The sequence below is a fragment of the Anomaloglossus baeobatrachus genome, chromosome 1, assembly GCF_048569485.1.
Source record: "Anomaloglossus baeobatrachus isolate aAnoBae1 chromosome 1, aAnoBae1.hap1, whole genome shotgun sequence".
NCBI classification, from domain to species: domain Eukaryota; kingdom Metazoa; phylum Chordata; class Amphibia; order Anura; family Aromobatidae; genus Anomaloglossus; species Anomaloglossus baeobatrachus.
The window spans coordinates 7,283,428-7,427,606 of NC_134353.1; positions in this window are offsets into that span (position 1 = coordinate 7,283,428).

A 144,179-nucleotide genomic window follows, 5' to 3' on the forward strand; every position below is an offset into this window, starting at 1 on the left:
TCATGTGTGTATTGCGTGTATGTGATGAGGATGGTGCGACTGCTGCAGACTTCTCTTCATGTGTGTATTGTGTGTATGTGATGAGGATGGTGTGACTGCTGCAGACTGCACTTCATGTGTGTATTGTGTGTATGTGACGAGGATGGTGCGACTGCTGCAGACTTCTCTTCATGTGTGTATTGTGTGTATGTGATGAGGATGGTGCGACTGCTGCAGACTGCACTTCATGTGTATATTGCGTGCATGTGATGAGGATGGTGCGACTGCTGCAGACTTCTCTTCATGTGTGTATTGTGTGTATGTGATAAGGATAGTGCAACTGCTGCAGACTTCACTTCATGTGTGTATTGTGTGTATGTGATGAGGATGGTGTGACTGCTGCAGACTTCACTTCATGTGTGTATTGTGTGTATGTGATGAGGATGGTGTGACTGCTGCAGACTTCTCTTCATGTGTGTATTGTGTGTATGTGATGAGGATGGTGTGACTGCTGCAGACTGCACTTCATGTGTGTATTGTGTGTATGTGACGAGGATGGTGCGACTGCTGCAGACTTCTCTTCATGTGTGTATTGTGTGTATGTGATGAGGATGGTGCGACTGCTGCAGACTGCACTTCATGTGTGTATTGCGTGTATGTGATGAGGATGGTGCGACTGCTGCAGACTTCTCTTCATGTGTGTATTGTGTGTATGTGATAAGGATGGTGCAACTGCTGCAGACTTCACTTCATGTGTGTATTGTGTGTATGTGATGAGGATGGTGTGACTGCTGCAGACTTCACTTCATGTGTGTATTGTGTGTATGTGATGAGGATGGTGCAACTGCTGCAGACTTCACTTCATGTGTGTATTGTGTGTATGTGATGAGGATGGTGCGACTGCTGCAGACCTCTATTCATGTGTGTATTGTGTGCATGTGATGAGGATGGTGCGACTGCTGCAAACTTCACTTCATGTGTGTATTGTGTGCATAAGATGAGGATGTGGTGACTGCTGCAGACTTCACTTCATGTGTGTATTGTGTGTATGTGATGAGGATGGTGCAACTGCTGCAGACTTCACTTCATGTGTGTATTGTGTGTATGTGATGAGGATGGTGTGACTGCTGCAGACTTCATTTAATGTGTGTATTGTGTGTATGTGATGAGGATGGTGCGACTGCTGCAGACTAATCTTCATGTGTGTATGTGTGTATCTGATGAGGCTGATGCGACTGCTGCAGACTTCACTTAATGTGTGTATTGTGTGTATGTGATGAGGATGGGGCGACTGCTGCAGACTTCTCTTCATGTGTGTATTTTGTGTATATGATGAGGATGGTGTGACTGCTGCAGACTTCTCTTCATGTGTGTATTGTGTGTATGTGATGAGGGTGGTGTGATTGCTGCAGACTTCACTTCATGTGTGTATTGTGTGTATGTGATGAGGATGGGGCGACTGCTGCAGACTTCACTTCATTTGTGTATTGTGTGTATGTGATGAGGATGGGGCGACTGCTGCAGACTTCTCTTCATGTGTGTATTTTGTGTATATGATGAGGATGGTGTGACTGCTGCAGACTTCTCTTCATGTGTGTATTGTGTGTATGTGATGAGGCTGATGCGACTGCTGCAGAATTCACTTTATTCGTGTATTGTGTGTATGTGATGAGAATGGTGCGACTGCTACAGACTAATCTTCATGTGTGTATTGTGTGTATGTGATGAGAATGGTGCGACTGCTGCAGACTAATCTTCATGTGTGTATTGTGTGTATGTGATGAGGATGGGGCGACTGCTGCAGACTTCTCTTCATGTGTGTATTGTGTGTATGTGATGAGGATGATGCAACTGCTGCAGACTACACTTCATGTGTGTATTGTGTGTATGTGATGAGGATGGTGCGACTGCTGCAGACTTCACTTCATGTGTGTATTGTGTGTATGTGATGAGAATGGTGCGACTGCTGCAGACTAATCTTCATGTGTGTATGTGTGTATCTGATGAGGCTGATGCGACTGCTGCAGACTTCACTTCATGTGTGTATTGTGTGTATGTGATGAGGATGGGGCGACTGCTGCAGACTTCACTTCATCTGTGTATTGTGTGTATGTGATGAGGATGGGGCGACTGCTGCAGACTTCTCTTCATGTGTGTATTTTGTGTATATGATGAGGATGGTGTGACTGCTGCAGACTTCTCTTCATGTGTGTATTGTGTGTATGTGATGAGGGTGGTGTGATTGCAGCAGACTTCACTTCATGTGTGTATTGTGTGTATGTGATGAGGATGGGGCGACTGCTGCAGACTTCACTTCATGTGTGTATTGTGTGTATGTGATGAGGATGGTGTGGCTGCTGCAGACTTCTCTTCATGTGTGTATTGTGTGTATGAGATGAGGATGATGTGACTGCTGCAGAATTCACTTTATTCGTGTATTGTGTGTATGTGATGAGGCTGATGCGACTGCTGCAGAATTCACTTTATTCGTGTATTGTGTGTATGTGATGAGGATGGGGCGACTGCTGCAGACTTCACTTCATGTCTGTATTGTGTGTATGTGATGAGGATGGTGCGACTGCTACAGACTAATCTTCATGTGTGTATTGTGTGTATGTGATGAGGCTGATCTGACTGCTGCAGACTTCACTTCATGTCTGTATTGTGTGTATGTGATGAGGATGGGGCGACTGCTGCAGACTTCACTTCATGTGTGTATGAGATGAGGATGGTGTGACTGCTGCAGACTTCTCTTCATGTGTGTATTGTGTGTGTATATGATGAGGATGGTGCGACTGCTGCAGACTTCGCTTCATGTGTGTATTGTGTGTATGTGATGAGGATGGGGCGACTGCTGCAGACTTTCCTTCATGTGTGTATTGTGTGTATGTGATGAGGATGGTGCGACTGCTGCTGACTTCACTTCATGTGTGTATTGCGTGCATGTGATGAGGATGGTGTGACTGCTGCAGACTTCACTTCATGTGTGTATTGTGTGTTTGTGATGAGGATGGTGCGACTGCTGCAGACTTCATTTAATGTGTGTATTGTGTGTATGTGATGAGGATGGTGCGACTGCTGCAGACCTCTACTCATGTGTGTATTGTGTGCATGTGATGAGGATGGTGCGACTGCTGCAAACTTCACTTCATGTGTGTGTATTGTGTGTATGTGATGAGGATGCGGTTACTGCTGCAGACTTCACTTCTTGTGTGTATTGTGTGTATGTGATGAGGATGGTGTGACTGCTGCAGACTTCTCTTCATGTGTGTATTGTGTGTATGTGATGAGGATGGTGTGATTGCAGCAGACTTCACTTCATGTGTGTATTGTGTGTATGTGATGAGGATGGTGTGACTGCTGCAGACTTCCCTTCATGTGTGTATTGTGTGTATGTGATGAGGATGGTGTGACTGCTGCAGACTTCTCTTCATGTGTGTATTGTGTGTATGTGATGAGGCTGATGCGACTGCTGCAGAATTCACTTTATTCGTGTATTGTGTGTATGAGATGAGGATGATGCGACTGCTGCAGAATTCACTTTATTCGTGTATTGTGTGTATGTGATGAGGATGGGTCGACTGCTGCAGACTTCACTTCATGTCTGTATTGTGTGTATGTGATGAGGATGGTGCGACTGCTACAGACTAATCTTCATGTGTGTATTGTGTGTATGTGATGAGAATGGTGCAACTGCTGCAGACTAATCTTCATGTGTGTATTGTGTGTATGTGATGAGGATGGGGCGACTGCTGCAGACTTCTCTTCATGTGTGTATGTGATGAGGATGGTGTGACTGCTGCAGACTTCTCTTCATGTGTGTATTGTGTGTGTATATGATGAGGATGGTGCGACTGCTGCAGACTTCGCTTCATGTGTGTATTGTGTGTATGTGATGAGGATGGGGCGACTGCTGCAGACTTTCCTTCATGTGTGTATTGTGTGTATGTGATGAGGATGGTGCGACTGCTGCTGACTTCACTTCATGTGTGTATTGCGTGCATGTGATGAGGATGGTGTGACTGCTGCAGACTTCACTTCATGTGTGTATTGTGTGTTTGTGATGAGGATGGTGCGACTGCTGCAGACTTCATTTAATGTGTGTATTGTGTGTATGTGATGAGGATGGTGCGACTGCTGCAGACCTCTATTCATGTGTGTATTGTGTGCATGTGATGAGGATGGTGCGACTGCTGCAAACTTCACTTCATGTGTGTGTATTGTGTGCATGTGATGAGGATGGTGCGACTGCTGCAGACTTCACTTCATGTGTGTATTGTGTGTATGTGATGAGGATGCGGTTACTGCTGCAGACTTCACTTCTTGTGTGTATTGTGTGTATGTGATGAGGATCATGCAACTGCTGCAGACTTCACTTCATGTGTGTATTGTGTGTATGTGATGAGGATGGTGCGACTGCTGCAGACTTCACTTCATGTGTGTATTGTGTGTATGTGATGAGGAAGGTGTGACTGCTGCAGACTTCACTTCATGTGTGTATTGTGTGTTTGTGATGAGGATGGTGTGACTGCTGCAGACTTCATTTAATGTGTGTATTGTGTGTATGTGATGAGGATGGTGCGACTGCTGCAGACTTCACTTCATGTGTGTCTTGTGTGTATGTGATGAGGATGGTGCGACTGCTGCAGACTTCACTTCATGTGTGTATTGTGTGTTTGTGATGAGGATGGTGTGACTGCTGCAGACTTCACTTCATGTGTGTATTGTGTGTATGTGATGAGGATGGTGCGACTGCTGCAGACTTCACTTCATGTGTGTATTGTGTGTATGTGATGTGGATGGTGCGACTGCTGCAGACTTCACTTCATGTGTATATTATGTGTATGTGATGAGGATGGTGTGACTGCTGCAGACTTCTCTTCATGTGTGTATTGTGTGTATGTGATGAGGATGATGCGACTGCTGCAGACTACTCTTCATGTGTGTATTGTGTGTATGTGATGAGGCTGATGCGACTGCTGCAGACTAATCTTCATGTGTGTATTGTGTGTATGTGATGAGGCTGATGCGACTGCTGCAGACTTCACTTCATGTGTGTATTGTGTGTATGTGATGAGGATGGTGCGACTGCTGCAGACTTCACTTCATGTGTGTATTGTGTGTATGAGATGAGGATGATGCGACTGCTGCAAACTTCACTTCATGTGTGTATTGTGTGTATGTGATGTGAATGGTGTGACTGCTGCAGACTTCCCTTTATGTGTGTATTGTGTGTATATGATGAGGATGGTGTGACTGCTGCAGACTTCACTTCATGTGTGTATTGTGTGCATGTGATGAGGATGATGTGACTGCTGCAGACTAATCTTCATGTGTGTATGTGTGTATCTGATGAGGCTGATGCGACTGCTGCAGACTTCACTTCATGTGTGTATTGTGTGTATGTGATGAGGATGGGGCGACTGCTGCAGACTTCACTTCATGTTGTTAGGGCCAGATGGACGGGCAGACCCAGGAGGTGGATCCACTGGACCGAACTCCTTGATGAAGGTAAGGGTTCGGTAGCCGGAGCACTACGGGTAACAGGACAGTCCGTGCACAAGCGTAGAATGGAGAAGTCCCTGGGACCACGGAGTCACTGATGGTAGTCCAGGTGATGAGCTCAGGTTCGGAAGCCGAGATGGTGTCAGGCAGAGTCCGGAACCGATGGAGCGAGAGGACGGGTCACCGCAGGGATCAGAGATGGAACGGACTGTCAGGATGGCAGATGGTCAGCGTTCGGGGTTCGGGGTTCGGCAGGACCGGATGGCGAGGCAGGATCGGCTCTAGAAGAGAGAGAGGTGAGTATCTCACAAGAACACAAGGAGACCTGACTCCTAGCTTGGGAAAACACGAAGAACAGGCCCCGCCCACTTGGACACTAACCCCTTTATACCCTGAACCTGTGTGCTTAATTTCCTGTCTGTGGACGCTGGCCCTTTAAGAAAGGGTCAATGACCGCGCGCGCGCCCTAATGCGCATGCGCGCGGCCCGGGTGCCAGAAGCCAGGGCAGGAAGTGGTGAGGAGGAAGCAGGAGAGCCGGGCTGGGGCTGAGAAGCCGACGGGCGCCGGGAGCGGGGGCCTGGACGCCTGGGAAGCGCAGGCAATGGAGGCTGGAGACCGGAGGGCAGCGGAGGGAAGCCGGGGAGTGTGGCAGGTGAGCCGGGAAGCAGAGCAGGGGACCCGGGGAGCGTGACAGTACCCCCCCCCACGCCCCCTCCCCGCAACCGGGACAGGAAGGCACGGATCAGAGGCGTACCCACATTCTCCCGGGGCTCCCAGGATCTATCCTCAGGACCATACCCAGCCCAGTCCACTAGGAAGAACTGTCGGCCCCGCACGGTTTTCATGGCCACGATATCCCTTACCGCATAGATGTCATCATCGGCAATAGGAGGAGGAGCCGAACTGGCAGCAGCGGAGAAGGGACCAAGGACAACCGGCTTGAGCAGGGAGACGTGGAAGGAGTTGGGTATCCTCATCGTGGCCGGGAGCTGTAGCTTGTAGGAGACCTCATTGATCTTGTTGAGGATTTTAAACGGCCCGATGTAGCGAGGTCCCAGCTTGTAGGAGGGTAGCTTCAATCGGACGTACTTGGAGGCAAGCCAGACGAGATCTCCTGGAGAGAAACACGGAGGATCCAGACGCCTCTTGTCTGCGTGTCTCTTCATCCGCAGAGAAGCACGTCCAAGGGACGCCTTGACAGAGTCCCAGATCGTCACAAAGTCACGGACTACAGCATCAGCAGCAGGGACATCCGAGGAAGAGGATACCGGCAATGGGACGGAAGGCTGAAGTCCGTAAATGACATGGAAGGGAGAGCTGGAGGAGGACTCACTGACGTGGTGGTTATGGGAGAATTCAGCCCAAGGAAGAAGCGTGGACCAGTCGTCATGATGGGCGTTGACGTAGTGACGTAAGAAGGAGGTCAAGATCTGATTGACCCGTTCCACTTGGCCGTTTGACTGAGGATGGTAGGCTGAAGAAAAGTCCAGAGTCACTCCCAGATGTTTGCAGAGAGCCCTCCAAAAGCGGGAGGTGAACTGAGTTCCTCTGTCGGACACAATGTGGGATGGAAAGCCATGCAACCGGAAGATGTGTTGTATATAAGCATCAGCGAGTTCCTGGGCAGAGGGCAGTCCAGCCATAGGGACGAAATGGGCCATTTTAGAGAACCGATCCACCACGACCCATATTACTGTGTGTCCGGAGGACAGTGGCAAGTCCGTAATAAAGTCCATCGCAATGTGTTGCCACGGAACTGAGGGTATGGGCAGAGGCAGGAGACGGCCATAAGGCAGGTGTTTGGGTGTCTTGTTCCTGGCACAGGAGGGGCAGGCTGAGACAAAAGAAGCGACATCCGTCCGAAGGGATGGCCACCAGTAGTGACGTACAATTGTACTCCATGTTTTCTTCTGTCCAGCATGACCGGCTATTTTCGAGGCATGGCCCCAGTGTAATACTTTCTGCCTGTCAGTCTCGGAGACATAGGTCTTCCCGGGCGGTATCTGGGCCAGGGTGACTGGAGCCACCGGAATGATTTTATTAGGGCAGATGATGGGCTGGAATGTCTCCTCCTCCTGCTCCATGGGCATGAATGACCTGGACAAGGCATCTGCGCGTACATTCTTGTCCGCGGGTCGGAAATGGAGCTGGAAGTCGAATCTGGCAAAGAACAAGGACCACCTGGCTTGCCGTGGGTTCAGTCGCTGAGCAGACCGCAGGTATTCCAGGTTCTTGTGGTCCGTGTAAATAATAACGGGATACACTGCTCCTTCCAGAAGGTAACGCCATTCCTCCAGAGCCAGTTTGACTGCCAATAGCTCTCGGTCACCGATGGTGTAGTTGCGTTCAGGCGCTGAGAAGCTCTTGGAGAAGAAACCGCAAGTCACCATCTTCCCGGAGGAGGCCTTCTGCATGAGTACTGCTCCGGCTCCCGAGGAGGAGGCATCCACCTCCAAGGTGAACTGTCGGTTTAACTCCGGACAATGGAGCACAGGAGAGGAGGCAAATGCCCGCTTCAGAGAGCCAAACGCGGCATCGGCCGCAGGTGACCAGTCCTTTGGATTAGCCCCCTTCTTGGTCAAGGCGGAGAGAGGAGCAGTCAGAGCAGAGAAGTGAGGGATGAACTGGCGGTAATAGTTGGCGAATCCCAGAAAGCGTTGGATTGCCTTTAGTCCAGAAGGAGGAGGCCAGTTGAGAATGGAAGAGACCTTCTTCGGATCCATCTGCAGTCCGGTATCCGAGATGACGTAACCCAGGAAGGGAAGAGAAGACTGCTCGAAGACGCACTTCTCGTACTTGGCATACAGACGATTCTCCCTCAGTCGTCGTAGTACCAGCTGTACGTTCTCTCTGTGGGTCTGGAGGTCCGGAGAAAAGACCAGGATGTCATCAAGATACACCACCACACAGACGTAGAGAAGGTCCCGAAACACGTCGTTCACCAATTCCTGGAAGACTGCTGGTGCGTTACACAGGCCGAAGGGCATCACACAGTATTCATAGTGCCCATCGCGAGTATTGAACGCGGTCTTCCATTCGTCCCCAGAGTGGATGCGGACCAGGTTGTAGGCACCCCGAAGGTCCAACTTGGTAAACACACGAGCTCCTCTAAGCCGATCAAACAATTCGGGGATGAGCGGCAGGGGGTACTTGTTTTTCACGGTGATTTGGTTTAATCCCCAGTAGTCTATGCATGGGCGTAGGTCCCCTTCTTTCTTCTTAACGAAGAAGAAGCCTGCTCCAGCAGGAGAGGAGGATCTCCGAATGAATCCCTTTGCCAGGCTCTCAGTGATGTAAGTAGACATGGCCCTTGTTTCGGCAGGAGACAGCGGATATATCCGTCCTCGAGGTGGTGTAGTTCCCGGGAGCAGGTCGATGGCACAATCGTAAGGACGATGTGGCGGAAGTACCTCTGATTCCTTCTTGTCAAAGACGTCCGCGAAGGACCAATAGGCCGAGGGCAGTCCCGGTAGGGACTCTGGAACCGGAGGTCGTCGGATGGGTTGTATGGTCTTCAGACAGTTCTCATGGCAAGAAGAGCCCCATCGGGTGATTTCACCAGTGCCCCAGCTGACTGCTGGTTCGTGTGTCCGTAACCAGGGGAGTCCCAGCAGGATTTGATGGGACATGTGTGGGAGGAGGTAGAGAGCGATGTTCTCAGTGTGCAGGGCACCGATACGCAGTTCCACCGGCCTGGTGATCCACGAGATGGTGTCAGATAAGGGTCTCCCATCCACAGAGGCAATCACGAGGGGTTTGTCGAGTGGAGTAACAGGCACCTGGTACTTGTCCACCGTGGCCTGCTGGATGAAATTGCCTGCTGCCCCAGAATCGAGGTACGCCTCGGCCATGAACCGCGTCTCTCCCGTTGTCACTTGAACAGTCCACGTAACCGGGTCTGAGAGAGTCCCAGCACCTAGGGTGGCCTCTCCTACCAACCCTAGGCCTTGGAGTTTCCCGGCCTCTCTGGACAGGAGCGTAGAAGGTGTGTGCCCTCTCCGCAGTAGAAGCAGAGGCCCTTGGCGAGCCGCTCTGCTCGGCGTTGTTCAGACTGTCGCACACGGTCGATTTGCATGGGCTCGTGGACGGAGACACCAGATGCCGTTGACTGAAGTACGGCGGGCTTCTGCGGAGGAGAGGAATGCCGTACCGGACGTCTCTCACGGGACACCTCTTTGGATCGCTCCAGAAAGCGAATGTCCACTCGAGTCGCTAGGGTAATCAGGGCGTCCAGGGTGGACGGTACGTCACGTCCGGCCAGCTCATCTTTGATTCGACCCGAGAGTCCTTCCCAGAAGGCGGCGGTTAGAGCCTCGTTGTTCCACCCGAGTTCCGAAGCCAAGGTGCGAAAACGGATGGCATATTGACCCACCGTCAGAGTCCCCTGACGTAACCGGAGAAGAGATGAGGCAGACGCGGAGGCGCGTCCGGGCTCGTCAAAGGTGCCACGAAATGCCTGCAGAAACTCCTGGATGTTCGTGGTCATAGGGTCCTCCTTCTCCCACAAGGGGTTCATCCATGCCAGTGCCTCGCCCTCTAGATGAGACATTATGAAGGCGACCTTGGCTTGGTCGGAGGCAAACAAATGCGGCAGCTGCGTGAAATGGAGGGAGCATTGGTTGATGAATCCCCTGCAGGTCTTGGGATCTCCGGCGTACCGGGGTGGTGAGGCCAAACGAAGCCTGGAAGCATCCGAGGAGGCTGCCACGGGGGCTGGAGCCGTGGATTGTGTAGTGGAAGCCCGAGATGCTGAAGATGTAACCGACGCTTGTAGTGTGTTCAAGCGGGCGTCCACAGACGTCATAAAGTTCAGCATGCGGGTCTGGGTCTCACGCTGGCGTTGGAGTTCCTCATGCAAGGCCGCTAGTGCTTCGGCGGGATCCATGGCCTGTTCTTACTGTTAGGGCCAGATGGACGGGCAGACCCAGGAGGTGGATCCACTGGACCGAACTCCTTGATGAAGGTAAGGGTTCGGTAGCCGGAGCACTACGGGTAACAGGACAGTCCGTGCACAAGCGTAGAATGGAGAAGTCCCTGGGACCACGGAGTCACTGATGGTAGTCCAGGTGACGAGCTCAGGTTCGGAAGCCGAGATGGTGTCAGGCAGAGTCCGGAACCGATGGAGCGAGAGGACGGGTCACCGCAGGGATCAGAGATGGAACGGACTGTCAGGATGGCAGATGGTCAGCGTTCGGGGTTCGGCAGGACCGGATAGCGAGGCAGGATCGGCTCTAGAAGAGAGAGAGGTGAGTATCTCACAAGAACACAAGGAGACCTGACTCCTAGCTTGGGAAAACACGAAGAACAGGCCCCGCCCACTTGGACACTAACCCCTTTATACCCTGAACCTGTGTGCTTAATTTCCTGTCTGTGGACGCTGGCCCTTTAAGAAAGGGTCAATGACCGCGCGCGCGCCCTAATGCGCATGCGCGCGGCCCGGGTGCCAGAAGCCAGGGCAGGAAGCGGTGAGGAGGAAGCAGGAGAGCCGGGCTGGGGCTGAGAAGCCGACGGGCGCCGGGAGCGGGGGCCTGGACGCCTGGGAAGCGCAGGCAATGGAGGCTGGAGACCGGAGGGCAGCGGAGGGAAGCCGGGGAGTGTGGCAGGTGAGCCGGGAAGCAGAGCAGGGGACCCGGGGAGCGTGACACATGTGTGTATTGTGTGTATGTGATGAGGATGGGGCGACTGCTGCAGACTTCACTTCATGTGTGTATTTTGTGTATATGATGAGGATGGTGTGACTGCTGCAGACTTCACTTCATGTGTGTATTGTGTGTATATGATGAGGATGGGGCGACTGCTGCAGACTTCACTTCATGTGTGTATTGTGTGTATGTGATGAGGATGGTGCGACTGCTGCAGACTTCTCTTCATGTGTGTATTTTGTGTATATGATGGGGATGGTGTGACTGCTGCAGACTTCTCTTCATGTGTGTATTGTGTGTATGTGATGAGGCTGATGCGACTGCTGCAGAATTCACTTTATTCGTGTATTGTGTATATGAGATGAGGATGATGCAACTGCTGCAGACTTCGCTTCATGTCTGTATTGTGTGTATGTCATCAGAATGGTGCGACTGCTGCAGACTAATCTTCATGTGTGTATTGTGTGTATGTGATGAGAATGGTGCGACTGCTGCAGACTAATCTTCATGTGTGTATTGTGTGTATGTGATGAGGCTGATCCGACTGCTGCAAACTTCACTTCATGTGTGTATTGTGTGTATGTGATGAGGATGGGGCGACTGCTGCAGACTTCACTTCATGTGTGTATTGTGTGTATGTGATGAGGATGGTGTGACTGCTGCAGACTTCGCTTCATGTGTGTAATGTGTGTATGTGATGAGGATGGGGCGGCTGCTGCAGACTTCACTTCATGTGTGTATTGTGTGTATGTGATGAGGATGGGGCGACTGCTGCAGACTTCACTTCATGTGTGTATTGTATGTATGTGATGAGGATGGTGTGACTGCTGCAGACTTCACTTCATGTGTGTATTGTGTGTATGTGATGAGGATGGGGCGACTGCTGCAGACTTCACTTCATGTGTGTATTGTGTGTATGTGATGAGGATGGGGCGGACTCCTGACTGGATGACTCTGATGACCACTGTGACCTTCACTTTCTATTCCGCCATCGAGGGTTCCATGAATCTCCATTAAGGCCCCGTCACACTAAGCAACATCGCTAGCAACATCGCTGCTGATGGACAACTTTTGTGACGTAACAGCGATGTTGCTAGCGATGTCGCTGTGTGTGACATCCAGCAACAACCTGGCCCCTGCTGTGAGGTCGCCGGTTGTTGCTGAATGGCCTGGTTCATTTCTTAGTTGTTGCTGTCCCGCTGTGAAGCACAGATCGCTGTGTGTGACAGCGAGACAGCAACAACTGAATGTGCAGGGAGCAGGAGCCGGCTTCTGCGGACGCTGGTAACCACGGTAAACAGCGGGTAACCAAGAAGCCCTTTCCTTGGTTACCAGATATTTACCTTCGTTACCAGCGTCCACCGCTCTCACACTGTCAGTGCCAGGTCCTGCACCCTGCACGTGTAGCTGGAGCACACATCAGGTAATTAACCCGATGTGTACTGTAGCTAGGAGAGCAGGGAGCCAGCGCTAAGCGGTGTGCACTGGTAACCAAGGTAAATATCGGGTTGGTTACCCGATATTTACCTTAGTTACCAGGCGCAGCATGCTTCCACGTTGCTGCTGGCTGGGGGCTGGTCACTGGTTGCTGGTGAGATCTGCCTGTGTGACAGCTCACCAGCAACCCGTGTAGCGATGCTCCAGCGATCCCTGCCAGGTCAGGTTGCTAGTGAGATCGCTGGAGCCTCGCTTAGGTCTGACTGTGTGACATCTCACCAGCAACCTCCTAGCAACTTACCTGCGATCCCTATCAGGTTGTATCGTTGATGGGATCGCTGGTAAGTTGTTTAGTGTGACGGTACCTTTAGGGCGGCTTTGCACGTTGCAACATCGCACGTGCAATGTCAGTGGGGTCAAATCGAAAGTGACGCACATCCGGCGTCACTTTCGACATCGTTGTGTGTAAATTCTAGATGATACGATGAACGAGCGCAAAAGCGTCGTTATCGTATCATCGCTGCAGACTCCGACATTTCTATAATGCCGGTGCAGCGACAGGTACGATGTTGTTCCTCGTTCCTGCGGCAGCACACATCGCTATGTGTGAAGCCGCAGGAGCGAGGAACTTCACCTTACCTGCCGCCGGCGGCTCTACGGAAGGAAAGAGGTGGGCGGGATGTTTACATCCTGCTCATCTTCGCCCCTCCACCGCTATTGGCCACCTGCCGTGTGACGTCACTATGACGCCGCACGACCCGCCCCCTTAGGAAGGAGGCGGGTCGCCGGCCAGAGCGACGGTCGCAGGGCAGGTGAGTGCATGTGAAGCTGGCGAAGCGATAATTTTCGCTACGCCAGCTATCACACAATATCGTACCTGCGATGGGGGCGGGGACTATTGCGTGCGACATCGCAGCATCGGCTTGCGATGTCGCAACATGCAAAGCCTGCCTTAGACTCTGGGGAAAGGTGGAGATTACAAGATAACCCAAATCTCATCATCTGCCGGGAGAAGGACAAGAAAACCCAGCTTCAGTTCCAAGTAGAGTCCACTTCAGAAATATCCTGTGTGATTAACCCCTTCAACCCCCGGCGATTTTCTCTTTTTCTTTATTGTTTTTTCCTTGTCTTGTTTCTAGAGCCATAACTTTTTTATTTTTCTATCCCTATGACAATATGGCGGCTTGTTTTTTGTGGGACGAGTTGTACTTTTGATTCATTCTACCCCGTAGTGTGCTGAAAAGGGGGAAAAAAATCCAAATCGCGAAAAAAGTGCAATTTTATGGGGGGGTTCACATCTTTTAAAACTTTTTTTTTTACATTTTATATTGATTTTATAAGTCCTCCCAGGAGACTTGAAGCCAGCACAGTCTGATCACTTCTGCTGGTCAGAGTCGTGCTTCCATCTGAACAGCACAAATGCTGATCTGTGGATGCCGGCGCTCAGACAGCGTTCACAGGAGCTTCGTCATGACAGTGACGGGTCATCAGCTGACCCCCGGCTGTCTTCACACCTATCATCACCCCGGGATCATGGGGGCCGCCGATAACAGCGGGGAATGTCGCATTCCCAACCAGTGCATAGATCAAACTAGTTAACAGATGCAGGTGGATTTTCGATCAGCCGACATATGAACGAAATAGTGAAGGGAATAATACAGGCTCACCATACAAACCTGCATTAAAGCATTAAAGGGCTATTCACAATCTTTGATGTACATGTCGCGGGGGGGGGGTGTGCTGCTCGACCGCGCTTGCGGCTCGGGTCCGGCTGCTGCTGCTCGGTGGCTCGAGCGGTGGGCCGGATCCGGGGACACGAGCGGCACTCCTCGCCCGTGAGTTAAAGGGGTTGGTTTGGCTTGGGGATTGAGTTCGTGACGCCACCTACGGGTCGTGGTGAGGTTGGGGCACCACCGCTGCTGGTGACGGGGATCCCGGGAGCGTTGTTAGGTAGCAGCTGGGATGTTTTCCCCCTCCGTGGGTAGGGGTTGGTTGTCCCGGGGCCCGGTCAGGGGTGAAGAAAGGGATGCAGGGCAGGTGAGGTGCAGGGTCGCGGGGGCAGCACGGTGCCGGATAGCACGGTGATACTCACTCAGCCAAGGATGAACACAGAGTCTCTGGTAAAACAAACGGCCGGATGGACGGGTTCCGCAGCCGGCTGCTGTGGTTACTCCCGGACGGTTGGTGATGACTGCCTTTCCCTGCACCCGTTGTGTGTCTTCGGTCCCGATGGCTTCCCACCGGTAAGCCGCTCCCCAGCGTATAGATGCCGGAGGAGCCCTGTTGCCCACAGGCTCTGGCCCTGGGAGCTCTAGCTCTGGCGGTAGCTTTATCTCCCTGTATGGTTTGGACGGTTGCCTTCAATCGGGTCTTTGATGCTAGGAAACCCCGGAGGTTCCCGTCGCTAACGGATTTGACCAGTTTCTCGGTGACTCCCAGCCTGGTCGGGGTCCGCAGGCCCTGCCGGTTTGGTGCTGGCTTCTCTTCGCTCCCCAGTTCGGTAACGGTGGGCCACCGCACAACCCCGGCCCTACGGTTCCGCGTCGATAGGCCTCTCCTGCAGACGGCCACCACCGTCTGCCAACCTTGCTGTATGTGCCCGGGCCATGTCTGGCTCCACCCCACCTGGTGTGGACATCAGCCCCTGGAGGTAAGCAACAAGGATTTGTGTTCGGCTGATGTGCCTAACCGGAGTGTGGGGTGTGTTGTTACAGTACCTGTGACGACCTGGCTTGTCCAGGGCGCCACATACAGGTACACCCACAGTTGTGAAAAGGTTAATAGTTACACCCACCGGGTGATAGGGCAGACTGAACTGCAGCATTGGAAACACTTGTCAGCAGAAAAGCAGTGAACACAACCAGCTACTAAGTGTTCAGATACACGACAGTGACCTATCCTAACCGTGGCTCAGCGGAGAGGGAACCAGACCACAGCACCGGAGGCTGCCAGACCAAATCTGAGGCAGGACGTTCAGTTACCCATAGGACAGGTGACAGCTTATTACTCATTGCGACCTGAACTGATTAGAAGAATGGGAATTTTTATCCCTGTTTCAAAGTGGCCTGGCAGGATGGTTTATCTGACTGCTGCTCCGGTCTTCCTCTATAGGCCACCAGACAAAGCTGAGCACTGCCCTATAGGTAGCGAATGAAGCGAGGGCCGAGCATACAGCTTTATTCTAATTGGGATAAGACTTCCCCATTCTGTCAATCTGTTTGCGTCTCAGCAGATGGACCCCCTCCAGTGATTAGTGTCACTTTTCTTGTGAATGTAAGATCAATTGTTTTCACCAGAGAACCCCTTTAAGTGCATCTCTGCCACTTTGTTATAGTGTGTCAGAGGACAGGAAGGGGTTAAAATTCCAAGTATTTAAAGGTAATGTCCCACCCACAGGCCCCATGTCTTTATCCTGCAATTTCTACGACTTCCAATACGCCTCTTTCTTATTTCTGTTCAATTATTCAATATTCAATATGCCGCAAGGGTGGCAGCCCAAGATGTCCCCATCCTGAGCATCATTAAAAATGGCATTGTTTTAATTAAGGAGCGGATTTCCTTGATGTATTACTGAGGCTAACATGTTACGCAAACATTTGTTCTTTCTTTAAATGATTTAAGGTTTAACTGCTAAGATTTTAGAGAGTATGGGATCGCTCTTAAGAAAGAACCAAAACTTGTTTAATAAATCTCAAATAACTGTTATGAATCTGGAAAAATTGGCTACCAAACTCCATTTACTGAAATCAGGTGTTCCTTCTGCATCTTTTGTTGACGCGTTTATCTGCTCAATGCACAAGTCTTGGGACAAGCCCTTAGTTTTTCTAAAAGCATCCTGCAGAAGTTTCAAAGGATATCCTTTCTGTAAGATACTTTGTTTAGAATAATGGATTTTTTGGGGAAATCTGAATACCTGGTACAGTTTTTACGAATCCTCCAGTATTGGCCATAAGGGACGTTGATGATTCATTTGGGGAGGTGTCCACTATCAAGCCAAATAGCTGTTAACATCGACTGGTTTAAAGCATGTGAAAGTGAACACTCTACCCCCTTCATCAAAACACCAAAAGGTCCAAATACTGGAGGGCAATGGAGGATGTTGTGGCTGTAAACTTAAGGCCCCAAGAGTTAGCATTAAGGTCAATGACAAAATTAAGGGCTTCTTCCTCGATTCCCTTCAATAGAAAGAACAGATAAGGGCCGGAGTTAGCACCCGACACACATGAGCAAAGGCCGGGTCCCTGGATAGCTGGGGGGGTCCATTCGCCATCTTCAGCCCTGTAGGCCCTAGGCTGAGTTCCGACGACTGCCAGGAGGGGGGGTAGGGATGCTGACAGCCCAGGTCCCTCCCCTTTCATTCCTGTGCTCACCGGGCCCTAGCGGGTGGGGTTTCCATCAAGGCAATGAGGGTCGCTCATAGGGAGCTGCACTGCACTGATTTATGTGATTAGCAGGACAAGAAATGTACTGGACCAGAACGGAGGCTGAGATGAAGGACCCATCAGGTGATCTGACTAATGATGTTCCTGATCACATGACCAGTTAACTGGCAAGTCCTGTTGTTCAGCTGCTGCAGCCTCTGTGCAGGTTCCAGTGGCTCCTCTCCTGCTCTGCACTGATCAGGAACTGCAAGATGGGGTAATGTATAATGTAACTGTGCATGTAGTCTGTCTCTGTTTGGATGTCAGTGTGGCGCCCTGGACTAGCCAGGTCGTCACAGGTAAGACACACACACACACCCACCCCTAAACAGTAACACTAGTCAAACACAAAATCCTTGTTGCCTCCCTCCAGGGGCTGATGTCCACACCAGGTGGGGTGGAGCCAGGCGGTTGGCCCCACCCACTGAGGAGTTCACAGGCCTGGAGGCAGGAAAAGCTGTGAGTTAAGCTCGGGAAGAGCTTGAGTGCAGTTCAGGAAGTGAAAGGAGCTACTACTGGTGTCTGGGTTGGAGCCCAGGCACTGACAGCAAGGTTGGCAGACGGTGGTGGCCGTCTGCAGGAGAGGCGATTCGACGTGGAACCGTAGGACCGAGGTTGGGCGGTGGCCCGCCGGGACCGAACCAAGGAGCGAAGTGAAGCCAGCACACACAGGCAGGGCCTGCGGACCCTGACCAGGCTTGGAGCCGCAGACAAAGGCCAAATCCATTAGTGACCGGAACCCCAGGGGTTTCCTAACAACCAAAGACCCGATAGAAGGCAACCTTCCGCACCAGAGGATATACAGCCACTGCCACAGGCTAGAGATCCAAGGGCCAGCGCCTGCGGGCAAAACGGGCTCCTCTGGCACCTAGATGCTGGGGAGCGGGCTACCGTTGGGAAGCCATCAGAGCCAAAACACTACAGAGGTGCAGGGAAAGACAGCTGCCATCACCTGTCCAGGGAGAGACACTGCAGCTGGCTGCGGGACCCGTCCATCCAGCCGTTTGGTTTACCCGAGACTTTGTGCATCTGTTGCTGAGTGAGTACACCAGTGCCATCCGGAACTGCGCTGCGCTTTCCCTGCAACCCTGCACCTCACCAACCCTTCCTCCCCGTCACACCACCAGGCCCCGGGACCACCAACCCCTACCCACAGAGGGGAAAAACAACATCCCAGCTGCTCCTGGCCATCGCTCCCGGGATCCCCGTCACCAGCAGCGGTGGTGCCCATCTTCACCACAACCCGTGGGTGGCGTCACGGACTAAATCCCCAAACAATCTACCCCTTTTCACTCATGGGTGAGGAGCGCCGCTCAAGTCCCTGGATCCAGCCCACCGCTCGAGCCACCGAGCAGCAGCGCCGGACCCGAGCGTTGGCGAGCGCAGCGCCCAGTCGCCCACGACATCAGTCTCTCTCATTCCCTGTCTGTCTGTCTTTCATTCCTTGTCTGTCTCTTTCATACCCTGTCTATGTCTCTCCAATTCCCTGTCTGTCTGTCTCTCTCATTCTCTGTCTGTCTCTCTCTCTCTCATTTCCTGTCTGTTTCTTTCTCTCATTTCCTGTCTGTCTCTCTCTTTCATTCCTTGTCTGTCTCTTTCATTCCCTGTCTCTTTGTCTCTTTCATTCCCTTTCTGTCTCTGTTTCTCTCATTCCCTGTCTGTCTCTGTCTCTCTCCTTCCCTGTCTGTCTCTTTCATTCCCTGTCTGTCTCTCTTCCATTCCCTGTCTGTCTCTGTTTCTCTGATTCCCTGACTGTCTGTCTCTTTCACACCCTGTCTGTCTTTGTCTCTCTCATTCCCTATCTGTCTTTGTCTCTCTCATTTACCGTCTGTCTGTATCTCTCTCTCTCATTCCCTGTCTGTCTCTCTCCCATTCCCTATCTGTCTCATTCCTTTTCTGTCTCTGTCTGTCTCATTCCCTTTCTGTCTCTGTCTAACTCATTCCCAGTCTGTCTCATTCCCTGTCTGTCTCTCCCATTTCCTGTATGTCTCTCCCGTTCCTTGTCTGTCTCTGTCTCTCTCATTCCGTCTCTGTGTCTCTCTCATTCCGTCTCTCTGTCTCTCTCATTCAGTCTGTCTCTCTCATTCCGTCTCTCTGTCTCTCTCATTCCCTGTTTCTCTGTCTCTCATTCCATCTCTGTCTCTCTCATTCAGTCTGTCTCTCTCATTCCGTCTCTGTGTCTCTCTCATTCCGTCTCTCTGTCTCTCTCATTCAGTCTGTCTCTCTCATTCCCTGTCTCTCTGTCTCTCTCATTCCCTGTTTCTCTGTCTCTCATTCCGTCTCTGTCTCTCTCATTCCGTCTCTGTCTCTCTCATTCCGTCTCTGTCTCTGTCTCATTCCCCGTCTGTCTCTCTCATTCCTTGTCTGTCTCTGTCTCTTTCCTTGTCTGTCTCTATCTGACAAGAAATCATATTACCTCACACAGAAGCTTCCTACACTAAGAATGTTCATTGTTGCCTATAGCAACTGATCACAGCTACAGTTACTGACCTGTAGCTCCCAGCTCCATTGACTTTAATGTAAGGAGGTGTTTTGGTGAATAATCAGTTACATTAAGAGGAGGAGGAGAGAAGATCCAGCACCGATGTAAAAAAAAATCCTTTATTCAAAATTCACAAAAAAAGGTAATTCCAACCAAGTGCAGAATATATTTATACATGACGCGTTTTGGAGAAAGTAGACTCCTTATTCATAAGCAACATAATCAGAATAAGTAGCCAAGGTGATATATATACCTATATGCCCCTCATCTGAGCTGGATCTACATACAGAACCAACAAAGTAGTGCTCACTTTATATATAAAAGAGATAATACATTCAAAATATTAGAAATACAAACATACAGAAATATGAAATCAATGTTAGATAAACCACATATTCAGTGAATTCTGATGTTAATGCTGATTATTTTGTGTCTCCCCCTCCCTTAGATGTGGAGATGAAAGATCAGGTGGCACTTAAATCCTCGCTGGATCTGACATTGGGGCAGGAGGACACATTACATTTGCATATTACATACCTGTCAGAAACCCTGACTTTTATCCAGTAAATTCAGGTGTCCCTGCTATGGATGAATCCCAGCAAGTAATGGAGCGGGAGATTTTGGAGACACTTAATAGGGAGATCTATCTTGAGGATAATTTGTCGGTTGTGGAGAGAGAAGCACGTGGAGTTTTGAGTCTGAATACGGGGCTGACGATCAGACCCTCTGACAAAGGGGCTCGATCCTCATCCTCGATTCAGAGCTATACAAAAAAGAAATGTTATCTATACTGTTGGATCATAACACATATACAAAACGTGATGGGGATCCCACTGAGCTAAAAAGGATGAAATTATCTAATGTTAATTCTGAGGGACACGCATGTGGTCTTTTAGATGACAAAACTAAAGATTTTCTTTTGGTGGATAGCCCGGTTTGTCTGATTATATTTATGGCCTGCTGAAAACACGCAAGGCTGTCTTCCCCCCACCGTTGCGACCAATTGTGGCTAGTGTGGGGTCGGTGGGGGAAAGACTGTCTGTTTGGCTGGATTGTCATCTACAGCCTATTGTACGGAGTGTGGTGGGAATAATTAAAGACTCAATCACTTTTATCTAGTCTTAAAAACATCCCTTGGAATTCCACCTCCCGCTGGGTTTCTTGTGACGTTGCTTCATTCTATCCGTCTATCCCGCACTCTGTATCAATTGTAGCCTTGAATTATTTTCTGAGAAAATGTAAACTATATTCAGCTGACATGAATGAATTCATTGTACAAGGATTGGAGGTTTTGCTTCAAAATAATTATTTCAAATTTGGACAATTTTTCCTGCAGTTATGCGGGTGCCCGATGGGATCTAGCTTCTCTCCCACCATGCAAATATTTATTTGGCACGGTGGGAGGAGAACTTTATCCACGGCCCCAATAATCCTTTTTTGGATAACATTAGATGGTACGGTGGATACCTGGGCGACGTTCTCATTATTTGGGAACATCGTCCTTGGGATACTGAAGAATCCCTCTCTGATCGGGTTAATGAATTCTTGAGGTACCTTAATTCAAATAATTTAAACTTAAAGTTTACAGCTAATTGGGATAGCGAGAAAATGTCTGTTTTGGATTTACAATTGAAGGGAGATTTGATCTATAGGTCCATTCACACTGAACTCTTCCGTAAACCCTCTAGTGGAAACACTTTATTGAGGGCTGACAGCTGGCACCCTTTACATGTTGTGAAAAATCTGCCGCTCGGTGAGTTTATCAGGGCACGAAGATCAGCTTCAGACATAGAGGCCTTTCAGCGGGAGAGTACCTGGATGTATAATAGAGTGCGGGCACGAGGTGACAACCATAGGGATATTAAAAGAGCGATTAAAACACAGGAGTCCCTCTTAATAAATCCCCCTACAAAAAATTCTGGAAAAAAATCTAATAAAAATAAAACAGAAAAGGGAATAATAAATTGATAAATGGGACCATCACCTTCTCTACCCCTTTTTCAACAGATTTTTATAAAATCACAAATATATTGAAATGCAATTTACCTATACTTTACCAAGATGATAAATGATATAAAATCCTGGAGAATGGCATTAGGCTGTGTCCGCACTTTGCGTTTCCACCTGCGTTTCAGGTGCTTTTTAGGTCCGTTTTGAGCTGCAGCGTTTTCATGCAAAAGGCATGCGTTTTGATTTTCCTGCAAAGTCTATGGAAAATGTGGATTTTCTGTCCGCACTTTGCGTTTCCAAACGCAGCATTTAATTTGCGCAATTTTGAGCAAAAACTCTGCATTCAAAGAAGCAGCATGTCAATTGTTTTTGCCATTTGGGCTGTGTTTTGATATCATTGAAGTCAATAAGAAGTTGTTAAAAGCAAGAAACATTAAAATTCCAGCGTTTTACCTGCTTTATAGCTGCAGAAACAATGCGTTTTGGACTACCAAAACGCATGCTTTTCTGACATCAAATTAATGGAATAATATGTTCCTTTACACACATAGTCCGACAAGTAAATTAATGAAAAATATTAATTTATTGCTATTTTAGCAAAAAATACCATAAAACCGCTATAATTATATGAAAGATAACTATTTTCGTTATTATTTCAATAATTATATATGTCCCTTTTTTTCCCTTTTTTTCATTGTGTTTGACTGTTTAAACTTTATTTAGCAGTGTCTAAATGTTCAAAACGCGTCTGTATAAACGCAATTGAAAAGCATGTAAAAAGCGCAAAAAACGCGGCGAAAATGCGGTAAAACACATGCGTTTTTACTGCTAATTTGTGGTCAAAAGCAACTTTGGCAAAATAAGTTACTGCCAAAATATGCGTTTTGAACTGCAACTAGGACGATGCAAATTGCGCACATAGCCTTAGATGTGTGGCCTGAAAAGGCAAAAGTATTGGAGATCACGTCTCCCCATCAGCCTTTCTTGATTTAAAAAAGAAAAAAACATGGTTGTGCTATAAAAGCATGTTCAGATGTGGCCAAACAAAATGCGGTATTTGCCGATTTCTAATAAGGGGTAATCAATTCTATGATAATAGAGGTAAAAAGTATGACATAAAAACATACACTGTGTTCCAAATTATTATGCAAAAACTATTTTCTCATATTTTCCTAAAATAACTTTATGAATTGCAGTCATTGTTATTTTCCAGTCATCTACTATTCGAGTATAATTGAAATGTTTTTTATCAAACTGCCTATGAAAACAGTATATTTTTAAAAATAAAAAACACTCAAAATGCATGTTTTAAATGATTATGCACCGCAGAGTTTTCAACCTTTTTATTTTAATTTTGAAAAACAAAATGGTGAATTGTGAAATTCTAAGCATTATCAGCTTATTACAAAATGAAATCAAACAGTTTTCAAGTCAAAACTTAATTCTAGGTGATGTTACATTTGCACATAGGACCCCTTGTTTGAAAGAAGCTTCTGAACTCTCTCGCCCATTGAATTTGTCAGTTTTTGGATGGTTTGTGCTTCAATTGTTTTGCATGTGGACAGAATACCCTCCCAGAGCTGTTGCTGAGATGTGAACTGCCTCCTGCCATCATAGACACTCCTTTTGATGATGCTCCAGAGGTTCTCAATGGGGTTGAGGTCAGGGGAAGATGGTGGCCAAACCATAAGTTTATCCTCTTTTAAGCCCATAGCAGCCAGAGATGCAGATGTGTTATTTGCAGCATGAGACGGTGCATTATCATGCATGAAAATGATCTTGCTGCGGAATGCACGGTTCTTCCTCCTGAACCATGGCAGGAAGTGCTGTTTTAGAAACTCCACATAGATTATGGAGTTCATCTTTACCCCTTCAGGGATCCTAAAGGGGCCGAAAATCTCTCTCCCCATGATTCCAGCCCAAAACATTACTCCATATCCTCCTTGTTGGCGCCTTAGCCGTGTTTTCATGGGGTATCCATCAACCAGCCGTCCTCCACTCCATCCATCTGGACCATCGAGCGTTGCATGGCACTCATCGGTGAACAAAACAGTTTGGAAGTCAGTCTTCATGTATGGTTTGGCCACTGGAGCCGTTTCTGCTTGTGTGCAGTGGATAGAGGTGGTGACAGGATGGCTTACGCACAGCTGCAAACCTCTGAAGGACCCTGCATCTTGTTGTTCGGGGGACGTTAGAGGCACCAGCAGCTTCAAAAACTTGTCTGCTGCTATGACAAGGCATTTTAGCAGCTGCTCTTTTAACCTGACGCAATTGCCTGTTGGAAAGAGTCCTCAATTTTTTCTTATCAGCACCCACACGCGTGTGCTGGGAATCAGCTACATACTTCTTGATTGTGCGATGATCACGATGAAGTGTCTTGGCAATGTTGATTGTAGTCTTGCCTTGACCTAAATACTCCACAATTTGTTGCTTCTCAGCAGCCGACACATCCTTTTTCTTTCCCATTTTGGCAAAAAACGTAGCTGCTTAATAATGTGGAACAGCCTTCTTAAGAAGTCTAGCCTTTATTTGGACACACCTAACGCCAAACTAATGTGCACAGGTCTCTGCAATTGCTTTCAGTGATATAAGGAGCCCTGACACCATCACCAGCAATGACATAAAGAGCCCTGACACCATCACCAGCAATGAGTTTAAAGGACAAACAAAAGATTTCTGACCTTATCACTCCTAAACTCTTTTTGCATAATAATTTGGAACACAGTTTATAAATTGCAGAACTGACCATGCGGTTTATATGGCATCTTGTTTGAGCTGTCATGTATATTATATAGGTTGTACTACACGCAGTATAAAAAAAAGACTTGGTGAACATATATCGGCAGCCACATCTGATCCTCAAAAAGGCCGCACAACCTCAGGTCTGCCTAAACATTTCAGGGAGGTTCATGGAGGAGATGTGAGTTCTCTGCAAATTCAGGGTATTGAAAGGGTTAATAGACCTTAAAGAGGGGGGATTGGCAGAAACTTCTCTTGTCAAGTGAAGCATATTGGATTCTTCAGCTGAATGCCGCTATCCTGGGGGACTAAACTACCGCTTCGATTTATTGTATATCTATGAAGTGAAATGGTGGTTTCTCCAGTATGCTATAACCACAGAGAGATCATATCAGTGCAGACCATAGCAGTGAGAGGAAGATAGGAATCCCCCTTTTCATAAATTTCCCCACAAAACATAAAAAATTAAATACTTTTTTTAAAAAACCTAATAACAACAAAAATAGAAAAGGGAGTAAAAAATTGATAAATGGGATCACCGCCTTCTCTACCCCCCTCCCCCCCTTTACCTTCTCCTCTTCTATCAATTTTTATAAAATTACAAATATATTGAGATATAATTTATCCATATTTTTCCAAGATGATAAATGATATAAAATTCTTTGAGAATGTTATATGTGGTAAGAGAAAAATAAAAATAAAAGTATTGGAGACCTTGTCGCCCCATCAGCCCCCCTTCTCTGATCTATATAACAAAAACACCCAGGATTGCGCTATTAAGACATGTTCAGATGGGGTCATATAGAATATAGTTTTTTTTGCCGCTTTATTTTAAGGGGTAACTATTTCTATGATAATAGAGGTAAAACAATGTGATACAAGCACACAAAAGTATTCCAGCCCTGACCATGCGGCTTATATGACAATTTGAGCTGTCATGTATATTATATAGGCTGCACTGTATGAAGTATATTAATGAAAGGATCTGGTGAATATATGGGTGTATATATATATATGCAGTCACGAATGACCTATAAACAAGACCGTACAATCTTAAGGCTGCTTTACACGAGTCGATCTATTGTGCGATGCATCGTTGGGGTCACGGATTTTGTGATGCACTTCCGTCATTCGTAACGACATCTCCTCATGTGACAGCTCCTTGCGAGTCCAACCGATGCCTAATCGTTTGAAATTCGGCCATCGTGTACTCATCGTTTAATTCCATAAAATCGGTCAGTTTAGTCTTAATGAACGACACATCGCAAAGTGTGACACCGTGTAATCGGCCATCCTCGTAGTTGTTTGTGACGTCAGTAAACGTTCAGGGCGTATTTGTGGTTTTAATTAATCACGCCTAATCTAATCGGATTGGTTGTAGCAGATGCGTTTTGATTGGTTATTACTGTTATAAAAGACGGCGCTGTAGTCATGTGTGAACATTCATCCTTGGCGTCATGCACAGTGTTTTATACTTTTATAGTGCATTACTCCAAATTTTTCTTACGTTAGTTTGTTAGCTGGATTTTCCGACCTCACTCCTTGTATACCTTTTTTGTGGTACGTTGTTATATGCCAATCTTTCCTTTTTGGATCTACATCGACATTTGGCATCATTATAATGTGTGTGTTTTATATATTTTAAGGTATCAGGATGTTCAGCAATGTCGAAACTGACATTTTATCTGTGGGTCTCCTTATGACCGAGATATTGCAGGAGGAGGAGGAAATGGACCAAAATACACGTATGAATCCTCGGCCCAAAAGATTATGGTCATGTCAATGGCTGCTTCGAAGGGATGAGATATCCCACGTGCGTCTAGTGCATGATTTACAGGAACGCAATCCGCATGATTATCGCAACTATCTACGTATGTCGGAAGAATCTTTCTCATTAGTCCTGACGCGTATCAGCCCATACATAAAGCGCAGAGATACTTTAATGCGTAAGGCTGTTCCTGCGGAAGAAAGGTTGCTGGTGACTTTGCGCTATCTTGCCACAGGCCGTAGCCTCACTGATTTACAATATTCTGCCGGTATTTCGAGATCCCTATTAAGTTCATTAATTCCGGAGACTTATCAGGCAATAATACATGCGTTAGCAGATTTCATGCCTTTCCCCAAGACAACTTCAGAATGGTCTGATATAGCTCATAATTTTGCGACGAGGTGGCAATTTCCCTGCTGTGGTGGTGCGATTGATGGCAAGCACATAAGAATAATTAAACCCCCAAATAGTGGTTCTTTTTTTTATAACTATAAAGGTTTCTTTAGTATAATTTTATTTGCAGTTGTTAATGCAAATTATGAATATTTAACAGTGGATGTAGGAATAAATGGCCGTGTTTCCGATGGTGGCGTTTTAGAACAAACTGATTTTGGAAAGCGTTTATTTAGTTCACAATTACCTTTGCCTCCAAATTCAGGAAATGAAAATAATTTAAATTTTGTTTTTTTAGGGGATGAGGCGTTTCCTCTTCAAAGCCATCTCCTGCGTCCTTATCCCCAGACTACTTTGAGTCCCGAGCGTCAAAATTTCAATTTCCGTCTCTCAAGGGCACGTTTGGTTGTTGAGAATACGTTTGGAATTATGGCAAGTCGGTTTCGTGTATTCTCAACACCAATAAATCTCAAACTCGAATCCATTGATAGTGTAGTTCTTGCCAGCTGTGTTCTACATAATTTTTTACGCAAAAAGGATGCAGCAGCCTACATGCCCCCGGGGTAAGTAGACAACATTGGCAGTGATGATTCTGATGTTGTCCCAGGAGTTTGGCGTTGTAGTGATCCACAGTTGCCATCCCTGCCGACACCTCAATCTTTTGGTCGTGTCCGGCATGATGCCATAATCAATCGGGATCGTTTTTGTGATTATTTGAATGCGTCATAATTTTTTTTTTTTTAAAAAGAAACAAAAAGAAAAAAAAAAAAAACATTATTATGTTTCAAAAAACATAATACACGATAAAACATACACAAAGAACAAGAAAAAATAAACATTAAAAAAAAAAAATAATTGTGAACGGCTAAATGACACAATAAATAAACCATACAAAAACACATTTAACCAACCTTTGGAGGATAGATACTCTGAATTCGTCAAAAACCAGACCACAAACAAGATTGATGCTAAGGACACACGAGGCAACAAAGACAGGCGCAGAAGCGAAACTATATATATGGGATGTAAGCAATCAACCACATTAGCAGAACTGGATTGAGCAGGTCAGAAGAATTCAGGGCGTGCAACAATCAAGACAACGTCATGGAGGGCTGTATAGTTTGCCTAATTACGCCCATACAAAAGACAGATTGACCAAAGGAAAACATGTGTGAAGCCTTTTGGAAGTCCGCCATGGCCAATCAATATATCGATGAGCGCTTTGTGGTCGTTTGACAACACTCAACGTGTGACACATGGACAACTACCTATCAGCGATACAAACAAAAAAAAAAAAAAGACTTTGCCAAATAAATCGCACGATGGATTGACTCGTGTAAAGCAGCCTTTAGTCCTGTTTGAAGATTCCAGGGTGGTTTGTGGGGGAGATGTGATTTCTCTGCAATTTTCAGGGTATGGAGAGGGTTAATGGACCTTTTAGATAAGGAGATTGGTAGAAACCTCTTTATGGGAAGTATATTGGATCCCTAAAGCCCGCTTTACACGCTTCAATATATCTCACAATCCATCGTTGGGGTCAAGTTGTAAGTGACGCACACCCGGCATCGTTTGTGAGGTATCTGCATGTGACATCTACCGTGTTTTTCCAAAAATAAGACCTCCCCCAAAAAAAAGCCCTAGCAGGGATTTTCAGCATCTTCGGAGAAAGGCTTAAATATAAGCCCTCCCCCGAAAATAAGCCCTAGTTCCGGATCAATAATGAAGTGTCCGTGCAGCTAAAAAAGTTACAGATACTGCAGGACACTTCATTATAGACAGCGGCACCCGGCAATTACTCACCCGACAGAGTGGCAGGACCTGCAGTGATCACACACCCGCACACATCAGCTCTCACACACACACACACACACCAGATCTCACACACACACACACACACACACCAGATCTCACACACACACACACACACACACATCAGCTCTCACACACACACACACACACCAGATCTCACACACACACACACACACCAGATCTCACACACACACACACACACACCAGATCTCACACACACACACACACACACACACACACACCAGATCTCACACACACACACACACACCAGATCTCACACACAAACATCGGATCGCACACACAGTCAGATTGCACACATAATCAGATCGCACACACACACATCGGCTCACACGCAAACAACAAATCACACACACACACACACACACACAAACATCAGATCGCACACCAGATTCAAGTTAGTCTGCAGTTAGACGTTAGCTATTAGATATTCATTCATCTATGCTGCACCGTTTTAAAACAAACTGATCATACATAATTTTTATTTTGATCAAGGTGCCTGGTCCACAAGTGCTCAAAATGAATGTCTCAAGGTTTCTATATGAATTTGAAATTCTAAGATATATAATACTATATACAAGCGTAATCAAACATACTCAATCGTCCATACGTTTAATTTGAAAAGAGGTACCCTGGACCACAAGTGCTCAAAATGAACATCTCAATGTCCTGAAGAATATTTCATAGAAAAATTATCAAGTTTATGTGTAGTTTAGAAGTTATTCACGTAAATCTGTGTCACATAACGCTATACGCGCATAATCAAACGTACTCAATCGTCCATACGATTAATTTGAAAAGAGGTACCCTGGACCACAAGTACTCAAAATGAACATCTCAATGTCCTGAATAATATTTGCTAAAAAAATTATCAAGTCTATGTGTAGTTCAGAAGTTATTCACGGAAATCTGTGTCACATAACGCTATACGCGCATAATCAAACATACTCAATCGTTCATACGATTAATTTGAAAAGAGGTACCCTGGACCACAAGTACTCAAAATGAACATCTCCATGTCCTGAATAATAATTGCTAAAAAAATTATCAAGTTTATGTGTAGTTCAGAAGTTATTAAAGCAAATCTATGTTATATTATGCTATACACGCGTAATCAAACGTACTCAATCGTCCATACGATTAATTTGAAAAGAGGTACCCTGGACCACAAGTACTCAAAATGAACATCTGAATGTCCTGAATAATATTTGCTAAAAAAATTATCAAGTTTATGTGTAGTTCAGAAGTTATTAAAGCAAATCTATGTTATATTATGCTATACACGCGTAATCAAACGTACTCAATCGTCCATACGATTAATTTGAAAAGAGGTACCCTGGACCACAAGTACTCAAAATGAACATCTCAATGTCCTGAAGAATATTTCATAGAAATATTATCAAGTCTATGTGTAGTTTAGAAGTTATTCACGTAAATCTGTGTCACATAACGCTATACGCGCATAATCAAACGTACTCAATCGTCCATACGATTAATTTGAAAAGAGGTACCCTGGACCACAAGTGCTCAAAATGAACATCTCAATGTCCTAAATAATATTAGCTAAAAAAATTATCAAGTCTATGTGTAGTTCAGAAGTTATTCACGTAAATCTGTGTCACATAACGCTATACGCGCATAATCAAACATACTCAATCGTTCATACGATTAATTTGAAAAGAGGTACCCTGGACCACAAGTACTCAAAATGAACATCTCCATGTCCTGAATAATATTTGTAAAAAAATTACCAAGTCTATGTGTAGTTCAGAAGTTATTCACAGAAATCTGTGTCACATAACGCTATACGCGCATAATCAAACGTACTCAATCGTCTATACGATTAATTTGAAAAGAGGTACCCTGGACCACAAGTACTCAAAATGAACATCTCAATGTCCTGAATACTATTTGCTAAAAAAATTATCAAGTTTATGTGTAGTTCAGAAGTTATTAAAGCAAATCTATGTTATATTATGCTATACACGCGTAATCAAACGTACTCAATCGTCCATACGATTAATTTGAAAAGAGGTAGCCTGGACCACAAGTACTCAAAATGAACATCTGAATGTCCTGAATAATAATTGCTAAAAAAATTATCAAGTCTATGTGTAGTTTAGAAGTTATTCACGTAAATCTATGTCACATAACGCTATACGCGCACAATCAAACGTACTCAATCGTCCATACGTTTAATTTGAAAAGAGGTACCCTGGACCACAAGTACTCAAAATGAACATGTCAATGTCCTAAATAATATTAGCTAAAAAAATTACCAAGTCTATGTGTAGTTTAGAAGTTATTCACGTAAATCTGTGTCACATAACGCTATACGCGCATAATCAAACGTACTCAATCGTCCATACGATTAATTTGAAAAGAGGTACTCTTGACTACAAGTACTCAAAATGAACATCTCAATGTCCTAAATAATATTAGCTAAAAAAATTACCAAGTCTATGTGTAGTTCAGAAGTTATTAAAGCAAATCTGTGTCACATAACGCTATACGCGCATAATCAAACGTACTCAATCGTCTATACGATTAATTTGAAAAGAGGTACCCTGGACCACAAGTACTCAAAATGAACATCTCCATGTCCTGAATAATATTTGCTAAAAAAATTATCAAGTTTATGTGTAGTTCAGAAGTTATTAAAGCAAATCTATGTTATATTATGCTATACACGCGTAATCAAACGTACTCAATCGTCCATACGATTAATTTGAAAAGAGGTACCCTGGACCACAAGTACTCAAAATGAACATCTGAATGTCCTAAATAATAATTGCTAAAAAAATTATCAAGTCTATGTGTAGTTTAGAAGTTATTCACGTAAATCTATGTCACATAACGCTATACGCGCACAATCAAACGTACTCAATCGTCCATACGTTTAATTTGAAAAGAGGTACCCTGGACTACAAGTACTCAAAATGAACATGTCAATGTCCTAAATAATATTAGCTAAAAAAATTACCAAGTCTATGTGTAGTTCAGAAGTTATTCACGGAAATCTGTGTCACATAACGCTATACGCGCATAATCAAACGTACTCAATCGTCTATACGATTAATTTGAAAAGAGGTACCCTGGACTACAAGTACTCAAAATGAACATCTCAATGTCCTGAAGAATATTTCATAGAAATATTATCAAGTCTATGTGTAGTTTAGAAGTTATTCACGTAAATCTGTGTCACATAACGCTATACGCGCATAATCAAACGTACTCAATCGTCCATACGATTAATTTGAAAAGAGGTACTCTTGACTACAAGTACTCAAAATGAACATGTCAATGTCCTAAATAATATTAGCTAAAATAATTACCAAGTCTATGTGTAGTTCAGAAGTTATTAAAGCAAATCTGTGTCACATAACGCTATACGCGCATAATCAAACGTACTCAATCGTCTATACGATTAATTTGAAAAGAGGTACCCTGGACCACAAGTACTCAAAATGAACATCTCAATGTCCTAAATAATATTAGCTAAAAAAATTACCAAGTCTATGTGTAGTTCATAAGTTATTCACGGAAATCTGTATCACATAACGCTATACGCGCATAATCAAATGTACTCAATCGTCTATACGATTAATTTGAAAAGAGGTACCCAGGACCACAAGTACTCAAAATGAACATCTCAATGTCCTGAAGAATATTTCATAGAAATATTATCAAGTCTATGTGTAGTTCAGAAGTTATTCACGGAAATCTGTGTCACATAACGCTATACGCGCATAATCAAACGTACTCAATCGTCTATACGATTAATTTGAAAAGAGGTACCCAGGACCACAAGTACTCAAAATGAACATCTCAATGTCCTGAATAATATTTGCTAAAAAAATTATCAAGTTTATGTGTAGTTCAGAAGTTATTAAAGCAAATCTATGTTATATTATGCTATACACGCGTAATCAAACGTACTCAATCGTCCATACGATTAATTTGAAAAGAGGTACCCTGGACCACAAGTACTCAAAATGAACATCTCCATGTCCTGAATAATATTTGCTAAAAAAATTATCAAGTTTATGTGTAGTTCAGAAGTTATTAAAGCAAATCTATGTTATATTATGCTATACACGCGTAATCAAACGTACTCAATCGTCCATACGATTAATTTGAAAAGAGGTACCCTGGACCACAAGTACTCAAAATGAACATCTGAATGTCCTGAATAATATTTGTAAAAAAATTACCAAGTCTATGTGTAGTTCAGAAGTTATTCACGGAAATCTGTGTCACATAACGCTATACGCGCATAATCAAACGTACTCAATCGTCTATACGATTAATTTGAAAAGAGGTGCCCTGGACCACAAGTACTCAAAATGAACATCTCCATGTCCTGAATAATATTTGCTAAAAAAATTATCAAGTCTATGTGTAGTTCAGAAGTTATTAAAGCAAATCTATGTTATATTATGCTATACACGCGTAATCAAACGTACTCAATCGTCCATACGATTAATTTGAAAAGAGGTACCCTGGACCACAAGTACTCAAAATGAACATCTGAATGTCCTGAATAATATTTGTAAAAAAATTACCAAGTCTATGTGTAGTTCAGAAGTTATTCACGGAAATCTGTGTCACATAACGCTATACGCGCATAATCAAACGTACTCAATCGTCTATACGATTAATTTGAAAAGAGGTGCCCTGGACCACAAGTACTCAAAATGAACATCTCAATGTCCTGAATACTATTTGCTAAAAAAATTATCAAGTTTATGTGTAGTTCAGAAGTTATTAAAGCAAATCTATGTTATATTATGCTATACACGCGTAATCAAACGTACTCAATCGTCCATACGATTAATTTGAAAAGAGGTAGCCTGGACCACAAGTACTCAAAATGAACATCTGAATGTCCTGAATAATAATTGCTAAAAAAATTATCAAGTCTATGTGTAGTTTAGAAGTTATTCACGTAAATCTATGTCACATAACGCTATACGCGCACAATCAAACGTACTCAATCGTCCATACGTTTAATTTGAAAAGAGGTACCCTGGACTACAAGTACTCAAAATGAACATGTCAATGTCCTAAATAATATTAGCTAAAAAAATTACCAAGTCTATGTGTAGTTCAGAAGTTATTCACGGAAATCTGTGTCACATAACGCTATACGCGCATAATCAAACATACTCAATCGTCCATACGATTAATTTGAAAAGAGGTACTCTTGACTACAAGTACTCAAAATGAACATCTCAATGTCCTGAATAATATTTGCTAAAAAAATTATCAAGTCTATGTGTAGTTCAGAAGTTATTCACGGAAATCTGTGTCACATAACGCTATACGCGCATAATCAAACATACTCAATCGTTCATACGATTAATTTGAAAAGAGGTACCCTGGACCACAAGTACTCAAAATGAACATCTCCATGTCCTGAATAATATTTGCTAAAAAAATTATCAAGTTTATGTGTAGTTCAGAAGTTATTAAAGCAAATCTATGTTATATTATGCTATACACGCGTAATCAAACGTACTCAATCGTCCATACGATTAATTTGAAAAGAGGTACCCTGGACCACAAGTACTCAAAATGAACATCTGAATGTCCTGAATAATATTTGTAAAAAAATTACCAAGTCTATGTGTAGTTCAGAAGTTATTCACGGAAATCTGTGTCACATAACGCTATACGCGCATAATCAAACGTACTCAATCGTCCATACGTTTAATTTGAAAAGAGGTACCCTGGACTACAAGTACTCAAAATGAACATGTCAATGTCCTAAATAATATTAGCTAAAAAAATGATCAAGTCTATGTGTAGTTTAGAAGTTATTCACGTAAATCTGTGTCACATAACGCTATACGCGCATAATCTAACATACTCAATCGTTCATACGATTAATTTGAAAAGAGGTACCCTAGACCACAAGTACTCAAAATGAACATCTCCATGTCCTGAATAATATTTGTAAAAAAATTACCAAGTCTATGTGTAGTTCAGAAGTTATTCACGGAAATCTGTGTCACATAACGCTATACGCGCATAATCAAACGTACTCAATCGTCTATACGATTAATTTGAAAAGAGGTACCCTGGACCACAAGTACTCAAAATGAACATCTCAATGTCCTGAATAATATTTGCTACAAAAATAATCAACTCTATGTGTAGTTCAGACGTTATTCACATAAATCACATATTTATTTTAACGGAAACTTTGAAGAGTGTCACCAGTAACTTGCTAGCACTATATTGAAAATATACTTTATGGCCATAACGTTGTGATGTTCATACAGTAACACATAATTTATTTACAGATTCCATATGAGCTTCAAATTCTGTTACTCAATTGTATACATGTATAATCATATATAGTTGTTCAATCTTAATTTCATTACGAATCAGCGTACCTTGAACCACAAGAAGTCAAATGAAACATATTCAAGTCCTGAACATAATCTGAAATAAAAAATCAGAACTCTGTATAGTTCAGAAGCGAAAAGGAAAAATCAATGATTTTTAAGTGTGAAAATAAACACGGTAAAAATTTGTTAATAACGTATTACGTGTGTCTTCAAAATGTTTTATACCTTGTCATTAAACTATGCAGTTTGGTACTTAGGCTATGTGCGCACGTTCCGTATTTGCATGCACTACGCTGCGAACTGCACCGCAGCGTAACTGCATGCGTCCTGTGTCCCCATCATAATCTATGAAGATTATGCAGGAGCCGTGCGCACGTGGCCTATTACAGCGCAGTGCTTCGGCTTCTGCCCTTTTTTCTCTATCTCGTTCCGTTTGAGATAACAATGCTAACTCCATTATTTTCCACCAGGTGCGCTATAGGTGGTTTCATTGCGTAGCGCATGGCTACTTTACTATACCTAGACACCATTTCTATGCCTATAGCTGCCGCCGTTCTCAAGTTAATGGCGGTGGATAGGATATGGGTGGACACACTGTATATGTCTATATATTGTACCTGTTATATCTTTGTTGTTTAATAAACAAAAGAAAAATTTAGCCTTCCATGGCTTCACACTAAACTTGGTTTAACAAAAAATGTTGTAGTTGCAATTGATCATTATAAAAATGGTTTCCATTATGTTTGAAGAACTGAAAACTGAGGCTAAAATAAAGGTCGAGATTGGCAGCGAAATCAACAAACTAATACATGATGACCCATTCCGAACAAAACTCCACAGCTTGGAGCATTTGTGCTCGCTGTACAGAGCTGACTTTGGAACAGACGAGCTGAAGAAATAGACAACATGCTTAAAGCATATGAGCAACATGGCTGCCAAATGTCATTGGAAATGTATTTTTTACTGTTCCATCTTGACTTCTTCCATCCAATTTAGGAGACGTAACTAGAGATCAGATACCAAGGCTGCTGGAATCCCAATATGACGGGGAACTACAGCTGGTTTTTGCAACTGGCAGATATGATACTTCCAAGTGCAAAACCAGATACATGAAGCCCTTAGAACAGTACTGGGCCATGCTGAAGTAAAACTTTTGAAATGGAATACGAGACTTTTTGAAATTCTGTTATTACATTACATTTGCATATAAATTTTTTTTATCAGATAATTTTTGGTGAAAAACTCGTTCTGAACAGAATAGTCCACGGCTTTCCAAGTGCTTGATTCATTTGGTCAAACTTATGCAGAACAAAATTTACTGATGTGTTACAACAATTCTGACTTCAGAGTTGGAATCTGCTCTACATTTAGTTTAGGACATATGGATTTTTCACAGTAGCAGTTGAACATTTTTTGATGATTTGATCTATTATTATGGACATAATATAATTAGGGGTACCGTCACACTTTAGCGACGCAGCAGCGATCCCACCAGCGATCTGACCTGGTCAGGATCGCTGCTGCTTCGCTACATGGTCGCTGGTGAGCTGTCAATCAGGCAGATCTCACCAGCGACCAGTGACCAGCCCCCAACCAGCAGCGACGAGTGGAAGCGATGCTGCACTTGCAGGGAGCCGGCATCTGGAAGCTGCGGACAATGGTAACCACGGTAAACATCGGGTAACCAAGCGCTTGTTACCCGATATTTACCTTGGTTACCAATGCACACAGTTTAGCGTTGGCTCCCTGCACTCCAAGCTAGAGTACACATCGGGTTAATTACCCGATGTGTACTTCGGCTACATGTGCAGGGAGCAGGGAGCCGGCACTGGCAGCGTGGGAGCGGCGGACGCTAGTAACTAAGGTAAATATCGGGTAACCAAAGAAAGGGCTTCCTTGGTTACCCGATATTTACCTTAGTTACAGATTACCGCAGCTTACAGACGCCGGCTCCCTGCTCCATGCACATTCAGATCTTTGCTCTCTCGCTGTAACACACAGCAATGTGTGCTTCACAGCGGGAAAGCAAAGACCAAAAAACAAACCAGCACTGTGTGTAACGAGCAGCGATCTCACAGAAGGGCCAGATCGCTGCTCAGTGTCACACACAGCGAGATCGCTAATGACTGAGGTCATTGCTGCGTCACAAAAACCGTGACTCAGCAGCGATCTCAATAGCGATCTCGCTATGTGTGATGCACCCCTAGGTCTCTAGCCATTAATACAATTAGCATTCTCTGTCCTATCTAGTGGGGGAGTGTGGCCTTTGTTCCTCTCTCTGAAGGAGGCTTCATGTTACACAATGTTACAGACATTATGGAATTGTCCACACTTTGAATTGAATGATATAATTGTGTAAAGAGGTGGAGTGTAATGTTATCTACCCAACAAGGTGTCTGACCCCTAGAAGCAGGAAGAAACAAAAATTCAAATTTATAGGGGATGTTATTGCTGTGTCTTGGAAGCGTTCAGATCAGCCACTACTTGGGTTGCTGGAGAATGTGGACCCTTTTCCACATGGTATTGTGTTGTCTTGCCTCTGCTGGACTTGGAGAGCGGTTCTAAGGACGACCAGTGTCGTAATTTCATTGATGTCGGATTACTGAGTAGAATGCCCTGATTTATTCCTTTCGCTGTTCCCTGTGTTACAGACTAATCGTTAGTTTTTGCCGTCTATCTCTACTGACAGACTTTCACAAAGAGATTGGTAAGTACACAATATAACGTAAATGTAAAAATGATTACAAATACTTTGTAGATACTATTATGTACACCCCTTTAACATGTAAAGCACCTAATAATAATAATAATATTAATAATAATTCAAGTTTATTCCCCGCATAACAAATACAAGAAATAAAATACATAACTTTATATAGCATAAATGTTCATTCCACAGTAATCGACATACATTCCTTGTTCATTGCCAACCGAAGAAGATTATGCGTGTATAGCGTTATGTAACATAGATTTACGTGACTAACATCTGAACTACACATAGAATTGATTATTTTTTGGCAAATAGTATTCAGGACATTGAGATGTTCACTTTGAGTACTTGTGGTCCAGGGTACCTCTTTTCAAATTAAAGTTATTTACGATTGAGTATGTTTGATTATGCGCGTATAGCATTATGTAACAGAGATTTACGTGAATAAATTTTGAACTACACAAAGACTTGATAATTTTTCTATCAAATATTATTCAGGACATTGAGATGTTCATTTTGAGTACTTGTGGTCCAGGGTACCTCTTTTCAAATTAATCGTATGGACGATTGAGTACGTTTGAATACGCATGTATAGCGTTATGTGACACAGATTTACGTGAATAACTTCTGAACCACGCATAGACTTAATAATTTTTCTGTCTAATATTATTCAGGACATTGAGATGTTCATTTTGAGTACTTGTTGTGCAGGGTACCTCTTTTAAAATTAAACTTATGTACGATTGATTACGTTTCATTATGCGCGTATAGCGTTATGTGACACAGATTTACGTGAATAACTTCTGAACTACACATAGACTTGATAATTTTTCTGTCAAATATTATTCAGGACATTGACATGTTCATTTTGAGCACTTGTGGTCCAGGGTACCTCTTTTCAAATTAATCGTATGGACGATTGAGTACGTTTGATTACGCGTTTATAACGTTATGTGACACAGATTTATGTGAATAACTTCTGAACTACACATAGACTTGATATTTTTTTAGCAAATATTATTCAGGACATTGAGATGTTCATTTTGAGTACTTGTGGTCCAGGGTACCTCTTTTCAAATTAATCGTATGGACGATTGAGTACGTTTGATTATGCGTGTATAGCGTTATGTGACACAGATTTACGTGAATAACTTCTAAACTCCACATAGACTTGATTTTTTTTTCTAAGAAATATTATTCAGGACATTGAGATGTTCTTTTTGAGTATTTGTGGTTCAGGTACCTCTTTTGAAATTAAACTTATGTACGATTAGGTGTGTTTGATTATGCGTGTATTGAATTATGTAACAGAGATTTACGTGAATAACTTGTAAACTACACATAGACCTGATAATTTTTCTATCAAATATTATTGAGGACATTGAGATGTTCATTTTGAGCACTTGTAGTCCAGGGTACCTCTTTTAAAATTAAACTTATCTACGATTGATTACGTTTCATTATGCACGATGCTGAAGTTGGTTTCTTAATCGTCAGTTTCTTATTCGTGGCTGAAGTTGGTTTCTTATTCGTCCGTTTCTTATTCGGCAATTTTTTTTTTTCAGTTTTTTATGCATTTAACAACAAAAATAACACATGACAATAATAAAATACAATGCACTGATGTGCCCTAATATAAATACACTCAAAATAGGCTGCAAAAGTTATAAAACTGGCAAAAAAATGGACACCAAAGTATGTTAGTGAAAGGGTTAAATGGCTTTGAGCCACTGATCTAACACCAGAATTGCCTATCTAGTGATGCCTCTAATCAAACTCAAGTGACTCCAGCCTGGCCCAAACAGGTTCTGGGCATCAGAACTGGCATCAAAGTGGGCAAAAACCCAGTTTTCACAGATTTGAATAAGTAACTGATGTTTTTGAGGGGTTAAATGGCTTTGGGCCACTGATATTACACCACAGTTACATACCTAGTGATGCCACACATCACATTCAGATCACTCTAGCCTGGCCCAAACAGGTTCTGGGCATCAGAACTGGCATCAAAGTGGGCACACAGCCAATTTTCACAGATTTGAATAAGTAACTGGTGTTTTTGAGGGGTTAAATGGCTTTGGGCCACTGATCTCACACCACATTTACATACCTAGTGATGCCACACATCAAATTCAGATCACTCCAGCCTGGCCCAAACAGGTTCTGGGCATCAGAACTAGCATCAAAGTGGGCAAAACCCCAGTTTTCACAAATTTGAATAAGTAACTGGTGTTTTTGAGGGGTTAAATGGCTTTGGGCCACTGATCTCACAACACATTCACATACCTAGTGATGCCACACATCAATATCAGATCACTCCAGCCTGGCCCAAACAGGTTCTGGGCATCAGAACTGGCATCAAATTGGGCACACATCCAATTTTCACAGATTTGAATAAGTAACTGGTGTTTTTGAGGGGTTAAATGGCTTTGGGCCACTGATCTCACAACACATTCACATACCTAGTGATGCCACACATCAAATTCAGATCACTCCAGCCTGGCCCAAACAGGTTCTGGGCATCAGAACTGGCATCAAAGTGGGCACACAGCCAATTTTCACAGATTTGAATAAGTAACTGGTGTTTTTGAGGGGTTAAATGGCTTTGGGCCACTGATCTCACAACACATTCACATACCTAGTGATGCCACACATCAATATCAGATCACTCCAGCCTGGCCCAAACAGGTTCTGGGCATCAGAACTGGCATCAAATTGGGCACACATCCAATTTTCACAGATTTGAATAAGTAACTGGTGTTTTTGAGGGGTTAAATGGCTTTGGGCCACTGATCTCACAACACATTCACATACCTAGTGATGCCACACATCAAATTCAGATCACTCCAGCCTGGCCCAAACAGGTTCTGGGCATCAGAACTGGCATCAAAGTGGGCACACAGCCAATTTTCACAGATTTGAATAAGTAACTGGTGTTTTTGAGGGGTTAAATGGCTTTGGGCCACTGATATCACAACACATTTACATACCTAGTGATGCCACACATAAAATTCAGATCACTCCAGCCTGGCCCAAACAGGTTCTGGGCATCAGAACTGGCATCAAAGTGGCCAAATGGCCAATTTTCACAGATTTTAATAAGTAACTGTTGTTTTTGAGGGGTTAAATGGCTTTGGGCCACTGATCTCACAACACATTCACATACCTAGTGATGCCACACATCAATATCAGATCACTCCAGCCTGGCCCAAACAGGTTCTGGGCATCAGAACTGGCATCAAATTGGGCACACATCCAATTTTCACAGATTTGAATAAGTAACTGGTGTTTTTGAGGGGTTAAATGGCTTTGGGCCACTGATCTCACAACACATTCACATACCTAGTGATGCCACACATCAAATTCAGATCACTCCAGACTGTTTGGGCCAGGCTGGAGTTATCTGAATTTGATGTGTGGCATCACTAGGTATGTAAATGTGGTGTGAGATCAGTGGCCCAAAGCCATTTAACCCCTCAAAAACACTGGTTACTTATTCAAATCTGTGAAAATTGGCCATTTGGCCACTTTGATGCCAGTTCTGATGCCCAGAACCTGTTTGGGCCAGGCTGGAGAGATCTGAATTTGATGTGTGGCATCACTAGGTATGTAAATGTGGTGTGAGGTCAGTGGCCCAAAGCCATTTAACCCCTCAAAAACACCAGTTACTTATTCAAATCTGTGAAAATTGGCCATTTGGCCACTTTGATGCCAGTTCTGATGCCCAGAACCTGTTTGGGCCAGGCTGGAGAGATCTGAATTTGATGTGTGGCATCACTAGGTATGTAAATGTGGTGTGAGGTCAGTGGCCCAAAGCCATTTAACCCCTCAAAAACACCAGTTACTTATTCAAATCTGTGAAAATTGGCTGTGTGCCCACTTTGATGCCAGTTCTGATGCCCAGAACCTGTTTGGGCCAGGCTGGAGTGATCTTAATTTGATGTGTGGCATCACTAAGTATGTAAATGTGGTGTGAGATCAGTGGCCCAAAGCCATTTAACCCCTCAAAAACACCAGTTACTTATTCAAATCTGTGAAAATTGGCCATTTGCCCACTTTGATGCCAGTTCTGATGCCCAGAACCTGTTTGGGCCAGGCTGGAGTGATCTTAATTTGATGTGTGGCATCACTAGGTATGTAAATGTGGTGTGAGATCAGTGGCCCAAAGCCATTTAACCCCTCAAAAACACCAGTTACTTATTCAAATCTGTGAAAATTGGCTGTGTGCCCACTTTGATGCCAGTTCTGATGCCCAGAACCTGTTTGGGCCAGGCTAGAGTGATCTGAATGTGATGTGTGGCATCACTAGGTATGTAACTGTGGTGTAATATCAGTGGCCCAAAGCCATTTAACCCCTCAAAAACACCAGTTACTTATTCAAATCTGTGAAAATTGGTTGTGTGCCCAGTTTGATGCCAGTTTTGATGCCCAGAACCCCTTTGGGCCAGGCTGGTGTCACTTGAGTTTGATTAGGGGCATCACTAGATATGCACTTGTGGTGTTAGATTAGTGGCCCAAAGCAATTTAACCCTTTCACTAACATACTTTGGTGCCCACTTTGATGGCCATTTTTTTGCCAGTTTTATATTTTTCACAGCTGATTTTGAGTGTATGTATATTAGGACACATCAGTGCATTGTATTTTATTATTGTGATGTGTTATTTTTGTTGATAAATGCATAAAAAACTGAAAAAACTAAATTGACGAATAAGAAACCAACTTTAGCATCGTTTCATTATGCACGTATAGCGTTATGTAACACAGATTTACGTGAATAACTTCTGAACTACACATAGACTTGATAAATTTTCAGTCAAATATTATTCAGGACATTGACATGTTCATTTTGAGTACTTGTGGTCCAGGGTACCTCTTTTCAAATTAATCGTATGGACGATTGAGTACGTTTGATTACGAGTGTATAGCATAATATAACATAGATTTGCTTTAATAACTTCTGAACTACACATAGACTTGATAATTTTTTTAGCTAATATTATTCAGGACATGGAGATGTTCATTTTGAGTACTTGTGGTCCAGGGTACCTCTTTTCAAATTAATCGTATGGACGATTGAGTATGTTTGATTATGCGCGTATAGCATAATATAACATAGATTTGCTTTAATAACTTCTGAACTACACATAGACTTGATAATTTTTCTATGAAATATTATTCAGGACATTGAGATGTTCATTTTGAGGACTTGTGGTCCAGGGTACCTCTTTTCAAATTAAACGTATGGACGATTGAGTATGTTTGATTACGCTTTTATATAGTATTATATATCTTAGAATTTCAAATTCATATAGAAACCTTGAGACATTCATTTTGAGCACTTGTGGATTAGGCACCTTGATCAAAATAAAAATTATGTATGATCAGTTTGTTTTAAAACAGTTGGTGCAGCATAGATGAATGAATATCTAATAGCTAACGTCTAACTGCAGACTAACTTGAATCTGGTAGATCGCACACACATCGGATCGCACACACACTCACCTCATCCAGTGACACCGATCTCTTCTCGCCTGGAGAATCCTGAGAGGCAGTGAGGTGCAGCGCGAAGAACATGACCTGCGGCCGGACACGTGACTTGCTTCATTCTCTGCTGCCATAAGTGCTGGATGTGATTTTATGTGTGTGTCTGCAATCGGCTGTGTGTGTGTGTCTGCGATCGGCTGTGTATGTCTGTGATCTGCTGTGTATGTCTGTGATCGGCTGTGTATGTCTGTGATCGGCTGTGTGTGTCTGTGATCTGCTGTGTATGTCTGTGATCGGCTGTGTATGTCTGTGATCGGCTGTGTATGTCTGTGATCGGCTGTGTGTGTCTGTGATCGGATGTGTGTATCTGTGATCTGCTGTGTATGTCTGTGATCGGCTGTGTATGTCTGTGATCGGCTGTGTGTGTCTGTGATCTGCTGTGTATGTCTGTGATCGGCTGTGTATGTCTGTGATCGGCTGTGTATGTCTGTGATCGGCTGTGTGTGTCTGTGATCGGCTGTGTATGTCTGTGATCTGCTGTGTATGTCTGTGATCGGCTGTGTATGTCTGTGATCGGCTGTGTGTGTCTGTGATCGGATGTGTGTATCTGTGAAGGCTGTGCATGCCTGAGATCTACTGTGTGTGATCTGCTGTGTGTATCTGTGATCGGCTGTGTGTATCTGTGATCGGCTGTGTGTGTCTTTGATCGGATGTGTGTATCTGTGATCGGCTGTGTGTGTCTGTGATCGGATGTGTGTGTCTGTGATAGGATGTGTGTATCTGTGAAGGCTGTGCATGCCTGAGATCTACTGTGTGTGATCTGCTGTGTGTATCTGTGATCGGCTGTGTGTACCTGCGATCTGCTGTGTGTGATCTGCTGTGTGTGATCTGCTGTGTATATCTGTGATCTGCTGTGTATATCTGTGATCTGCTGTGTATATCTGTGATCTGCTGTGTGTGTGATCTGCTGTGTGTATCTGTGATCGGCTGTGTGTGCCTGCGATAGGATGTGTGTGATCTGCTGTGTATATCTGCGATCTGCTGTGTGTGTGATCTGCTGTGTGTGTGTGTGTGTATGTGATCTGCTGTGTGTGTGTGTATGTGATCTGCTGTGTGTGTGTGTATGTGATCTGCTGTGTTTGTGTGTGTGATCTGCTGTGTGTGTCTGCGATCTGCTGTGTGTGTGTCAGCCAGCAGCAGGGTAGGACGGCGTGCAGCACCGACCGGAGATCACAGGAGGACCTGGGAACCACGCAGACGTCCTGGTCTGGTGAGTATGAGTCTCCTGGGAAGTGGGGGGTCTGCTTTTTTGGGGGGTAAACTTACCCCCAACCGTGTTTCTCCAAGAATAAGACCTCCTCCAAAAATAAGCCCTAGCGCTTTTTTGGGGGGCAAAAAAAATATAAAACAGTGTCTTATTTTTGGAAAAACACGGTACGTGCGATCAGGATTGAACGCAAAACCGTTGATCGCAAACACATCGTATCTTTGTCTAGAATTGAGCGTTTTGTTGCACAAACCTAGTGAATTGTAACGTGTGACATCCCTCATACGATTTTGGTGTCTGATGCTATGTCCGCAGGTGTGAGCTCTGCACCGCAGCTTAAAAAAGGTCCGCTTCAGAGCGCAGCTGAAAAGCTGCGTTCTGAAGCGCCTCACAATGTCTGTCATTCACTAATCTCTGTCAGTCCGTCACTATCTCTGTCCCTCACTCTCTGTCCATGTCAGTCTCTCCCCCTCTCTCATATACTCACCGATCCCCGATCCCCGGTGCGGCGCTGCACGGCGTTCACACTGCTCCGGCAGCTTTTACTATTTTGAAAAAGCCGGCCGCCCATTAAACAATCTCGTATTCCCTGGTTTCCCCGCCCACCGGCGCCTATGATTGGTTGCAGTGAGACACGCCCCCACGCTGAGTGACAAGTGTCTCACTGCACCCAATCACAGCAGCCGGTGGGCGTGTCTATACTGTGAAGTGAAATAAATAATTAAATAAATAAAAAAAACAGCGTGCGGTCCCCCCCAATTTTAATGCCAGCCAGATAAAGCCATACGACTGAAGGCTGGTATTTTCAGGATGGGGAGCTCCACGTTATGGGGAGCCCCCCAGCCTAACAATATCAGTCAGCAGCCGCCCAGAATTGCCGCATATATTATATGCGACAGTTCTGGGACTGTACCCGGCTCATCCCGATTTGCCCTGGTGCGTTGGCAAATTGGGGTAATAAGTAGTTATTGGCAGCCCAAAGCTGCCAATAAGTCCTAGATTAATCATGTCAGGCGTCTCCCCGAGATACCTTCCATGATTAATCTGTAAGTTACAGTAAATAAACACACACACCCGAACAATCCTTTATTAGAAATAAAAAACACAAACATATACCCTGGTTAACCACTTTAATAAGCCAGAAAAAGCCCTCCATGTCCGGCGGAATCCACGGACCTCCAGCATCACTTCCAGCTCTGCTGCATGGAGGTGACCGGAGCTGCAGCAGACACCGCCGCTCCTGTCACCTCCACACAGCTAATGAAGACAGCTGCGCGATCAGCTGAGCTGTCACTGAGGTTACCTGCTGTCACTGGATCCAGCGGTGGCCGCGGGTACCCTCAGTGACAGCTCAGCTGATCGCGCTACTCACCTCAGTTGCTGCGTGGAGCTGCGTGGAGCTGACAGGAGCGGCGGTGAGTAGTGTGATCAGCTGAGCTGTCACTGAGGTTACCCGCGGCCACCGCTGGATCCAGTGACAGCGGGTAACCTCAGTGACAGCTCAGCTGATCGCGCGGCTGTCTTCAGTTGCTGCGTGGAGGTGACAGGAGCGGCGGTGTCTTCTGCTGCTCCAGTGACCTTCATGCAGCAGTACTGGAAGCGACGCTGGAGGTCCGTGGATTACGCCGGACATGGAGGGCTTTTTCGGGCTTATTAAAGTGGTTAACCAGGGTATATGTTTGTGTTTTTTATTTCTAATACAGGATTTTTTCGGGTGTGTGTTTATTTACTGTAATTTACAGATTAATCATGCAAGGAATCTCGGGGAGACGCCTGACATGATTAATCTAGGATTTAGTGGCAGCTATGGGCTGCCAATAACTCCTTATTACCCCGATTTGCCAACGCACCAGGGCAAATCGGGAAGAGCCAGGTACAGTCCCAGAACTGTCGCATCTAATGTATGCGGCAATTCTGGGCGGCTGCTGGCTGATATTGTTAGGCTGGGGGGCTCTCCATAACGTGGAGCTCCCCATCCTGAGAATACCAGCCTTCAGCCGTATGGCTTTATCTGGCTGGTTTTAAAATTGGGGGGGACCGCACGCCATTTTTTTTAATTATTTAATTAATTTATTTCACTTCACAGTATAGACACGCCCACCGGCTGCTGTGATTGGTTGCAGTGAGACAGCTGTCACTCAGCGTGGGGGCGTGTCTCACTGCAACCAATCATAGGCGCCGGTGGGCATGGAAAGCAGGGAATACGAGATTGTTTAATGGGCGGCCGGCTTTTTCAAAATAGTAAAATCCGCCGGAGCAGTGTGAATGCCGTGCAGCGCCGCGCCGGGGATCGGGGATCGGTGAGTATATGAGAGAGGGCTGCTCAATTCAGTCACTCAGGAGTTTAGCGGTCACCGGTGAGTCCTTCACAGGTGACCGCTAATCAGGGCGAGACACAGACAGAGCCGCAGCATGACAATGAAGTCGGGTGAAGTTAACCCGAATTCATTCTGATCGTGCGGCTCTGTCTGTGTCTGCTGTCATCTGCCATTCAGCTCTGCTACATGGCTGTCTGTGTCTGCTGTCATCTGCCATTCAGCTCTGCTACATGGCTGTCTGTGGCTGCTGTCATCTGCCATTCAGCTCTGCTACATGGCTGTCTGTGTCTGCTGTCATCTGCCATTCAGCTCTGCTACATGGCTGTCTGTGGCTGCTGTCATCTGCCATTCAGCTCTGCTACATGGCTGTCTGTGGCTGCTGTCATCTGCCATTCAGTTCTGCTACATGGCTGTCTGTGTCTGCTGTTAGCGGCCATGTAGCAGAGCTGAATGGCAGATGACATAGTAAAAACGCATCCCTACACATTACACACGCTTGGCAAGTCAATAAATAAAAAAAAAAAGGTGCCCAATGCATACGTCACAGAACACATGATCTAAAGGATCGGGCACAAAATTGATCAATTTAACATAGACTACTAACGCTCGTGTGACAGCGAATGAACGACCTACGTGCGATCTCATAAGATCCCGTATGCAACCTGGGCGTGTCACATCGCAAATGCGATTGTACAACTAATTGCAACGTGTAAAGCTGGCTTTAGCAGAATGCACGCTGTTTAGGAGAACTAAATCACTGCTTTCATTCATTATATATACAGTATATTAAAATGAAAATGTGGTTTATCTAACATTGATTTCATATTTCTGTATGTTTGTATTTTTATTATTTTTGAATGTATTATCTCTTTTATATATAAAGTGAGCACTACTTTGTTGGTTCTGTATGTAGATCCGGCTCAGATGAGGGGCGTATAGGTATATATATCACCTTGGCCACTTATTTTGATTATGTTGCTTATGAATAAGGAGTCTAATTTCTCCGAAATGCGTCATGTGTAAATATATTCTGCACTTGGTTGGAATTACCTATTTTTTGAATCTTGAATAAAGGATTTTTTTATTACGTCGGTGCTGGATCTTCTCCTCCTCCTCTTGATGTGACTGATTTTTCAGCTGTGGAAGACAAACCACTTGTTCCGTGCACCGGACCAGAAGCTGGAGACACCTGCTCTAGAGCGGTGAGCTGAACTAAATTACTTATTTGTGTTTTGATGAATAATTGTAAAACGCGGGGTTCAATTTTCCCCTCAAAACATAGTCTGACATTCCAAGTCACATGAGGCACCTGTACAAGATGTCGTGATTATAAATGAGACGGTGCAGATTCCTTTAGCGGAAACACATACATACACACACACACACACATATACACACACACACACACACATATACACACACACACACATATACACACACACACACACACATATACACACACACACACATACACACACACACACACACACACACATACACACACACACACACACACACACACATACACTCAGCTTTACCGTATTTTTCGGACTATAAGACGCCCCAGATCATAAGACTCACCCTTGTTTTAGAGAAGGAAAATAGGAAAATACAATTTTAAGCAAAAAATGTGGTCATAACACACTGTTATGGGGCGAGGATCTGCTGCTGACACTGTTATGGGGGTAATGTCCCCAAATTCTCTACTAAGGTACCCGATCCTGGTAATGATCCTCCTGCCTTGCATATATGTGTCCCTCATCATGGTAAAGCCCCCATCCTGCTATATACTGCCATCCTGGTATGTGCTTTCATCCTGCTATATACCCCTTCCTGGCATATGGCAGCATCCGGCTATATACCCCCTCCTCGTATATGGCTGCATCCTGTTATATACCCCCATCCTGGTATATGGCTGTATCCTACTATTTACCCCATCCTGGCATATGGCCGCATCCTGCTATATACCCTCATCCTGCTAATAATATACCCTATTCTGATGTATATCCGGAACCTGCTATTTACCCCATCCTGGTGTACCACCCTTGAGTCAGCAACCAGGCTGCTGCTCGGATCCGGATCCACGATGGCTCGAGGAGTCTCCAGACCCCAGGGTTATGCGGCCACACAAAACAAAAAAGGGATATTTACAGGGGAATGGCGATGTATATAAAGTCCGTGACGCCACCCACGGTGTGTGGTAAGGTGGAATACTACCGTTGGCGTTAGAAGCACCCGGTGGCGATGGAATGGCAGCCAGGTGTTTAACCCCTCCGTGGGTAGAGGGGATCCCCCGGGGCTCGGGATAGTGGCGTAGGGATCCCGTTGGGGGGATAAGGGATACTGCGTACTAACTCAGTCCAATAACGCTAAAATCGACAACTTGTAAACCAAAGTTCTGAGCACCACTGCAGCAAGGAAGGAGTACGCTGGGGTCCCAAGCCCGTTAATGTTGCTTGTTAGCCTGTGGCCTTTTACTTGGCACTGTCTTGAATAATTGGCCCCTGTAGTATAGAACTAGTCGGGTCCCGCTCACCAGTATGGCTAACTGGGTGAGCTTGCTCTCAGGGTTCCTGCTTGGGATTTTCTGGACAGTAAATTGGGAAAGTCCTATCCAGCTCGTTGCGCTAGTACCCCAATTTTGGAGCAGGTGCAGAACGGATCTTGAAGGCTCTGTCCTCATCGGCTAAATTACCAGGACGCTTGATGCTACTTCCCGGCCTAGGGTCCACATACCCCGTAGTGCCCTGGCCCCTGCCCGGAGATGGCACAAGAACGCCGACTGCCCTCCTTGGCAGTGCCGTGCCCCTTGTCACGATCCCCTGCAACCAGGCTTCCAGCTCCTACCAGGCCCAGACCAACGTCTGCCACGTAGTAACAGAGGAGCCCAGCTACTGACATCTCCTCTCGAGAGTCCTACTACACACACTGACTTCTGCTCACACTCCTGACCCTCCCTTAACCAACCCCCTAGTGGCCAGCCCTATTCCCTTCAGGCTGTCCACTGGGGTGTCTGGTGGGTGTGGTGCAGAGTGTTCCTAGGGTTTTGATTAGCTTGGTCAGGGACCCGTAACCAAGGAGGTGGATACTGTGCATAAGGGCAGACTGCACAATACCCTGTGACGACCTTATAGGCCAGGGCGTCACATTCCCCCTTGGTTAAACGTAGCTCATCCCCAAGCTACAGTACACCAGAGGTGTAATATTATTATTATTATTATTATTATTATTATTATTTATTTTTATTTTTTTTAACTGTGGAAAAATAGAAACAGGGTTAACAGCAATTTTTATTGACATTTCCATCCCACACATGGGAGGCACTTTTCTTAAACGTTACTGTGGCGCCCTGGACAAGCTAGGGGCCACAGAGAACAACACCAACACACCCCACACTCCCGGTCAGGCACACCAAAGTCAGACAAAAACCCTTGTTGCCTTCCTCCAGGGGCTGATGTCCACACCAGGGGGTGGAGCCAGGCGGTTGGTCTCCGCCCACCAAGGAGTTCACAGTCCTGGAGGCGGGAAAACAAACTGATGAGTTCTGGAGGAGAAAGTGAGAGGAGGGAAAGTGGTAGTCGAGCAGTCTGAAGTTGGTCCGGGTGTGTGGCCCGGAAGGAGCAGCAAGGTTGGCAGACAGTGGTGACCGTCTGCAGGAGTGGCCTATTGGAGCAGACCGTAAGGACCGTGGACGGGCGGTGGCCCGGCGGTACCGGACCGGTACGCAAAGAGAAGCCAGCACCATCCGGCAGGGGCTTACGGACACTGACAAGGCTTGGAGTCGCCGTGAATTTGCCAAATCCGTTAGCGAAGGGGACCTCCTGGGTTTCCCAGCAGCCAAGTCCCGACAGAAGGCAACAGTCCAACCGTGAGAGGGAAACACAGCCACCGCCAAGGCTACCGTTCCCAGGGCGAGAGCCTGCGGGCAAAAGGGGCTCCTTCAGCCCATATCCAAGCTGGGGGAGCGGGTTACTGGTGGGAACCCATTGGAACCAAACATTACTCAGGTGCAGGGAAAGGCAGTCACCATCAACATGCCGGGAGCAGAAACACCGCAGCCGTCTGTGGGACCCGTCCATCCAGCCGTGTGTTTTACCGAGAACTGTGTCTTCATCATTGGCTGAGTGAGTACCACCGTGCCGTGCGGCACAGCGCTGCCCCCGCGACCCTGCACCTCACCAGGCCCCGCAACCCGCCTGTCATCCCTACCTACCCCATCACCGGGCCCCGGGACAACCAACCCCCTACCCACGGAGGGGAGAACTAATATCCAGGCTGCTCCCTGTCATCGCTCCCGAGATCCCCGTCCAGAGCAGCGGTGGTGTCACCAATCTCACCACAACCATGGGTGGCATCACGGACAATATCCAATCCCCACAATCAAATCCCCCTTTTCACTCACGGGCGAGGAACGCCGCTCGAGTCCCAGGGATCCGGCCCACCGCTCGAGCCACCACCGAGAAGCAGCCGCAGCAGCAGCCGGACCCGAACAGTGGGAGAGCGCAGCGTCACTTCCTCCGCCCGCGACAACTTGGCGTCACGAACAGGATCTTACCGCTCTGCCGTCTGGTAGAGGTGCGCCTTGTGACCGCCGGAGGTGTCCGGACGAAAATTTGGAGAAGCCGCCATCTTGGGCGCGAAAAATCCCCGCTCGAGCGTCTCCTCAAGTAGTGGAGGCGCGAAGGCCTAAACCCCGCCCCTGTAGAGGAGGAGCCGGAAAGAGACGAAGTGGGACGGAAGCAAGATGTCTGCGCCCGACGGAGCTGCAGGAGGAGCGGCGGTCGCAGCCGCTGCGGTACCCGTGGATGGGAATGGGCCTGCCCAGGTCCCAGCCGCGCTGGCGGGGGGCACCGTGGCCCCAGCTCACACTCAGGTGATGCCGTTCTCTTTGCCCTATGTGCCCGGAGCTGCCTGGCTACCGCAGTATGATGGGAAACCTGATGCTTTGCAGGTTTTCCGGAAAAAGCTTGGTCCGCTATTAGAACTGTACCCCCTGACTGATGTGCAGCGCTAGTGCTGGGGCAGCTGACCGGCGCGGCTGAGCAAGAGGCGGAAACCTGGGCCGAGGGAAACCGGTATTCTGTAGCCACCATCTTCGAAAAGCTACAGACTGCCTTTGAGACCCGTACTGAGGCAGAGTTGCGGATGCAGTTCTATCAATGCTGGCAATGGCCCGCAGATAGCATTCGGGACTATGCCTTGCGCCTGCAAACCGCACTCCACACACTGAAGTGGGTGGACACCATCAACAGTGCGGACAGTAACAAAATGTTAAGTGAGCAGTTTGTGCAGGGGATGAGGTCCTCAGAGGACCGCAAGCAACTTCGACTGTGGGCCCTAGAACATCCTGATGTGGACTTTGCCGTGTTAAAGGAACGGGCCATCAAAGCTCTGCAACCCCCCCGCATCTGAAGCTCCTGAGTAGAGTTGAGCGCGGTTTGCGGTTCTCCAGTTCGTGGCTCGAGTGATTTTGGGGGCTGTTCTAGATCGAACTAGAACTCGAGCTTTTTGCTAAAACTCGATAGTTCTAGATACGTTCGAGAACGGTTCTAGCAGCAAAAAGACAAGCTAATTACTAGCTGGCTTTCCGCTGTAATAGTGTAAGTCACTCTGTGACTCACACTATTATGACATTTCAGTGTATAGTGTGCGGAAACAGCGCATTCAGATCACTGCTGTATGGATAATGGCGATCGCCATTTTTTTTTTTTCCTTGTCTTCCTTCCCTAAGCGCGCGCGTGTAGTGGGGCGGGCCAGCATGTCAGCCAATCCCAGACACACACACAGCTAAGTGGACTTTTAGCCAGAGAAGCAATGGCATGTGTGATAGGATGTCCATGTCACATGTCCCTGCATTATAAAACCGGACATTTTCCTCCAGGACGCCATTATCTGCCTTCTGCGTCTTGGTGTCAGTCACCGCTGGCGCAGCTCTTGTCTCCCAAACTGCTGTGTACGCTCTATACACAGCACTGTACAGAATAGGGATAGAAGTTTCTATTAGTCCTTGTAAGGGCTAATACCGGCAGGGTCAGAGCCATAGGTGACAGTCAGGTCCGTGAAAACAGAGTTTAACAGCTACACAAGATGACATCGTCTGTGTAGCTAAGGTCAGGGATTTCCTCGCTGCATTTCCCCATTAGGAGGGATAGAAAGGCAGGCTTCCTTTCCTCTACCCAGACCCACAACCCGGCCACTGTACCCTCTTGTCCTCTGCACACTCAAACTCATTGTTACTAAGCCATTATACTAGCAAACACTGAGGAAACTTAGTGGCATCCTAAACGTGGCTGTTGGACTTCCATTAGTGTCCCACTGGTGCAAAGCTATTTGCAGTACCACTGCATTACACCCTCCTGCTCTGTTTTTAATAAGCTATATTAATAGCCAAAAATGATGCCATTCAGTGGCATCCTAAAAGTGGCTGTTGTACTCCATTTGTGCCCCACTGGTGCCAAGCTATTTGCAGCACCTTTGTATTACACCCTCCTGCTCATTTAGCTACTCTATTTTTATAGCAAATTGATGGAATTCCTTGCTGCATTTGATCATTAGGAGGGATAGAAAGTGAGGCTTCTCTTACTGTTCTGGTACCCACAGAACTCGGCCACTGTACCCACCTGTCCACTTTTGCCACGCTATTTTATTTGCCCAAAGAGCTGACTCTTTTTCTACCATCATAAAATTGTCTGGAATTCTAAGTTAGTGTTCCTTTGCTGCCAAGCAAGGTACAACACATGTGCATTCTACACTCCTTTCCATTTCTGGAACGCAATTATTAACTGCAGGTAGTCCAGCCAATCTGTGACGAAGGGGCAGGTGTGGATATAATGTTTCCTTCATCCAAAGGTGGTTCTCTCGATGTCTGACAGCTCAACAATACCATCTGTTTCCACTTACAAAACAAGTGACGACCTGCCAATCACACTCCCGCTTACGGGTAAAGGGGTGGAAGTTCAGTGTGAAAAAGCATGTGTGACTGCTGTCCCCACAGTCACAGAGGATGAAGAGCACGCAGATGCACTTGATGGGGCAGGCGGTGGTTGCACAGCCACGCTAGGCCGCATTGTAGCACAGTGAAATTCACATTGCGACTTATGCTTCATTTTAAGTCTTGTATTTGGTGTGATCCCCAGTATGCAGCAAAACCAGGCAACAGGAAAAGGACTGTTTGCAGTTGGGTTCATAAATGATTGTTTCACTTTCCCAAAACAAACCATAACTACCATGCATTAAATTGAAATAATAGAACAATCTATTCAGTTGCCTACTACTTGGTAAGCCCTCTGCGTAGCAGCAGTAATTGTGTGTTTGTGTGTGTTTAGCTGGGTTCACACTAAACGACAGCGACAACGACGTCGCTATTACGTCACCAAAATGGTGACGTAGCAGCGACCTTGTAAGTCGCTGTTATGATCGCTGCTTAGCTGTCAAACACAGCGACGCAGCAGCGATCATAACGTCGCTGTGCTACATGTGCAGAGAGCAGGGAGCCGCGCTTAGCGCTGGCTCCTTGCTCTCCTAGGTACAGTACACATCGGGTTAATTAACCCGATGTGTACTGCAGCTACATGTCACAGTGCAAAGAGCAGGGAGCCGCGCACACTGCTAAGCGCTGGCTCCTTGCTCTCCTTGCTACAGTATACATCGGGTTAATTACCCGATGTGTACTGCAGCCACATGTGCACAGAGCAGGAGCCGGCGCTGGCAGCAAGGGCGGAGGCTGGTAACAAAGGTAAATATCGGGTAACCAGGGAAAGGTCTTCCCTTGGTTACCCGATGTTTACGCTGGTTACAGCTTACCGCAGCTGCCAGACGCCGGCTCCTGCTCTCTGCTCGCTTCATTTCGTCGCTTTCTCGCTGTCACACACAGCGATGTGTGTGTCACAGCGGGAGAGTGACGACCAAAAAATGAAGCTGGACATTCAGCAACAACCGGCGACCTCACAGCAGGGGCCAGGTCGTTGCTGGATGTCACACACAGCGACAGCAACGGGACGTCGCTGCAACGTCACAGAAAATGGTGACGTAGCAGCGACGTCGTTGTCGCTGTGTGTGACACCAGCTTTTGTGTGTGTGTGTGTGTGTGTGTGTGTGCGAAGACAATTTACTAGTGGCGCATCACAAGAGCTTCCCAGTTATCTACCCAAACATAGACAAAACACATCACCCCCCTGATTACCCTTGTTAGCTGAAGCCTCACAGATAAGGCAGATGATAACAGTGTGAATGCAAATTACACAGCTCTGCAACACAGTCATGCAAATCTTGTAAAGCAACATTCAATGCAAACATGTGTCGCTGTCCCTCTATGATTTAAACTGTACGTGACAATTTGACAGTGCAGAGGCAGCAAGTGTGATTGTCTATATAGTCGTCCTACCCAGAACAGATATGTGTTTTCATAATAAAACAAAGTGTTGCGTGCACGCATTACTGTCTGGGCACAGCCTACCGTACCCGGGTAATGTGATGTCCAGTTGCCATAAATACAGACTTTACGCTCCTATCATGATTAACAGTATAGACAGCACCGGAAGAATGTTGGTCTGTGGCACAGGATGCTGCTCACTGGCGTTACGGTACTCCTCACCAAACTCCAAAATGACTCCCCTCACAATTGAACGAAGTGTTTCCGCAGTTGCTCCTTCCTGTGTGCCGATTTACCCCAGCCGCAGCCTAACTCCAGTGTTTCGCCAACTGAGCATGCTCTGCCTGACTGTGTCATTCCTGAGGCAAAGTCTTAATTTTGGGCTACAGCGCATGCTCGTTTGGACTGTGCCTGAGTCATTCTGCGACCTGCGTCTCAACAGACTTACACAAGGCCCTGGGGCTTGACTCACTCTCGGGAGGCCACTAAAACTAACTTCAGGTAACTTCTTCATTCATTTGCAATTGGTTAATTAGCATTTTTCTATTAACATTTTCTCTATGAAAAATAACAAACTGTGGAAAATAACAACCGAAAACACCTGATACCTAACATTTCTATGGCATCGTTAAAACTACTGGCATCTTGAATATTTTTAACATTTTTCTTTATACCTCTGTGGAGGCTGACCAAAGTTAACACGGGTCGATCTCCTTAACTCTGAACCCTCATCCTCCTCTGGTGGCATGGCAACACTCTACAGGTTCCTCGCCCTCAGTGTTGGATGTTGCTGGTAGGACCCTACGGGTGCGTGGCAAGGGTATAGGCACTACTCTAGGTACTGGAGTGGGTGCAGTGTCAGTAAGCCTTTCCTGTTCTGGTTCCTCCACGGGTTGTGGGAATGTTAACACAGGGACTATTACTGCTCCATTCTGCATAGACCAATCTGCCGGAAAAACACCTAGGATGGTGTGAATATATTTTTTTTCTTCCTTCCATCACTGGAGTCTGGGGCTGAGGCTCATTTTCCACTCTTAAGTGTTCCGGGCACTGTTTCAGATGGTCTCTGAATACCGTAGCCATTGTCCTTCCTTGATCCTTGCTAATAAGCAGGTTTTTTTAGTATCAAAGTTGGATGGCTGTACCACATACGACTCTTTTTCCCACTGGTCATCTAACTTGTGTAGTTTTCTTTCTTTTTAACACAATCTCGCCAGGAGCAAAGGGGGCTGCTTCTGCTTGCTTGTTAAAGGTTCTCTCTTGCCCTTCCCGGGTTTGACTCAGACTCTCTTAAACACACTTCTAGATTTGCTTGTACTGGGCTTGTCGACGTGAGTCCCAATCCTCTCCGGGCGTGTAGATCTCAGGCAACTCCACCTCCATCTCCAAGTTCACTGGGAGTCTTCAAGGCCAAGCCCTCATCAAGTAAGCTGGGGTACACTTGGTGGATCCCACTGGAATGTTGTTATAGATGTTTACCAAGTCTGGAAGCTTTTCAGGCCACTGGTTCCGTTCCTCAATAGGAAGGGTTTTCAGCAGATTGATCACCAGGTGGTTGATCTTCTCATACATCCCATTCGTTTGCACATGGTAGGGCGTGGTGCGTATCTTCTTGCACCCATACAGATTGCAGAACTCCCGGAATATTTCAGCTTCGAATGCAGGGCCTTGATCCATAAGGACTCGGTTGGGGTACCCATGCGGCCTGCAGAAATACGCCTGGAACACCGTCGCCGCGGAGCTAGCAGTCAAATCTTTAATGGGTACCACTACCAGGAACCGTGAGTAATGGTCAACCATGGTGAGTGCGAAATTACTGTATACCCACTTCTGCTGGGGGTCAGTTTAACATGGTCCAGAGCCACCATCTCTAGGGGCTGTTTGGTTACAATCGGCTGAAGTGGTGCTCGCTGGCTGGTGCCATCCTGCCGTCTCAAGGCACAGGGTCCGCAATTTCTACACCAGGCTTCTATGGAGTCTCTCATTCCTATCCAATACAAGCGACTTCTCAGCAACATCTCCAGTTTTTTCCATCCAAAGTGCCTGGCACCATCATGGTATGCTTCCAACACCACTGGGACGTATGCTCTGGGCACCACGATCTGGCAGATCTTCTCGTGAGTCTTGGGGTTGGTCAGGCTCCGGCATAGTTTGCCTTGGTGAAGGTAGAGCCGACTCCGGTCTTGCCACGATTTCCTGGCCTCTTCTAGGGCGCCTGGCTCAAGACGGGCATCAGCTCTGGTCAGCAATGCTTTGACTAACTTGATTGCAGGGTCCCTGTCCTGGGCTTCCTGCCAGCCATGGTGGGGCAATGGGTCACAGGTTATTTCTTGCTGACGGGCATATGATCGAGACCGCTCCCCAGGGTTGGGGCTGATGGAATGCAGGCAGTTCAACTTCCTCCAGGTCATCTTCATCCCTCCCATCATCGAACAGATGGGGCATCCTGGACAGCGCGTCCGCGTTGGTATTCTTGCAACCAGCCCTGTACTTTATAATAAAAATCACAGTTCACCAACCTTGCGACCCAGCATTGTTCCAAAGCTCCCAGCTTGGCGGTATCCAGATGAGTCACCGGATTATTGTCTATGTACACTGTGAACTTGGCAGCAGCAAGGTAATGCTTGAACCTTTCCGTCACAGCCCACATGAGTGTCAGTAACTCCAGCTTGAAGGAGCTATAATTCTCCGGGTTTCTTTCCGTAGGCCTTAACTTTTGGCTGGCATAGGCGATCTTCTTCTCCTTGCCCTTCTGCACCTGTGACAGAACGGCTCCTAGTACCACATTACTGGCATCTGTATACAGCACGAACAGGAGACCGTAGTCAGGGTAGGCCAGAATTTCGTCCCCAGTCAGGACAGATTTTATCCGTTCAAAGGAGTCATCTTGCTCCTTACCCCACTGGAAAGGGGGCCCTGAGGATTTGCCTTGAACGGTCTGACCCAACAGAAGGTCCTTCAAGGAGGCTGCCATCTCTGTGTACCCCCTGATGAATCTTCGGTAGTACCCCATCAGGCCCAGGAATTGCCACACTTCTCTGACTGTGGTGGGCCTCGGCCAGTTCTGGATAGCTGTGATTTTCTTGGGGTCCGGTGCAACACCTTCGGCACTCACCCCTATGCCCTAAGTACTGTACCTTCGGCTTCAATAGGTGACACTTGGACGGCTTGAGCTTCATCCCGTATTTGGACATGGCGTCAAACACTTCAGCCAAGTGCTCCAGGTGTGCTTCGTATGTCTTGGAGTAGACAATGAAATGACGTCGTCCAAACACAGCAGGACTGTTTCAAAATTGCAGTGGCACAAGCAGCACTAAATCAGCCTCTGGAACATCCCTGGTGCGTTGCACAGCCCGAACGGCATGCTGTTGAACTAGCACAGGCCCATCGGGGTAGCAAATGCGGTCTTCTCCCGGTCTTCCTTGGCGACAGCCACCTGCCAGTACCCGCTAGTGAGGTCAAGAGTGGAAAAGTAAGTAGCAGACATCAAAGCGGCTAACGATTTGTCTATTCGGGGCAAAGGGTAGGCGTCTTTGTGTGTGATTTTGTTAATCTGTCGGTAGTCTACGCACATCCTCATGGTACCATCCTTTTTCATCACAAGTACCAGTATGGCCGCCCAGGGATTGCAGCTCTCACGGATCACTACCGCTTCCTTCATGCTTCTGAGCATGTCCTCGGCACATTGGTAATGGGCAGGTGGTATGGGCCTATACCTCTCCTTGATAGGTGGGTGAGTGCCTGTGGGTATGTGATTTTGTACCCCCTTAATCTGCCCAAAATCCAATGGGTGTTTGCAAAATACCTGCTCATATTCCTTGACCACCCTGTAGACCCCTTATTTGTGCTGTGCAGGTGTAGAGTCGGTGCCCACATGTAATGCCTGACACTATTTCTCTACCGGGTCTTGGGGACTATCACTGAGAGACTGACTGGGTCGAGATGAGGAACCTGGTGTATGGATGGCATCTGCATTAACTTCTAACAGCTTGGCAATAGTGGCATATCTGGGTAGTGTGACTTCCTCCTCCCCACAATTCAACACTCGCACGGGCACGGTCCCCTACTGGACATCAACTACCCCTCTGGCCGTAAACATGGTGGACCAATGCTCTGAGGGTAGGGGTTCTACCACTGCCTGGTAATCCTGTCCCCAGGAGCCCACAGCTGCCCTGCATCATATCATCATTTCGCTTCGTGGGGGCACTACCAGTGGGGCCACATCCATCACCCGTACACCACCTATCTCCCCTCCAGAGAGATTTACCTGTTGCCGCTGCAGGAGGGCTCAGATCTCACGTTGCAGGACCCTCTGGCGTCCTGCTCCTGCAGTTTCTGACAGCTGTTGAAGCGAAAACAACACTTCATCCATACAATTCTCAATGACATTTGTGCCTAAGATGATCTTTGGGTTCCGATCACTGGGGTCATTTTGTACTACTATGAGGCCTTGCATCGTCAATTCTATCCGGCCCACCTTAATGATCACCTCCTTGAACCCGATTTGAGTCACAGGTAACCCATTGATGGCATAGATGTTAAGGCCGTCATCTGGCGGGGTAAGTTCATCATCGAGCCAAAATTTCTTATAAAGTATATAGGGAATAGTTGTTACCTGGGATCCGGTATCAAGAAGTGCAAGGGTCGGGATCCCATCCAGGGTGATGGACACGATGGGCTGTCCTCCTTACTGCTCTCTCCAGTCTGCTGGGCCTTGGCAATTTATTCCTGGAGATTGGCCCTTGGCCCCAGGGGTTGACCGTATAAAGGACAGCTTCTTGCGTAGTGGCCGGTCTTCTTGCACTTATAGCAGACAGTTGGACTATACCGGTCGCTGTTCCGTCCTTTGTACGTCGAGGTCCACTTCCGCATCCAGGGGACGTCCTCCGGGCAGTCAACCAGTTGGATTTACCTTAATGGGGGGGTTCTCGGCTTGAGTTGCATCACCTCCAGAATTCTTGTGACGTCATCACTCAATTGCTGGCTTGGGCAGACAGTTCACTTGTTCCGCTCCCGAATGTTGTTAAAGAAGTGGGCTCCGGCAGTGCCAGGGCAGGGGGCTTCACTTGCATTGGAGACGTTCCTGCCTGCCAGGACGGGAGTGCAGATTTAGGGGCCTCTGGGGGATGCAGGGCTTGATTGTTTGTTCTTTCAGGGTAGCAAAGTCCATAGCGGGATGTTCTATTGCCCACAGTTGGAGCTGCTTGCGGTCCTCCACTGACTCTAAGGCGGGCCTTGCACGTTGCGACATCGCAAGCCGATGCTGTGATGTCGCACACGATAGTCTCCGCCCCCGTCGCAGGTACGATATATTGTGATAGCTGGCGTAGTATAAATTATCGCTACTGAAAAGCGTAGCTCTGGCACACCCAAACGAGAAAGAAACAGATATGGTGATCCAAAAATTATTTTTATTATTATTATTCTTCACTCATTTGCAAAATATTGAGTTGTAACCTTCATTCATTTCATGAACGTTTTCGGCATTAAATAGCCTTTATCAAAAAATTAGGTCTGCATAAACAAAATAACAGAATTAACAATCAGTATATATGTATTTTTTAAGATCCATATATAACATCATTTTAATTTACAATAACAGTTGCCACTGGATCATAATAATATAATAGAACAAACAAGTATAAGTGTAGCATGAAAAAGGGAAAAAGGACTGTAAGCGCCCATGTACCTAAGTGTGTGACCCAGTAAAGTGTGGGCACCCATAGAGGTCTGTATAACCGGTAAGGCTGTAAAACAAAAGAAAAAAAACATGTGACAGGCCGATTGGGGATGTAAAGAAGGAAAAAAAAAAGGGAGGGAAAAATAAGAAGATAAAATGATAAAAAAAGAAACAGAAACAGAAAAAGAAACAAATGTTAGAAAGGCTAAGATTGAATAGAATAGACACAAAAGTAAATCATTGAGAACAAGAGAGAGACATGAAGACACAGGAAAAAGCAGGGGTGCAGGAGCCAGATAAAACACTGGTGTAATCTAACAGGTAAAACCATATGAACAAATACCTGGTAAAACTGGAAATCGGCATATAAATAGAGGCAAAACACCTATACAAAGAATAAGTGAGTTAGCACCACGTGTCACAAATAGAAACATAAGATCTAAGGAGGACCTATAAACCATACCTTATGTGATACAAGAAATACAAGCAGGGCCCTGCTCCAGAGTGGTGCAATCAGGATGCAGACATCTTTAAATAGTATAAAGACTGGTCTCCACCAACCCAGAGAGACAACAGTCAGTGTTATTAGACAAAGCAGCAGGAATGAAAGCTAATAAAGTGAAGGCACAGAAGTGTGGCTGAAGGAGCTCATTGCCATGACAGTAAATGAATGACAGAGCCAGAAAAGAAGAGATAAAGGACAGTTCCTGCACAATTCTTGGTAGGTGAATATGCAGATTATAGAAAAGCCAGAAAAAGAGATTGAAACATAAAATTACAAAAATAGGAACATAGGAAAAAAAAAAAAAAATCGGCTCAACACTTGACTCATGTAGCCTAAAAAATAAACAAAACCAGAGAATATAAATATGCTGTGATAAATATGGAAATATGGACCCCACAAACCATCACCCAGGCTCAGCACCTACAGGAGAATATCACACTCCCTGTTGAAACCCATCGGCTTAGAAAATTATCGCTACGCCAGGTTCACATGCACTCACCTGCCCTGCGACCGTTGCTCTGGCCGGCGACCCGCCTCCTTATTAAGGGGGCGGGTCGTGCGGCGTCACTGCGACGTCACACGGCAGGCGGCCAATCGGAGCGGAGGGGCGGTGATGAGTGGGATGTAAACATCCCGCCCACCTCCTTCCTTCCGCATATTCTACGGAAGCCGCGGTGACGCCGGTAGGAGATGTTCCTCACTCCTGCGGCTTCATACACAGCGATGTGTGCTGCCGCAGGAGCGAGGAACAACATCGGACCGTCGTGTCAGCATAATTATGGATTACGCCGACGCTGCACCGATGATACGATTACGACGCTTTTGCGCTCGCTAATCGTATCATCTAGACTTTACACACTACGAAATCGCCTGCGATGCCGGATGTGCGTCACTTTTAATTTGACCCCACCGACATCGCAGCTGCAATGTCGTAGTGTGCAAAGTACCCCTAAGCCTTGAACGAACAGCTCCACCAGCATCTTGTTGCCCTCTGGCTCTCCAATATCATTGGTCAGTCTTAGGGTCCGCAGCTCCACTTGTAGCTTTAAGGCGTAATCCCTGATGCTATCTTGGGGCTGTTTGCAGTTGTAGAACCGCATTCTTAGCTCTGCTTCGGTGCGGGTCTCAAAGGCAGTTCCCAGCCTTCTAAAGATGGCGGGTACTGAGATTCGATCTGCCTCAGTCAAGGTCTCCACCTCTAATTCAGCAGCGCCAGTTAGCTGCCTGAGCACTACAGATGCCTGCTGCCGTCCGTTTAAGGCATACATATCAAGCACGTTGCATATTTTCCACTTGAATCCCTGCAGTGCGTCTGGCCGGCCATCATACTGTGGGAGCCAGGCGGCGCCTGGCACATAGGACAAGATTATAAGCATTATCGGGACAACTGAATCGGGTCCTGGTGCTGCTGCTCTTGCGACCGGAGCGGCATCTGTCGCACCAGCGTTACCCTGGTTGGGCGGAGGCAGTGCCGCCACACTTCCATCATCTAGCGCCGACACCTTCGCACGCCCTCTCGGCTTTTACTCAGCACTCTTTCACGCACTGTGGCCCTCTGGGAAATTCCGGTTATGGACTGGCACTCAGGATGAAGGGAGGGGCTTCTGCTTTGCACGCTTTCACAGGGAGGACGGCGTTTTTGTGCGAAAAATGGTGGAAAAATGGCGGAATTGGCAGGAAGAGGAATCTTGACTTGCGGTTTTCGGTTCTAAGGCGCACGTCACCCAGATAAATGGGTCCTGCTTGGATCCTGTTCGTGACGCCAGAAGTTTTCTAGGTGTACCGCCTCTGGGTCAGCAGCCGGGCTCCTGCTCAGATCTGAATCCATGGTGGCTCAAGGAGTCTCCGGACCCCAGGGTCGTGTGCCACACAAAACATAAAGGGGATATTTACAGGGGGAATGGTGATGTTTATAAAGTCTGTGACGCCACCCATGGTGTGTGGTAAGGTGGAATACCACCACTGCCGTTGGGAGTACCTGGTGGCGATGGAATGGCAGCCAGTTGTTTAACCCCTCCGTGGGGGATGCCCCGGGGCTTGGTGATAGTGCCGTAGGGATCCCGTTGGGGAGGTAAGGGGTACTGTGTACTCATTCAGTCCAATAGCGCTGACACCGACAACTTGTAAACCAAAGTTCTGAGCACCGCTGCAGCAAGGAAGGAGTACGCTGGGGTCCCATTCCTGTTGGTGTTGCTTGTTAGTCAGTGGCCTTTTCCTTGGCACTGTCTTGACTAATTGGCCCCTGTAGTGTAGAACTAGTCGGGTCCCGCTCACTTGTATGGCTAACAGAGTGAGCTTGCTCTAAGGATTCATGCTTGGGATTTTCTGGACTGTAAATTGGGAAAGTCCTATCCCCCTCGTTGCGCTAGTACCCCGATTTTGGAGCAGGTGGAGAATGGACCTTGCAGGCTCTCTCCTCGTCGGGTAAATTACCAGGTCGCTTCAAGCTACTTCCCGGCCTAGGGTCCATGTACCCCGTAGTGCCCTGGCCCCTGCCCGGAGATGGCACAAGGCCACCGGCTGCCCTCCTTGGCAGTGCCGTGCCCCTTGTCACGATCCCCTGCGACCGGGGTTCCAGCTCCTACCAGGCCCAGACCAACGTCTGCCACGTAGTAACAGAGGAGCCCAGCTACTGATATCTCCTGTCGAGAGTCCTACTACACACACTGACTTCTGCTCACACTCCTGACCCTCCCTTAACCAACCCCCTAGTGGCCAGCCCTATTCCCTTCAGGCTGTCCACTGGGGTGTCTGGTGGGTGTGGTGCAGAGTGTTCCTAGGGTTTTGATTAGCTTGGTCAGGGACCCATAACCAAGGAGGTGGATACTGTGCATAAGGGCAGACTGCACAATACCCTGTGGCGACTTGATAGGCTAGGGCGTCACACTGACATATGACCGCATTCTGCTATGTACCCCATCCTGGTGTATGGCCACATCCTGCTATATACCCCATCCTGGCATATGGCCACATCCTGCTATATACCCCATCCTGGTGTATGGCCCCATACAGCTATATACCCCATCCTGGTGTATGGCCGCATCCTGGTATATACCCCCATTCTGCTATATACCCCATCCGGGTGTATAGCCGCATTCTGCTATATACCCCCAGCCTGGTGTATGGCCGCATCCTGCTATATACCCCATCCTGGTGTATTGCCGCATCCTGTGGCACACAAAATAATAAATGCTAATACTCACCTTTCCTCGCTCCACGCAGCATCGCTCCTCCTCCTGTCTGTACCAGCAGCAGCGCCGCTGACCTGCGTGGAGCCGGCCACGATCCCGCAGCATCGCAATGTCCTCCTGTCTGTGCTGGCCGCGGCTGTGTGTGGACACTTGAGCACAGTGATGATGTCATCGCTGTGCGCATTGCTAGTCTCCACACACAGCCGCGGCCGGCAGACAGGAGGACATTGCGATGCTGCAGGGATCGTGGCCAGTGAGTATACTGCTTCACTGCACCCCGCGCTGATGATGATGCACAGGGGGCAGTGAATATAGCCGCACATGATCACTCCAGGCTGTAGATGCATTGGGTGATCATGCGGGCCATCTCTTTTCTAAGTGCCCATCCCCCGCCCATCATCCCGCCCACCTGTCAGCACCGGATTCAGCGTTGAGAGATGATGGGTGGGAGGATGCATGCATATTAAATGAGCGGGCCCACGTGGTCACGGCAGGCGCTGCTACAGCCTGCTAGTGCCCCCGATGACCCGCAGCACCCTCTTTCCCCGCAGCCATGCCCTACATTCAGACTATAAGACACACCCCTACTTTTCCCCAACATTTGGGGGGAAAAAGTCTTATAGTCCTAAAAATACGGTAAATATTAGATATATGCATATGGCTGACGATTATGTCTGGGGCTCGTCATTTTGATGACCCAAAAAACGGTGCATGCAGTTTTTTCGGGTTGTCAAAATAATGACTAGCGGTTAATGTTTGCTTGGTGAGAACTGTTTGCAGAATTGGAAATTTTCCAAGAGTGGTGGTGGAAATGTGGAAGGTTGGAGGTAAGTATGCAGAGGAGGATCTCAGCTACCCCGGTAAATGCATCACCTGGGTCCTTTCTCTGGGGGACGGTGCAGGGAGGTCAGCTCCGTGTTCAAAGAGGCAAAGTCCGGCAATAGAAGAAAGTTTCCAGCGTCACGGCCAAGAAATAAGGTGAAAAAACAATTTTATTCCATAACTCACTTGTGGAAATCCAGCAGGATATGTCTAAGACTAAATGATACTTTACACACTGCAACATCGCTAGCGACCTCATTAGCGATGTGAAGTTCTTTGGGGATCGCACATAGGTCATTTAACGCATGTGCGATCCCGAAAGATCGCACTTGCGATCTAGAATTTCACATTGCTAATGAGGTTGCTAGCGATGTCGCAGTGTGTAAAGTACCCTTTACAACCTCTTTTAGGTTTGAAATGTGTAAGACATCATTTTATACTTCGTGGACGTCCATTCAACATAGTGTTGGTTTTAACCTTAAGGAATAAAATAGGTTTTTAACCTTATTTCTTGGATGTGATGCTGGAAACAACTTTTTCCTATTGCCGAAAGTTCGAGGGGTAGAGGCGGAGCTGTGGTGGAGTCTGAAGGGGGCCCGAAAATTTTTTCAGGATGAGGCCCTGAAATTCTTGGTGGCAGCCATGGCCACATTATCCTGGATAGTGCGGTTGCCGGCCCTTTAATTTAGACTAGCACACAGCATTCACTGCTGAATGCTACGTTCTCCTCCTGCATTGACGTTCATCTGTGGGCGGAGCTAATGCACAGTGTGCTCCAGTCTCACAGATGAAGAGGAGTCACAGCGCAGCTCCAGTCAGCGCTCCAGACAGCACACTGAGCACAGCGTATGGTCCCCCTCCACATGAACCATATGCCCCCTGTCACAAACTGAGTTGCGGTGTTTTCTCGGATGCCTCCTGGGATGATTTCTCCTTATGCTCGGCCTCGTTCGGTTCACTTCCTTGAGTCTCAGGTACTGACCCGAACATCTAGGTGTTTTCAGCCTAAGTCCTGGGTTGTGCCTTCTGAGCATGCTCAGCCTGATAGTCTCAATTCTGAGATTAAGTTAGTGGTTCAGGCTTCTGAGCATGCTCAGGCACTTAGTGCATCAGGTGTCCAGATGACGTGGCACAATCCTATTGGCCGAGGTGACATCACAGATGACGTGGAGCGATCCCATTGGCCAACCAAGAGCCTTATGTTCTGCTACCCCAGAGCCTTATGTTCTGCTACCCCAGAGCCATATGTGCTGCCACCCCAGAGCCGTATGTGTTGCCACTCCTGAGCTGTATGCGCTGCCACCCCTGAGCCATATGCGCTTCCACCCCAGAACTCTATGCTACCCACCCCAGTAATGTGTATGCCCCACAGAGTTGTATACTACCCATATATTAATATCTGTGTGTGCGTGTATCTATGTGTGTCAGTGTATATGACTGTATAGATTTATGTCTGTCTATTTATGTGTTTCTGTGAATTTCTCTTTAAATATGTATGTGTATGTATGCCAGTATGTTTATGTATCTGTGCATGTCATGTGTGGATGGAGCCCACTGAGACTCCTTGGACCGAAGCCCACAAAAACCTGGAGCCGGCCCTGGAACAGATCGTCGATGTATCAACGGTAGAATATTATCCCCTTAGAAAGGGTGGATTGCGCGATGAAGATGGATTCGAAAGCACCCATGAATAGGTTTGCATAACTGGGTGCAAATCGTGTCTCCATCGCGAAGTCCCTCCTCTGGCGGTACACAGTACCTTCAAAGGTGTACACATTGTTAGTAAGGATGAACGGCCAACAACAAAAATGTACACTGCAAACTAGACATGGATTCATCATCCTCCAAATACTTGTGAACTGCAGCTAAACCCAATTCATGGGGCATGTTGCTGCACAAGGCAGCAACATCAAGAGTGAGAAAAAGACACTCTACCATGGGGGGAAGTTCTCTAAGCTCTTTAATTAATTGGGAAGAGTGTTACGGTTCGGGGTTCCCCTGGGCCTCGAACTGATCCAGATCCGTCTCTGTCTCCTGTGCCGGGATTGGCTGGCTTTGTGGTACCACCTGTCCGTTGCTCGAGGCGTCTGGCTGAGAGGCATCAGGTGGCTAGAGTCATTCACCCATCTGAGTCTAAGTGCTCATTTAGCGCTACCACGCATGCGCGGGTTCCTGCAGTCTTTTCAGGCACTAAGTGCAGGATTACCTCTATTGTGCATGTGCGTGATATCAGCGGTGACGTGGCGGCCGCGGGATGGCCACAACTGGCGCCATTACCTTATGCCATGTGGTTTGAGGCAGGGGGGAGGCATTAAAAGGCTTGTAGCTATGCCCAGCAGCGCGCGAGTGTCATTGTCTGTGCTGCATGTATGCTTGGGTTCCAGTGCCATCTTTCCTGCAGTGTTTGTGGCAGGTTTGTGTATGTGGATAAGACTGTGACAGTATTATTTTCAGCAAAGATGTGCTGTAGTTGTACATTGCCCAGGCCAAAAACTAGTACTCTAGCAGGATACAGCTAAACCCCCACTAAGTGGAGGCATCACAGATGCAGTGGCACGTCACCTCCGGCGTCTGCTCCAGCGACTTCTGCTCCGATCGCCAGGCGACGCCGTGTTCCTGCCGTGGATGGTGCTGGTGATGGGACAGGAGTCGATGCCTGCGGCACCGGTGGGCGCAGGCTCCGATCATCCACTGGGCAGGGTTATCTTGGGATCTGCAGTACTGATGGCTGACAGTGGGTGGCATGTGTCTTCTAGCTGAAGTTGCCAGCGTTCAGCTACAGCCAATGGGACAATACCACAACCTTCTTATTCCCCCTCCTGTCACATAACCACTGCCAGAGATAGTTTTGATTTTCCTGGCTCCTGTTACGTCCTATTCTGTTTGGTGATTCCTGTGTTCTGACTTCTGCATGTTTTCTGACTACCCTCCTGCCTCCTGTTTTTCTACCTCGCTGCCTGATCCGGATTTGACCTCTGCTACGTTTGATGACTACATCATTGCCTGCCGATTCTGTCCCTGTTCTGCTATTCCTGGTTTGACCCTGCCTGACGATTACTCTCATCAGACTGCAGCCTTCCACAGGTAGTGATCACCAGGGCCCTGTGTAATTCCAAATCCCTGTAAAGGGGTTAAAGGGTTTCAGGGTTCTGGGGGTCCTGCTTGGTGAGTGTCTTCCCTCTAGCCTGTCCATTACAGCCCATCTGAGTCTGTGGATTCAGGCAGGCGTTACATGCAGGAGGAGCAAATCACACACACACTTCCAAACAATGGAGGGGGCGATTGCTGGATGATAAAACTGCACACTGATTTCTTGCATAGAGTGCTGTTCACACATGTAGATGCACAGTCATAAGCCTGCAGCCTATTAGGTGACGCCCATACTATTAGATCAGGCAGGTTGCCAAGCCATACTCCATCTGTGCACCATACAGCGTCAGGAACTCTAATATGCAAGGCCTAGCAGAAAGGGGCCTGACTATATCCTGTAAAAAAAAATATGAGGTTTTAGTTGGTATTATGGCCATAAAATGGAAGCCTACAACCCTCGTCACGGGAACCTCATGCTTGTAGGTCCCCACACTAAATATAAAACTAGCAACAAAAAGAGGAATGAATATCCTCCGAAAATTAAGTATTATTTACAGCAAAGATGTCTTGCATATTAGAGTTCCTGTCCCTGTATAGTGCACAGATGGAGTATGGCTTGGCAGCCCGCCTGATCTAATAGTATGGGCATCACCCAATAGGCTGCGAGCATGTGACTGGACATCTGCATGTGTGAACAGCGCTCTATGAAAGCCATCAGTGTACAGTTTTATCATCCAGCAATCGCCCCCTCCATTTTTTGGCAGTGTGTGTGTGTGTATGTGTGATTTGCTCCTCCTGATCCTGTGATGCCTCCACTTAGTGGGGGTTTAGCTGTAGCCTGATAGAGTACTAGATTTTGGCCTGGGCGATGTACAACTGCAGCCCATCTTTGCTGTACGTAATACTTAATTTTTGAATTTTTGGAGGATATTCCTCTTTTTGTTGCTATTTTTATAGGACTATGACAGTCAGGGCCATGGCATCGGAGTCGGACGCCACAATATGCTGGTAATGTGGCGCGGTTAGGGCCAGCTCCTGTCCTATTAGTCCCCGGGTACCCAGTGACGCTAACTGGGTTACCTCTTCGGTCTGACGTGCCCTCTATGCACATGACCGGTGGTCTGCAGAGCCAGTGGCAGACTTGTGTGTGTGTACCAGTCCCCGGGTACCCAGTGACGCTAACTGGGTATCCCACGCGGTCTGTCGTGCCCTCTGTGCACATGACCGATTCAGCATCTATCCTTTCGGTTTCCCAGTGATGCTAACTGGGTTACCTTTTGGTCTGACGTGTTCCTTCACACGTGACCAATACCTGTGTACCTGTGAAGCTAACAGGGACACGCTGTACGTTGGGGTTTGCCCTTAAACATCCCCTTCATTCACATTTGGGTATGCCTTAGTGGCTATATCCGTCCTCCAGACATGTAGCGGCCTTGTCATCTGCCCGGCGGACTTCAGACGACAATTGGCTTCATATTATTTTCTATTCAATCCTCCTCACCATAACAAAGAGTCCCTTAAGGATGGAGGATAAACTTTCCCGCAAAATCCTGTCTCCTGCACCTCTATACCGTCTCACCAATCATGAAACAGTAAAATGCTTTGCAGGAGCAGCGTCACAACCGGCTCTTTACAGATCTCTGTCTCCCTGATAATGAGCAGTAATCCTGGTGCACGGTCCCAGCTCATCATTACACATGGCCAGGGAGGCGGCGGAGGTGCAGGAAACCGCTGTTTCCAACGGCTACTAATCTGGCAGCTGATGGTGTCCTGTCACCACTGGCTGCCCATGGGCAGTGATGGAGCCGGGGAGAGGACACCAGACAAACTGTTTATTATCAGGGAGACAGTGATCTGTAATGATCCGATGTGATGCTACTCCTGCAAATCAATTTTCTTACCCCAGAGAGGTGTAATAACAGGGTTGATGGTGCAAATAGCCAAGGAACATAACTTTCCCTTTAGTAGTCACCCACAGAGACCAGGAATTGAAAATAAATTTTATGAAGGGAAGAATGGGACTAGATTAGATTCTAGAATTTTAGAGATGTTTTTGAGGTGGAGTTGACATGAACGTGCGAGTGAACGAATGTGGGGAGTGAAGGAGAGATCGGAGTCAAATATAACCCCAAACAAAAAACCAAAGGGTGAAAAAGTGCAATAGGATATTATCCAACAAATATGCAAAAATTATAAGGGAATGTGCATATCTTATGGGGTTGTGTGTCACATAACCTGATTCAAAGCATGTAACCAGTAGAGATGAGCGAACCGGTCGCGGTTCGGCTCGAGCTTGGTTCGCCAAACTGAGGTCTCATTCGAGTTCAGTTCAGCGAACCGGTTCGGTGAACCACTCGAACCGCATAGAAAACAATGGGAGGCAATCACAACACACATAAAAACACCTAGAAAACACCCTCAAAGGTGTCCAAAGGTGACAAACAACTCACAACACAACACAAACACATGGGAAAGTGACAAGAACAAATACTCATGCGAAAACAAAAGAGCGTAACGAGGAAAAAGAGGAGGACACACAGATATAGGCATGGCACGCCCTTCTAAAATGATGAAAAACACCGCAAGGTGACTCCAAGCAGAGTCTCCCTTTTTTCCAAAAATTGGGCCACACAGACACCCCTTCAGTGGCAGCACTTGTGCCCCAGTTGTACACTTCACAGGTAGATTTGCATCAAGCACATTCAAAAATACGCCATTCTAAACCAACACCAGGATGACACCGGGGTAGGTAGCAAACTCTTTCCTGATCCCAGCTCTGTTCATCTTGGATCATTTTTAGAAACACTGCAAGCAAGGGTTACTCCAAGCGGAGTTTCCCTTTTTTCCAAAAACTGGGCCACACAGACACCCCTTCAGTGGCAGCACTTGTGCCCTGGTTGCACAGCTATATTTGCATCAAGTAACAGAGAGTAATAGAGACGGGATTCACAGCCGCGCCAAAGGACTACTGGATTCTTTTCAGGCGCGGCTGTGAAACCCGTCTCTATTACTCTCTGTTATCTGCCGCATGGGGACCGCTGCCGGGACTTGGTGTTACATGCTGCTATAGGTGTTGTGACTGTCACAACCCGAATTGGTGAGTAGTATTACTCTTTGCCTCACCCTATATATATTAGGGTAAGACCCTATTGCGCTTTCTTTTTCCACAGTTTTCACTCATATTTGCATCAAGCACATTTTAAATACACCAGCATTTACTCTCCCCAGGATGACACAGGGGTAGTAAAGTCCTTGCCGATCCATGACTTGTTCATTTTGATGAACGTTAGTCTGTCCACATTGTCACTGGACAGACGCGTGCGCTTATCTGTCAGCACACACCCAGCAGCACTGAAGACACGTTCAGAGACAACGCTGGCAGCTGGACACGACAAAATCTCCGAGGCGTAAGTGGAGAGCTCTGGCCATTTTTCAAAATTTGAAGCCCAAAATAAGCAAGGCTTCATTTGGAAAGTCATGGCATCGATGTTCATTTGCAGATACTCCTGTATCATCCTCTCCAGCCGTTGACTATGTGTCAGACTTGTTGTCTCTGGTGGCCTTGCAAAGGAGGGTCTAAAAAAATTATGAAAAGATTCCATAAAATTGCTGTTACCGGCACCAGATACGGTCCTACTGGTACGGGTAGACTGTTGATGATGACGAGACGTCTCATGTTTGTCAAGTTACAACTGGGAGATTCACTCCCTGCACCTGCACGGTTGTTTGGTGGAAAAGCCGAGCTAAGATTGAGTAACAGCTTCTGCTGATACTCCTGCATACGTGCGTCCCTTTCTATGACTGGAATTATGTCACAAAATTTGGACTTGTACCGAGGATCTAATAGTGTGGCAAGCCAGTAGTCATCATCACTTCTAATTTTGACAATACGAGGGTCATGTTGGAGGTAGTGCAGCAAGAAGGCGCTCATGTGTCTTGCGCAGCCATGCGGACCAAGTCCACGCTGTGTTTGTGGCATAGAGGTGGTAACCGTTCTTTCTTCCTCTGACATCTCCCCCCAACCTCTTTCAACAGAAATTTGACCAAGGTCTCCCTCATCCGCTGAGTCTTCCATGTCCATGGACAGTTCGTCCTCCATTTCTTCATGTTCTCCTGCACCTTCCTCAACATTTTGCCTGCTACCATGCGCCCTTGTTGATCTCTGTCCCCTATGGTCCCATGCCTGCCGTGTTGGTGATGATGAACGTATGGACCTTGGTGATGTTGTTGTCTCTTCCGCATATGAATCCTCCTGTAGTTCCTCCCCTTCCTGTTGTCTCATCCCCTGACTCCGAATAGTGTTTAGCGTGTGCTCCAACATGTAAATGACTGGAATTCTCATGCTGATAATGGCATTGTCAGCGCTAAACATATTCGTCGCCATGTCGAAACTGTGCAGAAGGGTGCATAGGTCCTTGATCTGAGACCACTCCATCAGGGTGATCTGCCCCACCTCTGCATCTCGTTGGCCCAGGCTATACGTCATGACGTATTGCACCAGGACTCGGCGGTGCTGCCACAGTCGTAACATGTGGAGAGTCGAATTCCACGTCGTAACATGTGGAGAGTCGAATTCCAGCGTGTCGGTACATCGCATTTCAGGTGATAAATCGGCAGGCCGAAAGACTTCTGTAGCGATGCAAGTCGCTCAGCTGCGGCAGTTGAACAGCGGAAGTGAGCAGACAGTTTTCGTGCCCTCTTCAGAAGGTCATCTAGGTCGGGATAGTGTGTTAAAAATTGCTGGACAACAAGGTTCAACACGCAAGCCATACAAGGCACGTGTGTCACCTTGTCCAGGTGAAGGGCCGCACCCAGGTTTGTAGCATTGTCGCACACGGCCTTACCAGGCTGCAGGTTGAGTGGAGACAACCATTTACCAAACTCAGTCTCCAGAGCTGCCCACAACTCTGCTGCTGTGTGACTCTTATTTCCAAGACATTTCAAGATAAAGACCACCTGATGCCGTTGCGCTCTGCTGCCAGCATAGTAATGAGGGGTGCGTGATTCCTTCTGCGCAGTTACAACGCTGGTGGCCTGACCAGGCAGGCTTGGGGCGAAGGTGGAGGACCCAGACGAGGTTGAGGAGGCAGAAGCAGTGGAGGAGCTTGGACAGACAGAGAATTGACACACAAGTAGTGGGGACGGCAAGACTTGTGCAGCAGACCCTACACCATCTATCACCATAGTTACCCAGTGCCCAGTCAGCGACATGTAACGTCCCTGTCCATGCTTACTGGTCCAAGTATCGGTGGTGAAATGCACCCGTTCACACACAGAGTTTCTCAAGGAAGTGGTGATGTTGTGTGCGACATGCTGGTGTAGTGCAGGCACACCTTTCTTAGAGAAGTAGTGGCGACTGGGCATCTGGTACTGGGGCACAGCGACAGACATAAGGTCTCGAAAATCCTGTGTGACTGTCCACCAGGCAGAAAGGCAGCATTTCCGTAGCCAAGAGCTTACAAAGGGATCAAGTCAACCTCTTAGCTTTGTCATGGGTCGAAGGAAATGGCCATTTATTTGTCCACATCTGAGGGACAGAGATCTGGCTGCTGTGTGGAGACGGTGGTGAGTAGGGTGTCCCTTGATAAATGCAGGTTTGTGAGGAAAGTGCAGGCGGAGACATGATGTTGCCTTCATCCAATGTTGATGCTGTCGATGTCTGAGAGAGCTGTACACCCGCACTTGTTTCCCCTTCCAAACCAACTGACGACCTACCAAGCAAATAGCCTGTTGCGGTTACAGTGGTGGAAGTTGTGCGTGGAAAACCAGTTGTGACAGCTGTCCCCACAGTCCTAGAAGATGAAGAGCGCGCGGAGGCACTGGAAGGGGCAGGAGGTGGATGGTTGGCTCCGCTAGGCCGCATTGCAGCACGGTGAGCTTCCCACTGGGAAATATGATATTTATCCATGTGACGATTCATGGAAGAAGTTGTCAAACTGCTGAGGTTTTAGCCTCTACTTACATATTCCCGACAAATTTTACAGATCACATGATTTGAGCGATCTTTTCCTATGTCAAAAAAGGACCAGGCTAGGCAAGACTTAGAGGACATGCGACCTGCTGAGCCACTCCGACTTGTGCTCAGACGTAGAGTGGTGGCTGAGGATGCAGTTGTAGACGTGCTACCAGTGCTCCGACTCTGTCCAGGAAGGCGCAAGGTAACTTCGTCATCAGTTGCATCCTCCTCCACAGCCTCTGTTGACCTCCTCGAGTGCCTGACTGTGGGTTGACAAGAGGTGGTATCTAGAACTTCCTCATCAAGCGTTGTGTTTTCACTCCCCTCACCCTCAGACCTAGCCTCTTCCTGCCCTGACCGAATATTTAGGTTGTCATCCCAATCTGGTATCTGCATCTCATCGTCATCAATATGTTCCTCATTGTCTATAACAACAGGTGTTACAGTTTGTGAATAAGGGTCAACATTATGCTCAGAAACTTGGTCATCACGGCCTAAATCTGAGTCACAAAGGTTCTGGGCATCACTGCAGACCATTTCCTGGTCTGTACTTACTGTAGCTTGGCAGCAGACCTCTGATTTCCAGGCTATAGTGTGACTGAACAGCTCTGCAGACTCAGCCATCTCTGTTCCACCATACTGTGCAGGGCGGATGGAGACTTGAGAGCTGGGAGAAAGCAAATGTGATTAAGATGTCAACTCAGAGGACTGGTGTTTTTTGGATGCGGTAGTTGAGGTGGAGGAGAGGGCACTTGTTGGAGCACTTGAGATCCATTCAAGCATGTGCTTTTTTTGTGCATCATTTACCTTTGTTCCAGTTGTTTTGTTGTAAAAAAGGGAGCACATCGGATTGTCCACGGAAAGTAGTAGACATCTTACTTTTGCTGGTAGATGGTCTATCTTCAGCACATGTTAATGTAGATTTCCCACCTTCCCCACGGACACAAACTTTTTTTCCTTTTCCAACACGCCTTTCCCCTTTCCACCAGCATCTGTCATTTTGCCACTCATTTTGATAGCAACAAGATTGTCCACTTAAAATGTGGTAGTAAAAATTGAGAGGTGGTGTAGATTACAGAGATAGTCTAGCTTTATTGACAGCTGAAGAAATAACACAGACTATCCTTGAAAATGCAACTATGGCCCTACAACTGGCAGCACAGTTTGCTATAAAATTAGCGTAGCTAAATGTGCTGGAGGGTAGAATGCAGAGGTGGTGGGACTTGCTTGGCACAAGTGGGACACAAAATTTGTATAGCAGACAATTTTTGGATCCACTTATGTTCAGCACTGTTTGCTATAACAATAGCGTAGCAAAATGTGCTGGAGGGTAGAATGCAGAGGTGCTTGAGATTGCTTGGCACAAGTGGGACACAAATGAAGTACAACAGCCAATTTTTGGAGGGCAGCAAGTTTCAGCTGTGTTTGCTAGTATAATAGCTTAGTAAAAGTGTGCAGGAGGGTGTAATGCAGAGGTGCTGCAGATTGCTTGGCAAAAGTGGCACAATAATGGAGTACAAAAGCCACTTTTTGGAAGCCACTAACTGGCAGCACTCTGCAATTGAAATGGCTTTACAGAATAGGGCAGGAGGGTACAGTGGCCGTGTTGTGAGTCAGTGTAGAGGAAAGGAAGCCTCACTTTCTATCCCTCATAATGGTCAAATGCAGCAAGGAAGTCTCTGAGCTTAGCTATATAGACGCTGTCATCTTGTGTAGCTGTTAAACACTGTTTCTACAGACCTGACTGTCACCTATGGCTCTGAGCCTGAGGAAATGAGCCCTGAAAAGGGCTGAAATAAACTTCTGTCCCAAATCTGTAGAGCGCTGTGTGTAGGGCGTACACAGCAGGATCGGCAGCAGGATCGGCGGCAGGAGCTGCGTCAGCGGTGACTGTCACCCAGACGCAGAAGGCAGATAATGGCGCCGTGAGGGAAAATGGCCGTATTTATAATGCAAGGTCATGTGACATGGATAGCCTATGACACATGCCCTTGCTTGTCTGGCAAAAAGTCCACTTAGCTGTGTGTGTCTGGGATTGGCTGACATGCTGGCCCGCCCCACTACACGTGCGCTTAGGGAAGGAAGAAAAAAAAAATGTCGATCGCCATTATCCCAGCAGCAGTGAACTGGAGAACCACGAACCACAAACTGCGCTCAACTTTAGTAACCAGCTGCTACAGAGTCCACGCGCTTATCAAGCCGAAGCAGATCAGTAACAAAACAGATGAACACTAATAATGCGCTGCTGAAGATATGACATAAATACAAAGATGATCATATGAAGGTGGTTTTATTCAACGCATTTCGAAGTGTCTCCCCTGTAACACCCCGGAGTCGAGGGGTTTTCACCTGACACGTCGCCGGGCCGGGGGTGCAGATCCTCTGTGTCATCACGGGTCGGCCTTGCCCGGTTTACTGACCCTGAGACGTACAGGAGGAGAAGGATGGCGGTGGACAGGATGGTAGGACAGAGGGAGAGGGCAGTGGAGTCGGTTAGGAAAGTCTTTTTAGATCATGACGCCACTTGTGGTTCCTGGCCAGGGATGGGCCGCCGCTGCGGGTGCTGCTCTCCGGGGCTGATGGTGAATGTCGCAGCCGGGATGGTGTAGCTCCCCACAGGAGGAGCTGGGCAATGGTGATGGTAATGGAGAGGCAGAGACAGGGGCTGCGGTTCCAGGTCTTTAACTAACAAGTAGTTCAGGCGCTGCCCCAAAGTACCGTTCTCGGCCACAATGGGCTCCAACCGATCCCGGATAGTCATCAGTCACCACCGCCAGTGGTTGTCCTAGCGGCGACTGGGGAAGTACCATGATTCGTGATGGCTAACTCCCATGTATGCCCTAGTCCACTCCCCTGTGAAAAGCACCTTTACTGTATTGTTGTGTGTGTCTGTGTGTGTGTGTGGGGGGGGGGGGGTTGTAAGGGCACCAGCAGTTACACCCCTCCTGACCCGGGATAGATGTTACCCTGAAAGAAGGTATAATACCCTGTGGCGCCTGAAGCCTCAGGAGTGCCACACCCCACTTTTTTATCAGGAAATCCACCAATATAGCACAGTGTTATGTCAGTGAATTCCTGATGAAGAAGTGGGGAGACACTTCAAAACACATTGAATTAAACCACCTTCATTTGATCATCTTTGGATTTATATCATATCTTCGGCAGCGCAGTATTAACTCCACATCTCATTTGTTCCAAATATAACCATATGACAGCGCGCCCGCTGGGGCCTAATGGTAGAACCACACACATACAAAAAATAATATTGGGTTTGGGAAGGTTGAAGGAGGGAGGATACATGAGGAGTTCAGTTTTTGTCAGGGTCAGTTTCAGATAGAGGGAGGACATGATGTTGGAGACAGCGAACAGACAATCACTAGTATTTTGTAATAATGCAGGGGTGATGTCAGGAGACGATGTATACAGTTGGGTGTCATCAGCATAGAGATGGTACTGGAAGCCAAATCTGCTGATCATTTGTCCAATGGAGGAGTACATGGAGATAAAAGGAGGAGGCCTAGAACTGAACCCAGAGAAACCCTGACCATAAGGGGAAGAGGAGAGATAGAGGAGCCGGCAAAAGATACAGTGAAAGAGTGGTCAGAGAGAAAGGAGGAGAACCAAGAGAGAATGCTGTCCTTGAGCCTGATAGAGTGGAACTTAGTGAGGAGGAGCCGGTGATCCACAGTATCGAATGCAGCAGAGATATCCAGGAGGATCAGCAGCAGGGAGCAGTGACCATTAGATTTAGCTGTTAGTAGATCATTAGAGACTTCAATAAGAGCAGTTTCAGTAGAGTGTAAAGGCCCCGTCACACACAGAGAAAAATCTTTGGCAGATCTGTGGTTGCAGTGAAATCATGGACATATTGTTCCATTTGTACACAGCCACAAACCTGGCACTGATTGTCCACAATTTCACTGCAACCACAGATCTGCCACAGATCTGCCACAGATCTGCCACAGATCTGCCACAGATCTGCCACAGATCTGCTACAGATCTCCCACAGATCTGCCACAGATTTATCTCTGTGTGTGACAGGGCCTTAAGGAGCGGAAACCGTATTGTAGAGGGTCGAGGTGAGTTATATGACAGATAGCGGATTAGACGGGAGTGGACTAAGTGTTCCAGGAGTTATAAGATGAAGAGGAGATTAGAGACAGGTCTGTAGGTAATAGAGATGAGCGATGTTCGAGGTTCGCCAATTTCATGTTCGAGTGATTTTGGGGGGTGATCGAGATCGAACGCGAATGCGAGCTTTTTGCTAAAAGTTCGACTGTTCGAGTTACGTTCGATAACGGTTCGATCAGCAAAAAGCCTAGCTAATTACTAGCTGGCTTTTCACTGTAATAGTGTGAGTCACTGTAATTCACACTATTGAAATTTCAGCGTATAGTGTCCGTGGGGGACGGGGTTTAGATCTATGTTGCTGAGAGTTGCGCGCGTGCAGTGGGGCGGGCCAGCATGTCAGCCAATCCCAGACACACACACAGCTAAGTGGACTTTTTGCCAGACAAGCAAGGGCATGTGTCATAGGTTGTGAATGTCACATGTCCTTGCACTATAAATACGGCCATTTTCCCTCACGGCACCATTATCTGCCTTATGCGTGTGGGTGACAGTCACCACTCGCGCAGCTCCTGTCGCTACTCCTGCTCTGTACGCTATACACACAGCGCTCTACAGATTAGTGACAGAAGTTTATTTCAGCCCTTTTCAGGGCTTTTTAACTGGGGCTCAGAGCCATAGCTGACAGTCAGGTCCGTGGAAATGCTGTACACAGCTTTAGATAACATCTGTGTACCTAAGCTCAGGGAATTCCTTGCTGCATTTCACCATTAGGAGGGATAGAAAGTGAGGCTTCCTTTCCTGTCCACTGACCCAGAGAACCCGACCACTTTACCAACCTGCTCATTTTTGCCACGCTATTTTTATAGCAAACAGTGCTGAAAGTTAGTGGCATCCAAAAATTGGCTGCTATACTCCATTAGTTTCCCACTGGTGCTAAGCAAGTTCCACCACCTCTGCATTTTACCCTCCTGCCCATATTTGCCACGCTATTTTAATAGCAAACAGTGCTGAAAGTTAGTGGCATCCACAAAGTGGCTGCTATACTCCATTAGTGTCCCACTGTTACCAAGCAAGTCCCAGCACCTCTACATTTTACCTTCCTGCACATTTTGCTACGCTATTTTTATAGCAAACAGTGCTGCCAGTTTTAGGGCCATAGTTGCATTGTCAGGGATAGTCAGTGTTGGTTCTTTAGCTGTCAGTAAAGCTAGACCACCTCTGCCTTTTTGCTACCACATTTTAAGCGTCCAATCTTGTCACTAACAAAATGAGTGGCAAAAGGACAGATGCTGGTGGAAAGGGCAACAGGCATGTTGGAAAAGGAAAAAAAGTTTGTGTCCGTGGGGAAGGTGGGAAAGCTACATTAATATCTGCTGAAGATAGGCCATCTTCCAGCAAAAGTAAGATGTCTACTACTTTCCGTGGACAATCCGATGTGCTCCCTTTTTTACTGAACAAAACAACTGGAACAAAGGTAGATTATGCACAAAAAAAGAACATGCTTGAATGGATCTCAAGTGCTCCAACAAGTGCCCTCTCCTCCACCTCAAGTACCACATAAAAAAAAAAGTCCTCTGAGTTGTCATCCCAATCACACTTGCTTTCTCCCAGCTCTCAAATCTCCACTCGCCCTGCACAGTATGGTGTAACAGAGATGGCTGAGTCTGCAGAGCTGTTCAGTCACACTATAGCTTGGGAATCAGAGGTCTGCTCCCAAGCTACAGTGAGTACAGACCAGGAAATGGTCTGCAGTGATGCCCAGAAGCTTTGTGACTCAGATTCAGGCCCTGATGACCAAGTTTCTGAGCATAATGTAGACCCTCATTCACAAGCTGTAACACCTGTTGGTGGAGACAATGAGGAACATACTGATGACGATGAGACGCAGATTGGGATGGCAACTTAACTATTCAGTCAGGGCAGGAAGAGGTTAGGTCTGAGGGCGAGGGGAGTGCAAACACATCGCTTGATGATGAAGTTCTAGATCCCACATACTGTCAACCCTCAGTCGGGCACTCGAGGAGGTGACCAGAGGCGGTGGAGGAGGATGCAACTGACAACGAAGTTATCTTGCGCCTTCCTGGACAGAGTCGGAGTACTGGTAGCACGTCTACAACTGAATCCTCAGCCACCACTCGGCCTCTGAGCACAAGTTGGGGTGGCTTTGCAGGTCGCATGTCCTCTAAGCCTTGCCTAGCCTGGTCCTTTTTTGACATCGCAAAGGATCTCCCAAATCATGTGATCTGTAAAATTTGTCGGGAATCTATAAGTAGAGGCCAAAACCTCACCAATTTGACAACTTCTTCCTTGAATCGTCACATGAATAACAAGCATAAGTCCCAGTGGGAAGCTTACCGTCCTGCAATGCGGCCTAGCGGAGTGGCCCAGCCACCGTCTGCCCCTTCAAGTTCCTCCATGTGCTCTTCATCTTCTAGGACTGTGGGGACAGCTGTCACACATGTTTTTCCACGCAGACCTTCCACCTCTTTAACAGCAACAGGCAGTTTGCTTGGCAGGTCGTCAGTTGTTTTGGAAGGGGAAAAAAGTGCTGGTGTAGAGCTCTCTCAGACATTGAGAGCACCAACTTTGGGTGAAGGCAACATCATGTCTCCGCCTGCACTTTCCTCACAGACCTGCAGTTTTACAGGGACACCCTACTCATCACTAGAGATGAGCGAACCGGTCCCGGTTCGGCTCGAGGCGGTTCGCCGAACGGGGGGTCTGGCTCGAGTTCGGCTCGTCGAACGTTCGACGAACCGAACTCGAGCCCATAGGAAACAATGGCAGGCAATCACAAACACAGTAAAACACCTAGAAAACACCCTGAAAGGTGTCCAAAAGGTGACAAACAACTCACAACATAACACAAACACATGGGAAAGTGACAAGGACATATACTCATGTGAAAACAAAACAGCTGGACAAGGAAAAAGAGGGAGACACACAGATATATGAGTATATGCAAAGAAACATCGATTCCATTATTGTGCAACTTGAGCCCTGCTCATTTTAGGCTTCCAATCTGGATAAATTGCCTGAGCTCGCCACGTACGCCTTGAGGATCTTGTCGTGTCCTGCAGCCAGCGTTGTCTCGGAACCTGTCTTCAGTGCTGCTGGGGGTCTGCTGGCAGATAAGCACACGTGTCTGTCCACTGACAATGTGGACCTGGCTCTCAGAGGACTTTTCTTCCCCTGGGTCAGCCAGGGGAGGCGAAAGGCACGCGTATTTTTGAGAGTGCTTCATGCAAAGCATCTTTTTCTTTGTCAAAAGGGGGGCTCAACCGATGCCAGTCAAGTGGGGTGTGTGTGGCCCAGTTAGTGTCAACGAGGGAGACTGTGGTTGGAGTCCCCTCGCTGTGTCTCTAAAAGAACCAAGATGAACAAGTCATGGCTCTCAGAGGACTTTTCTTCCCCTGGGTCAGCCAGGGGACGGGAAAGGCACGCGTATTTTTGAGAGTGCTTCATGCAAAGCATCTTTTTCTTTTTCAAAAGGGGGCTCAACCGATGCCAGTCAAGTGGGGTGTGTGTGGCCCAGTTAGTGGCAACGAGGGAGACTGTGGTTGGAGTCCCCTCGCTGTGTCTCTAAAAGAACCAAGATGAACAAGTCATGGCTCTCAGAGGACTTTTCTTCCCCTGGGTCAGCCAGGGGACGGGAAAGGCACGCGTATTTTTGAGAGTGCTTCATGCAAAGCATCTTTTTCTTTTTCAAAAGGGGGCTCAACCGATGCCAGTCAAGTGGGGTGTGTGTGGCCCAGTTAGTGGCAACGAGGGAGACTGTGGTTGGAGTCCCCTCGCTGTGTCTCTAAAAGAACCAAGATGAACAAGTCATGGCTCTCAGAGGACTTTTCTTCCCCTGGGTCAGCCAGGGGACGGGAAAGGCACGCGTATTTTTGAGAGTGCTTCATGCAAAGCATCTTTTTCTTTTTCAAAAGGGGGCTCAACCGATGCCAGTCAAGTGGGGTGTGTGTGGCCCAGTTAGTGGCAACGAGGGAGACTGTGGTTGGAGTCCCCTCGCTGTGTCTCTAAAAGAACCAAGATGAACAAGTCATGGCTCTCAGAGGACTTTTCTTCCCCTGGGTCAGCCAGGGGACGGGAAAGGCACGCGTATTTTTGAGAGTGCTTCATGAAAAGCATCTTTTTCTTTGTCAAAAGGGGGGGTCAACCGATGCCAGTCAAGTGGGGTGTGTGTGGCCCAGTTAGTGGCAACGAGGGAGACTGTGGTTGGAGTCCCCTCGCTGTGTCTCTAAAAGAACCAAGATGAACAAGTCATGGCTCTCAGAGGACTTTTCTTCCCCTGGGTCAGCCAGGGGACGGGAAAGGCACGCGTATTTTTGAGAGTGCTTCATGCAAAGCATCTTTTTCTTTGTCAAAAGGGGGGGTCAACCGATGCCAGTCAAGTGGGGTGTGTGTGGCCCAGTTAGTGGCAACGAGGGAGACTGTGGTTGGAGTCCCCTCGCTGTGTCTCTAAAAGAACCAAGATGAACAAGTCATGGCTCTCAGAGGACTTTTCTTCCCCTGGGTCAGCCAGGGGACGGGAAAGGCACGCGTATTTTTGAGAGTGCTTCATGCAAAGCATCTTTTTCTTTTTCAAAAGGGGGCTCAACCGATGCCAGTCAAGTGGGGTGTGTGTGGCCCAGTTAGTGGCAACGAGGGAGACTGTGGTTGGAGTCCCCTCGCTGTGTCTCTAAAAGAACCAAGATGAACAAGTCATGGCTCTCAGAGGACTTTTCTTCCCCTGGGTCAGCCAGGGGACGGGAAAGGCACGCGTATTTTTGAGAGTGCTTCATGAAAAGCATCTTTTTCTTTGTCAAAAGGGGGGGTCAACCGATGCCAGTCAAGTGGGGTGTGTGTGGCCCAGTTAGTGGCAACGAGGGAGACTGTGGTTGGAGTCCCCTCGCTGTGTCTCTAAAAGAACCAAGATGAACAAGTCATGGCTCTCAGAGGACTTTTCTTCCCCTGGGTCAGCCAGGGGACGGGAAAGGCACGCGTATTTTTGAGAGTGCTTCATGCAAAGCATCTTTTTCTTTTTCAAAAGGGGGCTCAACCGATGCCAGTCAAGTGGGGTGTGTGTGGCCCAGTTAGTGGCAACGAGGGAGACTGTGGTTGGAGTCCCCTCGCTGTGTCTCTAAAAGAACCAAGATGAACAAGTCATGGCTCTCAGAGGACTTTTCTTCCCCTGGGTCAGCCAGGGGACGGGAAAGGCACGCGTATTTTTGAGAGTGCTTCATGCAAAGCATCTTTTTCTTTGTCAAAAGGGGGGGTCAACCGATGCCAGTCAAGTGGGGTGTGTGTGGCCCAGTTAGTGGCAACGAGGGAGACTGTGGTTGGAGTCCCCTCGCTGTGTCTCTAAAAGAACCAAGATGAACAAGTCATGGCTCTCAGAGGACTTTTCTTCCCCTGGGTCAGCCAGGGGACGGGAAAGGCACGCGTATTTTTGAGAGTGCTTCATGCAAAGCATCTTTTTCTTTGTCAAAAGGGGGGGTCAACCGATGCCAGTCAAGTGGGGTGTGTGTGGCCCAGTTAGTGGCAACGAGGGAGACTGTGGTTGGAGTCCCCTCGCTGTGTCTCTAAAAGAACCAAGATGAACAAGTCATGGCTCTCAGAGGACTTTTCTTCCCCTGGGTCAGCCAGGGGACGGGAAAGGCACGCGTATTTTTGAGAGTGCTTCATGCAAAGCATCTTTTTCTTTGTCAAAAGGGGGGGTCAACCGATGCCAGTCAAGTGGGGTGTGTGTGGCCCAGTTAGTGGCAACGAGGGAGACTGTGGTTGGAGTCCCCTCGCTGTGTCTCTAAAAGAACCAAGATGAACAAGTCATGGCTCTCAGAGGACTTTTCTTCCCCTGGGTCAGCCAGGGGACGGGAAAGGCACGCGTATTTTTGAGAGTGCTTCATGCAAAGCATCTTTTTCTTTTTCAAAAGGGGGCTCAACCGATGCCAGTCAAGTGGGGTGTGTGTGGCCCAGTTAGTGGCAACGAGGGAGACTGTGGTTGGAGTCCCCTCGCTGTGTTTTACATGCTTTTAGAAGGGCATGAAATGGCTTGGAGGTTGACTTTCATCATATGCAAACTGTTGGCTACCAAAATGCTGCCTTTCCAACAACTGTGGTTATAGGCAATGAGGAACATACTGATGAAGATGAGACGCAGATACCCGATTGGGATGACAACTTAAATATTCGGTCAGGGCAAGAAGAAACTCGGTCTGAGGGGTAGGGGAGTGCAAACACAACAATTGATGATTAAGTTCTAGATCACACCTACTGTCAACCCACAGTCAGACACTCGAGGAGGTCAACAGAGGCGGTGGAGGAGGATGCAACCGACGTCGAAGTAACCTGGCGCCTTCCTGGACACAGTCGGAGCACTGGTAGCACGTCTACAACTGCATCCTCAGCCACCACTCTGCCTCTGAGCATTATTCGGGGTGGATCAACAGGTCGCATGGCCTCTAAGCCTTGCCTAGCCAGGTCCTTTTTTGACATAGAAAAAGATCGCCCAAATTATGTGATCTGTAAAATTTGTCATGGTTCTCTTAGTAGAGGTCAAAACCTCAGCAGTTTGACAACTTCTTCCATGAATCGTCACATGAATAAATATCATATGGCCCGATGGGAAGCTCACCGTGCTGCAATGCGGCCTAGCGGAGCGAACCATCCACCGCCTGCCCCTTCCAGTGCATCCGCGCGCTCGTCATCTTCTAGGACTGTGGGGACAGCTGTCACACCTGTTTTTCCACCCACAACTTCCACCACTGTAACCGCAACAGGCAGTTTGCTTGGTAGGTCGTCAGTTGGTTTGGAAGGGGAAACAAGTGAGTGTGTACAGCTCTCTCAGACATCGATAGCACCAACTTTGGATGAAGGCAACATCATGTCTCCGCCTGCACTTTCCTCACAAAGCTGCATTTTTCCAGGGACACCCGACTCAACACCGTCTACACACAGCAGCCAGATCTCTGTCCCTCAGATGTGGTCAAATAAAAGGCCACTTCCTGCGACCCATGACAAAGCGAAGAGGTTGACTCTATCCCTCTGTAAGCTGTTGACTACAGAAATGCTGCCTTTCCGCCTAGTGGACACACAGGATTTTAGAGACCTTATGTCTGTCGCTGTGCCCCAGTACCAGATGCCTAGTCGCCACTACTTCTCTAAGAAAGGTGTGCCCGCGCTACACCAGCATGTCGCACACAACATCACCGCTTCCTTGAGAAACTCTGTGTGTGAACGGGTGCATTTCACCACCGATACTTGGACCAGTAAGCATGGACAGGGACGTTACATGTCGCTGACTGGCCACTGGGTAACTATGGTGATAGATGGTGAAGGGTCTGCTGCACAAGTCTTGCCGTCCCCACGACTTGTGTGTCAATCCTCTGTCTGTCCAAGTTCCGCCACTGCTTCTGCATCCTCCACCTCATCTGGGTCCTCCACCTCCGCCCCAAGCCTGCCTGGTCAGGCCACCAGCGTTCTCACTGCGCAGAAGGAATCACGCACCCCTCATTACTATGCTGGTAGCAGAGCGCAACGGCATCAGGCGGTCTTTAGCTTGACATGTCTTTGAAATAGGAGTCACACAGCGACTGAGTTGTGGGCAGCTCTGGAGACTGATTTTGATAAATGGTTGTCTCCACTCAACCTGCAGCCTGGTAAGGCCGTGTGCGACAATGCTGCAAACCTGGGTGCGGCCCTTCGCCTGGGCAAGGTGACACACGTGCCTTGTATGGCTCACGTGTTTAACCTTGTTGTCCAGCAATTTTTAACACACTATCCCGGCCTAGATGGCCTTCTGACCAGGGCACGGAAACTGTCTGCAGTGCTCACTTCCGCCGTTCAACCGCCGCACCTGAGCGACTTGCATCGCTCCAGAAGTCTTTCGGCCTGCCGGTTCATCGCCTGAAATGCGATGTGGCGACACGCTGGAATTCAACTCTCCACATGTTACAGCGACTGTGGCAGCACCGGCGAGCCCTGGTGCAATACGTCATGATGTATAGCCTGGGCCAACGAGATGCAGAAGTGGGGCAGATCACCCTGATGGAGTGATCTCAGATCAAGGACCTATGCACCCTTCTGCACAGTTTCGACATGGCGACGAATATGTTTAGCGCTGACAATGCCATTATCAGCATGACGATTACAGTCATTTACATGCTGGAGCACACGCTAAACACTATTCGTAGTCAGGGGGTGGGACAACAGGAAGGGGAGGAACTACAGGAGGATTCATATGCGCAAGACACAACAACATCACCAAGGTCCAGACGTTCATCATCACCAACGCGGCAGGCATGGGACCATGGGGGACAGGGATCAACAAGGGCGCATGGTAGCAGGTGAGATGTTGAGGAAGGTGCAGGAGGACATGAAGATATGGAGGACGAACTGTCCATGGACATGGAAGACTCAGCAGATGAGGGGGACCTTGGTCAAATTTCAGTTGAAAGAGGTTGGGGGGAGATGACAGAGGAAGAAAGAACGGTTAGCACCTCTATGCCACAAACACAGCGTGGACTTGGTGCGCATGGCTGCGCAAGACACATGAGTGCCTTCTTGTTGCACTACCTCCAACATGACCCTCGTATTGTCAAAATTAGAAGTGATGATGACTACTGGCTTGCCACACTATTAGATCCCCGGGACAAGTCCAAATTTTGTGACATAATTCCACCCATAGAAAGGGACGCACGTATGCAGGAGTATCAGCAGAAGCTGTTACTCGATCTTAGCTCGGCTTTTCCACCAAACAACCATGCAGGTGAAGGGAGTGATTCTCCCAGTTGTAACTTGACAAACATGGGACGGCCTCGTCATCTTCAACAGTCTACCCGTACCAGTAGGACCGTATCTGGTGCTGGTAACAGCAATTTTATGGAATCTTTTCATAATTTTTTTAGACCCTCCTTTGCAAGGCCACCAGAGACAACAAGTCTGACACATAGTCAACGGATGGAGAGGATGATACAGGAGTATCTCCAAATGAACATCGATGCAATGACTTTGCAAATGGAGCCTTGCTCCTTTTGTGCTTCAAATCTAGAAAAATGGCCAGAGCTCTCCAGTTACGCCTCGAAGATTTTGTCGTGTCCAGCTGCCAGCGTTGTCTCTGAACGTGTCTTCAGTGCTGCTGGGTGTGTGCTGACAGATAAGCGCACGCGTCTGTCCAGTGACAATGTGGACAGACTGACGTTCATCAAAATGAACAAGTCATGGATCCAGAAGGAATTTACTACCCCTGTGTCATCCTGGGGAGAGTAAATGCTTGTGGATTTGGAATGTGCTTGATGCAAATCAAAACATCCTGTTTGCAACTAGGGCACAAGTGCTGCCACTGATAAGGTGTCTGTGTGGGGCCCAATTTTTGGAAAAAAAGGGAGACTCCGCTTGGAGTAACCCTTGCTTGCTGTGTTTTTTAAAAATGATACAAGATGAACAGATCTGAAGGCAAGATGAAGCCAACATCATGTCTCCGCCTGCACTTTTCTCACAAACCTGCATTTTTCCAGGGACACCCTACTCAACACCGTCTACAGACAGCAGCCAGATCTCTGTCCCTCAGATGTGGTCAAATAAAAGGCCACTTACTGCGACCCATGACAAAGCTAAGTGGTTGACTCTATCCCTCTGTAAGCTGTTGGCTACCGAAATGCTGCCTTTACGCGTAGTGGACACACAGGATTTTACAGACCTTATGTCTGTCGCTGTGCCCCAGTACCAGATGCCCAATCACCACTGCTTCTCCAAGAAAAGCATGCCCGCGCTACACCGGCATGTCGCACACAACATCACCACTTCCTTGAGAAAATCTGTGTGCGACAGGGTGCATTTCAACACAGATACTTGGACCAGTAAGCATAGACAGGGTCATTACATGTCACTGACTGGGCACTGGCAAACTATGGTGAGAGATGGAGAAGGGTCTGCTGTACAAGTCTTGCCGTCCCCACGAGTTGTTTCAATCCTTGTTCTGTATGTAGAAGTTAATACACTGCTTCTGCCTCTTCAACCTCGTGTGGGTCCTCTACCTTTGCGCAAACCCTGTGTGGTCAGGCCACCCTTCCTTGCAACTGCGCACAAGGACTACCACACACCTCCTTACTATGCTGGCAGCAGAGCTCAATGCCATCAGGCGGTCAAAGTTTTACTTTGAAATGTATGGGAAATGTGAGTCACACCGCTATTACAGAGAATAGTAGTCAGGCAGGGTCAAAACATTAATTGAGGAACAGGAACAGAATGGGACGGCCAGGACTTAATCAGAAAACAAGCAGAGGTGAAATGCGTATCGGCCAACAAGGTACATAAACAGCAAGCAGGAAAAGTAGTCAGGTAACAAGCACACAAAATCATAAAACTGAACTGGGGGTAAAATTAACCAGAGGTTCATAGCTATGTCTGGCAGTGGTCTGCAGACAGGATGGGCATAAAAAAGGGTGTGGTGTCTTCCCATTGGTTGTAGCTGAATGATGGTATTTCATCTGTGAGATACCCACCAGCTACATTCAGCCAGAGATTCTGCATCTGTCAAGGTAATGCAGCCCAGTGGGTGAGCATAACCTGCGTCCACCTGCGCCGCTGGCATCGACTACTCTCCCATCATCAGCACTATTCATGAAAGGAACACGTTGTCACCTGGCGACCGGAGTACAAATTGACGGAGCGGACTCCGTTGGTGACTTAACAGCCGTGTGCGGCAATGATGCAAACCTGGCTGCGGGCCATCCTCAGGGCAATGTGACACACGTGCCTTTTATGGCTCACGTGTTGATCCGAATTCTCCAGCAATTTTTAAAACACCATCACGGCCTACATGGCCTTGTGCAGCGGGCACGCTCGCTATGTGCTCACTTCCATCGTGCGCACACAGCAGCTCAACAACTTTCATCACTCCGGAAGTCTTAGGGTCTGGCAGTTAAACGCCGGAAATGCGATGTTCCGACACGCAGGAATTGGAATCTGCACATGTTGCAGCGTGTGTGGCAGCACCGCAGAGCCCTGCTGAAATACGGTAAGACATATAGCCTGGGATAAGTTGATCCAGAGGTGGTGCAGATCACGCTGCTGGAGTGGTGTCAGATCAAGGACCTATGCACCCTGCTACACAGTTTTGAAATGTCGACGAAGATGTTTAGCACTGGCAATGTCATTCTCAGCGTGACAATTCTGGTCATCTACATGATGGAGCACACTGTAATTATTATTCGGAGTCAGGTGTTGGGACAAGAGGAAGGGGAGGAAGTACAGGAGGAGTCATATGCGGAAGGGATAACAAGATCTACGAGGTCCAGATGGTCAGCGGCACCTATGCGGCAGTCATGGTGAGGGAGAGGGATTAACAAGGGCGCATAGTATCAGCAAAAAGTGTTGATGAAAGTGCAGGAGCCCATGAAGAAATGGAGGACGAACTGGCGATGGGCATGGAAGACTCAGCAGATGAGTGAGAGCTTGCTCACATTTCGGTTGTGCGAGGTTGTGGGTAGAGGGCAGAGGAAGGATGCACGATTCTCACCTCTCTGCCACCAACACACCAAGGACTTGGTCCTCCTGGATGCACAAGACACATGAGCGCCTTCTTGCTGCACTACCTACATGACCCTCGGATTGTATGAATTTGAAGTAATCCTGAATACTGGGTTGCCACACTGTTAGATCCCCGGTACAAGACAAAATTTGGCGAACTAATTCCTGCCATAGAAATAGACGCACGTATACAGGAGTATCTGCAGAATGTGGTACGCAATCTTAGATCTACTTTTCCACTAAACACCAGTGCTGCACAGAGTGAATCTCAACACTTTGTCATGGATAGGAGGAAATGGTCTTTTACTTGTCCACATCGGAGGGACCGAGGGATGGCTGCTGTGCTGAGATGGCGTTGAGTACGGTGTCCCTGCACAGTTGCACTTTTGGTCATATCCCAAAATGAGTTGAAAAAGGACAGATGCTGTTGGAAAGGGGAACAGGTGTGTTGGAAAGGGGAAAAAAATTTTGGTCCGTGGATTTGGTGGTTAAACAACTGTAACATTTGCTGAAGAAACAACATCTGTTACAGTGGGACTGGCAGATTTGGATAAAGTGGTATATAATCTGTGACCGCTATATAACAAAAATTAATAAGAAAAGAAAGAGAAAGGTATATATCACCTTCAGCAGTCAGTGTCCACCGTGCTCCCAGTTGGAAAAGGAGAGGTTGGCAACTTGAAGGTTTGGTGGAGGATACAGAGCTGTGTGGCTATGAAACTAATAGTAGCCTGAACCGAGTTAGACGCCATTCGGATCTGGAGACTGTGAGCCCTGTTAGCGTCACAGGGTCCACATGCCCACCCAGCCCAGGAACTCCCTGTTAACAACACAGGGGCCATTGAGTACGCTGACCGTGTGCGTAGGGGCCACACCTGTGGACAGCAGGCGCATCAGCAGCAGCAGGCCTGTTAATGCCACTGGGCTGCACAAGCAGGACTGTTAGGACAGGAGCTGGTCTTAACCGTTCTGCGTTACCAACTGTGGTGGTGGCCTGCATCCACCACCCTATCCCTGCCTACCTCTGGCCTAAAGCCGCAATGGGTTCAACACATGGAGGTGTGCTCTTTCGGAGCATAATAGAAGACTGCGCACCTCCTTGTTGGCTCCAGCCCCTTTTATAACCTGGGTCCGCCCCAAACCAGGGTGAACCACAATGCACCTCCTGGAGACAAAAGCAGAGTGACACGTCATGAGTGGCATAACTAGCGTCCTATTTGGAAACGCAACTTCAATGATGACCTCATGGCTGCCATGACCCAAACACCTCACCAGTCATCGTCTGACCATCAATAATGCGGTGACAAGTCATAGGTGTGGGCCTCTGCAAGCCATTTGGGAGGACACCTGATGCCCTGTGGTCTATATGGGACCCCCACATCAGGGCCAGGGCCAAAGAGTTCATTACCGGACCTAGTCTCTGATGCAGGAAGTGCCTGAGCATGCTCAGTAGCATGAAATACAGTCTCTGAAAAAAGACTATCAGCTTTAGCATGGTGTCTAGGCACAAAACAGGACTTAGACCCGGCACAGAATGCAAGCACCTGTGCAAAGAGGCTTTTCACACTTAGTGTGGGAGCATGCGCTGTATCCCGAAATGAAGACTTAGCGTCAGGAATGGCACAGTCAGGCTGAGCATACTCACTAGGCGAAACACTGTAATTATGCTGCAGCTGGGGTACATCGGCACACGCATGCGCACTAGCTGCCTCTCCACACTTAGACGTGGAGGGGAAATTTGTCTTGGAGATGCTGTCTATGAACAGAAGGAAAAGCTAAAGGAAGCCTGACTTTCTATCCCTCCGAATTATGAAATGCAGCAATGAATTCCATGAGTTTGCTATAACATTAGCGTAGCTAAATGTGCATGAGGGTGTGATGTAGAGGTGCTAGAAATAGCTTGTCACCAGTGGGGCACTAATGGAATACAACAGCCAGTTCTATGATGCCACAAAATGGCAGTATTTTGTGCTATCATTATAGCTTATTAAAAACAGAGCACGAGGTTGTCATGCAGAGGTGCTGCACATAGATTTGCAGTAGTGTGAATAGACAAAAGTACAATAGCCACGTTTAGGATACAACTAGGTACAGTGAGTGTTTGCTAGTATAATGGCTGAGTTTAAAAAAGTTTGAGTGTGCAATGCAGGCAGATGTCCTGCAAATATCGTTCCAATACTGTGAATTGACAAAAGTACAATAGCCACGTTTAGGATACAACTAGGTACAGTGAGTGTTTGCTAGTATAATGGCTGAGTTTAAAAAAGTTTGAGTGTGCAATGCAGGCAGACGTGCTGCAAATAACGTTCCAATACTGTGAATAGACAAAAGTACAATAGCCACGTTTAGGATACAACTAGGTACACTGAGTGTTTGCTACTATAAATGGCTGAGTTTAAAAAAGTTTGAGTGTGCAATGCAGGCAGACGTGCTGCAAATAACGTTCCAATACTGTGAATTGACAAAAGTACAATAGCCACGTTTAGGATACAACTAGGTACAGTGAGTGTTTGCTAGTATAATGGCTGAGTTTAAAAAAGTTTGAGTGTGCAATGCAGGCAGACGTGCTGCAAATAACGTTCCAATACTGTGAATTGACAAAAGTACAATAGCCACGTTTAGGATACAACTAGGTACAGTGAGTGTTTGCTAGTATAATGGCTGAGTTTAAAAAAGTTTGAGTGTGCAATGCAGGCAGACGTGCTGCAAATAACGTTCCAATACTGTGAATTGACAAAAGTACAATAGCCACGTTTAGGATACAACTAGGTACAGTGAGTGTTTGCTAGTATAATGGCTGAGTTTAAAAAAGTTTGAGTGTGCAATGCAGGCAGACGTGCTGCAAATAACGTTCCAATACTGTGAATTGACAAAAGTACAATAGCCACGTTTAGGATACAACTAGGTACAGTGAGTGTTTGCTAGTATAATGGCTGAGTTTAAAAAAGTTTGAGTGTGCAATGCAGGCAGACGTGCTGCAAATAACGTTCCAATACTGTGAATTGACAAAAGTACAATAGCCACGTTTAGGATACAACTAGGTACAGTGAGTGTTTGCTAGTATAATGGCTGAGTTTAAAAAAGTTTGAGTGTGCAATGCAGGCAGACGTGCTGCAAATAACGTTCCAATACTGTGAATTGACAAAAGTACAATAGCCACGTTTAGGATACAACTAGGTACACTGAGTGTTTGCTAGTATAATGGCTGAGTTTAAAAAAGTTAGAGTGTGCAATGCAGGCAGACGTGCTGCAAATAACGTTCCAATACTGTGAATTGACAAAAGTACAATAGCCACGTTTAGGATACAACTAGGTACACTGAGTGTTTGCTAGTATAATGGCTGAGTTTAAAAAAGTTAGAGTGTGCAATGCAGGCAGACGTGCTGCAAATAACGTTCCAATACTGTGAATAGACAAAAGTACAATAGCCACGTTTAGGATACAACTAGGTACACTGAGTGTTTGCTACTATAAATGGCTGAGTTTAAAAAAGTTTGAGTGTGCAATGCAGGCAGACGTGCTGCAAATATCGTTCCAATACTGTGAATAGACAAAAGTACAATAGCCACGTTTAGGATACAACTAGGTACACTGAGTGTTTGCTACTATAAATGGCTGAGTTTAAAAAAGTTTGAGTGTGCAATGCAGGCAGACGTGCTGCAAATAACGTTCCAATACTGTGAATTGACAAAAGTACAATAGCCACGTTTAGGATACAACTAGGTACACTGAGTGTTTGCTACTATAAATGGCTGAGTTTAAAAAAGTTAGAGTGTGCAATGCAGGCAGACGTGCTGCAAATATCGTTCCAATACTGTGAATAGACAAAAGTACAATAGCCACGTTTAGGATACAACTAGGTACACTGAGTGTTTGCTAGTATAATGGCTTAGTAACAATGAGTTGTAGTGTGCAATGCAGGCAGATGTGCTCTGCTAATATCTTTGCACTAGTGGGACTATAGCAAAGTCCAATAGCCACGTTTAGGATGCCACTAGGTACACTGAGTGTTTGCTAGTAAAATTGCTTAGTTTAAAAAGTTGGAGTGTGCAATGCAGGCAGATGTGCTCTGCTAATATCTTTGCACTAGTGGGACTATAGCAAAGTCCAATAGCCACGTATAGGATGCCACTAGGTACACTGAGTGTGTGCTAGTATAATGGCTTAGTTATAATTAGTTGGAGTGTGCAATGCAGGCAGACGCGCTCTGCAAATGTCTTTGCACTAGTGGGACTATAGCAAAGTCCAATAGCCACGTATAGGATGCCACTAGGTACACTGAGTGTTTGCTAGTATAATGGCTTGGTTAGAATGAGTTGTAGTGTGCAATGCAGGCAGATGTGCTCTGCTAATGTCTTTGCACTAGTGGGACTATAGCAAAGTCCAATAGCCACGTATAGGATGCCACTAGGTACACTGAGTGTTTGCTAGTATAATGGCTTAGTTAAAATGAGTTTGAGTGTGCAATGCCGGCAGACGCGCTATGCAAATGTCTTTGCACTAGTGGGACTATAGCAAAGTCCAATAGCCACGTATAGGATGCCACTAGGTACACTGAGTGTTTGCTAGTATAATGGCTTGGTTTTAATGAGTTGGAGTGTGCAATGCAGGCAGACGCGCTCTGCAAATGTCTTTGCACTAGTGGGACTATAGCAAAGTCCAATAGCCACGTATAGGATGCCACTAGGTACACTGAGTGTTTGCTAGTATAATGGCTTGGTTAGAATGAGTTGTAGTGTGCAATGCAGGCAGACGCGCTCTGCAAATGTCTTTGCACTAGTGGGACTATAGCAAAGTCCAATAGCCACGTATAGGATGCCACTAGGTACACTGAGTGTTTGCTAGTATAATGGCTTGGTTAGAATGAGTTGTAGTGTGCAATGCAGGCAGACGCGCTCTGCAAATGTCTTTGCACTAGTGGGACTATAGCAAAGTCCAATAGCCACGTATAGGATGCCACTAGGTACACTGAGTGTTTGCTAGTATAATGGCTTAGTTATCAGTTGGAGTGTGCAGAGGACAAGAGGGTACAGTGGCAGGATTGTGGTGCTCTGGGTAGAGGAATGGAAGCCTGCCTTTCTATTCCCTCCTAATGGTGAAATGCAGGTAGGAAATCCCTGACCTGGGCTACACAGACGCTGTTGCTGTTTGCAGGACCTGTCACCTATGGCTCTCTGACCCTGCCGGTTGGAGCCCTTAAAAGGACTGCTATAAAGTGCTCTCCCTAAGCTGTCTAACGCTGTGTATGCAGCGCATACAGCTGTATCGGCTATAGGACTCAGGAAGACGGAGCTGCGACAGTGATGTCTGACACCAAAGACGCAGAAGGCAGATAATGGCGTCCGTGAAGAAAATGTCCGGTTTTATAATGCAGGGACATGTGACATGCAGATCCTATCACACATGCCGTTGCTTCTCTGGCTCAAAGTCCACTTAGCTGTGTGTGTGTCTGGGATTGGCTGACATGCTGGCCCGCCCCACAAGACGCGCGCGCTTAGGGAAGGAAGACAAGAAAAAAAAAAAAAAAAAATGGCGATCGCCATTATAGAAACAGCAGTGATCTGAAGGCGCTGTTCACGCACACTATACACTGAAATGTGATAATAGTTTGATTCACAGAGTGACTTACACTATTACAGCAGAAACCAAGCTATGATTTAGCTGTTTTTTGGCTGCTAGAACCGTTCTCGAACGTTTCTAGAACTACCGAGCTTTTGCAAAAAGCTCGAGTTCTAGTTCGATCTAGAACATGCCCCAAAATCACTCGAGCCGCGAACTGGAGAACCACGAACCACGAACCGCGCTCAACTCTACTCATCACCGTCTCCACACAGCAGCCAGATCTCAGTCCCTCAGATGTGGACAAATAAAAGGACACTTCTTCCGAGCCATGACAAAGCTAAGAGGTTGACTTTCACTGTTATGATCCGGAACCATGGAAGACCACCACAAATCATTGGCAAAAGGTGACAAGAGCATTGACAACTAATCTGGCCGCCATCCCCTTACTAACCATCACAACTAGAAGTAGCCGAGGGGTGAACTAACATCCTGTGCACCGCAAACCCAGCCGGAGAACTAACTACCCTAAAGGTAGGAAAGATGAATAACTCTCTGCCTCAGAAAATAGACCAGAATAGCTAGCCCCCCATATTCAAAGACTGCGGTGATATAGTAAAAACACAATAAACAGGTAGATGACAGGATTAGCAAAAAGTGAGGCCCCCGCTGACTAAAATAGGACAGGAAAGGGACTGATGGTGGCCAGAGAAAAACCCTGCAAAATACCAACTTCCTGATAGTACAAAAAGGCCCTCAGATCGCACAATCTGAACTCCGTCCTATACCAGGTGCCATTGTCTTACCAATGAACAGAAAACAAAAATGCTAACAAAGTCAACAAGCCACAAACACATGGACCCAAAGGAGCTATACTCCACACAGAACTGCAGGGAGTTCCCCAGCAAACCACTGAGGGGGAAAATCCCTGCAAGCAAATAAACTGAAAACAACCACAGCAAATGACAAACCCAGATAAGCAAAAGAACCAGGCAAAAAATAAAGTGCAAGCACTTACAGTTAGGTCCAGAAATATTTGGACAGTGACACAAGTTTTGTTATTTTAGCTGTTTACAAAAACATGTTCAGAAATACAATTATATATATAATATGGGCTGAAAGTGCACACTCCCAGCTGCAATATGAGAGTTTTCACATCCAAATCGGAGAAAGGGTTTAGGAATCATAGCTCTGAAATGCATAGCCTCCTCTTTTTCAAGGGACCAAAAGTAATTGGACAAGGGACTCTAAGGGCTGCAATTAACTCTGAAGGCATCTCCCTCGTTAACCTGTAATCAATGAAGTAGTTAAAAGGTCTGGGGTTGATTACAGGTGTGTGGTTTTGCATTTGGAAGCTGTTGCTGTGACCAGACAACATGCGGTCTAAGGAACTCTCAATTGAGGTGAAGCAGAACATCCTGAGGCTGAAAAAAACGAAAAAATCCATCAGAGAGATAGCAGACATGCTTGGAGTAGCAAAATCAACAGTCGGGTACATTCTGAGAAAAAAGGAATTGACTGGTGAGCTTGGGAACTCAAAAAGGCCTGGGCGTCCACGGATGACAACAGTGGTGGATGATCGCCGCATACTTTCTTTGGTGAAGAAGAACCCGTTCACAACATCAACTGAAGTCCAGAACACTCTCAGTGAAGTAGGTGTATCTGTCTCTAAGTCAACAGTAAAGAGAAGACTCCATGAAAGTAAATACAAAGGGTTCACATCTAGATGCAAACCATTCATCAATTCCAAAAATAGACAGGCCAGAGTTAAATTTGCTGAAAAACACCTCATGAAGCCAGCTCAGTTCTGGAAAAGTATTCTATGGACAGATGAGACAAAGATCAACCTGTACCAGAATGATGGGAAGAAAAAAGTTTGGAGAAGAAAGGGAACGGCACATGATCCAAGGCACACCACATCCTCTGTAAAACATGGTGGAAGCAACGTGATGACATGGGCATGCATGGCTTTCAATGGCACTGGGTCACTTGTGTTTATTGATGACATAACAGCAGACAAGAGTAGCCGGATGAATTCTGAAGTGTACCGGGATATACTTTCAGCCCAGATTCAGCCAAATGCCGCAAAGTTGATCGGACGGCGCTTCATAGTACAGATGGACAATGACCCCAAGCATACAGCCAAAGCTACCCAGGAGTTCATGAGTGCAAAAAAGTGGAACATTCTGCAATGGCCAAGTCAATCACCAGATCTTAACCCAATTGAGCATGCATTTCACTTGCTCAAATCCAGACTTAATACGGAAAGACCCACAAACAAGCAAGACCTGAAGGCTGCGGCTGTAAAGGCCTGGCAAAGCATTAAGAAGGAGGAAACCCAGCGTTTGGTGATGTCCATGGGTTCCAGACTTAAGGCAGTGATTGTCTCCAAAGGATTCGCAACAAAATATTGAAAATAAAAATATTTTGTTTGGGTTTGGTTTATTTGTCCAATTACTTTTGACCTCCTAAAATGTGCAGTGTTTGTAAAGAAATGTGACAATTCCTACAATTTCTATCAGATATTTTTGTTCAATCCTTCAAATTAAACGTTACAATCTGCACTTGAATTCCAATGTGGTGGCATGCAGAGCCCAACTCGCGAAAATTGTGTCACTGTCCAAAGATTTCTGGACCTAACTGTATCTGGGAAAGATGTGGTGTAGAGCAGGATAAAAAAGGCTGGAGATTAGAGTTGAGCACGGTTCGCGGTTAGAGGTTCTCCTATTCGCGGCTTGAGTGATTTTTGGGGCTGTTCTAGATCGAACTAGAACTCGAGCTTTTTGCTAAAGCTCGATAGTTCTAGATACATTCGAGAACGGTTCTAGCAGCAAAAAGACCAGCTAATTACTAGCTGGCTTTCCACTGTAATAGTGTAAGTCACTCTGTGACTCACACTATTATGAAATTTCAGCGTATAGTGTGCGGGAACAGCGCATTCAGATCACTGCTGCTGGGATAATGGCGATCGCCATTTTTTTTTTTCCTTGTCTTCCTTCCCTAAGCGCGCGCGTGTAGTGGGGCGGGCCAGCATGTCAGCCAATCCTAGACACACACACAGCGAAGTGGACTTTTAGCCAGAGAAGCAACGGCATGTGTGATAGGATGTCCATGTCACATGACCATGCATTATAAAAACGGACATTTTCCTCCAGCACGCCATTATCTGCCTTCTGCGTCCTTGGTGTCAGTCACCGCTGGCGCAGCTCCTATCGCCGATACTGCTGTGTACGCTCTATACACAGCGTTGTACAGCATAGGGATAACACTTTCTATCAGTCCTTTTAAGGGCTCATACCGGCAGGGTCAGAGCCATAGGTGACAGGTCCGTGAAAACAGAGTTTAACAGCTACACAAGATGACAGCGTCTGTGTAGCTATGGTCAGGGATTTCCTCGCTGCATTTCCCCATTAGGAGGGATAGAAAGGCAGGCTTCCTTTCCTCTACCCAGAGACCCACAACCCTGGCACTGTACCCTCCTGCCCTTTGCACACTCAAACTCATTGTTACTAAGCCATTATACTAGCAAACACTGAGTGAACTTAGTGGCATCCTAAACGTGGCTGTTGGACTTCTGTATTGTCCCACTAGTGCAAAGATATTTGCAGCACGTCTGCCTGCATTGCACACTCAAAGTCATTGTTACTAAGCCATTATACTAGCAAACACTGATTGAACTTAGTGGCATCCTAAACGTGGCGATTGGACTTCTGTATTGTCCCACTAGTGCAAAGATATTTGCAGCACGTCTGCCTGCATTGCACACTCAAGCTCATTGTTACTAAGCCATTATAATAGCAAAAACTGAGTGAACTTAGTGGCATACAAAAAGTGGCTGTTGTACTCCATTTGTGCCCCACTGGTGCAAATCTATTTGCAGCACCTCTGCATTACACCCTCCTGCTCTGTTTTTAAAAGCTTTAATAATAGCATAAACTGCTGCCATTTAGTGGCATCCTAAAAGTGGCTGTTGGACTTCCATTAGTGTCCCACTGGTGCAAATCTATGTGTATCACCTCTGCATTGCACACTCAAACTCATTGTTACTAAGCCATTATACTAGCAAACACTGAGTGAACTTAGTGGCATCCTAAACGTGGCTGTTGTATTTCATTATTGTCCCACTGGTGCCAAGCTATTTCTAGCACCTGTGCAGGACACCCTCCTGCTCTGTTTTTAATAAGCTATAATGATAGCAAAAAATACTGCCATTTTGTGGCATCATAGAACTGCCTGTTGGACTTCCATTAGTGTCCCACTGGTGAAAAGCTATTTGCAGCACCTCTGCATGACACCCTCATGCACATTTTGCTATGCTAATTTTATAGCAAACTCAGGGAATTCTTTGCTGCATTTGATCATTCGGAGGGATAGAAAGTGAGGCTTCCTTTAGCTTTTCCTTCTGTTCATAGACAGCATCTCCAAGTCCACACCCGAAGAGCAATTTCTCCTCCACGTGTAAGTGTGGAGAGGCAGCTAGTGCGCATGCGTGTGCCGATTTACCCCAGCTGCAGCCTAACTCCAGTGTTTCGCCTAGTGAGTATGCTCAGCCTGACTGTGCCATTCCTGAGGCTAAGTCTTCATTTCGGGATACAGCGCATGCTCCCACACTTAGTGTGAAAAGCCTCTTTGCACAGGTACTTGCATTCCGTGCCGGGTCTAAGTCCTGTTTTGTGCCTAGACACCATGCTAAAGCTGATAGTCTTTTTTCAGAGACTGTATTTCATGCTACTGAGCATACTCAGGCACTTACTGCATCAGAGACTAGGTCCGGTAATGAACTCTTTGGCCCTGCCCCTGATGTGGGGGGCCCATATAGACCACAGGGCATCAGGTGTCCTGACGATGTGGCCAGGACACTCCCAAATGGCTTGCAGAGGCCCGCCCCTATGACTTGTCACCTCATTATTGATGGTCAGACGATGACTGGTGAGGTGTTTGGGTCATGGCAGCCATGAGGTCATCATTGAAGTTGCGGTTCCAAATAGGATGCTAGTTATGCCACTCATGACGTGTCACTCTGCTTTTGTCTCCAGGAGGTGCATTGTGGTCCACCCTGGTTTGGGGCGGACTCAGGTTATAAAAGGGGCTGGGGACAACAAGGAGGTGCGCAGTCTTCTATTATGCTCCGAAAGAGCACACCTCCATGTGTTGAACCCATTGCGGCTTTAGGCCAGAGGTAGGCAGGGATAGGGCGTCGATGCAGGCCGCCACCACAGTTGGTAACGCAGAACGGTTAAGACCAGCTCCTGTCCTACAAGTCCTGCTTGTGCAGCCCAGTGGCATTAACAGGCCTGCTGCTGCTGATGCGCCTGCTGTCCACAGGTGTTGCTCCAATGCACACGGTCAGCATACTCAATGGCCCCTGTGATGTTAACAGGGAGTTCCTGGGCTGGGTGGGCGTGTTGACCCTTTGTCTTGTATCGGGGATCTAAGAGTGTGGCAACCCAGTAGTTAGCATTACTTCGAATTCGTACAATCCGAGGGTCATGATGTAGGTAGTGCAGCAAGAAGGCGCTCATGTGTCTTGTGCATCCAGGAGGACAAGGTCCTTGGTGTGTTGGTGGCAGAGAGGTGAGAATCGTGCCTCCTTCTTCTGCCCTCTCCCCCCAACCTCGCACAACCGAAATGTGAGCAAGCGCTCACTCATCTGCTGAGTCTTCCATGCCCATCGCCAGTTCGTCCTCCATTTCTTCATGGGCTCCTGCACCTTCCTCAACACTTTTTGCTGATACTATGCGCCCTTGTTAATCCCTCTCCCCCACCGTCCTTTGACTTCCGCCTAGGTGCCGCTCACCATCTTGACCTTGTAGATCTTATTATCCCTTCTGCATATGACTCCTCCTGTACTTCCTCACCTTCCTCTTGGACCAACACCTGACTCCGAATAATGCTTACAGTGTGCTCCATCTTGTAGATGACCAGAATTGTCACGCTGAGAATGGCATCGCCAGTGCTAAAGATCTTCGTCGATATTTGTAAACTGTGTAGAAGGGTGCATAGGTCCTTGATCTGACACCACTCCAGCAGCGTGATCTGCCCCACCTCTGGATCAAGTTAGCCCAGGGTATACGTCATACCGTATTTCAGCAGGGCTCTGCGGTGCTGCCACAGACGCTGCAACATGTGCAGATTAAAATTCCTGTGTGTTGGAACATCGCATTTCAGGCGTTTAACCGCCAGACCCTAAGACTTCAGGAGCGATGAAAGTTGTTGAGCTGCTGGGTGCAAAGGATGAAAGTGAGCACATAGCAGGCCGGGATGGTATTTTAAAAATTGCTGGAGATTCGGATTCAACACGTGAGCCATACAAGGCACGTGTGTCACATTGCCCTGAAGAAGGGTCGCAGACTGGTTTGCATCATTGTCGCACCCGACCTTCCCTGGCTGCCGGTTGAGTGGAGACAACCATTGATGAAACTCGGTCTCACTCTCAAGAGCTAACCGTCCACAATTCCTCAGCGGTGTCTCACATTTCCCCTACATTTCAAAGTAAACATTTGACCACCTGATGGCCTTGAGCTCTGCTGCCAGCATAGTAAGGAGGTGTGTGGGATTCCTTGGGCGCAGTTACAAGGAAGGGTGGACTGACCACACAGGGTTTGGGCCGAGGTGGAGGACCCACACGAGGTTGAGGAGGCAGAAGCAGTGGAGGAACTTGTACATACAGAGGAAGGATTGACACACAAGTCGTGGGGACGGCAAGACTTGTACAGCAAACCCTTCTCCATCTCTCACCATAGTTACCCAGTGCCCAGTCAGCAACATGTAACTCCCCTGTCTATGCTTACTGGTCCAAGAATCTGTGTTGAAATGCACCCTGTCACACACAGAGTTTCTCAAGGAATCGGTGAGGTTGTGTGCAACCTGCTGTGGTAGCGCGGGCACACCTTTCTTGGAGAAGGAGTGACGACTGGCCATCGGCTCTTGGGGCACTGCAATGGGCATAAGGTCTCGAAAATCTTCGGTCTCAAAAGGGTGTAAAGGCAGCCTTTCTGTTGCCAACAAGTTGCAGATGATGAAACTCAACCTCTTAGTCATGTCATGCCCTTCGAAAATCATGTAAAACACAGTGAGGGGACTCCAACCACAGTCTCCCTCGTTTCCACTAATTGGGCCACACACACCCCACTTGACTGGCATCACTTGACCCCCCTTTTCAAAATGAAAAAGATGCTTTGCATGAAGCACTCTCAAAAATACGCGTGCCTTTCACGTCCCCTGGATGACCCAGGGGAAGAAAAGTCCTCTGAGAGCCATGACTTGTTCATCTTGGTTCTTTTTTCAAAAGCGAGGGGACTCCAACCACAGTCTCCCTCGTTTCCACTAATTGGGCCACACACACCCCACTTGACTGGCATCACTTGACCCCCCTTTTCAAAATGAAAAAGATTCTTTGCATGAAGCACTCTAAAAATACGCGTGCCTTTCACGTCCACTTAATGACCCAGGGGAAGAAAAGTCCTCTGAGAGCCATGACTTGTTCATCTTGGTTCTTTTTTCAAAAGCGAGGGGACTCCAACTACAGTCTGTTACGGTTGCTGCGAGCACTGGAGACTAAGTCCAGATTTCTTACTACTGCACATGTGCGAGCGCTGGAGACTAAGTCCAGATTTCTTGCTACTGCACATGTGCGAGCGCTGGAGACTAAGTCCAGATTTCTTGCTACTGCACATGTGCGAGCGCCGGAGACTAAGTCCTATCTTGGAGCCATTGCACATGTGCGGGTGACATCATCGCTGACACGAGGTCACATGTCTCTGACACCTTCTATGCCGATTGGTCGCTGGTCATGTGCTTGTGATGCCTTGCTCGGTGATAGGCCAGCATGACGTCACTCCTGTCGTTCTGGCAGCGGATTGGCTCTGGTGTCCTCCATCTTGGATGAGGCACAGAGTCTATATAAGACCCTGACACACGCCGCATGGCGCTCAGTCCTCTTGGTTCATGCATAAGAGTAGACGCTCTGTGCGCGTTCCTCTAGGCATTCCTCTGTCTATGCTAGGTGAGCGCTACCGGCAGGGTAGCGTTCTTATACCTTACAGCTTCGGCTGCTGTCCGTATCCTTACCTCTTAGGGGAGCGGACATAGGCAGGTGCCTGAGGCACATGGTCTGGCTGGGCCTTGTGATTCGACTCGTAGGTGGACGTTGCCACTAGGGTAACGTTCCTTATACTGCGTCTGGCAGTTGTTCGTATCCTCGCACACTAGGGGAGCGAACAGAGGTAGGAGCTTTGTGCGGCTTACGCTGCTGTTCGTCTCTTTTGCACCACTAGAAGAGCGGACCTAGGCAGGTGCCATATCTAGTGGTTCGTGTCCTCGCACACTAGTGGAGCGAACGCAGGTAGGAGCTTTGTGCGGCTTACGCTGCTGTTCGTCTCTTTTGCACCACTAGAAGAGCGGACCTAGGTAGGTGCCATTTCGCACACATTGCCTTTGTCTCTGTGATTATTAACAGAGATCATTCCACACACCCTCCAAGTAAGGGAGGAATTGCTTTACTTACTTATTATATCCTTCTGTGAGTTAACAGAGGTATTGCACTCTGCCATAGTCTGCAGCAGAGTCTTTGCACGGTGGACCCTGACTGTCTGATACTCCTTTAGGTTATCAGACAGCCCCCCGTAACATTAGGACTGAGCCAAGGGTCTGGCAGTTATGGCAGAATATCAGCAGTTACACCGTTACATACAAGTACTTGAGTCACGGCTCAAGAGTATAGAGGATAAACCTCAGACCATGGTGACATCTGCACATGATCCTCGACTTGCTCTGCCAAACAGATATTCTGGCGATGCCAGATCATGTCGTGGTTTCATTAGTCAGTGTCAGATACACCTAGAGGTCAACTCTTCTCGCTTCTCTACGGAGAGGTCCAGAGTAGGCTTTATCATCTCCTTAATTCAGGACAAAGCCTTAGAATGGGCGACTCCCCTATGGGAGCGCTCTGATGTGGTTACTCTGAGACATCAAGACTTTCTTGATGCTCTTAAGGCGGTATTCATGGGTCCGCAGGTTACCCATGATGCGGCCCTGAGACTGTTAGATCTATCTCAGGGTTCGTTATCCACTAGTTCTTATGCCATTGCTTTTAGAACTCTGGTGGCAGAACTAGATTGGCCAGAGAAGGTGTTGATTCCCATCTTCTGGAGAGGGTTGGCAGGCTATGTCAAGGATGCTCTTGCTACTCGTGAGGTCCCTGCTTCTCTGGAGGACTTGATCACAGTAGCAACGAGGATCGATGTACGCCATAAGGAACGTAGACTCGAGGTCTCTTCCTCACGCCCTAAGCATCGGGCTATTCCAGTTGTTGAGGGTCCACTACCATCTTCCTCAGCATCTGAAACATCTCCCACTCCTATGGAGTTAGGTCATACGTCTTCCAGACTACGCAAGTCTGGTCCTCCTATATGTTACGTATGTCGTCAGGCTGGGCACTATGCCAACAAGTGTCCTAGTCGTCAGGGAAACTCCCTGGCCTAGTAACCATTAGAGGGGGGTTACTAGAGACGTCTTCTGCACCCTCTAAGTGTTGTATCCCAGGTCAGCTCTCGTTATCTGAGAATACATGGCCTATTATGGCTTTTGTGGATTCCGGAGCTGACGGGACTTTTGTGTCCTCAGGATTTGTAAAGGGACACAATATTCCCTCTATCATGTTAGAGGCGCCTATTCCTGTCCGTGTTGTTAATGGAACTATGTTGTCTGACTCCATTACATTGAGGACAGTTCCCTTGCGCCTTTCCCTGTCTCAGGGTCACATAGAGGAGATTTCTTTTCTTGTTTTGCCTGAGGGTATAGACGACATCCTTCTGGGTCTCCCATGGCTTCGGACTCATGCTCCTCACATTGACTGGGAGTCTGACAGCATTATTAGTTGGGGTTCGAAATGTCAGTCCCGATGTCTTCCCTTACCACCTAAGGTCATTGCGGTTGCATCTACTGATCTCTCTCCCATACCTACACCCTATCTGGATTTCGCTGACGTGTTCTCCAAACAGGGTGCTGAGGTTCTTCCACCCCATAGGCCGTATGACTGTGCCATAGACCTTATCCCAGGTTCGGTTCCACCTAAAGGCAGGGTTTACCCCCTGTCGATACCTGAGTCGGAGGCCATGTCGACCTATATAAGACAGAGTTTAGAGAAGGGGTTCATTCGTAAGTCTGTCTCTCCCGCGGGAGCTGGGTTTTTCTTTGTTCGGAAGAAAGAGGGTGATTTGCGTCCCTGCATAGATTACAGGGGTCTCAACGCAATCACAATAAAGAACAAATACCCATTACCTTTAATTTCGGAGCTCTTTGACAGATTGAGAGGAGCTCAAGTTTTTACAAAGTTGGATCTGCGGGGTGCGTATAACCTGGTACGAATTCGAAAGGGTGACGAATGGAAGACCGCTTTTAACACCCGAGACGGTCACTATGAATACCTCGTCATGCCTTTTGGGTTATGTAATGCACCCGCAGTATTTCAGGACTTCGTAAACGATGTGTTCAGGGATTTACTGTTATCCTCAGTAGTGGTGTATCTGGACGACATCCTGATTTTTTCTCCTGATCTGGAGACTCATCGTCAGGATGTCGTTCGTGTCCTTTCCCGTTTAAGGGAGCACTCATTGTTTGCTAAACTCGAGAAATGTGTATTCGAGCAGTCCTCATTGCCTTTTTTGGGTTACATTATCTCACAAGAGGGCCTGGCTATGGATCCTGCGAAGCTCTCTGCTGTCCTGCAATGGTCCGAACCTCATTCCTTGAAGGCGGTGCAACGCTTCTTAGGATTCATAAATTATTACAGGCAGTTCATACCCCATTTTTCTACTTTGGTGGCCCCTTTGGTGGCCTTGACTAAGAAAGGTGCTAATCCCAAAGCCTGGTCTACTGAGACATCTCAGGCTTTTGAGGCAGTAAAAAGACACTTTTCAACTGCTCCCGTTCTTCAAAGACCCGATGAGAGTAAGCCCTTCCTCTTAGAGGTTGATGCCTCTTCAGTGGGTGCTGGTGCGGTCTTGTATCAAAAGAACGGTGCAGGTAGAAAAAGGCCGTGTTTCTTCTTTGCGAAAACCTTTTCACCAGCAGAGAGAAACTATACCATTGGGGATAGGGAACTGCTCGCCTTGAGATTAGCCTTGGAGGAGTGGCGTCACTTGCTGGAAGGAGCGAAACATCCTTTCCAGGTCTATACAGACCATAAGAATCTGACGTACTTACAAACCGCTCAGCGTCTGAATCCTCGCCAAGCCCGCTGGTCCTTGTTTTTCTCCCGCTTTCACTTCTCCATCAACTATCTGTCTGGGAGTAAGAATAACAAGGCAGACGCCCTGTCTCGCTCTATGCTTTCTACCCAGGAGGAGATTGACGAACCTCGTCTTATCCTTCCCTCCAGGGTTTTTCATACGCTCTCCCCTGTGACGTTAGACCAAATCCCACCGGGCAAGACCTTTGTTCCGCCTGATCGACAGAATGATATACTGTCATGGGCCCACACCTCAAAGGTGGGTGGGCATTTTGGTATTAGGCGGACACGAGAGTTACTGGAGAGGTGGTATTGGTGGCCACACTTAGCCAGCCACGTCAAGAGATATGTCGGTTTCTGCTACTCGTGTGCTCGCAACCGTCCATTACGGCAGAGACCGGCTGGACTCTTGCATCCTTTACCAGTGCCAGATAGACCATGGGAGGTGGTAGGCATGGACTTTGTGGGTGATCTTCCATGTTCACAGGGACATAGATTTGTGTGGGTCATTACGGACCATTTCTCCCGGATGGTTCATCTCGTACCGTTATCGAGAATCCCATCTTCCAGGGTACTAGCCAAACTATTCCTCAAGCATGTCTTTAGGCTTCACGGGATGCCAGATCGTATCATTTGTGATAGAGGCCCGCAATTTACTTCCCGTTTCTGGCGAGATCTTTGTAACCTTCTGCAAATTGAGTTGAATCTCTCTTCGGCATACCATCCGGAGACCAATGGTTTGGTTGAGCGTACCAATCAATCTATGATTACATACCTTCGACACTTTGTTGCTGAGAACCACGATAACTGGTCCTCCCTCCTACCCTGGGCAGAATTTGCCCTTAACAATTCGCTGGCTGAGGCCACTGGGCAGACACCGTTCGTACTCAATAATGGGCAACACCCTAGGGTACCGGTACCGTTTCCCGCTGCTGCACCTCCTCCTCTTGTGGCCGACTGGGCAACTAATGCCAGAGAGGTTTGGGATCGGACTCAAGAGTCGATCCAAGCAGCTAAGGACCGTATGAAGACGGTGTCCGATCGGTTTCGTCGCCCGGCTCCTGTCTTTTCTCCAGGGGACTTTGTGTGGCTCTCTGCAAAACACGTGAGACTTAGAGTGAGCTCTGTCAAATTTGCTCCTCGCTTCCTGGGTCCTTATGAGGTTCTTCGACAGGTAAATCCTGTAGTCTACCAATTGAAGTTACCCGTCCATCTTAAGATTCATGACAAATTCCATGTCTCACTGCTAAAGCCGGCTATTTTACCTCACGCTCGTGAAGTGCACTCTCCTGCCTCTGATTCCTCTCGCTCTAGCTATGAGGTACGAGCCATAGTTGGTTCTAAGATGGTTAGAGGGCGCAGGTTCTTCTTGATAGATTGGGAGGGTTACGGCCCGGAACATCGCTCTTGGGAGCCTGAGGAGGCTGTCCATGCTCCCGACTTAGTTGCCGATTACCTGCGTCGCCGGGAGGGGGGCCCTTGAGGGGGAGGTACTGTTACGGTTGCTGCGAGCACTGGAGACTAAGTCCAGATTTCTTACTACTGCACATGTGCGAGCGCTGGAGACTAAGTCCAGATTTCTTGCTACTGCACATGTGCGAGCGCTGGAGACTAAGTCCAGATTTCTTGCTACTGCACATGTGCGAGCGCCGGAGACTAAGTCCTATCTTGGAGCCATTGCACATGTGCGGGTGACATCATCGCTGACACGAGGTCACATGTCTCTGACACCTTCTATGCCGATTGGTCGCTGGTCATGTGCTTGTGATGCCTTGCTCGGTGATAGGCCAGCATGACGTCTCTCCTGTCGTTCTGGCAGCGGATTGGCTCTGGTGTCCTCCATCTTGGATGAGGCACAGAGTCTATATAAGACCCTGACACACGCCGCATGGCGCTCAGTCCTCTTGGTTCATGCATAAGAGTAGACGCTCTGTGCGCGTTCCTCTAGGCATTCCTCTGTCTATGCTAGGTGAGCGCTACCGGCAGGGTAGCGTTCTTATACCTTACAGCTTCGGCTGCTGTCCGTATCCTTACCTCTTAGGGGAGCGGACATAGGCAGGTGCCTGAGGCACATGGTCTGGCTGGGCCTTGTGGTTCGACTCGTAGGTGGACGTTGCCGCTAGGGTAACGCTCCTTATACTGCGTCTGGCAGTTGTTCGTATCCTCGCACACTAGGGGAGCGAACAGAGGTAGGAGCTTTGTGCGGCTTACGCTGCTGTTCATCTCTTTTGCACCACTAGAAGAGCGGACCTAGGCAGGTGCCATATCTAGTGGTTCGTGTCCTCGCACACTAGTGGAGCGAACGCAGGTAGGAGCTTTGTGCGGCTTACGCTGCTGTTCGTCTCTTTTGCACCACTAGAAGAGCGGACCTAGGTAGGTGCCATTTCGCACACATTGCCTTTGTCTCTGTGATTATTAACAGAGATCATTCCACACACCCTCCAAGTAAGGGAGGAATTGCTTTACTTACTTATTATATCCTTCTGTGAGTTAACAGAGGTATTGCACTCTGCCATAGTCTGCAGCAGAGTCTTTGCACGGTGGACCCTGACTGTCTGATACTCCTTTAGGTTATCAGACAGCCCCCCGTAACACAGTCTTCCTCGTTTCCACTAATTGGGCCACACACACCCCACTTGACTGGCATCACTTGACCCCCCTTTTGAAAAAGAAAAAGATGCTTTGCATGAAGCACTCTCAAAAATACGCGTGCCTTTCCCGTCCCCTGGCTGACCCAGGGGAAGAAAAGTCCTCTGAGAGCCATGTCCACATTGTCAGTGGACAGACATGTGTGCTTATCTGCCAGCAGACCCCCAGCAGCACTGAAGACAGGTTCCGAGAGAACGCTGGCTGCAGGACACGAGAAGATCCCCAAGGCGTACATGGCAAGCTCAGTCAATTTATCCAGATTGGAAGCCTAAAATGAGCAGGGCTCAAGTTGCACAGTAATGGCATCGACGTTTCCTTGCATATACTCATATATCTGTGTGTCCTCCTCTTTTTCCTTGCCCAGCTCTTTTGTTTTCGCATGAGTATATGTCCTTGTCACTTTCCCATGTGTTTGTGTTGTGAGTTGTTTGTCACCTTTTGGACACCTTTGAGGGTGTTTTCTAGGTGTTTTTATGTGTTTGTGATTGCCTGCCATAGTTTCCTATGCAGTTCGAGTTCGGTTCGTCGAACGTTCGACGAACCGAACTCGAACGAGACCTCCGTTCGGCGAACCGACCTCGAGCCGAACCGCGACCGGATCGCTCATCTCTACTGGAAATACAAAGAACAACTGACATCCGGCAACAGCCTGCAATCAGACCAGGATTTAAATAAGCAGAGAGTTAGCAAAGGAGACACCCATTGCACAACACACCTGGTCCAAGTCCAAACCATTCCTGGCCACCAGAGAAAGCCTCCCAGCAGCCAAAACATAACTAACATTCACATCAGTAACCCCCTCTTGAGGAGGGGTCACCGAACCCTCACCCACGCCACCGGGTCGCTATGGATGAGCATGATGGAAGGCACAAACCAACCTTTCCGCATGAATGTCAGAAGCCACAACCCAAGAGTTATCCTCCTGCCCATAACCCTTCCATTTCACAAGGTACTGAAGCTGACGCCTACTGCGACGGGAATCCAGAATTTTTTCAACCTCATACTCCAGATCCCCTTGTACCAAAACAGGGTCAGGAGGCGCTGCTGCAGGAACTGCTGGCTTCACATGTTTCTTCAACAAGGACTTATGGAAGACATTGTGAATCTTAAATGACACAGGCAGAGTCAAACGGAAAGATACAGGGTTAATAATCTCCGAAATTTTATAAGGTCCAATAAATCTGGGCTTAAATTTAGGAGATGGAACTCTCATAGGAATATTTTTAGAGGACAACCACACCATGTCCCCCACTTTAAACGGGGGACCAACAGTCCGACGCCGGTTGGCAAACTTTTGGGCAGTTTCTTGGGACTGAAACAATTTATCCACTACCTGCCCCAAAATCTGCTGCATTCTGTTGACCACTGAATCCACCCCCAGACAGTCAGACGCCTCAAGCTGCCCTGAGAGGAACCTAGGGTGATACCCAAAATTGCAGAAAAAGGGGGACACCAATGTGGTAGAGCTACCTCTATTGTTAAGGGCAAATTCAGCCAAAGGCAAAAACGAAACCCAGTCATCCTGATCCGCAGAAACAAAACACCGTAAATAGGTCTCCAGGGTCTGGTTAGCCCTTTCAGTCTGACCGTTGGTCTGAGGATGAAACGCCGAGGAGAAAGACAGCTGAACACCCAATTTGGAGCAAAAAATCCTCCAAAACTTGGATACAAACTGCACCCCTCTGTCAGAAACAATGTTTTCGGGAATACCATGCAAACGAACAACATGTTGTAAAAACAAAGTCACCAACTCTGATGAAGACGGCAACTTAGATAGGGGAACCAAGTGGACCATCTTGGAGAATCTGTCACCGATCACCCAAATAAATGTCATTTTCTGAGAGACGGGAAGCTCTGAAATAAAATCCATAGAGATGTGCGTCCAAGGTTTCTTAGGTACAGGCAAAGGCAATAATAGCCCACTAGAACGTGAACAACAGGGCTTGCACCTAGAACAAACATCACACAACTGCACAAAACTACAGACGTCCCGGGACAGGGAAGGCCGCCAAAAAGAGCATTGGCAACTAATCTGGCCGCCATCCCCTTACTAACCATCACAACTAGAAGTAGCCGAGGGGTGACCTATCATCCTGTGCACCGCGAACCCAGCTCGAGAACTAACTATCCTAAAGGTAGGAAAGATGAATAACTCTCTGCCTCAGAAAATAGACCAGAATAGCTAGCCCCCCACATTCAAAGACTGCGGTGATATAGGAAAAACACAATACACAGGTAGATGACAGGATTAGCAAAAGTTGAGGCCCCCGCTGACTAAAATAGGAAAGGACAGGAAAGGGACTGATGGTGACCAGAGAAAAACCCTGCAAAATACCAACTTCCTGATAATACAAAAAGGCCCTCAGATCGCACAATCTGAACTCCGTCCTATACCAGGTGCCCTTGTCATACCAATGAACAGAAAACAAGAATTATAACAAAGTCAACAAGCCACAAACACATGGACCCAAAGGAGCTAAACTCCACACAGAACTGCAGGGAGTTCCCCAACAAACCACTGAGGGGGAAAATCCCTGCAAGAAAATAAACTGAAAACAACCACAACAAATGACAAACCCAGATAAGCAAAAGAACCAGGCAAAAAATAAAGAGCAAGCACTTACAGTGCCTACAAGTATTATTCAACCCCCTGCAGATTTAGCAGGTTTACACATTCGGAATTAACTTGGAATTGTGACATTTGGACTGTAGATCAGCCTGGAAGTGTGAAATGCACTGCAGGAAAAAAGAATGTTATTTATTTTTTTATTTTTTTTTTAAATTGTGAAAAGTTTATTCAGAGGGTCATTTAATATTCAACCCCTCAAACCACAAGAATTCTGTTTGGTTCCCCTAAAGTATTAAGAAGTATTTCAGGCACAAAGAACAATGAGCTTCACATGTTTGGATTAATTATCTCTTTTTCCAGCCTTTTCTGACTAATTAAGACCCTCCCCAAACTTGTGAACAGCACTCATACTTGGTCAACATGGGAAAGACAAAGGAGCATTCCAAGGCCATCAGAGACAAGATCGTGGAGGGTCACAAGGCTGGCAAGGGGTACAAAACCCTTTCCAAGGAGTTGGGCCTACCTGTCTCCACTGTTGGGAGCATCATCCGGAAGTGGAAGGCTTATGGAACTACTGTTAGCCTTTCACGGCCTGGACAGCATTTGAAAGTTTCCACCCGTGCCGAGGCCAGGCTTGTCCGAAGAGTCAAGGCTAACCCAAGGACAACAGGGAAGGAGCTCCGGGAAGATCTTAAGGCAGTGGGGACATTGGTTTCAGCCAATACCATAAGTAACGTACTCCACCGCAATGGTCTCCGTTCCAGACGAGCCCGTAAGGTACCTTTACTTTCAAAGCGTCATGTCAAGGCTCGTCTACAGTTTGCTCATGATCACTTGGAGGACTCTGAGACAGACTGGTTCAAGGTTCTCTGGTCTGATGAGACCAAGATCGAGATCTTTGGTGCCAACCACACACGTGACGTTTGGAGACTGGATGGCACTGCATACGACCCCAAGAATACCATCCCTACAGTCAAGCATGGTGGTGGCAGCATCATGCTGTGGGGCTGTTTCTCAGCCAAGGGGCCTGGCCATCTGGTCCGCATCCATGGGAAGATGGATAGCACGGCCTACCTGGAGGTTTTGGCCAAGAACCTCCGCTCCTCCATCAAGGATCTTAAGATGGGTCATCATTTCATCTTCCAACAAGACAATGACCCAAAGCACACAGCCAAGAAAACCAAGGCCTGGTTCAAGAGGGAAAAAATCAAGGTGTTGCAGTGGCCTAGTCAGTCTCCTGACCTTAACCCAATTGAAAACTTGTGGAAGGAGCTCAAGATTAAAGTCCATATGAGACACCCAAAGAACCTAGATAACTTGGGAGAAGATCTGCATGGAGGAGTGGGCCAAGATAACTCCAGAGACCTGTGCCGGCCTGATCAGGTCTTATAAAAGACGATTATTAGCTGTAATTGCAAACAAGGGTTATTCCACAAAATATTAAACCTATGGGTTGAATAATAATTGACCCACACTTTTATGTTGAAAATGTATTAAAAATTTAACTGAGCAACATAACTTGTTGGTTTGTAAGATTTATGCATCTGTTAATAAATCCTGCTCTTGTTTGAAGTTTGCAGGCTCTAACTTATTTGCATCTTATCAAACCTGCTAAATCTGCAGGGGGTTGAATACTACTTGTAGGCACTGTATCTGGGGAAGATGTGGTGTACAGCAGGATGAAGCAGGCTGGAGATACAAAGAACAACTGACATCCGGCAACAGCCTACAATCAGACCAGGATTTAAATAAGCAGAGAGTTAGCAAAGGAAACACCCATTGCACAACACACTTGGTCCAAGTCCAAACCATTCCTGGCCACCAGAGGGAACCTCCCAGCAGTCAAAACATAACTAACATTCACAACATTTCACCCTCTTTAAGCTCTTGGCTACCAAAATGCTGCCTTTCCGCCTGGTGGACACAGAGGATTTTTGAGACCTTATGTCAGTCGCAGCGCCCCAGTACCAGATGCCCAGTCGCCACTACTTCTTCAAGAAAGGTGTGCCTGCGCTACACCAGCATGTCGCACACAACATCACCGCTTCCTTGAAAAACTCTGTGTGTAACAGGGTGCATTTCACCACCGATACTTGGACCAGTAAGCATGGACAGGGGAATTACATGTCACTGACTGGGCACTGGGTAACTATGGTGAGAGATGGTGAGGGGTCTGCTGAACAAGTCTGGCCGTCCCCACGACTTTTGCGTCAATCCTCTGTATGTCAAAGTTCCTCCACTGCTTCTGCCTCCTCAACCTTGTCTGGGTCCTCCACCTCCGCCCCAAGCCTGCCTGGTCAGGCCATCCGCGTTGTAACTGCGCATAAGGAATCCCACACACCTCCTTACTATGCTTGCAGCAGAGCTCAACGGCATCAGGTGGTCTTTACGTTGAAATGTCTGGGAAATAAGGGTCACACAGCTGAGGAGTTGTGGTCAGCTCTGCACTCCGAGTTTCGTAAATGGTTGTCTCACTCATCTTGCAGCCAGGGAAGGCCGTGTGCGACAATGCTGCAAACCTGGGTGCGGCACTTCGCCGAGGCAAGGTAACACACGTGCCTTGTTTTGCTCACGTGTTGAACCTTGTTGTCCAGCAATTTTTAACCCAGTATCCCAGCCTAGATGAGCTTCCGCACAGGGCACAGTCACTCTCTGCTCACTTCTGTTGTTCAACCGCCGCAGCTAACCGACTTGCATCACCGCAGAAGTCTTTCGGCCTGCGGGTTCATCGCCGGAAATGCGATGTGGCGACATGCTGGAATTCGACTCTCCACATGTTACAGCGACTGTGGCAGCACCGCCGAGCCCTGGTGCAATACATTATGACGTATAGCCTGGGCGAACGAGATGCAGAGGTGGGGCAGATCACGCTGCTGGAGTCTGGTGTCTTAGATCAAGGACCTATTCAGTCAAGTTTGCAACTGGGGGAGAAGTGTTGCCACTTAAGGGGTGTCTGTGGCCCATTTTTTGGGAAAAAGGGAGACTGCTTGGAGTCCGCTTGCTGTGTTTTACATGATTTTAGAAGGGCATGACATGCCTATATCTGTGTCTCCTCCTCTTTTTCCTCATCTAGCTGTTTTGTTTTTGCATGAGTATATGTCCTTGTCATTTTCCCATGTGTTTGTGGTGTGTTGTGAGTTGTTTGTCACCTTTTGGACACCTTTGAAGGTGTTTTCTATGTGTTCTTATGTGATTGTGTTTGCCTGCCATTGTTTTCAATGGGGTTCGAGAGGTTCGTCGAAAGGCTCGTCGAACCGAACTCAATCGGGGCCTCCGTTCGACAAACCGAACTGAACTCGAGCCTTTAGAGGCTCGCTCATCTCTACTGCCTACCTCTGGCTTAAACCCGCAATGGGTTCAACACATGGAGGTGTGCTCTGTCTGAGCATAATAGAAGAATGAGCACCTCCTTGTTGTCTATAGCCCCTTTTATAACCTGGCTCCACCTCAACCCATGGTGGACCGCAATGCACCTCCAGGCAATAGCAGAGTTCCACGTCATTAGTGACATAATCAGCGTCCTATCCAGAACCGCCACTTTAATGATGACCTCATGACAGCCAAGCCCCAAACACCTCACCAGTCATCGTCTGACAAACAATGATGAGGTGCCAAATCATAGAGGCAGGCCTCTGCAAGCCAGTCCGGAGTGGCCACATCATCAGGACACCTGATGCCCTCTGGACTATCATGGACTGCCACCTCATGGATATGGCTAGTGAGTTCCTTAACGGACCTTGCCTCTGATGCACTAAGTGCCTGAGCATGCTCAGTAGCCTGAACAACAGTCTCAGAAAACAGACTATCAGCTTGAGCATGCTCTGTAGGCACAATACAGGACTTGTACAAGGCACGGAGTCCAAGTACCTGTGCAAAGAGGCTTTTCTCATCAAGTGTGGGAGCATGCTCAGTAGCACAAACTGAGGACTTAGCCTCAGGAATGGCACAGTCATGCTGAGCATGCTCACTAGGCGAAACACTGGACTTAGGCTGTGTCTGGGGTAAATCGGCACACGCATGCACACTAGCCGTCTCTCCACACTTAGACGTGGAAGAGGAAGCAGCCAGCTGGACGACCCAAGGCACTGCCAAAAATGGCAGCTGATGCCTGTGCGCAACTGGAACCACAGCAGGCTGCTTGCGTCTACGGTGGCACCGATTCATAACACCAACTACCAGCCAAAATAACAGGTGTACTTCTTCCCGTGGATAATCTGATATGATCCCTTTTTTCACGGACACGACAATCACTACCGAATGTAGATGAGGCACCAAAAGACCTGGTGCTTCAATGGATCTCAAGTGCTCCATCAAGTGGCCTCTCCTCCACCTCAACTTCAATATCCAAAATACTCCATTCCTCTGTGGTGTCAACCCAATTGCACTTGCTTCCTAACAGCTCTCAAGTTTCCACCAGCACTGCTGAGTATGGGGTAACAGACATGGTTGAGTCTGCAGAGCTGTTCAGTCACACTATAGCCTGGGAGTCTGTTACGAACCGGCGCTGCCATAGCCGCAAGCAGCCTGCTGCGGTTCCATTTGCGCCCAGGCGCCGGCTGCCGTTCTTGGCCGTGCCTTGGGTCTTCCAGTTGGCTGCTCCTTCCACCACGTCTAAGTGTGGAGAGGCGGCTAGTGCGCTTGCGTGCGCCGATTTACCCCAGCCAGAGTCTAAGCCTGGTGTTTTGCCTAGTGAGCACGCTCAGCCTGATTGTGTCATTTCTGAGACTAAGTCCTCAGTTCAGGCTACTGAGCATGCTCCCACAATTAATCCTAACAGCCTCTTTGCACAGGTACTTGGACTTCATGCTGTGTCTAAGTTCTGGGATGTGCCTACTGAGCATGGTCAGGCAGATAGTCTGATTTCTGAGTCTGTTGTTCAGGCACTTAGTGCATCAGAGGCTAGGTCCGGTAAGGACCTCACTGAGCATGTCCGTGAGGTGGCAGGCCCTGATAGGGCAGAGGGTATCAGGTGTCCTGATGATGTTGCAACTCCGGACTGACTCGCAGAGGCCCGCCCCTATGATCTGGCACCTCACCATTGGTCATCAGACGATGACTGGTGAAGTGTTTGGGGCGTGGCTGCCATGAGGTTATCAATGACGTGGTGGTTCCAGATAAGTCGCTGGTGTTGTCCCTGATGACATGGCATTCTGAAATTGGACCTTGGTGGTTCCACCCTGGGTTTGGGGCGGACCCAGGTTATAAAAGGGGCTGGAGACAGCATGGAGGTGCGCAGTCTTCACTTAGAATTCATGGTGGCATAAGCCTTGTTGGAAGCGGTAGGTAGGGCTCGGCGAATGGTGCCTGCCACGCCAAGATTCGTGGCTCAGCACATGAGGGTCAGGCGCCGTGCTTCCTTGCTGCCGTCCCAGTTGTGCTATAGCAGTCCAGTGGTGTTAACTGGGCTGCGGCTGTTGCGTTACCTGTCCGGTTGTGCCCTCTACGCGCACGGACAGCGTATCCCAGAACCTCAGTGAAGTTAACAGGGTGTTCCTGGATTAAGTGTGTGAACCCTATTATCCTCCTCGGCTTCCCATTCAAATGCTACTGGTGTACTACCTAGTCTGACGTGTCCTCTACACACGTGGCCATTCGCATAGTGACCAGAAACGCTAATCGGAGGACCGCTCGGCCTATCGTGTCTGACACACGTGGCCGACAGGGCGCTATCGCAGCGGTCTTCTCGGTCATTGCTACCTGGTCACCATCCGGCCTGACATGTTCCCTGCACATGTGGTCGGGGTTGCGCCAATTCCACCGAAACGCTAACTGGGTTGTCCTCCGGTCTGACGTGTTCCTACACACGTGACTGGTTCCCTATCTCAGAGCCATCCCGTTCTATAGTCTCCACCTAACCCTCAGGTGCCAGCTGCTCCTTTGTCATCTGGAGCATGGTGGGCCCTGACTGGTGATTAGGATATATATACTCCCTGGTCCTAATCTGCCAGTCCCCCTGGAACAGAATCAGAGGTCTGCTCCAAAGCTGCAGTGAGTCCAGACAAGGAAATGATGTGCAATGATGCCCAGAGGCTTTGTGAGTCAGATCCAGGCCCCGATGAAGAAGGTTCTGAGCATAATGTACACCCTCATTCCCAAACTATAAATCCTCCTGGTGGAGACCATGGAGAACATGCTGATGAGACTCAGATACCTGATGGTAACGACTACTTTAGTATTCGGTCAGGGCAGGAAGAGGTTGGCTCGGAGGAGTCATGATGAGGGGAGTGAAAAAACACAGGGTGATGATGAGGTTGGAGACCCAACTTACTGTCAAACCACAGTCAGCCAGTCGATGAGGTCAGCAGAGGAGGAGGAGGAGGATACTACTGACGACGAGGTTAGGTTGCGTCTTCCTGGACACAGACAGAGTACTGGATGCACGTCAACAACTGCATCCTTAGCCACAACTATGCCTCTGAGAACAAGTCTGGGTGGCTCTGCAGGTTGCATGGGCTCTAAGCCTTGCCTAGCCTGGTCCTTTTTTGACATCGCAAAGGATCTCCCAACTCATGTCATCTGTAGGATTTGTCAGCAATCTCTAAGTAGAGGCCAAAATCTCACTAGTTTGAGTACTTCGTCCATGAACTGTCACATGGATATGAAGTGATAGCATGAGAGTGTATTGATGAGCTTTATCCACTGTGAATGCAACATGCTTATTTGCCATTCATTGTATGCATTGTTGCAGACTACACACAAGGGGCTGCTGTTTTTTTGCATCTGCCAATAGCAAAACGGTCTTCGGCTGTGGACTTGGAGACCGGAGGAGGTGCTGTCTGTGAACTGAAGGAAAAGCTAAAGATGTGCGTTACAGCAAGGAGCCACCGCGGAAACACTTCGGTGGATTGTGAGGAGACTCGTGTTGGAGTTTGGGGAGGAGCACCGTAACACCTGTGAGCAGCATCCTGTGCCGGAGACCGTCATTCTTCTGGTGTTGTCTATATGGTTAACAGTGAGAGTATCGTCAAGTCTGTATTTATGGCAACTGGACACAACAGTACCCGGGTACGGTAGGCTATGCCCACACAGTAATGCGTGCACGCAACACTTTATTTTGTTAACAAATCACATATCTGTTCTGCTTCGGCTGGCTATATAGACAATAAGACTTGCTGCCTCTGCTCTGTCAATTTGTCAGTTACAGTTAAAATCCTAGAGGGAGAGCAACACATGTTTGCATTGACTGTTGCTTTACAAGATTTCCAGGACTGTTTTGCTGAGCTGTGTGGTTTGACTTACTACTGTTATCATATGCCTTATCTGTGAGGCTCCAGCTAACAAGGGTATTGTTACGGTTGCTGCGAGCACTGGAGACTAAGTCCAGATTTCTTGCTACTGCACATGTGCGAGCGCTGGAGACTAAGTCCAGATTTCTTGCTACTGCACATGTGCGAGCGCTGGAGACTAAGTCCAGATTTCTTGCTACTGCACATGTGCGAGTGCTGGAGACTAAGCCCAGATTTCTTGCTACTGCACATGTGCCAGCGCCGGAGACTAAGTCCTATCTTGGAGCCATTGCACATGTGCGGGTGACATCATCGCTGACACGAGGTCACATGTCTCTGACACCTTCTATGCCGATTGGTCGCTGGTCATGTGCTTGTGATGCCTTGCTCGGTGATAGGCCAGCATGACGTCACTCCTGTCGTTCTGGCAGCGGATTGGCTCTGGTGTCCTCCATCTTGGATGAGGCACAGAGTCTATATAAGACCCTGACACACGCCGCATGGCGCTCAGTCCTCTTGGTTCATGCATAAGAGTAGACGCTCTGTGCGCGTTCCTTTAGGCATTCCTCTGTCTATGCTAGGTGAGCGCTACCGGCAGGGTAGCGTTCTTATACCTTACAGCTTCGGCTGCTGTCCGTATCCTTACCTCTTAGGGGAGCGGACATAGGCAGGTGCCTGAGGCACATGGTCTGGCTGGGCCTTGTGGTTCGACTCGTAGGTGGACGTTGCCGCTAGGGTAACGTTCCTTATACTGCGTCTGGCAGTTGTTCGTATCCTCGCACACTAGGGGAGCGAACAGAGGTAGGAGCTTTGTGTGGCTTACGCTGCTGTTCGTCTCTTTTGCACCACTAGAAGAGCGGACCTAGGCAGGTGCCATATCTAGTGGTTCGTGTCCTCGCACACTAGTGGAGCGAACGCAGGTAGGAGCTTTGTGCGGCTTACGCTGCTGTTCGTCTCTTTTGAACCACTAGAAGAGCGGACCTAGGTAGGTGCCATTTCGCACACATTGCCTTTGTCTCTGTGATTATTAACAGAGATCATTCCACACACCCTCCAAGTAAGGGAGGAATTGCTTTACTTACTTATTATATCCTTCTGTGAGTTAACAGAGGTATTGCACTCTGCCATAGTCTGCAGCAGAGTCTTTGCACGGTGGACCCTGACTGTCTGATACTCCTTTAGGTTATCAGACAGCCCCCCATAACAGGTATTCAGGGGGGGTGATGTGTTTTGTCTATCTTTAGGTAGATAAGTTGTAAGCTCTTGTGATGCGCCACCAGTAAGTCGTGTTCGCACACAAACACACACACAAAATTACTCCTGCTACCTAGAGGGATTACCAGGTATTAGGTGACTGTTTAGCCTGGCTCTTGGTTAAGCAAAGGTTGGTGAGAAGGGGTATAAATCGCCATTACGAGTGGCGCAGCATAGGGTTGTAGGCTCTTGGAATTGTGAATAGATTGTTCTATTCTTTCAGTTTTATGCATGGTTGTTATTGTTTGTTTTGGTAAAGTTAAACAATCATTTATCAACCCTACTTCCTAGAGTCCTTTTCCTGGTGCGTGGTTTTGCTGTATACTGGGGAGCCCACCGTGTACACGACTTTAAATGAAGCATAAGTCGCAGTGGGAAGGTCACTGTGCTACAATGCGGCCTAGCGGGGCTGTGCAACCCCCGTCTGACGCATCAATGGCATCTGCGTGCTCTTCATCCTCTGTGACTGTGGGGACAGCAGTCACACATGCTTTTTGACGCAGACCTTCCACCCCTTTAACCGCAAAAGGCAGTGTGATTGTCAGGACGTCAGTTGTTGTGGAAGTGGAAACAGCTGTAGTGTTGAGCTCTCTCAGACATCGAGAGCACCACCTTTGGATGAAGGCAACATTATATCCACGCCTGCACCTTCCTCACAGATTGGCTGGACTACCTGCAGTTACAAATTGCATAGCAGAAATGGAGAGGTGGTGTAGAATGCAGAGTTGGTCTAGCTTTATTGACAGCTAAAGAACCAACACTGAATATCACAGACAATGAAACTATGCCCCTAAAATTGTCAGCACTTTTGGAAATTAAAATTGCGTAGCAAAAATGGAGAAGTTTGTAGAATGCACAGGTGCTACTGTAGGTAGCTTGTCAGCAGAGGAAGCCTCACTTTCTATCCCTGCCAATGAAACAATGCCCCAAGGAATTACCTGAGCTGATTTAGTCAGATGCTGTGATATAAACCCCTGCACAGCGCTGGCACAGACCTGCCAAGCAAAAATGGCTATGAACCGCTGTAATGTAGCCCAGAAAAGGGCTGAAATTACAATTAGTCCCTAATCCCTAAAGCTCTGTGTAGATTGCACTGTATGTCTATAGCGCACACAGCAGCGGGAGAGGTGACTGTCACCCACCCGCAGCAGAGAGATAATGGCGGTGACGGGGAAAATGTCTGGGTCTTAGAGGGCAAAGACTTGTGACATGCACAGCCAATGACACATGCCCTTGCTTGTTTGGCAAAAATCCACTTTGGGGGGTGTGTGTGTGTGACTCTGTGATTTGCTGACAGCCCGGCCCGCCCCACTGTACGCGCGGTTAGGAAAAAAAGAAAAAAAATTGGCGATTGCCATTCTTTCAGTACTGAGCAGCAGCACTGATCTAAACCCCGTCCCCCCCGCACACTATTTGCTGAATTTTGATAATATCATGATTCACAGTGACTCACAGTATTACCGTGAAAAGCCAGCTAGTAACTAGCTACGCTTTTTGGTGATTGAACCGTTCTTAAACGTAACTCGAGCAGCCGAACTTGAAGCAAATCGTTCAAGTTCGTCGAACGACTCGAACGTCGCTCAAAACCACTCGAATTTGAAATTGGTGAACTGTTCGACTCGAACATCGCTCAACTCTAGCATATACACACAGTACACATGGAATGTAGTATATACACACACTGGCTCTGCCGCCTTCATTCTTCTTGGTCACACAGTATACTTTATATAGTATATACACACACTGGCTCTGCCGCCCTCAGGCTGGGTGCTCGGTCACACACACAGTAGACTTACACTGTACACACACACACTGTGTGTGTGCGTGTGGCATTGCGGGCGTGCATGTAGCAGAGCATTGCAGGTTGGCGTGCATGTGGCAGAGCATTGCTGGAGCGGGCCGTGCTGAGCGCTATGTGGGGAGCACTATGCAGCTGTCCTTGGTGACACTTTAGACATTTCTAGTCACCAGCAATATGGCTCCGCACTGTGTCCCTACATTTCATCTTCCCTTATTGTGTTGGAAACCCCCAGATTGGGAGGGGGAGGTGACATCACACACAGGAGAGCAGACTCCGCCCACTTTACTGCAGCTGTCACGTGAGCTATTTCAACAGTAGGATTTCAGCAGCTGCTCCCCTGGTGTTTAGGAGTAGAAAATCCTACTTTTTATTGTTTTTTTATATCTTGCTCAATTAAAAACAAATAATAATATTTAAGATAACATTAATACTTTACATTTTTTCAGTTATTTTTTTTGGACAACACCTTCCCTTTAAGAAAATATCTCAAAAACCATTGTGCAATTGCAGTTTTTTTTTGCTATTTTTCTGCATTTGGATTTTTTTTTACCATTTTTCCAGTACAATATATGGTAAAACTCATGATTTTATTTAAATGTACAACTTGTTCCACAAAAACAAGCCCTCACATGCCTATATTGATGGAAAATAAAAAAGTTACGCCTCTTGGAAGAAGGGTGGTGAGCAAAAAACAACAGTAAGCACAAAATTTCCCGGTCGTGAAGGGGTTAATGAACAACCCTGCCACCAGTCTGATATGTCCCTTCTTCAGAAGTGTAGTCTTTCATGGCTTGTCTCTTTGGAGAAAAAGAATATGCAGTCAAGATTTGGGTTGTATTGCTCCAGGAAGCAGATTAATGGGACAGACATATATATATGACACCCCTGAACCCTTCAGGGCACTACTAGGTACTGCATCCTGTCATAGATGCAGGGCCTACCCCCTCAGTTCTGGTGCCAATCAAAATAAATAACATCCCCAGTTCCCTCACACAATCAGGGATGACTGACTAGTTGGGGACCCAATGGATGGCCACCTAGGGGTGGAGCCGATCCAGTCCACTAGCCAACAACCCAGGGGGAGGAGATAAACAGCAGGTCAGTCAGTAGTGACAGCTGGAGGAGACGGACGTGTCTCGAGACGGGGTCGTGTAACGGTGGCCTGATTGGTACAGGAGAGTGGTTGCCAGGGAGGGTACAACGAGGGAACTAAAACACCGACGGGGCACAGGGCCCTAGGTTAGGTGAATGCTTCAAGCTGCCTGACAAATACCTGCACAGAAAGGGGACCTTCACGGACCTCATTGACCCAAGAATCCGAGGGCACCAGCAGTAACGATAGAGCCAGGGACCATAACAGAACACCAACCCTACAGGTTCTCGCTGCCCGCCATACAGACCAGAGCCTGATGACCAACAGGAGGGGACCCCCAGATGCTCCAAGCTACGGGGTTCCACAAAACTACAGAGAGGTGCAGGGGTAAGAAGCTATCAGGTTACCACACTGGCACTGGGACTACAGGGACCATCATCTACCCCCCCCCCCCGGGCGCTCAGCCCTACTTGTGGAGGGCCCAATATTGTGAATGTCGTCTGTATGGGTGCTTTTTTGGAGCTTCCTCTGGTGGTCAGGAATGGTAGTGAAGCCGAATCTGAGTTTGTGACTCAGACATGTGTCGGCGTTAATTGGGAATTAAGGAAGTCCTATTGTAGACAAGCCTGGTTTATATAGAAGAGCTCTTTTTGCCCTGCTTGCGTCGGTGATAGTTGAATTTTCCTCAGTCTTTGAACCTGGCTTGGAGTTCTGTCCTTCTCTGTTTTCCTGTGCAAAACCTCTGCACATAAGTTTGCAAGCTTTTGTTCGCTTCCTGGTTTACACCTTAGGGTGTTTGTTTTTCTTTTTTTGTTTGGATTCTGTTTTCTTGCAGGTGAAGATTTGCTTTTCTAGTTTGGTGAGCATGGGGGTTCCTCCTTTGCTAGCTCTTTTGCAAAAAAAGGGAGATTCTCCCTGTTAAACTTGATTATCTGCACTCTTGTATTTTTTGTGTTCTTTTTGGTATTTGTTTCTCCCATTATTTACAAGAGTACCTGATATAGGGGGGTGAGGTCGTGTGACCTCCAGGGCCATTTTTACTATCAGGAGGTTGGTATTTTTCTGCAGGGTTTTTGTACTGACCACAATCAGTTCCCTTTTCTTTCTTTTGTATCTAGGTAGTCGGGCCTCGCCTTTGCTAAATCTATTTTCCAATCTGTGTATCGTGTTTTCCTACATCACCGTAATCTCTATATGTCGGGGGCTGGCTATTCCTTTGGGGACTTCTCTGACGCAAGGTACATTTCCTCATTTCTATCTGTGAGGTGTAGCTGTTACGAACTGGCGCCACCATAGCCGCAAGCAGCCTGCTGCGGTTCCTGTTGCGCCCAGGCGCCGGCTGCCGTTCTTGGCCGTGCCTCGGGTCGTCCAGTTGGCTGTTCCTTCCACCACGTCTAAGTGTGGAGAGGCGGCTAGTGCGCATGCGTGCGCCGATTTACCCCAGCCAGAGTCTAAGCCCGGTGTTTTGCCTAGTGAGCATGCTCAGCCTGTTTGTGTTATGTCTGAGACTAAGTCCTCAGTTCAGGCTACTGAGCATGCCCCCACAATTAACCCTAACAGCCTCTTTGCACAGGTACTTGGACTTCGTGCTGTGTCTAAGTTCTGGGATGTGCCTACTGAGCATGCTCAAACTGATAGTCTGCTTTCTAAGCCTGTGGCTCAGGCTACTGAGCATGCTCAGGCACTTAGTGCATCAGAGGCTAGGTCCGGTAAGGACCTCACTGAGCATATCCGTGAGGTGGCAGGCCCTGATAGGGCAGAGGGTGTCAGGTGTCCTGATGACGTGACAAGTCCGGACTGGCTCGCAGAGGCCCGCCCCTATGATCTGGCACCTCAGTATTGGTCGTCAGACGATGACTGGTGAAGTGTTTGGGGCGTGGCTGCCATGAGGTCATCAATGACGTGGCGGTTCCGGATAGGTCGCATGTGATGTCACTGATGACATGGCACTCTGCTATTGGACCTTGGTGGTTCCACCCTGGGTTTGGGGCGGACCCAGGTTATAAAAGGGGCTGGAGACAACATGGAGGTGCGCAGTCTTCACTTTTGCTCAGTCAGAGCACACCTCCATGTTAGAGCCTCATTGCGGCATAAGCCTATGTTGGGAAGCGGTAGGTAGGGTTAGGCGAACGGTGCCTGTCACGCCAAGATTCGTGGCTCGGCACATCAGGGTCAGGCGCCGTGCTTCCCTCCTGCCGTTCCAGTCTTGCTATAGCAGCCCAGTGGCGTTAACTGGGCTGCAGCTGCTGTGCTTCCTGTCCGATTGTGCCCCCTACGCACACGGATAACGCACCTGCTGCGCCACCTGTCTGATTGTGCCCCCTACGCACACGGACAACGCACCTGCTGCGCCACCTGTCCGATTGTGCCCCCTACGCACACGGACAACACACCTGCTGCGCCACCTGTCCGGTTGTGCCCCCTACGCACACGGACAGCGTACTCCAGGACCCCTGTGGAGTTAACAGGGTGTTCCTTATTTTCCTCGGCTTCCCGGTCAACGCTACTGGTGTACCCATCTGGCCTGACGTGTCCTACACACACGTGGCCAGTCGAGAGGTGGCCAGAAACGCTAATCGGAGGACCGCTCGGCCTGACGTGTCCTACACACGTGGCCGACAGGGCGCTTTCGTGGCGGTCTTCCGGTCAACGCTACCTGGTTACCACCCGGCCTGACGTGTTTCCTGCACACGTGGTTGGTGTAGCGCTAGGTGCACCAAAACGCTAATCGGGTTGTCGTCCGGTCTGACGTGTCCCAACACACGTGACCGGTTCCCAGAGTTCCTGGGTTATCTCAGAGCCATCCAGCTCTATAGTCTCCGCCTAACCCTCAGGTGCCAGCAGCTCCATTGTCATCTGGAGCACGGTGGGCCCCGACTGGCGATTAGGATATATACCCCCTGGTCCTAATCTGCCGGTCCCCCCGTAACAGTAGCTAGTTTCTCTGGCTGTGACGTGGCGTCTAGGTGTTTAGGAATGCTCCACGGCTTCTTCTAGTGTGGTCTGATAGTCAGGGGATTGCGGTCAGCTCAGGTTCCAACTACTCGTTTTTCTTGGTGTTTTTATACTAATGGGTTTCTTTTTTGTAATCTTCCATGGTTACTGGATCATAACAGCCCAACATCCTAGCTGCTATCACCACCAGCCCCAGGGGCCATAATCTGTGCAGCGGCGGCTCAAACTACTTAGCCGCAATCCGCAAGTGGCGTCACAACATAAACTCTTTCATCTCCCCTGTATATAAACCCCTTTTAAAAGCGAACTCCGGGGTCACGGAATCGGGCAACGGCCATAGCACACCCGTGACACAGCATCCGCATACATCTATGGCCCGGGACCAAGTACCCAATAGCCCTGGGTGGCACAGCTTTTCCTTGCGTCACGAACAGGATATGGACTGGATCCGTTAACACGGGTGACGTGCACCTTATGGACTGTTTTTGTGAGCAACTACTGCCATTTTATTATCTGTAAAAAAAAAAACTGGCTGTGCCATCACTGTGGTGAAAAGGGCGCTAAAAGGGGATCCAGCCCACAACTCCTGCAAACGCGGGCGGAAGGAGGCAATACACTGATCCGGAAGTTCCCTAAGTGATCCAGTCCCTGCGAGAGTGGTGAGAATAATCAAAGGGGACGGGAATAATTCAAGCGCCAAACGATTTGGATTGCAGCGGGGCCTCCTCTGGTAGCGCAAAACGATGGGAATGTGGTGAAACCCGCTCCGGTAGCACAAGTGGCCGCGCCCGGAACCAAAGTGGTGACACCAATCATGCCGATCACCCTGCCGTACTTCCCAGGAGTGGTGTGGCTGCCCCAGTTTGATGGCAAACCGGACGCTCTCCTCGGATTTAAAAAGAAAATTTATACTGTATTGGTCATGTATGCGATGACCGGCAGGCAAAGAGCTTCTGTAGGGCTGGGACAGTTAACGGGTGCGGCGGAGCTGGAAGTAGAGACCTGGTCAGATGACTATTCATCTGACCAGGTCTCTGAACACCATTTTTGAAAAGCACAAAATTGTTTTTGAGACTGGTACAGAGGCAGAGCTGAGAATGGGATTTTACAACTTTAAGCAGCGGTCCCAGGACAGTATCAGAGACTATGCCTTAAGATTGCAAACAGCACTGCGGACCTTGAGACATGTAGACCCCATCGGTGAGCCGGAAGGGAACAAGATGATGCTTGAACAGTTCCTGCAGGGGTTACAATCAGTGGAGGACTGTAAGCAACTGCACCTGTGGGCCTTGGAGCACCCAAATGTGGATTTTTATTGTTCTAAAAGACTGGGCCATAAAAGCTTTGCAGTCCCCTGAGACCATAGACTCTGCCCCTTAGTCCTGGCAAGCTAGCACCTCACCTTTATGAGTGGAGCCCCCTTCCTTAACTGTGGTAGATACTAAAACCCAGGCAGTGCCCCCTGGTGTTCCAATTGACTTGTATTCCCAGGTGCAGCAGTTGAGCAAGGATGTGGCTATGATCTTAAAAGTGATGCAACTCCAGCCCGAGTCCAAGCCGGTGGAGATGATCCAGACTGCCCAGAAGATTTCCCATGGATGTGAGGAGGGAGGAGGAAGAAGCAGCGATCGCTACGATTCGTTTAAACAACCCATCTGCCGCTGTTGCCAAAAAGCTGGCCACTTCACACGAAGGTGTCCTTTAAACCGGCAACCCCCTGGGGCCAACTGCCAATCCCCAGTAATACGACGACAAGGCCCATCTGCCTATTCTGTCCATCACCCTGGATGGAATCCCTACTTCTTCATTGTTGGACACCGGCTCCCAGGTAACAACCATCCCGCACGTACTTTATAAAAGATTCTGCTCAGATGCTGAACTCACCCGTCCGGATGCGGGACTCACTATTTATACAGTCAATGGGATACCAGTGACTCAGGTTTGGTTTAAGGAGGTAACCATAAAAGTGGGGAGGGTGGAGTTAAAGAACCAAGGACTGATTGTAGTGGAAAATGATGCCAGTGATAAGAATCCAAAGATGATTTTGGGAACAAATGTCATTGAAAATTGTTTGGAGAAGTGTTGTTCTTACTCCAAAAGATTGCTGAAACTGCAGGACCTGGGCAGTAGAGGGTCCTGCTAAGAGAAATCAGATCCCTCCTGCAGAGACAATAGGTAAACCTCTCTGGTGGGGAAATTGGCAGCGTACGGGTAATATATGCCGGCCCTATAGTGATACCTCCACATAGTGAATAGATGATATGATGTCAGGTGGCCATAGGTCTCAATCGGCAAGATAATCAGGCAGTGGTAGAGCCCATATATTCTGAACATTGGTCTATGGTCCTGACAGCCAGGGGGGTGGTTGATGTTTGTCGGGGTAGAGTGCCCGTGCGAGTGTTAAACTATGGGGAAGGGGAAAACAAATTGCCCAGGTATGCCACCATTGCCAAATTGTTCACTCTCACTGATGATGCTATTCAGACAGCAGAGTCCCTAACCTCTCCAGATCAGGCAACAGACAACTGTCCCCAAGACCAATTAGAGGGTTGGTGTCAGGAACTGCATGTAGGTACTGATTCCACCCCTTCACACCAGAAACAGGGAGTCTACCGGGTTGTACAGGGATATGAGCAAGTTTTGAGCAAACATCCACTAGACTTTGGGAGGATAAAAGCGGTACAACATCACATACCCACACCCACAGGTAACCATCCACCCATCAAAGAGAAATACACACCTATAGCACCCACTCACTATCAGTGTGCCAAGGAGATGTTGAGGAACATGGAGGCTGGGGTCATTAAGGATAGTTGTAGCCCCTGGGCAGCTCCACTTGTTCTGGTCAAAAAGAAGGATGGCACCATGACAGTGTATGTGGACTGTAGGCAAATGAATCGAATCACCCACAAGGATGCTTATCCACTACCCTGTATAGAAGAGTCGCTGGCTGCGTTGAAGGCTGCTAATTACTTCTCTACCCTAGATCTCACCAGTGGCTATTGGCAGGTCTCTGTCACCGAAGAGGATCTGGAGAAGACTGCATTCGCCACACCAATGGGCCTGCGTGAATTCAACAGCATGCCGTTTGGACTGTGTAACATGCCGGGAACATTCCAGAGGCTAATGGAATGCTGCTTAAGACACCGCAACTTCCAGACTGTACTGCTTTACCTGGATGATGTGATTGTATACTCAAAGACCTATGAGGAACATCTTGAACATCTAACTGAGGTATTTGAAGCATTGTCAAGGTAAGGGATGAAGTTAAAACCGTCCAAGTGTCATCTATTGAAACCCAAGGTCAGTATCTTGGGCACGTGGTCATTGCAGAAGGAGTGGCACCAGACCCAGAAAAGATTACAGCCATCAAGAATTGGCCAAGACCAACCACCGTCAAAGAGGTATGTCAGTTCCTGGGCCTGGTAGGATACTACAGGAGGTTCATAAAGGGCTACATACAAATGGCAGCATCCTTGCAAGAACTCCTGGTAGGCCAGGCCAAGAAGGGCAAGCCTTCTGGTCCTCCATTTGAATGGGGTGAAGGAGAAGAAAATTCATTCAGACAGATGAAGTTGGCCCTGACAGGGGATGAGATTCTGGCGTATCATGATTATCACCTCCCCTTGTGCTTGATACCGATGCCAGCAACGTGGGTTTGGGAGCTGTGCTGCCTCAAGTGCAGAATGGCAAAGAAAAAGTGATTACCTATGCAAGTAGGAAGCTCCGACCAACTGAAAGGAATCCCAAAAACTACATCTCCTTTTAGCTGGAGTTCCTAGTTTGGGTCTGGGCAGTAACAGAAAGGTTTGAACACTACTTGGCAGCTGCAAAGTTCACCATCTTTACGGACAATAATCCCCTGACTCAAATTGATATGGCGAAGCTTGGTGCGATGGAGCAATGCTGGGTGGCTCGACTGGTGAACTATGACTTTACCATCAAGTATCGGGCTGGTTGCAAGAACACCAATGCGGACGTGCTATCAGGATGCTTCACCTGTCAGATTCTGGGGAAGACGCAGACAAGCAAGAGAAAATAGAGTTACCCGCCTTTCACTGACCCAGTGACCTACAGATCCAAAAGTCTTACAGCATGCGCCAAGAAACCACATTGGATCCGACAACTCACCATGGTTGGAAGGAAGCACAAGACAATGACCCTGCGGTGAGACTGATCAAGGAGTTCATAGCCCAACCAGATGCGTATCCAGGTGCTGAAGCTCCAGTAGAAGCCCATTGGTTGTGGAAAGAGAGAAGCAGGCTATGTGGCGCCCTGGACAAGCCAGGGGCCACAGAGAACAACACCAACACACCCCACACTCCCAGCAGGCACATTAAGGTCAGACACAAAACCCTTGCCTTCCTCCAGGGGCTGATGTCCACACCAGGGGGTGGAGCCAGGCGGTTGGTCTCCACCCACCGAGGAGTTCACAGTCCTGGAGGAGGGAAAAGGGGAGTCTAGTTTGGACAGTGAAAGTGGAAGGAGGGAAAGTGTAGTAGTGGAGCAACTGACTGACAGAGTCCGGGTGTGTGGCCCGGACAGAACAGCAAGGTTGGCAGACGGTGGTGACCGTCTGCAGGAGTGGCCTGTCAGAGTTACCGTAAGGACCGTGGACGGGCGGTGGCCCAGCGGTACCGGACCGTTACACGAAGAGAAGCCAGCACCATCGGGCAGGGGCTTTTCGGACCCCGGCAAGGCTAGGAGTCACCGTGAAAATGCCGAATCCGTTAGTGAAGGGGACCTCCTGGGTTTCCAAACAATCAAGTACCGACAGAAGGCAACAGTCCAACCGTTTGAGGGAGACACCGCCACCGACAAGGGCAACCGTTTCCCAGGGCCAGCGCCTGCGGGCAAAAGGGGCTCCTCCGCCCCATATCCAAGTTGGGGAGCAGGTTTGCCGGTGGGAACCCATCGGAACTAACACAGTACACAGGTGCAGGGAAAGGCAGTCACCACCAACCTGCAGGGAGAAACAACCGGAGCCGCCTGTGGGACCCGTCCATCCAGCCGTGTGTTTTACCGAGAACTGTGTCTTCATCTTTGGGCTGAGTGAGTACCACCGTGCCGTGCGGCACAGCGCTGCCCCTGCGACCCTGAACCTCACCAGGCCCCGCAACCCGCCTGCCATCATCCCTACCTACCCCATCACCGGGCCCCGGGACAACCAACCCCCAACCCACGGAGGGGAGAACTAACAACCAAGCTGCTCCCTGTCACCGCTCCCGGGATCCCCGTCTAGAGCAGCGGTGGTGTCACCAATATCACCACAACCGTGGGTGGCGTCACGGACAATATATCCAAATCCCCACAATCAAATCCCCCTTTTCACTCATGGGCGAGAAACGCCGCTCGAGTCCCCGGGATCCGGCCCACCGCTCGAGCCACCACCGAGCAGCAGCCGCAGCAGTAGCCGTGCCGGACCCGAGCAGTGGGAGACAACTTGGCGTCACGAACAGGATCTTACCGCTCTGCCATCTGGTAGAGGTGCGCCTTGTGACCGCCGGAGGTGTCCGGCCAAAAATTTTGAGATGCCGCCATCTTGGGCGCGAAAAATTCCCGCTCGAGCGTCTCCTCGAGTAGTGGAGGTGTGAAGGCCTAGACCCCGCCCCTGTAGAGGAGGAGCCGGAAAGAGGCTAAGGGGGACGGAAACAAGATGTCTGTGCCCGACGGAGCTGCTGGAGGAGCGGCGGACGCAGCCGTGGGAGCACCCGCAGACGGGAATGGGCCTGCAGGTGATGCCGTTCTCTTTGCTCTATGTGCCCGGAGCTGCCTGGCTACCGCAGTACGATGGGAAACCTGATGCTTTGCAGGTTTTCCGGAAAAAGCTTAGTCCGCTACTGGAACTGTACCCCCTGACTGATAAGCAACGTGCAGCGCTAGTGCTGGGGCAGCTAACCGGCGCGACGGAGCAAGAGGCGGAGACCTGGGCCGAGGGGGACCGGTCCTCTTTAGCCACCATCTTTGAAAAGCTGCAGACTGCCTTTGAGACCCGTACCGAGGCAGAGTTGCGGATGCAGTTCTATCAATGCTGACAACGGCCCGCAGACAGCATTCGGGACTATGCCCTGCGCCTGCAAACCGCACTCCGCACACTGAAGCGAGTGGACACCATCAACAGTGTGGAAAGTAACAAGATGTTAAGTGAGCAGTTTGTGCAGGGGATGAGGTCCTCAGAGGACCGCAAACAGCTTCGGCTGTGGGCCCTAGAGCACCCTGATGCGGACTTTGCCGTATTAAAGGAACGGGCCATCAAGGCTCTGCAACCCCCCGCATTAGAAGCTCCTGAACCAACCCCGTGGCCAGTTGAGACTGCTCCCGTCGTGGTGTCTCCTACCCCACCAGCACCTCCAGTGCCTGCAGCCCCGAGAGGGGCGATGGAAGAGCTCGATGCCCAAGTTCGCCGTATGGATGGGGACCTCGCTAAGATCCTCGCCGCACTCCAGCCTCCAACCCGATCCCCAGCACCGGTGAAGATGCAGCTCGCCGACAGCCCGGAGGACGTCCCCTGGATGCAGCGGAGAAGGGCCAATGACTCCCGGAATGGGCCCCCAATCTGTTACAGGTGCAGCAAACCCGGCCACTACTCCCGACGGTGTCCGTTAAACGAGCAACCCCTGGGGCCACGGGCCAATCCTCAGGAGTAGAACCCCATGGCTCCCCAGACTGGCGGGACCGGTACATCGGGGCCCGGCCCATAATCCCCATGGCTGTGGACGGCATACCGGTGATGGCTCTCCTGGACACTGGATCACATGTAACCACCATACCATACACATTGTATCAACGGTATGGGGGAACAGACGAGCCGGCTCCCCCAGATGCCAGTATAACACTGATTGCTGCTGATGGACTCCCATTGACCCAAGTGGGATACAAACAAGTGGCCATGACCGTGGGGCGAGCTGAACTGCAACACCAGGGTATGATTGTGATAATGAATGAACCCAGTGATCACAACCCGAAGATAGTGCTAGGGACCAATGTGATGGAGCACTGTATGAGTGATGTGCTGACCCTACTGCAGCAGCTGGCCGCCACGGCGGCGGGGAGCCGACAGAGAGCTGTGCAGCGTGAGATCCGAGCCTTGATGTACCGCCAACATGTGAACTCGACAGGAGGAGAGATTGGTGGGGTGAGAGTGATGGATGTTGCCCCTTTGGTTGTGCCTCCCAGGAGCGAGATGATGATTTGGTGTAGGGCAGCAGTAGGGCCTCAGGGGCGCGACTACCCTGCCATGATAGAGCCCCTGCCCTCTGAACACTGGCCCACAGTAATGGCCGCCCGAGGGGTGGTAGATGTAAAGAAGGGGAGAGTGCCCGTGAGGGTGCTGAATTGTGGGGAGGAAGAAGTCAGGCTTCCCCGGTATGCTACACTTGCCAAGTTGCTCACTCTAGATCCCCACACCATCCGCGAGGCAGCTCCTCCAATTTCACCACCTACTGCCAGCACTCATCCGCCCCAAGGAGAGTTAGACGAGTGGCACCAACAGCTACACGTAGGCACTGACGATACCCCTACACATCACAAAGAAGGGGTATACCGGGTGGTGCGGGAGTACGAGCAAGTTTTTAGCAAACATCCCCTAGACTTTGGGCAGATTAAAGGGGTCCAACACCATATCCTCACCGGTGAACATCCCCCTATCAAAGAGAGGTACAGGCCTATTCCCCCTGCACACTACCAATGTGCCAAGGACATGTTGAGGAACATGAGGGAGGCAGGGGTTATCAGGGACAGCTGTAGTCCCTGGGCCGCTCCGTTGGTGCTGGTTAAGAAGAAGGACGGCACCATGCGGTTGTGCGTGGATTTCCGGAAGATTATCCAGATAACGCATAAAGATGCCTACCCTCTGCCCTGTATTGAGGAGTCCTTGTCCGCGCTGAGAACCGCAAACTACTTCTCCACCCTTGACCTCACCAGTGGGTACTGGCAAGTGGCCGTGGCGCCCGAAGACCGAGAGAAAACTGCCTTTACCACTCCTATGGGACTCTGTGAATTCAACAGTATGCCGTTCGGGCTGTGCAATGCCCCTTGTACCTTCCAACGGCTGATGGAGTGCTGTTTGGGGCATCTGAATTTCGAGACCGTCCTGTTGTACCTGGATGATGTGATTGTGTATTCGCAGACATATGAAGCCCATCTGGAACACCTAGCCGAGGTGTTCGCGTCCCTTGCCAAGTACGGGATGAAGTTGAAGCCCTCCAAGTGTCATCTGCTGAAACCCAGAGTGCAGTACCTGGGGCATGTAGTGGGAGCAGAAGGTGTCGCCCCTGACCCCGAGAAGGTCACTGCCATCCAAGACTGGCCGAGGCCAACCACAGTGAGGGAAGTAAGGCAGTTTCTGGGTCTGGTAGGGTACTACTGTCGCTCCATCAAGGGGTACACGAAGATGGCTGCCCCCATGCAAGACCTCCTCGTGGGACAGACCAAAGGTGGTAGACCCCTCGGAGCCCCACTGGTGTGGGAAGAGCGGCATGAGGAATCCTTCCGCCAGCTGAAAGCGGCCTTGACCGGAGAGGAGATCCTGGCATACCCGGATTACAGCCACCCATTCATCCTCTACACCGATGCCAGCAATGTGGGCTTGGGAGCAGTCCTATCTCAGATCCAAGACGGGAAGGAAAAAGTGATTGCTTACGCTAGCCAAAAGCTCCGACCGACTGAAAGGAACCCTGAGAACTACAGCTCCTTCAAGCTTGAGCTCCTGGCGCTGGTGTGGGCTATCACCGAGCGGTTCCGCCATTACCTGGCGGCAGCGAAATTCACTGCTTTCACGGACTACAACCCGCTGACCCACCTGGACACAGCCAAGCTGGGCGCTTTGGAACAGCGGTGGGTGGCCAGGCTAGCCAACTATGATTTCACCATCACATACAGGGCCGGCCGTACCAATGTTAATGCTGATGCACTCTCTCGGATGCCCCACTTGTCGGAAGAAGGGTGCGAGGATGACGACCTCGAGGAGATAGAGTTGCCTGCATTTCACCAGCCGCCAGCTGAGAAGGCACATGTCTACCAACAACGGGTGAACCTGGACCCGCTGCCCAGTCAGGAGTGGCAGGAAGCTCAAGACCTGGCGCCCGCTGTCCGCCTAGTCAAGATCTTGGTGGAGCAAGGCCCTGCTGGGATAGACCCTGCCGCCCCGGCTGAAGCCCAACGCCTGTGGCGAGAGCGGACCCGGCTGTACCTACACCAGGGAAAGTTGTACCGTGAGCTGATCAACCCGAAGACTCATGAGAAAATCCGCCAGTTGGTGATCCCCCAAGCTAACGTACCCACCGTTCTACAAGCGTACCATGATGGTGCTGGGCACTTCGGATGGAAGAAACTGGAGATGCTGTTGAGAGAGCGGTTCTATTGGAGTGGAATGCGGGAATCTGTAGAGGCCTGGTGCCGGGATTGCGGCCCTTGCACGCTGAGAAGGAAGGTTGAGGCCAGCCAGAAGGCGCCCCTACACCCAATTGTTACGCATCAACCGCTGGAGCTGGTTGACCTGGACCATGTAAAGCTCACCCCCAGCCGAAGTGGGTACACCTACGCTCTAACCATTGTAGACCACTATTCCAGGTTCATGGTGGTCGTCCCGGTCAAAGACCTAACTGGCTGTACCGCCGCGAGAGCGTTCCAGACCTATTTCTGCCAACCACATGGATACCCTGAGAAGGTGCTTACTGACCAAGGCCCAGCCTTTGAGGCAGAGGTGTTCCATGAATTTTGTCAGTTGTACGGCTGCAAGAAGATTCAGACCACACCTTACCATGCCCAAACCAACGGCATGTGTGAAAAGATGAACCACCTGGTCCTGGGCCTCCTCAAGACGTTACCGCTAGAGGAGCGGAACCTGTGGCTGGAGAAGCTACATGACCTGGTCGATATGTACAACAACATCCCTTCCAGCTCAACGAAATGCACCCCAGCATACTTGATGAGGGCTCGCCCCGGCCGGCTACCGGTGGATCTGGACATGGGATTGGAAGCCCCAGAATCACTCCCTTCGACAGCTGAATGGGAAACTCGGCGGAGGGCGCAATACCGACAGATTCAGGAATATGTTGAGAGGAACTTGAGTCGAAGTCGGGAACAACAGGAACAGCGCTTTAACCAGAAGGCGTCTGCTGGCCCTTTCCAGCCTGGAGATGTAGTGCTGAAGCGGAAAAGGAGGACCCACAAGCTGGGTGATCAATGGGAACGAACCCCATATGTCATACAGCCCACAGGATGGGAAGATGGGAAGGCCTACCAGATCAGTTGTGACCAAGGGGGCACTTTGGCCACGGTTTCTCGGGACCATCTAAAGAGGTGCCCACCAGCATTGAGGGCAGCGGCTGAAGTTCCAGTTCCTACCCCGGCAGAGAAGGCAAAAGAGGTAATCAACACCGCGATGGGTGACTTCCCAGTGGACTGGCCTACACAGAACGGCGCGGTGATTCTTCCAGTGATACTGTTCCCACAACCCGTGGAGGAGGAAGTGATGGAAGTGGTCAACCGTGAGCCAGTGCCAATGCCCAGGGATGAATCTGTGCCCAGCTCCCCTATGCCTCCGCCTACCCCACACGATAGCAGGGGCGAGGAACTGATTGTTCCCTCTTCCCCGCTGCCTGTCACCACTGACACCGGTCCCCGGAGGTCCACCCGTCCCAACCTAGGTAGACCCCCACTTAGGTAAAGGGAAACTACTATCTAGAGGGGGGGGGGGGAAACTGTGTGTGTTAAAAGTTTTGAAAGTTTCTGCAAAAATGATAAAAGAATAATCTACCGTGAAGTCATCTGATTGTCATCTTGATTTGGAACCGGTCGTAGCCGGCAACTGGTCCCCGTTGGGACCCCCTTCACCCCTTTACATAGAAACTACTATGAACATGCCTGAGAACTTGCAAGGCAGCCACAAACTTGTGGCCTGTAAATAATTATGTTGTTACAGCTTCCACCGTTGCCGCCTCCGGAGAGGCAGATTGGAGGAAGGGCCCGCAGTGGAGTAGGCTGGGGCCCAGCCACCACCAGAACCGGTGGCGATCCTCTGGAGGGGTTCAGGGGTTCCCCATGGACGTGGGTCCCCTCAAAAGGACAGAACCCGCTCGGGCAACTTGTGCTGAACTGGGGTCAAGGGGTGCTGCCTGTTTGCTTAGGGGCAGCATCAGGGCCAGGTTGCTTAAGTGGAAGAGAGAGGAAGCCGTAACCGTTTACCGTAACGTTTAAGTAAGAGTACCTCCCGATGTGGGAAGAAGTTATTTTAATTGTATTGTGTGTGACAAGCCAGGGGCCACAGAGAACAACACCAACACACCCCACACTCCCAGCAGGCACATTAAGGTCAGACACAAAACCCTTGTTGCCTTCCTCCAGGGGCTGATGTCCACACCAGGGGGTGGAGCCAGGCGGTTGGTCTCCACCCACCGAGGAGTTCACAGTCATGGAGGAGGGAAAAGGGGAGTCTAGTTTGGACAGTGAAAGTGGAAGGAGGGAAAGTGTAGTAGTGGAGCAACTGACTGACAGAGTCCGGGTGTGTGGCCCGGACAGAACAGCAAGGTTGGCAGACGGTGGTGACCGTCTGCAGGAGTGGCCTATCAGAGTTACCGTAAGGACCGTGGACGGGCGGTGGCCCGGCGGTAACGGACCGGTACACGAAGAGAAGCCAGCACCATCGGGCAGGGGCTTTTCGGACCCCGGCAAGGCTAGGAGTCGCCGTGAAATTGCCAAATCCGTTAGTGAAGGGGACCTCCTGGGTTTCCAAACAATCAAGTCCCGACAGAAGGCAACAGTCCAACCGTTTGAGGGAGACACCACCGCCAAGGGCAACCGTTTCCCAGGGCCAGCGCCTGCGGGCAAAAGGGGCTCCTCCGGCCCATATCCAAGTTGGGGAGCAGGTTACCGGTGGGAACCCATCGGAACTAACACAGTACACAGGTGCAGGGAAAGGCAGTCACCACCAACCTGCAGGGAGAAACAACCGCAGCTGCCTGTGGGACTCGTCCATCCAGCCATGTGTTTTACCGAGAACTGTGTCTTCATCTTTGGGCTGAGTGAGTACCACCGTGCCGTGCGGCACAGCGCTGCCCCTGTGACCCTGCACCTCACCAGGCCCCGCAACCCGCGGCCATCATCCCTACCTACCCCATCACCGGGCCCCGGGACAACCAACCCCCAACCCACAGAGGGGAGAACTAACAACCAAGCTGCTCCCTGTCACCGCTCCCGGGATCCCCATCTAGAGCAGCGGTGGTGTCACCAATATCACCACAACCGTGGGTGGCGTCACGGACAATATATCCAAATCCCCACAACCAAATCCCCCTTTTCACTCACGGGCGAGGAACACCGCTCGAGTCCCCGGGATCCGGCCCACCGCTCGAGCCACCACTGAGCAGCAGCCGCAGCAGTAGCCGTGCCGGACCCGAGCAGTGGGAGAGGGCAGCGCGTCCTCCTCCGCCCGCGACAGCTATATATCCATCAAGGTAAATTGTGCCGGTCTTACTGACCCTAAAACTCATGGACAGGTATGTCAAGTGGTGATTACCTAAAGCACATGTACAGTTAGTCTTGGAAGCGTACCATGATCTAGCAGGACACTTCGGGTGGAAGAAGCTGGAAGCATTGCTGCGTGATCAATTCTATTGGATTGGAATGAGAACCACTATGGAAGAATGGTGCAAAAACTGTGGTCCTTGTGCTTAGAGGAGGAAAGATATTAACAGTCAAAAAGCACTGCTGCAACCCATTGTCACTAAGTAGCCCTTGGAGATTGTCGCCCTGGACCATGTCAAGTTAACACCCAGTCGAACAGGCTATACCTATGCTCTCACCATGGTACATCACTATTCCAGATTTTTAGTGGTCGTACCTGTAAAGGACTTAATGGCAAGTACTGCAGCAAAAGCCTTTCAGGCTCACTTTTGTAGAACTCACGGATACCCAGAACAGGTATTGACGGATCAAGGTCTCGCTTTTGAAGCCTAAATAGTCCGAAAATTCTGTAACCTGTATGGCTGTAAAAAGATTCGTACTGCACCCTACCATGCACAAACAAACGGGATGTACGAAAAAATGAACCACTTAGTGATCATCAATCTGTTGGAAACCTTACCGCTAGAAGAAAGGAACATGTAGCCGGAAAAGTTACCTGTCTTAGTGGAAATGTCCAATAACATTCCTGTAAGTTCTACGAAATGTATACCAGCACACTTAATGAGGTCAAGACTTGGAAGATTGCCAGTAGATCTTGAAATGGAAGTTGAAATTCCAGAAATTAATTCACCAGATGCTGATTGGGACTCTAATCATCAAGCACAATACAAAAGAATGCAGGAATATGTTGAGCAGAGTCTAAAGGCCCAGTCACACTACACAACTTACCAGCGATCCCAACAATGATCCAACCTGATAGGGATCGCTGGTAAGTTGCTAGGAGGTCGCTGGTGAGATGTCACACTGCGACGCTCCAGCGATCCCACCAGCAACCTGACCTGGCAGGGATCACTGGAGCGTCGCTACACGAGTTGCTGGTGAGCTCACCAGCAACCAGTGACCAGCCCCCAGCCAGCAGCGCCGCGTGGAAGATGCTGCGCTTGGTAACTAAGGTAAATATCGGGTAACCAACCCGATATTTACCTTGGTTACCAGCGCACGCAGCTACACGTGCAGAGAGCAGGGAGCAGCGCACACCGCTTAGCGCTGGCTCCCTGCTCTCCTAGTTACAGCACACATCGGGTTAATTACCCGATGTGTGCTGCAGCTACATGTGCACACAGCAGGGAGCAGCGCACACTGCTTAGCGCTGGCTCCCTGCTCTCCTAGCTACAGTACACATCGGGTTAATTACCCGATGTGTACTGCAGCTAAATGTACACAGAGCAGGGAGCAGCGCACACTGCTTAGCGCTGGCTCCTTGCTCTCCTAGTTACAGCACACATTGGGTTAATTGCCCGATGTGTGCTGTAGCTACATGTGCAGGGAGCCACGCACACTGCTTAGTGCTGGCTCCCTGCTCTCCTAGCTACAGCACACATCGGGTTAATTACCCTATGTGTACTCTGCTACACATGCAAGGAGCAGGAGCCGGCACTGACAGTGAGAGCAGCGGAAGCTGGTAACGAAGGAAAATATCGGGTAACCAAGGACAGGGCTTCTTGGATACCCGATGTTTACCTTGGTTACCAGTGTCCGCAGAAGCCGGCTCCTGCTGCCTGCACATTTAGTGGTTGCTGTCTCGCTATCACACACAGCGATCTGTGCTTCACAGCGGGACAGCAACAACTAAAAAATGGCCCAGGCCATTCAGTAACAACCAACGACCTCACAGCAAGGGCCGGGTTGTTGCTGGATGTCACACACAGCAACATCACTAGCAACATCGCTGCTACGTCACAAAAGTTGTTCGGTAGCAGCGATGTTGCTAGCGATGTTGCTTAGTGTGACGGGGCCTTAAGCCAAAGTCAGGAAAAACAAGAGAAAGGCAAAAACAAGAAAGCACATGCTGTTTTTTGACATCTGGAGAAATAGTTCTAAAAAGAGAAAGGAAAGTTCACTAACGTGATGATCAATGGGAAAAAGAACCTCATACTGTACTACCTTCTAATTTTTAAAACAAGAAAATCTGCTTAATCTGCAAGGATAAAGGGAAAACTTAATCAACTGTTTCAAGAGATTAATTGAAGAAATGTCCAGAACCACTGAAACCTTCAGACAAGGAACCTTGTACAACTCAAGTGTCTGAGAAGAGAGAAGGAGTAATACATACCATACTGGGAGACTTTCCAGAAATTTGGCCTCAGTACAATGGAGCGATAATTGTGCCAGTAATCAAGTTCCCACAACCTGTGGAAGAAACAGTTCCAGTTCCAGAAGAGCCTCAAAACCGTACATCAGCTAGTTCAACAGACAGACGAAGAATACTCAAACAATTGCCTAGTCTACCCACTACTAGTGGCAAAACACTTGCACTAGACACTAGAACAAAGAGGGAGCAGCTGAAACACTAGGGTTACATAGATCCACTCGTAGCAACTTTGGTCAGCCCCCACTTAGATACAGAGTAGAAGTTCACAGAAAATGTGTAAAACAATGTCCTTATATAAAGAGTTAGTGAAAAATGTTGAATAATAATACTGCATAGTTTTTTATAAAAACGGACGACAGGTCATTGGACTGGGAATGACCCGAACTCTCGCAGGGTACATAGTTGCATCAGTTTTGCCCAATACCAGGGTAGAACCTTAACACAAGGACTCCCATTGACACCAACAACCAGGAGAGGAAAAGGTCGCAGGAAGGGTCTGCGGCAAAGGTGGCTGAGACCTGGTCACCATTGAAACTGGTAACCTTTCTCCTAGGGGTTTTGGGGACTAGGACCATTGGTTGGTGGTTGCTGGGAGGGGTACTCAAGTTTTGCTTACCGATCCATGTATCCATGATTATGTGGACCTTTCTACTGATGGCGCTGCTCATTGTACAATGGATTTGGTTTACAACTTGTGTGCAAACCAGTAATGGAACACCTGGAAAAGTAGTAGTAGTGGCGGCTGGGAATAACGTACTGGGGGACAGCCACTAACATCAATTTTTAAAAAAAAAACTGTTAGTCTCCACCAGCCTAAAGGCCAGAATATCAAAGGCAGGCAATTTTGAAATTCTGTCATTCAAGGCCAGGGCTCATGGCTGGGTAGCGAGGTACAGTATTTCCTCTTTCTATCAATGGGTTTGGGGGATGGTGAGCTGCAGACTTCCATGGGACAATGTGGTGATGGTAGGTGATACTGGTGAAGGTGGTGGTGATGGGACATCATGTGTTTGCAGGAAGGCAGGTGGCCCTGGTGATCGTGAGCCGGAGGAAGAGGCCGACACCGCAGCTGAAGAGGGAGCAGGAGGAGCCGAAGATATTTCCTGGTTTCTCAGGAAACTAAAGGCCTCGTCACACACAGAGATACATCTTTGGCAGATCTGTGGTTGCAGTGAAATCATGGACATATTGATTCATTTGTACACAGCCACAAACCTGGCACTGATTGTCCACAATTTCACTGCAACCACAGATCTGCCGCAGATTTATCTCTGTGTGTGACAGGGCCTTTATCCACTGCACCTCATGCTTGGAAGTCAGATGACGCATTGTGCAGGTGGTGCTCAGGATGAGAAGATTTCTCCATCGCTTCTGGTTTGTATGACAAAATTTCCCAGAAAAATACTCGGGTTGGATTAGATTCATTATTAATGACAAATACTGGAATAGTGCTCAGTCCTCAGTAAGGATAATCTGAACCCGAATATTTCACTATTCGCCCATCTCTAATAGAAATGTAAAATAAAACTCTTAGGAATTCGGAAGAGAACAATGACTTTTCTTATGTAACTTTTCTCACTTATGTTGATGAGAATAGAAACCAGAAGCCATCGCTCAGGAACTTATCTGTATAACATTTATCTTTTTATAGGACACATACTCCGGGAATAATGTCTTATCTGATTTTTCTCTTCGTCATTGAAAACATCAACCAGAATCCTGACATTTTGCCCAATATCACACTGGGATATCACGTGTATGACTCTTGCTTAGATGCACGACTGGCGGTGAGACATGTTTTACATCATCTGTCCGGCCCGGATACGGTGATACCTAACTTCTCCTGTAGGAGCCATGGCCAGCTGGCGGGTGTCATTGGAGATCAGCACTCATCCACCACTATTCCAGCCGCACAAATCCTTGGACTATATGGATATCCTCAGGTATTAGATGCTCTAAGCTCAGACTTTTATTACTTTGTATAAGATATGTAGTATAGTTGAAGTGTTACATCCTGGTGATGTGTGTAATATTAGTGATGAGTAATGTTGGTAAAACTCACACATCTACATGCATCTTCTAAGGGTTTACAGTATTGATTCTAGTACAGGATTCTACTGTTAGAATGCAGAGTAGTGACACATAGTATATAGAAGATGACAGTTTACCCAATCATAGTAGGGTGATATAGTCTCTGACAGCGACACCATCAGCTGTAACCTACATTCTGCTGAATCTATCTTCTCACTGCCATAAGACAATGTTGTATAGAGTGAAATTTCCAATCTATCAGTGATACCTGTCTTTATTCTGCCCTTAACTCACAGCACTCTTGGGGATAATAAACGTCCTACACTTATTCCAGCTGATATTTAGGAACTATTCTGTCTCTTCCTGTAGCAATGAATCCAACCGCTCTAATTATCAGTCCCTTAGATAACTGTATGGTTTACTCACTCTACGGCTTCCACAGATAGTGTTAACTCAGCACAACGATGACTTGTAGAAAGACAAGGAGAAACGCTGTAGTTTTCTTCTAGAATCTTGTATTAAGTACAAAGTAAATGCAGGTGAAAAGGAATAATCTGTACAGAGTTGCAGACATGTCTCTTCAGCAATGGTTTCTCTAGACTAAACTGAAGGAGAAGGGAGGAGCATTCTATACAGAAGCCAACTAAGGGAGGTACATAGGGACAAACTTCATACAGTCTAATTTACCTAGTAACAATAAAGGAATTTCTTGATAGGAGGAAAAATATGCAATGCAAAAATTACATACAACAGGTTGTTCCCATTCATGGGACACAACACTCCCTGTCTGAAATCATATGATTTCACAAGTCCTTTTACGACGTAAGGAGTCGATCCTGTCCCTCGATGTCACGAAACCTGTAACGAGATAAGAAACGACACAAAAAATGCAACGTAATGCACTGAATTCAAGTCCATGCTTGTTGATGACGCATTGTCCTTGCGTAAAAAATGAAAAAGTAGAAAAATGTTAAACATGAATTCAAGTTCAACAAACCCATCTTCAGATTGGGGAAGCCGCAAACATGCCAACTCTTCCTCCAACCCAATAATCCAACGGTAAAGTTTTAATCCAAAGGAAAAGTTGAAGGTTCAATTGGACACGGACAGTTGTGTCTCCGTACAGCAGGGGTAAGAAAGGTACGCTCCCCGCCGTGGCAGTGCCCAACGACAAAGTTAGTTCATGTAACGTCCTCCTTTGGTAAAAGTAGCACGAGTTCGGTGACTGGACGAATCACACACATGTGCCAGCCGTGGCACGTTGAAGACTTGTAGTTGGTGAAACAGTGAGCGATGAGAATAAGACGAGCTACGGCTCATACCTCAGATGACCAACTTGAGAAGCACTCGAAGCGATGAGGTCTCAACTTCTGTTCTGATGTCACTGATGTGTAGTGAGCGGAGACAATTGGTCTAATTTCCTTGTCAGATTCTGGTTCCACCAGCTCGTACATGTTGCCGGCGTAGTTATCGCATGTCTCCTCGTATACGATACTTGGAGGTGTCAGCCACATGTTGTCGCCGAGTTTGGATGCAGCAGTGAGTCTCGTTCCTCGGTC